Genomic DNA, 138,242 nt, shown 5'->3' on the forward strand with positions numbered 1-138,242 from the left:
AAAGTAAAGCCCAATTTTTCGAAATGATACGCGAGGTGCGTCGCTATCAGCAGGAAGAGAAAGAAACGGAAGTCGCCGACGATGAAGAGGATGAAGAAGAATACGACCACCATCACAGAGTGGTGGACGAAGAGACGGGCGAAGGTCTGGCCGACGATGACGAAGAAGAGAAGAGGCCGCAATTTGCACCTCCGCCTCCAGCTGATTATGGAGACGATTGCGGAGACGATTCGACGAGCGTCGTCGTCGTTGTTGCCGGACAAAACAAAACGCCTTCCAGCGATGATATCGCCGTCTACAACACTCAGATGCCTATCGTAACCGATTCGCGGTTCACCGTTGATCCTCCATTACCATCCAGATCGTCGGATAGCGAAAGGAAATGGAAAATGCAAATGGCTCAGAGGCGTCGATCGTTTAGCGCTGACGCTCTGTGTGAACCTGCCCACATCCATCAACAAAGACGTCGTCAAGGTGGTTTTATCAATTTCGTTCGTGCACACTAAACCAGTTTACCCCTTTATAATTTTGTCTTTGTTTTTTTTTTGAATGGCGCAAAAGGTGTGAGATTTGCCGAGAGTAGTCCGAGTAGCAGTAGCAACAACAGTAGCGAGCAGAGTCTAAGCCAATTGGAAGATGGCGTTGCCGGCGCTTCTGCTGGATGGGACAATAGCGAAGACAATTCGTCTTTGCTCTGCTCCATGGTGGACAAGGCGACGTTGAACAAGCTGACCAAAGAAGACTTGCTCCTCTTGTGGCAAGCTGCCGAATCTGATTGGTTGGCCAAAGTGCGAGCGTTACGCAAACAGAGGGACATTCTTCAGCTGCGCTATCAGCACGCCAAAGCCGTCAGTCAAGTAGCCAATCCTTATCAGGCTCCACCAACACCTCCACTCCCCACCATGAAGTTTTAAAAGGTGGGGAAATATAAAGAAATCCACTAACCATATGCAAACAACGAATAACCACACAACATTTGTAGCACCCCTTTTACTCCTTCCCGAATTGGTTTTGTCCCTTTCAAACGGCCTGCATTGATGAAGCAGTTAGTTAATACTGTAACAAAAAAAAAAAAACAAAAAAAAAAAAAAAGACAAAAAACAAAACAACAAAAAAATTATTACCCTTACATAATAACATTAGTTCACTTTAAATATAGGAATAGAGAAGATTAAATAACAACAATTCTGTAGGCTAAAATAATTGAAAGGAAAAGAATATTGGTTTTCTTTTTCTTTGCCAGTTCATCCTTCTAGTTCATAATTCCAGTAGCTTAATGACACATTATGGCAGTTGTATAAAATTAATTTTGAACGCATGTTTATATCTATTTATTGGACGTCGATTCAGCGGCAAAGTTTTTATTATTGTTGGTTATTGTAATCTAATAGAAGAAACGGAACGTGTGCGTGGGTGATTGAGTGCCTGTCTGTGTGTTACATGCAGTTAAGATTGTTGGACATGGAGAGACAGTGAGTGCCTCTTGTTTCTCTAGATATGTTGGAACGCGCTCCTCCTTTTCCTTATAATGTCCCTATAATTTTATTTGACGAAAAAATCGATAACTTGGTCTAGCTTCTCTTGCCGAGGGCACTTAAATACAACCCTCCCCCCCCCCAAAAAAAAAATAACAAAAAAATTTAAAAAGGAAAAAAAAAAAAATTAAATTTGCAATATTTTGGACGAGCTTCAGACGCTCCTTTGATCTCCAGTCTATTTAAAGGACTTATTTATAATTACGTTTAAACCTATTAATAATAATAATGACGATATGCGCTGAATAACAGACGACAAGTAAATTCGATCCGACGTATTGAACTTGTACATTTGCAAACATTAACAGAAAATAAGGCAATTTGAATATACTAACAATAAAAAAAAAAAAGAAAAAAAGGAAAAAGAAAGCGTTCGTGTGAATTACTGATCTGGGATGATGTCTAATGGGGTAGTGCTCGTATGAAATGAAATAGTAATAGGATCAATCAGACATCTTATTGAGTATTCAACACATGCCGGGCGTAAAACCCCGGACTGGGAATTTCTGCCAGCCGTTGCCTTGCACGCAGCTTTCGCTTGATTTTTGCGTACTTTTTTTTGTTTTTAAATGAGCGTACGTGATGTAATCAACTATTGAATTAGTTAAACAGAGGGGGGAAATGATACGAATTCCTCTGTATCCTTTAACGACAGTTCGCTGTGCAAAAACTACACTTTTGCTCGAGGGCTTTCGGCTGAATGAGGTAAATCTTCTTGTCAATTTTGGCAAAACAAAAGCTGAAAAATAACGAGGGGTTACAATCTCTTCGCACTAACTGAGCTGAAAAGGCATTGATTTTTCCTATTCGGTGCCAAGGATGACTGCATTGCCAGCGGAATTCTAAACCGCATCGCAAGATGCACATCAATTAAGCCAATGTTTATGCGCAGCACATCGCCACGCCTTTCTTACTTTGAACATTCCGCGATATATGAAACTCGATCTATTATGTACATACAAAAAGATAGCGTAGGCGACTTTGATGGCCATCTAGGCGATGCTTTCAGGTTCCTGAGTGCGAGTTCGAAATTCTCACGATCGATATTTGCGTACGTGGAACCAGCCTTGCAGCACCTACCCCGCAATCTCATCAGATCTGGTGGGTAAATATGGCTGCACAAAAACGAAATAAAAATAATACAAAAGTTTGCTATCCCTGAGCTTTTTGAAATTGTTTGCCTGCACAGTAGTGGCATTCGGGACTCTTTTTCTTTTCACGCTTGACGTCTACACAAGAATTTGTTCACGCCAAGTACCAGTCAAAGCGGGGCGTAAGGTGTAAAAGCATCTTCGAAAAAAAAAAAATCTTTTATGTATTACAAGAGTGACGTCCAGTGTTATTACATTTTTCTTTTTTTTCTTTTGTTTTTGCTTTCTTAGGTTTTTTTTTTATATAAAGTTAATCCAAAATGGATGTTGACGGCTGATTTTTCATGAACCTCCCAAAGCCCCCTTCTGCTTACCCGTGCCGGATTATGGAAGGTGGCGCGTGATAGCTGCAAGCTAAATACAAAATTTTTCTTTTTTTCTGTAGGCTAAACGTGAGGTTTGAGCCAAAGGCAGAATAACGTGAAACCCAAAAACATAAACAAAAATCCGGTTACAATTTTCGTTTGAAATGAAAATACTTGTTTTAATCCGAATTTCTTGTATTCAATTGTCACATTGGCCGATAGTAAAATTTAAAGTTCCGTACTTTTTGTCTGGTATAACATAAAACAAAACCAACTATACAACATAACGAGACCACTAATTATAAATCCTTTCTAGAAAGCGATAACCACAACTCACTGATTCATTCATGATCGTTCCTTCTCCCTGCCAGCGAGTTGTAGCCAAAGGCGACTTAACGAAAAGTGATTTTAAAAAGGTCCCCCTTCCCTCCATTTTTGTTTAATTTTATTTTTTGTTACTTTATTTTATACTTTTTTTTTATTTTTGGTGTTATTTGCCACGTCTATCCTCGTCTTATATAAGCTCACTCTCCAACACGATGTCAAATAATTCACGAACGAAAACGACAAGTCGTTTCTGAGCGCGTTCATATAACGAACACCAGCAAGTTAGAAACCGTGTCCCGTTACGTCCCAGAAACGCCGTAAAAGAAGATAAAAACAAACACATATTTATATTTAAAATCCCTTTTTTTTTTATTCTCTTTCTTTTTCTTTTTTCTTTTTTCTTTTCTTTCTTTTTTTTTTTTTTTGTTTTTTTTTCAAAAGAGACTTTTAGAGAAAGGAAGAGATATAATACACCGCCGCCATGCCCCGCCACTGTATAATAATTGCGCTGTTGTCGCCGAGCAGGTTTTCTTCGCAGTCTCGGTAGAACCACGGCGGACGCATGGTGTCTGTTGCCCGCCTCTCGCAAACATTCCCTGTCCCCATTTTTTTTGTTTTGTTTTGTTTGGAAATCGTCGCAATAAGTGAAAAGAGTGCATCTTGTGACGCAGTTTGATGGAAGAGGATCTTTAAACGTAATTTCACCATAAATGTTGAAGCAGCATCACAGCAGAAAGAACACCTTCTGCTGTTGTCCGTTACCATCGCGAACGCTTGTACGTTGGCTGGCCACAAGCTTCATCGGTGGAGCGGTCATCGTCCTCTACCTCTTACCTGCCTACCGCGACCAACATCGACTACAGCACCACCGTCGACAAGTATACATTTCTATTTTGTCCTTGTTCCCCATTTTTAGTGTTCGTTTATTCCAACTTTCGCCGTTGAAATGTGACGTCACGTATTGACTGTTTAGAAACGCTGTCCCTTTGATCCGTAACATATCGCACACGCGACCCGTAAAGATCTTTTTTTGTTGTCTGCGGGACGGCACACACATCCGTGACTATTGAATTGCGTGCAATATCGTTGCCATGGGAAACGACCAACAAGAACCTGCCGCATCAGCCACCGTGTATTTCATAGCGGAAGTGGTTTAGTAAAAGGACGGGAATAATAACTTCTAAAAAATGGGACCCTTTTATTCGAGCTTTTTTAAAAATGAAGAATAGATCCTCGAACATCTATCTCTCTGATGAAAAATCAACAATGCCAACAAGTTGGAGGGTAAGGGAGAAAAGACTGTGTTTATGTGTAGCATCTAGTTACTGTTCAAGCTCAGCAGACCGTGTTTCTTGTGTGCCGTCACGTGTTATATTATCCAGAGAGAGGAAACATCAGTCAAGAGACGAATGAAAACCTTCTTGGCCCATTATGAAAATTTCTTTTTGCGGAAGAGAAAAATGCTGCTGTCTCGCTTCATACTGCACATAATCGCCCTGCTATGAAAAGGCGACGGCTTGTTTCCTTGTCCCTATATTTCATGCAGCAAAACTCTTTCTCTCTCCCATCCGAGCTCCCATCATCGGGCTGTCAACACCATGCGCTTGCATCGTTATATGAAAATCACTCTGTTGACTTTTGCCTGACTTTCCCCGTCGACATGACCTAATATCAAGCCCGTAATGCCCGAGATTCAACATGCCGGGCACGTTTTCTCCCCTTTTTTTGTTTTTGTTTTTATTTTTCTTTCCCTCTTGTTTGCGAGGAAAGTCACGCTGATGGGCTAATTTTATGTTTCCGCTCCCGCGTTTGGTGTACACAGCGCGAGGATCGATCCTAGTCCTTATTTTCAGGATTACTCAGTTCATCCGCGGAAGGCTTGTTCACCCCTTAACATCTTTTGCCCTCCATGATTGCTGTTCTAGCCGTTCTAGCCGTTCTAGCTGGATTTCAAATCTTTTTCTTGTTTTTTACTCACACAATCCATCAGGCAGCGGTAGAGCTGCTTTATCCGATATGCGCTGCAGGGCATTTCGCGCAAATGTACATAATAGAATGGTGTTTCAGTTTTCTTTTTTAGTCTCGCTCAATAGATCCGCCTCAAAGCTTAATACGGAGAAAGATAGATGTATGGGCTGCCTGCTAGTCTAAGATGGCTCTGATGTTGGAATGTTGGAAGAAGAGATCTATAATGCCTGTCGGATGTGTTCCATGATTCTTTTTTGGGTGGATGGCAGAGAGTGCATCCATTAGCTAGACACAGTGTTTTGTAATGGATGAAACTAAAGTTTCCTCTCGTTTATTTCACACAATGCACAGTCAACTCGCTATGTGCGTTCGACTGAAATGAAAAATAATCCAACAACGATTGGTCGATATCGCTTTCAGGTTCCATCCATCGACGGAATTTCATCGTTGACTCAAGTGCTGCTACTGCCAGATCCGTACGGCGGCCAACAACAACAAATCATTATTCTCTACTGGACCAAATATTTTGACTTGAACGATTTCGATGTCGGGACGGGCAGGACGCCTTTTCTGAGAGCCCGGTGCTCTTCCGCCGCTTTTGATGGCCAGCAGATGAGAGCCGGCTGCTGTTGTCTGACTACGACGGACCGTGGCTTGTTGAACCGCAGCCATGCCGTCATTTTCCACGCCCGTGACCTCGATCCTGACGACTTACCTCCACCCGGATGGAGGCATCCACGCCAGAACTTTATCTTCTTCAATTACGAATCACCAGTGCATACTGATCTGGCCAAGCTGAGACTGTATTTTAATAATTACTTTAACAGAACAATGACTTATCGGCGTGACTCGGATATTGTCAGCCTTCATCCTTACGGTCGCATCCAGTGCCGGAGCGCGACATCCAGCAGCCATTGTTTAGATTTCCCACTTTCTTCTTCTTCCGTTGCCGCCAGAAACGGAAGCTACGTTCAGGACGCTTCCCATTCCGCAGTTCCGGTTCGAATGGATCTGACGCGAAAGAAACGAACAGCAGCCTGGTTCGTTTCAAATTGCCTGACAGACAGCCGCCGTGAATCGCTGGTCCACAACCTGTCGCTTTTCATTCCAGTCGACATTTACGGAGACTGTCAGGGAGGACGTCCGTGCCGCAATCGACCCGAATGTGACCGCATGCTCAGTCGCTATTATCGATTCTATCTCAGTTTTGAGAACTCTTTGTGTCCGGATTACGTTACGGAGAAACTGTATCGAGCCCTAGAACATGACACGGTGCCAGTAGTTTTTGGCGGAGCTGACTATTCCCTTTACCTTCCAGCTGGATCGTATGTGGACGCCAGGGATTTCGATAGCCCACAGAGTCTGGCCGAGCATCTCAAGAAACTGATGGTCGACGACCAACTTTATTTGAGTCACTTTACTTGGAGGAGGCATTACGTAGTGGATCCAGCGCCTTTGGATGGATGGTGTCAGTTGTGCAGATTGCTGAGCGATCCCAACACAAGGCCGAAGACTTATCCTGACATTGCCGCCTGGTGGGCTGGACGGAGTAGCAATCAATCCTGTTTTCCACCTCCAGTATCGCTCGTTTCCCTGGAGCCGACGGATGAACCCACGAGAGACTCTTATTCAGCAGACTACGTCCGTAAACTAGTCAACAAACTACGCGAGATTGTCGTCTAGGGGATGGAGAGAGGAGATACTATCATTGATCATTACTGAAATACACATACTTTTGTGAAAGTTTCAATACAAATTGTGCATAACGTAATTTATGGATAACATTTTTCGGTTTCCTATGTTGTATACTTTGAACAATTACATCAAATACAAACATTTATGTCGCGGTTGCCAACTTTTTATCAACGACCTACTTTTATCTACCAAATATTCGTATGCTCTTAAAAATGATGGAAATGACGATGATCTTATGAACGTTGTTATTGGCCTTTTTTCCCCTATTTGGTTACTTACGCTGGAATTTTTTCAAGCATTCCTAAAACTTCTGTCTCTTACATCGTATTCCATCTTGCCCGCTAGATGGCAGTTCTGGTAGTCAATAATACAGTGTAAATTTGCATACCAGTCCCTCAGTCGACGTGGCTCGTTGTTTCCAATACCATCCGATGTTCATATGACGATATGACAGAAGAGGAAACAACTTAATATCCCATCCTTGAAATGAGATCGTATCACGCTCCATAGCTCTTCCTCGTCTTTTATAGCTCAACATGTATTGAGTCGAATGCAGTCCTTTTGTGATTATGTGCAGAGATATGATTTCAATATTTTTGAAGTTCCCTGTTAACGATAGAATATAACGTCGAAACGGAAACCACAGCTTTATGGGAATAGGTAAAGTGAAGCGGTTCTTATCTTCGAAGTAAATATCGCTATGTTATTGCATTTGTAATACTTGTTTTAGTTGGAAGCATGATATTGTGTCTGATATTTCAACAATAATCTCGCAAGAACCAAGAGTTTGCACTACAATTGTGTTCTGGAGACTCCTTGACAGTTTGGAATAATAAGTAATTCTTTTGTTCAGACACTTTATCTTGCAGCTGGTGGCAATTTTTTGTCTTGTTCTAGGTGGCAATCCAGTAAAATGGTCCTGAGAAATGATGATGTCTGTCCCCAGTTGGAAACCGACGCAAATGGCATTGACATGGAAAGTGAATCAGCTCATGGAAGCAGCTCACAAGTCAGGCAATGGATAAGAGATTCATGTACAACTGGATTATTAAAAAGGCGGCTGCCATTTCTGCAATGGGCACCAACATACACATTTCGTTCCATCTTCCATGATTGCATAGCTGGTTTCACTGTTGCACTTACAGCTATTCCTCAAGGAATTGCATATGGGGCAGTAGCAGGACTTCCTGTTGAAGTACTTAACCTGAGATATACATGTTTTTTACAATAAACTCATTATCTGTTTTTGGCACAGTATGGATTGTATACCGCATTTGCTGGCCCTTTTGTCTACGCATTACTTGGTTCAGTGAGGCAAATCACTGTTGGTCCGACAGCAGTTATGGCTATTATGACACATGAATACGCAGTAAAAGGAGGCGCACCCTACGCAATCGTATTGTCTTTTCTAGCTGGTTGCATTGAGCTGATGGCCGGTCTTCTGAACTTGGGTAAAAAAGAAAAATACTAGTTTGGATTCATTCTTTAATCACCTTTTTAAAATGAAATTGCATCTTAGGTTGGATTATGGAATTCATATCTGGGCCTGTTATATCAGGTTTTTGCTCCGCTGCAGCTGTCACTGTCATAACCGCACAATTCAAAACTCTTTTGGGTCTTAAATTTCCCGGTTCATCTTTCGCCAAAGTTTTCTCAGGCATTTTCACTAACTGGAAGGATATCAGTTTGTGGGATACAGTCCTCGGTTTTTCTTTTATATTTTTTCTCCTGCTTCTCAAGGTACTATTCACAATGTGCGTTCTCTAGTTTTACTGGACTGACAGTCTTTTGTAGAGTTTGACTGACATGAGAAAAACTTGTACCACCTGGAGCTGCCTTCGTAACCGTCATGTCAGCAAAGTGATGTGGTTTGTTTCAACATGTCGCAATGCTCTAGCTGTTGTCCTTGGTTGCGTTATTGCATATTCTTTCGAGCTCTATGGATATCACCCTTTCAATCTCACCGGTTGTGACCGATTTGACTTTGAGTGTGTGTAACGGGCTAACAATCTTAGTTGTTAAATTTTTTTTTCTAGGTGAAATCAAATCAGGAGTACCGTCATTTCATTTGCCACCATTTAGCTTCGAACGTCCCATATCAAATTCCTCTCTTTCCAACTCAACGGATCCTGGTTTCGAATTGGTGACATTTGAAACTATCGTGTCCGACTTGGGCATGGGTCTAGTCATGGTTCCAATGATAGCCATTCTGGAACAAGTGGCGATCGCCAAAGCTTTCTGTAATTATTTTCTCCTCCTCCTAAAGTGCTTCCATTTGACTGGTTCATGTTTCTTGTTGATTCACTTGGCCCATAGCTAATGGCGGAAAAACAGACTCAACTCAAGAGATGATTGCGGTCGGTGCTGGATCGATTTTTTGCTCCTTTTTTGGATGTTTGCCATTGACAGCTTCCTTCTCTCGCAGTTCTGTCATGTCTGCTAGTGGAGGGAAAACTCAATTTGCCAATTTCTTCAACGGTGAGACTGAAATACCGCATTCAGTTTCGTTATTTCAAATTTCGAGCTTTTCTTTTGCACTGTGCAGGCTTTGTGATATTGATCGCCCTGAGCCTTTTGATGCCAACTTTTTATTACATTCCAAAATCCATTCTGGGTGCTGTCATTATAGTCGCTGTCTACTCCATGGTAGAGTTGGATGAAATTCTTCCCATGTGGAGAGGAAGAAGTATGTCTTTTATTTTATTTGCATGCTATTTCTAAGACCTCCCACAACGTTTCATATGCTATTTTTTGTCTTAGGAATTGAGTTGATACCTTTCGGAACGACCTTCTTCTTCTGTTTGCTTATCAACATCGAATACGGCATTCTGATTGGGGCGTTAGTCCATTTGTTGTTGCTGGCACATGAAGCTACTCGGACGAAATCCAGTTATGTTAGATATAAGGTTAGAAATTTTAAATATGTTGCATTTCTTTATTGAACTCCTGACATTCCGTTGTATTTCTTGAAACAGAAACAAGGTGTAGGGGAGCGTATCATTCTCAGGGCGGACCGCAATCTCTATTTTCCTTCTGTGGAGCGATTTCGCCAAGCACTGGGTAAGATATCCAGTGAAAGAATTGACGATGCTACACCAAAGACTATAATTATCGACATGAGCCGCGTCAGCGAAATCGACCACACGTCACTTAAGGTAAATTAAATTTCCACAAAAGATAAAATTTCCGTTCTCATGAGTGTTAAACAAATCTTTGTCTTTGTCAGATGCTGAAGGCAATGCTGTCCTCCTGGGAAAAAGGAGGCGAGAAATATTCTTTCGTCAATGTTAGTGTGAACCTCGAGAAAAATATGCTTTCCGTCTTACCAGCTGGAATCAACATTTTACATGCCCCGACGGATACCGACACTGGTGACAGCGAAGACATGGAAGAGGCTGGAGCGTTACTCGCAGTTTCGATCACCGGCAAAGACACGCAGCACGTCTAGAATTGTACTGACAGGTCTATCTTTATAGCAACATACTCTTGTCGATTCCAAAAAGATATTCTTGAGGGAGATATTTAGACACGGAATTTGACTGCGTGTTAAACTGTAATCCAGCAAAAACAACCGATAGGAAGCTTCCTGTTAAATGCAATGACAGTAGGGATCAAGTTGATAACGAGTCGAATACTCGCTAGCCAAACCACATGGAGCTAATGATGCACACAAAAAAAGTCGATGGTTATAAAGTTGGCTAATTTAATATTTATCAGCTTGTTGTGTTTTCCACCGTTCCCTAAAGTTATGAATCTTCCCTAACCGTTCGACCCATCTTTTCTGATTCCCTGCACACTCTTGATAGTCCTTTTTAGCACAAATTTAAATCATCACTTTTTTACGGTATAGGATTTATCTTTCTTATTTTAAGGGACGTGAAGTCTTTTCTCCTGTGCTCTGCATTGTTTGTAGTTTCACTCAAGTTATCGATCTATTTGTTTTATTTGTTTTCCAAATATTTGAGGGGGTTTGCGGGGTACTGAGTAAAATCGCTGTACTCCGGATTTATCTCGAACTCGACCCCTCTTTTGTTATGGGCAGAAATCGTTTGATTCCCATCGGTGAAATACCTTCTCTTCTATCTAAGTCTAGGGCCTTATTGTATTGAATAGGAGACTCCCTTTGTTGCCTTGATTGGGTCCATTTCCTTCCATTCTTTTATTGTGTTTGAACCTAATTTTCCATGTATAGAGGCTCCCTTTCTCTTTCAAAAGAATTGTTTAACTATAGAAAGTCTAGAAGCACACCCACAAATAACTAACTGCACGGATGCCTCAATCACTCGACGAATCTTTTATAATGATTAGTTTTATTCGATGACGTCATACGAGGTCGTTTGTGGATCAAGAAATAGAAACCGTCTCTGTTTACAAGCCAATTATCAAAGGCACCATGGAAAAGGCATATGGTTGCAAGAACAAAATCTATTTCGTAGCCTGTGCGCAGGAAATCTGCCACGTGGTACTTTATCGATGTAAAATAGATATTCCACAAATTCGATTAAAATGTCTGTGCTACGTGCGTGTTCTTTTTTCTTTCGTTGTTTACCGGCAACTTTCCTCACAAGCAGCACTCACGTTTGTTTAACATGTTTTTAGTTCAGTTTGATTAGTTTATAACTTGGAACGGTAATGGCAGAATTGAATATTACTAACCCAGCTTGCCATATTGACTGGTAGGTCTGTCTTTTCCATAGTGAACAATCAAGGCTGACTGTCTCCTAAGTGTTCCTGGTCGGTGAATCGTAGCGTATCCGCGGTCGTCACCAGCGGGAGTCTCGTCCAATGAATAGAAACTTTGCCGTCCGATTTGACGAAGTAGTTCAGCCCGCATTCCTTGTGCATCGTTGCTGTTTTCATTATTATTGTTGTGGTTGCTAACATCGGGAGAAGTCCGATTAGAATATCCGTACCTTCAAAATGAAATGGAAATCAAAGGAGAATGAGTTTAATGAAAAGTTTTTGTTTTACAAATAAGTATGTAAATAAAAATAAAGTAAGTTGACTTATGGCACTTTTTTTTTGTGTACTTAATTTCTTTAAAAATACTTATTTAAAAACTGTACTATTTTTTTAAGTATGTTCAATTTGATAAGTATAATTATTTTAGTTTAAGTATGGTAAGAACGAATAAAAGTATGTTATTTTCTTATTTCAGTACGCTAAAATCCCGTTATACCGTCGATATTAGACAATAGTTTGAAAATCGAAGGTTTTAAACATTCAAATAACGAAAAGGTTTTTTACGTTCAAATTTCGCAGTGTATTTTTTACGTTTTTAAATTTTCGAAACCTCATACAAATTTTCGAAGGTTGAAAACCTTCGAAATTAAATATAAAATTAAACTCGCGACGGACAAAGCCAGGATGACATAAAGCAAAATGAACTTCAAGCGATCTGCTACCGTTGTTGGTGGACCTGTAAGTAACACCAAAGAAAAAAAACTATTACGGCGGCTCACCTTGTGGCTATGAGGTAATTTACAGTAAGTCTTCTAGCGAGTTCGCAACGTGCAATTTTATTAGTAACTTACCACAAATAGGAATAGAACCTCCCCCCCACGTCCCGTTAGATTGGCAAACCGCCATTATGCCAATATTCGAAGTGGCCGTTGGGTGAAAAACATTTTCTGTTGAATTCAATTCAACAAAAATTGTTGAAATGGTTGTTGACCAATAATTTGGTCCAAACACTGTTAAATTGCAATAAACTAATGCGTTGGTCCCAACTTTGTAGCGTTCACCGACTAAAACTGTTCCGTTGAACGTGACGTTACGTAATTCTTGTTCATCATCAGCATTCAGCTTAAGCTGGAAGAGCTGGTGGACCAAGGATCCACAAGTTGCCTCTGCACAAAACCCAAAATTCATTAGGCCGCATTCGATGCTAGTATATGCTATATATTTATGTGTAATCTAAACGTGAACTAATGTCAAGAACTGACCGCATTTTAACAGACTTCCTTTCCAGCTTCGTGTTGCCGTATCGCAGACACGACGTGAATGCTCCACTTCTAAATCTGAGTTATCGATTAGTCGTTTATTAGGATCAGTACATTTATAAAAGATTTCAGTTCCAACGACGTAGGTTTGGTTATTGGTCACGTTCCTTCCATCAATTTGAACGAACATTCCGTTCGGTATTTCCGGCATGTCACAATTTCCTTTAGGGGCTGTAATCATGTGGTCTAACATGCGATTTTATAGAATAGAATTCGTAAATTTTCATCGACGAATCTTATCGTTTAAGATCCTGACCTTCATTATCCTACTAAAGTTAATTAATTTGGAGAAACTGTCAGCCTCCGTATTATTACCTGGTTCGCATCGAGGAATGACATTCCACGTTCCGTTATTGCAAATGGAGGTGAACAATCCATGAGCCGGCTGGTATGAATTAATGCAATCGAAGGTTAACTTCTCTCCGTGAGATAAAGTTGATCCAGAAGACTCGTTTCGCACGACGCCATATTCTACCACGGGTACGATGCAAGGCGCTTTAATTTTTATGAAAGAAAACATTTGATTTGCTATTAATTTGTTTTCGACGAGTGTGAACCAGTGGAACTAACATAAACATTCTGGTGGACTTTTACTCCAATTTCCGCCTTTTTCGCAAGTGGCAGAGGAAGCACCAATCAGCTTCGTGTTTTTGTTACAACGATAAAGGATTGATCTGCCTATCGATTGCCCATACAATTTGCAAACTGACTGGTTTTATGCAATTAAAAGTTCAACAAATGTTTCTTCTTACAGATTATAATGCAAATATTGACTTCAAAATCCACTGACCCACAAAAATTCAAATGCATTAGAATTTTTCTAATTTTTATTGTACCTGAAAAGCCTCCCATGGCGGCAGCCTGGGCAATCAGCAAAGACAAGGCCAGCATCCCGACCATTTCAAGATCTAAAAAAGAAAACATGTAAAGGTAAAATTAAACACTTGAGATATAATCGTGCATACATAATAACCTAGCGTGTTTGATCACACGTATCAATTTAACCTATTTTAATTCATAGGTAAAAAATGCTTTAAAGAGACAGCGAACCAATTGGAAAACCAGTTCAGGGCTATGCCTTTCATGGGTTATCAAATGTTTTTTTCCTAGAGTTCTTTTTTTTTGTGCGTGTGTCTGTCTGTCGAGGTAGTGTGATGTGGAAGGGGGATGTTAACTGTCTTGCCAATTCATGCAATTCCATAATGGGCTTGCAAGAGTTCTTTATTTTTGTTTGCCGGCTTGCCAACTCAACCTTGACGACCGGCTTCCTACCACCATCCCCCGGATTTTCTGACGTTCGGATCGCAGAATGGTGCGAGGATCGCCTCTTAACGGTGTCGGCTGTATACCTTCCGGGTGCTCTTAATATTCTTGCAGACCGGTTGTCACGGATGCGCCCCGATGTGAGCGATTGGATGCTGGATCAGTCCGTCTTCCGTCAACTACAGACCATTTGGGACCCACAAGTGGACCTGTTTGCTGCGAATTGGAATTGACAGCTGGAGCTCTTCGCCAGCTGGCAGCACCAACCGGAGGCGATGGCCGTGGATGCATTCAGCCTGAATTGGAGCCTCTTCCTGGGATATTCCTTCCAGCCATTTTCCTTGATTCAGCGTTGCCTGAACAAGATAAGGAAGGATCGGGCAGAGATGGTTCTGATAGCCCCGATTTGGCCAGCGCAACCCTGGTACCCAGTTCTGATGAGTCTGGTGTGCGAGCCCCCTCGGATTTTACCAACATTCGACGGGATCCTGTCGGATCCGTTGGGATGTCCGCATCCGCTAGTATCCAGTCGGACGTTGTCACTAGCCGCCTGGAGATTATCCGGGAACGATATGAGGCCCAGGGCCTTTCGAAAGGAGTGGTCGAGCTTCTGTTGGGAGCAGAGAGTGATACCACAGCAGCTGCATACCTGAGCGCCTGGAACGGTTGGCGTACTTGGTGTCTTCGCCAGAGTCAAGATCCCCTGTCTCCTGGTTTGAATAAGGTATTAGATTTCCTAGCGGGGTTATGTAACGAAGGAAAGGCCTACAGGTCGATAAACGTTTATCGCTCGATGTTGAGCTCGACTTTGAAGGCCATTGATGGCTTTGATGTAGGGAAGCACCCGATGGTGATGAAAGTCATGCAGGGTATTTATAATGTTAGACCCCCAGCTCCTAAGTACAGTAATTTTTGGGACGTAAACGAAATTTTAAAATTTTTGGATTGGCAGGCAAATTCAGAAACACTCTTTGCCAAGTTATCAAGTAAGACGGTAATGTTATTGGCCCTGACTTTCCTGTGCAGAGTGTCGGAACTGGCGTCAATATCACGTGACTCGATTGCATTCAGTTCCCAGGGAGTAAAATTGAGCCTAACGCGTCCCAGAAAGGCCCAACGCCAGGCGGCCCTAAAGGTGTTCAGCTTGAGAAGGCTGGACCCACCCATTTTTACTTGCCCGGTGGTCTGTCTGGAGGCTTACGTCAAAGCGTCGGATGTATTTAGGAAGAACGACCAGAGTCTTTTATTCCTAGCCACCAGGTCCCCCTTCAGATCAGTGGGAGCGTCAACTATTGGTCGATGGATTAAGACCTTGTTGGCGGAAGCCGGAGTGGATACTTCTGTATATTCAGCGCATTCGACGAGAGGAGCTTCAGCATCCAGAGCTGCCAGTGCTGGAGTATCAGTCGAAAATATCCTTCGGAGCGGAGGTTGGGCATCGGAATCAGTTTTTGTTAGACACTACAGACGCGAGGTTGATTCAGGGAGAGAGTTTGCGACCGCAGTGTTGCAAACAGCTTGAGTTGTTGAGTATGCTTTAAAGTCACAAGGTTTTAGGTGAGCGAATTTTCATACAATTTTAAAATTGCTCGAAGTCGCGTAGCGACTGAAGAGCAGTTGAGATTGTATGGAAAGTTAAAGCGAAACCTTAAACCTTGGTGAAAAATATCCCACCCTCCAGTCCCAAAATTAATTCTCTGGTGTATTTTTATTTTCAGAGGACGAGGCGGATCCTTCGCGAACGGCGGTCGCCGCGGTTCATAGGATTCCTCGCGTTTTTCGTCTGGGATTTAATGTGGCTCAATTTTTTGTTGTTGTTATGTTATGCTTCTAAAGGTCTGAGGGGTAAGACCGTTAGGGGGCCAGAAGAAAACTCACTTTGAAAGACAGCTAATAAACGGGTCAACACAAGGTTTAAGGTTTCGCTTTAACTTTCCATACCAATCTCTCCTTCTTCAGTCGCTACGCGACTTCGAGCAATTTTCCAATTGTAGTGCAATACAGCGCCGGTCCAGTTATAGAACCGCCTAGCTATGGAACCGGCTCGGTTATCGAACCGATTTTTCTTTGCCGTGTTTCAGCGCCACCGTTTGCCGTATTATGAACTATATCGATTTTCTATGGCGGGAATGAATGGGTTTTGCCTTTTAAAACATGCAAAAAAATATTACTGTAATGGGTTTTATCTTTTTAGGCAATGTTGTACATCGGTTCAATGACCCAACTAATAATAATAGGCGTTAAAGTTATTCATACCAAATACAATAATAATAGTGCGGTAAAGTTATTCATACCAAATACAATAGAATACAATAGCTTCCACTATTCATTCTTATCTTCTAGGACCTTGTTCCATTCAAGTCCTTCTAATTTAGTAACTCTAATTTCTTTTTCCTTCTGGTATGACAACAGTTCTTCTAGTTCACCAAACCACTTCCTCTGTGGATGGTCCCCCACCAATAAAGATACACTAGTATCTCACCATTCATAGCCATAGACTATATTACACATATATTAAAAATCTTTTTAAGTTAGCCATAGCAGCGGTTCGAACACGGGACTCTAGATCCATAGCGAACAGCATTACCACTCTGCTATGTGCCCTTACATTCTAAGACCGTCAAAGTTTGAGGGATGAAAGAACCGACGATAGGTGGCACTAAGATCGGGTGCTTGGTTATAGAACCATTCAGTTATAGAACCGCGCACAGGCCGGTTCTATAACTGGACCGGCACTGTACATCCCGAGAGGGGGGGAGGACTCTTGAGTGATTCAGTTCTGTCATGTTATCGTTTGATTATGGGCGGGTCCCAACACTGAGTGACCTTCTTCTTTCTTTTGCTCTTTAGGCGGGTAGCGGTGGTGATTTCAGAAACTTACCATCTAAGCAGATTTCGGCGCTCAGAGCGACGAGCGAAGTCGCTCAAACTGGAAAAACGTGAGCGGGAGCGCGAGCGAAGACCTCCTGAGCGGAAGCTCAATGACTGCAACGCCATCTAGCGGTCAATATTTAAAACTAATTGGATGACGGAATATTTCCAAATGCATACTCTCACTCAGACGACGCTTCAATACTGGGCTCAGCAATTCAGCATCAGCAGTCACTAATCATATTTATCATCTCGTTCTGTGCTTGTGCCAATCAAGTAATTCAGAAGCAGCCCAAACAGGCATTTTATTTATCCGTGGCCTCCAATCAGAGAAGTAACAAGACAGGTGAAAGAGATTTTAATGAAATTGAAACAAACTGTAATTCTCAATCATCTGATCACTCTGATGTCTCTCACACGTTGTAAGTAACAAAATAACGTTGGTTTTAATATTTATGTACTGTCAGTTAAAGGACAGCACTTTTGACAAATTAGTTTTTTTGAAAAAAAAACCGGGAATTCCAGTAAGAACCCCTAGGATTCATCTTCTAAGTAAGTTGTAATGCAGTTGTAATGCCAAAATGAAGACGGAAATATACAGATTTCATATTGCATTTTTTGTACGTGAGCGAAGAGCGCGAGCGCGAGCGAGAGCGCACTCACTTTTTTTTTTTTTGCGAGCGAGAGCTGAGCTACGCTCACTTTTCAGCACTGAGCGGAAAGCTCTGAGCGCGCTCTCAAATCAGTGAGCTACTCCCAACTCTGCATCTAAGGAAGAAGCTGAAAAAAGCGAAAGAAAGAGTGGAGATGGTTGCTGCGTGCTGCTGACCCACACCCTTCTAGCCTCGACAGCATAAGCTAACAACACGTACAGTATGATGCACAAAAAGGTGAACACCGATTTTTTTTTTAAAGCCATCTATGGGTAGGTAATATTAACTGTATACTTTTTTTCAATAGAGGAAGGGTGGATTTGGCGGAAAACCACCATAAGCGGAGGCTGGGTAGTTTAAGTGTAGACACCTCTCTGTAATGCTTCTGGCGATAGGAATAACTGTCTGGAAAAAAGTGTGTGTTGTATTTTTCTTAGACACCCGAACCCTTCCCCCAGGCGAAGAAGAAAATTTATAGAATTATCTAACAATCACGATGTCAAACTCTTTCACCCGTCATTGTAATGATTACACCAAACAAGCACGTATGAAAACATTCAAATAAAAATGCATAATCATATGTTATTATAAAAATATTATTAGTGATCGATACTAATATATTTTATGTCATAAAACACAGGAAAAAAGGTTGTCTTGTACGGGGCTTGAACCGCCGCAATCCGTGCATGAAGCCAATGCTATACCATCAAGCCATAATAACTTAAAGACTCTTTCGGATATCTATATATCGTGTTATTTCAAATTTTATAACTGATATCTGGTATGAATATATAGAATTGCGCGGCATGCTTGGGAAATGGAAAAATAAATTTTTTTTTTTTTTTTTTTAAGTTTGCCTTCATGAAATAACACAATATATAGATATCCGAAAAAGTAATCGTAAGTTATAATGGATTGATGGTATAGCATTGGCTTCATGCACGGATTGCGGCGGTTCAAGCCCCGTATAAGAAAGCCTTTTTTCCTGTGTTTTATGACATAAAATAGATTAGTATCGATTACTAATAATATTTTTATAACAACATATGATTATGCGTTTTTATTTGAATGTTTTCATACGTGCTTGTTTGGTGTAATCATTACAATGACGGGTGAAAGAGTTTGACATCGTGATTGTTAGATAATTCTATAAATTTTCTTCTTCGCCTGGGGGGAAGGGTTCGGGTGTCTAAGAAAAATACAACACACACTTTTTTCCAGACATTTATTCCTATCGCCAGAAGCATTACAGAGAGGTGTCTACACTTAAACTACCCAGCCTCCGCTTATGGTGGTTTTCCGCCAAATCCACCCTTCCTCTATTGAAAAAAAGTATACAGTTAATATTACCTACCCATAGATGGCTTTAAAAAAAAAATCGGTGTTCACCTTTTTGTGCATCATACTGTACACGATTGAGAGAGGAAGAAAAAAAAATAACAAGAGACCCCACGATAAACAAGCCCATCCTATTTGATCCAACCAGAGTTTCACGAACGACCCCTGTGATTTTTTCCCCCACAATTTTTCCTTTGGATCTTTACCAACTTTCGAATTTTTGGCAAATACTTTTTTGTTTCTCTTTCTTTAGAAAAAAAACAAGATTAACAGGAAGTATTTTTTTAAAAAAGGATATAAAAAAAACTCTGGTTAAAATGTGTTCCCGAACGACATTTTCGTTCAGCCAAGGTCGATGCTAATCACGCTGCTTTTCTTTTTCAACGTTTCTTTTTATTGTTATTAGGGATCAAGAAACTCTTCTGCGGTGTAATTCAACAGAGGAAGAAAACTGGATAGTAAAGAACTGATGAAAACAAAGATCTTTCTGAACAAAAGTGTCCGTCCATCAGCATTTAAACCGCCCCAGACAACCTTGAAAGGCTACCATCAGAGTGAAACCATCTGCCGGTGACTGTAACTTTTCCCCCTTTATTGGTAACTTTCCCATAAGTTAAGAAACACAATTTAATTGGAATTTTAGTTATGATAAACGGGATTTTTTTATGTGTCTGTTTAGCTCCGGGCAAAGGCATGTTGCTGTTCCCTTCAGACGAAGGGAAAAAAAATTGGATACGCGATGAAAGTGATATTTGAATTATGGATGAGCTAACATATCGTTGGCCCGCAGGTTACGTCACATATTTCTTATTCATCTAAACTTTCTTAAATCCTTTCTAAACTAATTGGTTTCTTTTAACGCTGTACGACGACCACAGAAATGACATTAGAAATAATTGCAAAATGAGAGTGTTTATCCAGTTGGAAACACTTAAGCTTGTACCTGTTGTGTTGTTAATGCGGTGGAGAGATAGGAAGTGCCTTTTCGTTGCCGAGTTGCGTCGAGAGGAGAGGAGGAATGGTACACCTGAGCGTGTGGACGTTCAGTCAGAAACAAACTGAAGCTAGATGGCGTTCAGCGTCTCTTTTTATCTCCTTCAAGGATCACGTGTTGCAGCGGGTTAGGAGCTTGCTGGCTTGCTCGACAATCTCTGTCACTTTTTTTTTTTTCCGGGAAAAACCAGTGATGGAAAAAATTAAGTTTGTGACGTCAGCTATTGTCCTCCTCCTGGCCACACGAAAGAGGCATTTACTCGATCCCTCCCTTGCTCTTATGTTTTAGTTGTTGCTGTTGGATATTACACGTGTGCGTTGGCCGTTTCTCTGGTTTGCTGGTTTCGGTGAGGAAGCGACCTTGGTAGTCATTTACGTACACATTTATGTTCCATGTATTCGTTAGCTTCAACCGTTTTTTAATTTGTTTTTCTTTTAACGGAAATGAAACGATTTCGTCAGATATGGATTTTACACTGGGCGTTTTCTCGAACGAAATGATTTATTATTCACGCTGACGTGATGCTGCAAGTATGACAGGAAGTCAATGAAGAACAAAGTGACCAGCAGCTGGAGACATCTGGGACCATCACTGTATGATATCTCGGATGAAGTTGAGTACATTGGTGTCTTAATATGGTTGATAATGTCGATTTAACGACTGTTTGATGTATAAAAGGAAAACCTTGCTTTGCCAAAACGGGATAAGATTTTTGTTGCCTTTTTTTTATTTTTTGAAAAGTGAAATTACGAACACGTCATGGAATATCAAGCGACGCCCATAAACGCAGTGGCACTTCATGTCCACCTCACTATGCAAGGTGAAAGGAAAACTTGGGCTTAGATAAAACGCATTTATTGGTATTTTTTCCTGTTTTTTTTGTGTGAAAAAAAATTAAGGTAACGACAAAACTAACAGCGCAGACACATTTGCGTTACGTGCGTCATCGTTTTTGTTTGGAGTTTATGGGAATGGTCAGTAGCAAATAAGGTGCTGTGTGGGTTTTCGTCGAAAAACACGAACGCAATACGTCATATGGTTGCAAGGGTTCACACCCTTTACGCAATCAAAAGCTTACTAATGCGGAAGGTCTATAAAACAAGTCGGGAATAGACGGGGTTTTCTTCGTGACCTGAAAAGCATGTGACGGGCTGAAATTTGTTGGCAAACGCTTTGCTTAGCCAACAAGTGTTCATTGCCCAATTTACCCCTGCCACTATTCATCAACGATGTTCGATGGCTGTTTGCCAAGTCAAATTCAATGAACTACAAAGCATTGAATGCTTTCGTCATTTTTCAATGGCGTCAGGCTTGTGTGTGTGCTGGGGTGAAACAAATTTGCGTGAACATTTAAGAACAGTTCCTCGCAATATGAAAACAATAACCAAAAAGGCGTGTCGCCGGAATTTACGTGCAAAAATAACTCGATAGACGCCCATGCCTTCAATCGAAGTTTCCCTCAAAATGTCTGCGTTTGATTAAGGCCGGGCAGCTGATAAAAATGGTCGCAGCCCTCAAAGCGGCCATTTCGAAATGAACCAAAATTCTTGTTTCGTCAGTCTCGTTCGGCCTTGGGCTACTAAGATAACAGACAAGGATGACACTCATTAAGCGATCAAGCTAATTCTTTATTCATTTTTTTGTTTTTTGTTGCATGACCAGTGAAAATATTGAATCGGCTTGCTGCTAATTTTTGCCTTTTTTGCAGGATTGCCTACACTCACTTCACGGAATATATTTTTTTTTCTAAACTTTATTCGCCATCTCTGATCGTAAATGTGCACTATTTCTTACTGAGCTTGTACTTTTTACCAACAGATAACGTTTTTCTTACTTGCTCATAAACATGATTGTTGACTTTCTATTACTTCCCAGGTAAAAAAGTACTAAATTGCACTACAATAAAATTATAATGTAGCCAAGTAAACTATCATTTTACTATAGTGAACGCTGTAAAATAAAAGTAACACTAAGTGGGCGTATTTTTTTCTTTGTTTCAATATCAGTATTACTAACACACACTACTGTTTCACTATCCCAGGTAAAAAAATACTATACAGTGCCGGTCCAGTTATAGAACCGGCCTGTGCGCGGTTCTATAACTGAATGGTTCTATAACCAAGCACCCGATCTTAGTGCCACCTATCGTCGGTTCTTTCATCCCTCAAACTTTGACGGTCTTAGAATGTAAGGGCACATAGCAGAGTGGTAATGCTGTTCGCTATGGATCTAGAGTCCCGTGTTCGAACCGCTGCTATGGCTAACTTAAAAAGATTTTTAATATATGTGTAATATAGTCTATGGCTATGAATGGTGAGATACTAGTGTATCTTTATTGGTGGGGGACCATCCACAGAGGAAGTGGTTTGGTGAACTAGAAGAACTGTTGTCATACCAGAAGGAAAAAGAAATTAGAGTTACTAAATTAGAAGGACTTGAATGGAACAAGGTCCTAGAAGATAAGAATGAATAGTGGAAGCTATTGTATTCTATTGTATTTGGTATGAATAACTTTACCGCACTATTATTATTGTATTTGGTATGAATAACTTTAACGCCTATTATTATTAGTTGGGTCATTGAACCGATGTACAACATTGCCTAAAAAGATAAAACCCATTACAGTAATATTTTTTTGCATGTTTTAAAAGGCAAAACCCATTCATTCCCGCCATAGAAAATCGATATAGTTCATAATACGGCCAACGGTGGCGCTGAAACACGGCAAAGAAAAATCGGTTCGATAACCGAGCCGGTTCCATAGCTAGGCGGTTCTATAACTGGACCGGCGCTGTATTGCACTACAATTGGAAAATTGCTCGAAGTCGCGTAGCGACTGAAGAGCAGTTGAGATTGTATGGAAAGTTAAAGCGAAACCTTAAACCTTGTGTTGACCCGTTTATTAGCTGTCTTTCAAAGTGAGTTTTCTTCTGGCCCCCTAACGGTCTTACCCCTCAGACCTTTAGAAGCATAACATAACAACAACAAAAAATTGAGCCACATTAAATCCCAGACGAAAAACGCGAGGAATCCTATGAACCGCGGCGACCGCCGTTCGCGAAGGATCCGCCTCGTCCTCTGAAAATAAAAATACACCAGAGAATTAATTTTGGGACTGGAGGGTGGGATATTTTTCACCAAGGTTTAAGGTTTCGCTTTAACTTTCCATACAATCTCAACTGCTCTTCAGTCGCTACGCGACTTCGAGCAATTTTAAAATTGTATGAAAATTCGCTCACCTAAAACCTTGTGACTTTAAAGCATACTCAACAACTCAAGCTGTTTGCAACACTGCGGTCGCAAACTCTCTCCCTGAATCAACCTCGCGTCTGTAGTGTCTAACAAAAACTGATTCCGATGCCCAACCTCCGCTCCGAAGGATATTTTCGACTGATACTCCAGCACTGGCAGCTCTGGATGCTGAAGCTCCTCTCGTCGAATGCGCTGAATATACAGAAGTATCCACTCCGGCTTCCGCCAACAAGGTCTTAATCCATCGACCAATAGTTGACGCTCCCACTGATCTGAAGGGGGACCTGGTGGCTAGGAATAAAAGACTCTGGTCGTTCTTCCTAAATACATCCGACGCTTTGACGTAAGCCTCCAGACAGACCACCGGGCAAGTAAAAATGGGTGGGTCCAGCCTTCTCAAGCTGAACACCTTTAGGGCCGCCTGGCGTTGGGCCTTTCTGGGACGCGTTAGGCTCAATTTTACTCCCTGGGAACTGAATGCAATCGAGTCACGTGATATTGACGCCAGTTCCGACACTCTGCACAGGAAAGTCAGGGCCAATAACATTACCGTCTTACTTGATAACTTGGCAAAGAGTGTTTCTGAATTTGCCTGCCAATCCAAAAATTTTAAAATTTCGTTTACGTCCCAAAAATTACTGTACTTAGGAGCTGGGGGTCTAACATTATAAATACCCTGCATGACTTTCATCACCATCGGGTGCTTCCCTACATCAAAGCCATCAATGGCCTTCAAAGTCGAGCTCAACATCGAGCGATAAACGTTTATCGACCTGTAGGCCTTTCCTTCGTTACATAACCCCGCTAGGAAATCTAATACCTTATTCAAACCAGGAGACAGGGGATCTTGACTCTGGCGAAGACACCAAGTACGCCAACCGTTCCAGGCGCTCAGGTATGCAGCTGCTGTGGTATCACTCTCTGCTCCCAACAGAAGCTCGACCACTCCTTTCGAAAGGCCCTGGGCCTCATATCGTTCCCGGATAATCTCCAGGCGGCTAGTGACAACGTCCGACTGGATACTAGCGGATGCGGACATCCCAACGGATCCGACAGGATCCCGTCGAATGTTGGTAAAATCCGAGGGGGCTCGCACACCAGACTCATCAGAACTGGGTACCAGGGTTGCGCTGGCCAAATCGGGGCTATCAGAACCATCTCTGCCCGATCCTTCCTTATCTTGTTCAGGCAACGCTGAATCAAGGAAAATGGCTGGAAGGAATATCCCAGGAAGAGGCTCCAATTCAGGCTGAATGCATCCACGGCCATCGCCTCCGGTTGGTGCTGCCAGCTGGCGAAGAGCTCCAGCTGTCAATTCCAATTCGCAGCAAACAGGTCCACTTGTGGGTCCCAAATGGTCTGTAGTTGACGGAAGACGGACTGATCCAGCATCCAATCGCTCACATCGGGGCGCATCCGTGACAACCGGTCTGCAAGAATATTAAGAGCACCCGGAAGGTATACAGCCGACACCGTTAAGAGGCGATCCTCGCACCATTCTGCGATCCGCGCCGCAATCGAACATAAATTTTTTGAGCGCGTCCCTCCTGACTTGTTCACATAAGCGACAGCCGTACGATTATCCAACATTAATTGAACCGCAATGTTGGAAACTCCTGCCGTAAAGGACTTCAGCGCCCACAGTGCCGCTAATAACTCTAGCTCGTTAATATGTTGACTCTTGTCTTCACTAGTCCACGGGCCACTCGTCGACGCCCCGTTCAGCGCTGCGCCCCAACCTAAGAGCGAGGCATTGGAGTAGATGATCAAATCGGGAATGCTCGCCGAAATAGCTTTCCCGTTTACCATGGCCAAATTGTCTTTCCACCAACTCAAATCTTGACGGGCTCCCACGCTCAAAATGACTTTGGACTGGAGGTTCTCACCCAACCGGTCTGCATGCTCGATGTACAGTCGCTGAATTACTCTAAAGTGAGCTTGAGCAAATGGAATAGTCTGCACAGCCCCCGCAAAATTACCCAAGATTTTTGCAATATCCCGCAACGATATTGTTTCTGTATTCAGGGCTTTTTCGCAAAGCAGAACAATCTCACTTACCTTCTTCGGAAGAAGTGACAAGGAAAGTTTCTCTGAATTGATTAGGAGGCCCAGATATTCGATACACTTCGCCCCTTCTCCTATCGATTTTTCCGTATTTATTAAAAACCCACAAGCTTTCAAAATCCGCACTGTCGTAGCAAAATCTTTTTCTACCCCTTCCTTGGACTGGTTCAGAATAAGGATATCGTCCAGGTAAATTATCAGCCTAATCCCCTGTCTACGCAAAAAGGCGACCACCGGCTTCAAAATTTTGGTGAACGCCCATGGAGCCGACGCAAGGCCAAAGCATAAAGATAAAAATTGATAACCCTTCCCCCTCCACCTGAACTGAAGAAATTCTTGGTCGTCTGGGTGGAGTGGGATAGTCAAATACGCGTCCTTCAAGTCGATCTTGCAAAAATGGTCGCCCTCCCTCACTAGCTCTTTCAAAACCCCAATACCTTCCATTTTGAAATGCTTCGGCTCCACCAACCGATTAAGCCGTTTTAAATTAATAATCGGCCGATAGCCGCCCGAACTCTTGGGTATCACAAATAACCCGCTCACAAATCTCTGCTCTGGCCAGCCACCTCTTTAATCGCTTCTTTCTCGATTAATGCTTTAATTTCCTCGTCACAAATGGCCATCACTTTCTCACTCATACGCATGTTGTCTAAATAAAAAGCGACCGTTGGCCTCTCTAAAAACGGGATGCGCACTCATAATGAGACTGCCTCCAAGACCCACCGATCTTGAGTCAAAGTCGGCCAAAACTCGGAAAAACGCTTAACTCTACCACCCAGATGATGAACGTCACCGGTGAAATCCATAACTAAAGGGATAGAAAAATGTTCATACCTTCCTCCCCTTGACTGTTGGTTGAAACTACCGCTCTTGTTGAACTCGTTCGAACCTCTGTAGGGCTGGAAACGCCCGTTGTAACGTCCATGCTACCTGCCACTCCGGAAGTTGCTGCTATCACGCGTGTAGGGTCTTTGATGAGGGCCGCCGGCTCTTTCAATATTTCTCAGCTTCCGGTCGTCGTCTGCATCACGCACCATCCTTCTCAAAAAGCTCCTACCAAAGAGAGACCCGGTCTCTTTCTTGCAGAAACGATGAGGCTCGTTCAGCAAAGACACGAATTTGGGGTCTGTAGTCTTCAAAATGTTCTCCCGTCTCCTCGCCGTCAGGTTGAAGAATAAATTGCCCCAGAGCTGCAAGGCCGTCCCAGTGGCTTCGGATAAAGGAGAGTCTTTTAAGGCTGGATCTTTCGATAAATTCTCCCATACGAATAACAGCGGCCGGGCGATGTCCAAAATCTTGTATTGCTCGGCCAATAAACTCTTCTCGATGGACTCTGCTTTTGTCGCCTCCACACTCTTCAAATCCTTCAGTCTTCTTGCCATAAAGCTGTCCAGCTGCGGGCATACCAGCTCAAAGGAAAACAAATTAAAGCTTGCAAAAAACCCCTTTTTAAACTCCCCCTTCTTCGCCGGCTTCAATTTTGAAGTCATCCAGGATCATCCAATAAACTCTTCTCGATGGACTCTGCTTTTGTCGCCTCCACACTCTTCAAATCCTTCAGTCTTCTTGCCATAAAGCTGTCCAGCTGCGGGCATACCAGCTCAAAGGAATCCGATCTGAAGCTTGGCACATACTTCTCTCTTAACTGCTTACCCTTCGCCGGCTTCAATTTTGAAGTCATCCAGGATCTTAAGTCTCTGCCCATCTCGTGGTCCAGGGTGAATTTTCCGCTGAACGGGGCTGGAGCAATTGGGGCCACACCTGGGGCTGCGTCCATGCCCGGAGGACCGTCCCGTGGTGGACGGTCTCTTGAACGGCTGCGTGATTCCCTATCACGTTCTTCTCTTTCCCGACGACGTTCACGCTCCTTCGCTTCCCATTCTCGATTAGCTCTCTCTTCCTCTTCTCTTAAGGCTCTCTCTCTCTCTTCTCTGTCCTCTCGATCCATTCTTTCTCTCTCCTCTCGATCTCTCCTATCTCTCTCTTCCTCTCCTCGACGGTCATGTCGGTTACGCCCACTTCTATTATCTGAACTTGCACTCGAACTTGAACCCGATCTGGCACTACTCGACGACATGACCGCTTCGAACGACAGCTGAAAAAGGTCTGAGGGGTAAGACCGTTAGGGGGCCAGAAGAAAACTCACTTTGAAAGACAGCTAATAAACGGGTCAACACAAGGTTTTAGGTGAGCGAATTTTCATACAATAAAATGATAATGTAGCCAAGTAAACTATAATTTTACTGTAGTTAACGCAGTAAAACATAAGAAACACTAAGGGGGCGTATTTCTTTCTTTGTTTCAAAATCAGTATTACTAACACACACTACTGTTTCACTAGTGACCACTACAAGTTTACTTGGACCCACTTTGTTTTCAGTAGTGTTCACTGTATATTTACTGACACAAACTGCTGTTTTACTATAGTAGGCCTAATTGCTGTTTCACTACATTGGGCATTAATGCCACTATATTCTTACTGAGGCTCACATTGGTTTTACTGATTGCCACTGTACTTCTACTTTATATATTTTTATGCATGTATTTTTCGTGATATGCTTCACTCTCAATTTTTGGTTTCTATTTTTTTCCTAACTTTCTTCTGATGACTTACAGGTAAATTTTACTTCCCCCTTTAAATTTGTCATATTTTATTTGCTTTTATACAACTATTTCCACTTTGGCTTTTTAAATTTGTTTTTGAACATTAACATTTTCTTTGTTATTTTGAAATATTTGAGTTAAATTAGCGATTAAAAATGAAAAAGATAGAAATTATAGTTTAAAATTAATATATAATTATTAAAAGTAGGATTTAATTATTAACATATACTCAAATGTCTTAAATGTAAACATAATTTAGTTTTCAGTCACAATTTTTTCTAAGTTCTTAACTGAATTGTATAAAAATAGCTGAGAGGTTAAGGCGCTCTGCTGCGAAAGTTAGTAATGTGCGATTCCGTGTTCAATCCCCACTGAAGACTTTTCTATTTTTCCGTTTTAGTCAATGGTAGACTAGTCTACTATTATATTATATTCTAAATTCACTGAATTTCATTGTACATTTACGAGGGTTTCACTAGAAAATGACTGCTTCGGTACTGCTTGCTTTATTTGCTAAAAGTGGTTTTGCTTCAAGTAATTCTATAGTAAATCTATGTTATTATTGTAAAAATACTTGTTCCAAAATCATTTACTATTACTCGAGTTTTTTTATTGTATTACTTGAGTAATTGCAAAGTAAATTTTTACCTGGGTTCCATCTTCCTCAATTACGTTAAATTTGAGCGGTGCGGTTTCAACCGCGCCAGTGATCGGATGTGTTCTAAAGTACTCTCAAGATTACATTACCACACCTCTACTAAAGTGAAGTTACCTTGCCCATAGCGCAAGCGGTACACCCCGGCCTTAGGCCCCCCCCCCTTCCACAATAGTGAAGTCGCACATGGATAAAAAACCGATACCTGTCTTCATAAAGCGTAATGGCCTCAGCACCTTCAAACAAATGAAATCTGAGGAAATCTCAGCAATCATACAAGAGCTTGAACGGAAATTAGGCCCATTCGAGAAAGGAGGTGTCTCAATAGCAGCAGGAGGCGACCTACTAATTCGACCAACCTCGTGTGAACAGCAAAATCAACTATTTGTTGTAATTATTAAAGAAAAAGTCCATGCAAATAACGGCTCTCCTTAGTTCAGTCTCGTAAGTCTTCAAATAGCTCTTGATGGTTAAAGAAATTGAGGGGGATGATGGTCGGCAGTAAGCGCTTATTAGGAGGAACTTGGATTTATCAGAGCCAATTTTAACAACCACTGCCTCGTTTGACGAGCACTTTTCCATATGCGCTTTGATTCCATTATTTACCAGGATCGCGGAGCCGTACGGATGTTGGTCACTAAGGTTGTGAAATGCAGTGAAACCTTCCGGTATGTATTTTAGGTCGTAGTGGTCATGCCTTTTCGTTGCGTACGGTTCTTGGATCATTACTATATCAACTTTATAGTCGTCAATCGTTTTTGCTAGTAAAGCGGAGGCCGCCTTGCAGTGTCGGAGGTTAATTTGGAGAAACTTTTTAGAGTGCATGGGGTGCTCTTTATTTAAGGTGTGATTATCTTCCATCTAAATGTTGAAAAGTTGACGATACCGTTTCACTGCATTAATTTGATCTGGACAGCTTGGGTCTCCTGCTGTGTGATTCTTTTTGCAATTTGGGCATTTAAAGGTGGATGCATTGCAGGACCTGGAATCGTGGTTACTTGAACATTTACCGCAGGTTGGCGCGGTGGCTTTACAGTGTGACGAGGTGTGCCCATAGTTGTTGCATTTGTAGCATCGCCTTACTTCCCTGTTTACATCAATCGGGACGATTTTGATTAGTTTGTAGCGCGTGTGAATTTTGTTTCTACTTAACGCCTCATCCCTTACCGCGGCGGAGCTAAAATACATTTTAACATGTCCTAGATCTTGGTCGTTGCATTTGTGGATCTGGACTATTTTTTGAAGTGTACCTTCAATAAAACTGTTTCTGAAGTTAATATCCTCTTTTAGTTCATCCATGTTCTCGATTGGGACAAAAAGACCGATTGCTGGGTATAATTTTTCTTGGGTTCTCGGGTCGTTTATGACTGCTTTGCACTCTTCACTGGTTCTGATTATATCGAGGGCTTTATCCGCATCTTCTTGATTCTGGAAAGTAATGAAACCTTTGTCGTCTTTCATGTTGACTCTGAGTGGTATTGGGTTTCCGATTTCTTTTGACTTAAGTATCTTATCCATGAGGCCTACGTTAAGTTCTCCTGTGCTAGTCCGGTTAATTTTGAAGGCTACCGTTGTTTGGTTGTGTTTGTGGTTCTCCGATGGTCCTCTCGCGGCGGCAGCGTATGACTTTGTTCCTTCGTTACGTTGACTCGATTCGGTGTGCGCGGCTATTACCTTGTCAGCAAAGGCAGCAAAGTTTAGCCTCTTGAAAAAGTTGTTTTTGTTTCTCCAATTCGCTTGTCTTTGCGATCAGGAACGATTGTGTTTGCTTCAGTTGGACTTGGTATTTCCTTGCTGCATATGCAATATTGAGGGTGCGCTGGATAAGTTCCTTATGCGTTAATTCGCTCAGTTCCCTTTCGTCAACTTTGAGTAGCGAGTCTTCTAGAGAGTCGGCATGAGTTCTGTAGTTATGATCTAAGCACGTAGACTCTTTCTTCGGTGCACCTTGGTCCTCCGAGCTAGGTGATATTATTTGTGTATAGTTCCGTTTCAGTTGTTTACTTGTGTCCATGCTGGAATTAGGTGTAGACTGCTCAGTTGTTGCCTTCTTTATCTCTGTTCTACAGTTAGGACATAGCCTGTAGTTCCCTCTGCCCACACCTTTAGTGACAAATCTGTAGTTACATCGCTCGCATGTTCTTTCCTTCCCTTTTTGCGACCCATCTGAAATAGTCGATTCGTCGAGATGATCGACGAGACTTTTATTCGGGTGCAAAGGTGTTCCCTCCGCTCTCAGAATCCATACCTGAAACCAGCAGGTAGGACGAGAGAAGAAAGACACTTAGAAGGAGAAGGGCGGTGGCCCGCGGCTTTGACTGGGAATCAGACGGGGGGATGGGAGACTTTTCTGCCAACGAACTGTCACAGTAGCAAATTCTGATGTTATTGCGGAAATTTCGATTGAGAAAAACGGTGTGAAAATCGGGTGCAGAGTGGTGAAACTTGTTTTGGTACACGCCCTGGTAGTTTTGCTATAGGAATACTTGAAAAAGAAACACTGATTTGCCGTAGAAATATTTTAAAATTGAAAAAAAGTGGGAGACGAGAGTAAGCACAGAATCGTTGATCAAGCAGACGACTGCTCGTAGCTGGAGGTATGACGACAGAGGTTTCTGAGTCCCATTCATCACCGAGGACGTCTGGTTCGTTGGTTGGGATAGGTACAGTTGCCATCATTTCCTGTTGTGGGATTAATTCGTCAGCGCATGGATTGCCATCTGTAATAAGAGAGTTTCCTGAATCGTTATTGATAACGTCTATTTCATTGGTTAGAGTAGGCGGATTCTTTGTCATATCCCGATACAGGATCGTTTCATCAATTTTCACATCTTTGCTGTTGAGAACTTTTCTTGTTTCAGGGATGTATACACGAGATGCATTTTGATTGATGCTGCGGCTAACGAAAACTCCTTCTAAGCTGCGTGCTTCTAGTTTTAGAACATGGTGTTGGGTTTCTTATGAAGGCTCTTGACCCGAAGATGCGAATGTTTGACACATCAGGTTGTCGTTTATTCCAGAGTTCATAAGGAGTGGTGTCACCGGTTCTAGAGAGGACCCTGTTTCGAATGTAAGCGGAGTAGGATACCGCTTCTGCCCACTTTGACGGTTGGAGGCCACTAGAGATGAGCATGGCTCGCACGCTGTTGAGCAGTGTCCGGTTGACTCGTTCGGCTGTCCCATTTTGAGCAGGGGTGTAGGGGGCACTGGTTTCGTGACGAATGCCAACTTTAGTGAGAAACTCGTCGGCTTCATGGTTGTCGTATTCTGCTCTCCCGTTGTCTGTTCTGAGAGTAAGCATGTAGTATCCCGTCTGATTGAGGAGCATTGCGTGGTAGAGTCGAATGAGTGCAGGTACTTCATTCTTTTTCCTCATGAAGTAAATTGTGAGAAAGCCACTGAAGTCATCTTTGAAGGACACAAAATAACGAGCTCCTCCTAGACTTGAAGTGGCGATGGGTCCCCAGACGTCAGAGTGCGTTAGCTCTCCTATCCTGGTGGCTCGGTGTCGACCAATTTTAAGTGGAATGCGGGTGAATTTGGCCAGTTCGCAGCCAGAACAAAGAGTATCTGGAATTTCACATTCACCTTCGATGTTAAGACCAATCACTAGGTCTTGTCGTATCATCTTGACGAGCGTGTGGTATCCAATGTGCCCAAGGCGTTTATGCCAGGTCATGAGTGAGGCTCGGAGGTCAGCACCGAATGCTGCGTCTTGGAAGAGATCAGAGCAAGCATGGGCATAAACAGTAGTGGTCGTTTGTATTTCAGGCTTGAAGTCCAGTTGATAAAGAGTATCATTCTTTCTTTCACCAGTGAGGACTACTTCTTTGCCTCTTATGAACAAGACCTTATTGTTTTCAAAGCATGCCTTTAGCCCGGAAGCCGTTGCGGCTCCTATCGAAAAAAGGTTTACGCCAAGTCCTGCTACGTAGAGTACATCGTGTAGCCTTTTAAGAATCGGGGTTTCATTCACCTTTACTGCGATGTTGATGTTGCCTATGCCCAAGACATCCAGCTTTGTACCTCCAATTCCGGAAACGGACCAAGTTCCAGGTTCAACTGGTTTTAATGTAGTGAAGAATTCTCTTTGATCGCACATATGTTTAGTGGCGCCTGAGTCGGCGAAGAAGGCAAAAATGCTTCTGGGATCGAACTTCGAAGATGAGAAGAGAGAGTCGTCTGTTCTGCCTTCTTCTTCTTTCTTGTAGCCAGGAATCTGGCAGTAATTGCAGCGTGGGCGGGAGTCGTGGTTGGCTCCGTATTGTCCTTTCGTGAGTTTGTCCACAAACCCTCCTCTTACGCCCCTTCCTCTTCCACGATAGCCGCTACGGCCAAATCCTCCCCTTGAACCACTGTTAGCAGGAAAAGCTCCTTCAGCACTCGCTTCTTTCTTCTGGTACGATTTTATGACGTTTTCTTCGGTTAGTAATCGTTGGAGAAGGTGGTCAAGAGTACGATCAGCCGCTGGAACACTTGCCCACACTGATCTCACAATGCGAAAAATTTTTGGGAAAGAGGTCAATGCTTTCGATACAATCTGAATCTCCGATAGAGGTTGTTCTCTTTCTCTAAGTTTGTCGGCAGTGACGGATAACTTTTGTATGTACGTTCTCATGTCATCACCTAATGTATGTAAACAGGATTGTTAATGATAATAGATAGATTCAAGCTAAATAACTTTGCTAGCTAGCGCAATGAGCATGTACCTTCGGTATAGACATAGTCGTAGTAATTCTGCCATAACACGTGTAAATGCTCTTCAGTTTGAAGATGGTACTGTTGATTAAGTCTGGTCCACATTTGTGCTGAGCTTGTGCACGTGTATAAATTCTCCTTCATTTCCTTTTATGTAGTGGCCATTATGCAGTTTCTTGCCAATACATCCTTGCGTTTCCATAGCTTTATTTCTTCCTCGTTTTCGAGTTGACCATTGTCATCAAATTCCTGTAAAAGGAAAGGTCCAGTTTGTTAGTTTGTAAAAGATTGTCATAGGACTGCGGACATGAGAATGTGGTTAAACTGCATATGCATCATGGTGATGCTCAAGCGTTAGGGCTTAGAGATATGCATTTCAGTATGTGATGCTATAGCGTTAGGGCTATTGTATGAGTTCAGTTAAGCAGGCATAGTTCTCGTTACCTCCTCAGGAAGCATCTCTGCCCCTGTGACTACTTCATCGATCTCCATTCCTTGGAAGCTGAGATGTAACTGGTAATTCCATTCTCTGTTATTTGTCCCATCGAACTTAGGGACATGTGCCACTGCTCTCATAGATCCAATGTCGTGGGTATTGTGTTCGGCCATAATGGTTTTTTTTCAAATTTTAACAGCAATGTGCGATTCTGGGCCCATAACATGTTGTAATTATTAAAGAAAAAGGACCAAACTAGATTGTTAACACACTCAATAATGTGTGAATGAGGACTTTATTAACCATAAAGATGTCACACACAAATAATACGAAACACGACATATTCCATTTAAGTGAAATCAAAATGAGTACCTTACTTCTGTGACGTGTGAAAAAGAACAGAGAGATCGCATGGTCGTTTAGCAGACGACGAAAGAAAAAATTGACAGGAGAAGTGGGAGCTGGTTTCGGCAACCGGGGAATCGGGTTCTGCAACGGGCGCTTAAGTTGGAAACATAAACACAACACTATTGGATACTCATAAAGTGCTCAATGGAGAAATTGAGGTAAACTGCTCTCTTCCAAATAGCCACACCTCCCAAAGGATCATCATCCGTCAAGCTGGAGACACGAACGAGGAGATCCCGATCCGAGAAGTCCTTGAACGATACGGATACAAAATCAATAACGTCCATCGTTTTACGATTCATAAAGGTACTTCAAAGATCCCCTCCACTTCGGTAGCTATAGAGTTTAATGGCCAGTACCCCAAAGAAATCCTCCTAAATGGCCTAGTCTTCATACCCGAAAAGCAGCTACCATCGACACTCCGTTGCAAAAAATGCCAGAGACTTGGCCAAACGGAGAGATTCTGCAACTCCCCCCATGCTTGTTCCATATGCGGAATAACCCACGAAGATACCGCTAACTGTAAATCATCACCCAATTGTATCAATTGCAAGGGTGATCACCCAGCCAGCTCCCCAACCTGCCCGAAGTATCTGCAAATGAGGGCTTCTGCCCGAGCGGAGGCCGAAAAGGGTACCCCCCAGCAAGAGACTCGATTACAGCCCTATAGTGAGATCGCTAAAAATAATTCAACGACAGCCCCTGAACCAGAAACTGAGATTCTAAAAAGTCAAGTGAAAGCCCTGCAAACAGAAATGACCAGAATGCTAACGGAAATCGGCAAGATCAAATCTCTAGAAAAGAGAGTAGAAAACTTAGATAAAACGGTGAGTCAAATTCATATCTCGCTGGACACCCTAGAAGCAGGTCAAGCATCGACCAATGCAAAGCTAGATATGCTGGTGAGTCTTTTCCAAAGAAACTTCCCGAACATAGATCAGGTCGAAATGGAAGTTGAGACTAATGAAGGAGGCCAATTAGCAGGACCCCCTGAAGTGGATCACGCAGCAGGCAGAGCACCCCTACCCCTCAAAGCCTTAGAAAGCAAAGGAGGCTCCGAAAATAAAATCAAAAGGCTAAGCAACGCGTCGAAGGGGAGAGAACTCAATTGGAAATGATGTCCATTATTCAGTTAAATTCAAGAAGCCTAACAAAAGCCAATTTAGTTCAATTTAAAGCACACTTGCACAAATACAAACCATTAATAGCAATCATTTCGGAAACTTTTTGGAAAGACTCATTCACTGTTAAGTTCAAAAGCTACAATGTGATCAACAAAAACCGCCAAAACCAAAATGGAGGAGGAGTGGCAATCCTTATCCATAAATCCCTCTGTTGCGTTTGCCAAACTCGGATATCGTGAACGAACGTCTTTTTACCAGAATAAATCAACACAATCGGACCGTTTTCGACTTTTAAACCACGTTTGTATTGGGAACAAATCTCCAACGCTCGTCACACGAGCTTCGCCTGAACCGAACAAATCTCCAACGCTCGTCACACGAGCTTCGCCTGAACCGAACAAATCTCCAACGCTCGTCACACGAGCTTCGCCTGAGCCTGACTGCCCTTTCTCGCTCGTCCGCTCGCTCTCCCCTTGGCAGGTAGGGGCAACGTTGTCAGACCGACCAGAAATAATACAACATTTGTAACATTCGGCCCTTCCTGACAGAAAGATCAAAGATCTTTTGTAAAGACGACACTACACATAAACCGGAAACAAATAAGACGGACAGACATATAATAATAATAATAAAAAAAAAAAAAAAAATACTTGAAGAATTTCCGCGCTGCCTCGACTAACCACAAATTCCAGAAAATTGGACACATGAAAGGAGAATAACAAAAATTTTACAGAAGATTAATCATTAAACGGTGCAGAACAATCAATAGTATATAAAATTCTCGTTGGTATTTTTTCGTCTTACGACTCTTCCTGACCGCGTAGGCGAGGATTGGGCTCTGGGCAATCACGTGAAATGTGACCGAAATTGCCGCAATTTTAACACTGGATCTCATTCCGAGTAGTCGGGTTACGCTGTTCGAACGTCACTTGCCTGGATGCGGGTTTGAGTGTACCTGGAGAAGATGGACGGTTAACTGTACGTGTCAGAACGGCAACCTGGCACGTCAATGCTTCAACGGCTTGGAATAACGAATCGTTTGCTCGGGTCTTTTCGGTCACTTTTGGCGCACTTGAGCTGACCGGTGAATCACTGATGCTCTCCAGACGGCGAATCTCAATAAGAAAAGCGTTTACTGAAATGGGTGGATTACACATCATAGCCGACTGTATTCCGGGATGAAGAAGCCCTCGAATAAGGAATGGGATCAGTTCTGCATCGGTAAGAGGTATAGAGCGTTTGCGACATAGTTTTACTTTGTCCAAAACGTAAGTCGACCCAGATTCATTCGGTAGTTGCTTCCTTCCTTCAACAAGAGATTGCCATTGACTTTCGGTTAACTGAACCTCGAAGGCTCCACGAAGTCCGTTAATCCAATCATTCCAAGGCAGCAGATGATTTCCAATTTCCTCTTGCCACGTGAGCGCCTTGCCAAACAAAGAATTTATGGCCGCTCGACGCTTATCGTCGTCTCCCAGTTTTCTGCTAAAGCCTTCCGATTAACTAATTGCAGCCAATCTTGTAAACACTCGTTCGAAAATCCGTTGAATTTTATATCCGCGTCCAGGACAGCTCGAACTGCTACGGCTGGTACAGGTTGGACGACGGGAAGAATGGGAGCGGGAACGGCTAAGAGCCGGTTAGTTAGAGCCGTCAGTAAATCCTGTTGTTGCTGCATTTGTTGTTGTTGATGCTGTTGGTTGGTAACCAGTGCTGCTAAAGCGGCGTTCACTATATCCGGATCCATTCTTTCTTGTTCTAATTCTACGTCTTCTTGGGCGTCCAGAAACTCTTCAAACCTTCTATTGGAGCAACGTTCTGGGAAGCATAAACAATTTCCGTCACACCGTTTGTTTTCTCTCACACACACACCTCACACACCGTCCTACCTCACAACGACAGTGACGCATCTAACATATCTCGACGATTGATTTAATTCCCTTCCGTACAACCAGTAGGGATGTCAGCTGTAGCGACGCAGAACGTCAGCCACTGCAACACCAGCCACTGTTGTATAACAAAATTACCCTTCCGCACAACTAACGGGAATGTCAGTGGTAGCGACGCATGAACGTCAGCCACTGCAACACTAGCCGTTGTTGGTTTACAAAAATGCCCTTCTGCACAACTAACAGGGATGTCAGCGGTAGCGACGCATAAACGTCAGCCACTGCAACACCAGCCGCTGTTGTTTCACACACAAAGAAAAAGCGCGCCAAAAAAAAACCCCACACAACACAAAGCCGGAAAATAAAAAAAATTAAAAAAAGAAAATTAAAAAAAAAATAAATAAATAATAAAAAAAAAAAGGGCTGAAATCTACTTGGAAACGTCCTCTCGACGAATTACCAGCAGCAATTGAAAAACACACACAAAAAAAAATGCAACGAGAAATGTCTATTCACCGATCCGCCATGTTGGTTTGGCGCCAAAGATGGGAAGAATCCGCCACAAAATCCAGCAAATCGGGATGAAATTCGGTCCCAAGCACCCAAATGCCACGTTCAGCGACAAGATTTTCCTCTGGAGAATGTCGATGGATGTTGAAATCCGCCTATGCAAGTTGGATGCTTCTGATAAAGTCGGATGATCAGTTTTCGCAGGGGGTCACCACGCCGTCGCCGGCACGGGAAGCTAGCACTCGATCACTTCTTTCACTAAAATGGCGTCCTCTCGCGAGTTCTCTACCGGTACCAGTAGTCACTTTTCAGAACTATCTGGGGACCGAAATCTCGCCGCTGCCACCAAATGTTCGGGGCAACGATGTCAGACCGACCAGAAATAATACAACATTTGTAACACCTCCAGTTCTTCCAACTCTCACTCCCAGCAACCCAGACAATCGAAGCAGTCGGCGCATCAATAGCTGTTAAAAACAATAATACAGACGAATTTATAGACATAATCTCAGCTTACATCCCTAACGGCAATCAATGCAACGAAGACGAACTCAAGCTACTAACCCAAGCGAGAAGAAGCAGCTTTATCCTCTGCGGGGACTTCAATGCCCACCATGGACGCTGGGAGACCTCATGCAACCACCACAACCAGAGCGGACGCGCTATAGCCAACCTGCTGGAAAACAACGAAGAGCTTGAAACAACGAAGAGCTTGAACTAGCAACACCACCAGACCTTGGTACAAGGCAAAATCCAACCACACTAACATACTCGACAATTGATCTCGCACTCATGTCCCCTCACCTGGCATTAACAGCTGAAGTCACGAAGGGGCCACACATAGGCAGCGATCATCTCCCAGTTCATATCAAGATAAATGCGAAGCCGATACTAACACTAGGCCGAGCTCCCAGCTGGGATTTTAAGAATGCCAACTGGACAACCTGGAACGTCAAAGTTAATGAAGCAGTCAATTCAAGTGAGTTCTATTCTACAGCCAACCCAGAAACAAAATACCTCACTTTTCACGAAGCCCTAATGTCAGCAACTAAGGCCAGTAATATCTTCCTTGCAAAACCATCGAAGAAAATCCGTGCTGAACCCGCACAACCATGGTGGAATGAAGACTGCAGAAAATCAGTGGCCATGGCAAGGATAGCCAGAAATGCTTGCAACCCAAGAAGAGGAGGAATCATTTGCGCTTCAAACATCATAGCCTGGAAAGAAAAGGAAAATTCAAAAAACAGAATCATCTTAAAAGCAAAGAAAATAGCCATTAAGGATTCATCAACAGTCTGAGCCCCAAAAGCTCCCCAGCAAAAACATGGGCGTTCGTAAAAGCATGGACAAAGGGAATTCGAGCACCCGACCTCTGTTCCTCACCAATTAAGGACCCGGAGACACAACACCTAGTCACGCTCCCTGAAGAAAAAGCCAGAATCTTCGCCCTACAGTATGACCATCAAAAAGTGGACATCCCCGACAGGCCAGAATTCGAACACGCCATCAGGTCGAAAATCAATGCCTCGGAACCCAACCCACTCAACTCAATAATAACTCAGCAAGAACTAAGATACGGCATGAGCAATCTTAAAAGTAAAGCAATGGGACGGGATCTCATACACAACCAGATGCTCAAAAACATGTCTCAAGACAATAAAAAGCATCTTCTCAATCTCTTCAACGCCATGCTGACTTCATCCTATATTCCGGATGAGTGGAAACTAGCCACAATTATCCCAATTCGAAAACCAGACAAACCGGCCGAAAACCCAGAATCATACCGCCCTATCTCGCTGACATCATCCCTTGGCAAAACAATGGAGAAAATCGTCAACCAAAGACTAACGTGGTTTTTTTAGAAGAACGGATTGCGAAAAAAAACACAGTCAGGATTTCGGAAAGGAAGGGGAACCATGGACAACATAGTTGGCCTGGAACACTACATCAGGGAGGGATTCAATAAAAGGAAGCCAATCAATACATACGCTGTGTTCCTAGATGTGGCTAAAGCATTTGATACCACGTGGATCCAAGGGCTTCCCTTCAAACTCAGTAAGAAGGGAGTAAATGGCCGCATCCTAGGGTGGCTCAACAACATGCTCCGAAACCGAACATACTGCGTCCGTATAGGCAACCGCCACTCCGAAGACTACCCCTTGAAAGTTGGAGTACCACAAGGCTCGCCCCTATGCCCCTTCCTATTCTCCGTCATGATGGACGACTTTCCAACCTTCCCCACACCAGGACAAACCCTCATGTTTGCGGATGATATAGAATTTCATATTCACGCAGAGAACGGACAAGAAGCGGAAGAATTAATCTCACCCTACCTAGAATCCATAAGCAAATGGAGCAAGAAATGGCGCATCAAGTTCTCGGCTGCAAAATCCAACCTGGTCAACTTCACCAGACAAAAACGTCTTCAGTCTCAACCACTGCTATTCCTATCAGGCACCAGGATACCTGAAACAGAAGAAATAAAACATTTAGGAATACACGTAGACAAGGGCCTACGCTGGGCTAAACAAACGGAAGTTGCAATAAGCAAGTCTCTCAAACTAAGAAATCTATTCAAAATTCTTTCCCAAGCCAAACAAGGACCGGACATGGATTCACTTTGCATCCTGTACAAGGCATTAGTCCGGAGCAGGATCGAATACGGGATCATAGCATATGGCTCAACGTGCAAAACAAGGCAAATGAAACTGGAGGTCATACAGAACAACATCCTACGAATTATTTCCGGTGCCCTAGCTACCACCCCGATCAAGGAAATGCAGTGTGAATTTGGCATCGAACCTCTCTCAATAAGACAGACTTGGCTGTCGGGGCGTTACTTATTTAGAATTGAAAAAGACCCGGACCACCCCCTGTACCAAAGCTGCTTCAACTTAAAAAGACAGCCCAAAACATGAAAGAACCAAAACATACCATCCCTCAAGCTTGCAACAGGACACACAATCCTGGCTGACATCGAATTATTCCGGGAACAGCCCAGGAGCAGACAACAACAACTAGGCCCAGCGCCATGGATAGGCCTCCCAATCACAGTAGGATATTTCCCAATCTCCAAAACTGCAGCACTAAACAACTCAGCTGAAGCTCGAGCCCTATTCAACTGCCTAAATCACAGCCAACTCTGCGCCTCCACAACAGCCTACACCGATGGCTCACTAAATGAGGCAACGGGGAAAACGACCTGCGCGCTCTACTTCCCTACCCTGGGAATAGAGGAAACATACACGCTAAGCAAAGGATCGTCAATCTTCACAGCAGAAGCCTACGGCATACACAAGGCAATGGAGGCAGCTTATCACCACGAAGGACAAATAAGCGAACTCACCATAATCACAGACTCCAGATCAGTCCTCAAAACCATTGAAAACCCTGGAAGAGAAAAACATGATATTATTAATACTATCCTTAGCGCAGCTGAAACACTAAAAAGTGCAGGTACCAAAGTCAATCTCTACTGGGTGCCAAGCCATATTGGAACAGCAGGAAACGAAAAGGCAGATAAGCTAGCATCAGAAGAAAGCTCAAGACAAGACATCGGCAGACTCATCACAACCAACTATCTGCCACAGAACAAAGCTCCATCTTCAGGGCATACCTAAACAAAATAAACATGACTGAACTGCAAAAAGACAACGAGAAAGATAACTTACAGAGGAGGAACAGAACTGGCCCAATAAAATGGCACGCACACAAATCCAGATACATCTCCAGGGTACTTTTCAGGCTAAGAACAGGCCACAACAGGCTCAAAGCAAACCTGGCCCGTTTCAATAACCATATCCACCCAACGTGCAGAAACTGTGGAGAGGAGAATGAAACCACAATGCATGTCCTGCTGAAATGCTCCACTCTTGAGCTAGAAAGAATGGAAATAAGTTGCTACCTTACAGCAAATAATCTTGAACACAACTAAACTAACCACGTAAAACGTCTCAAGCTCTCAACCTCGAAATCCACAGCAACCAACAGTACGAGATCCAAAGGCTACTTGTTCGTTACCTAAAAGAAACAAGATTAGTTGACATGATTTGAACAACTAGCAAGAATATTAAACACGTTTGTCTTCTCTCTAGTGCAGAATTCATTATCAATAGAATTCGTCAATATTTATTAAATATATCCATTTTTAACAAAGGTGTAAAAGTTGCTGCACTAGAGAGAAGACAAACGTGTTTAATATAATGAAATAGGCAATGTTGCGAAAGGCGCAAATTTCAAAAAATTGTGAATTTCAATCACAAATTTAACATATAAATAATAGCCTAATCTAGATGAATTAAGTATTTAAGGATAGGGAATTAAATTAAGCTTAAATGAAATCTATTTCTGGACACATTGATTGGTAATTTTACAGATAACGAACGAAAAACCCCAATTTTTACTATACCCCCGAGAGGCGAGGGGCCTCCTATACTACCGAACCTGGCGGGGAATCTTGGGACCCTTTACTGAACACCCGCCGTTTCTTCCAAGAGACTGGGATAGCGCGAGAGTGTACCTTTCCTATTACATCGTGCTTCCTCTATTGAAAAAAAATTACAGTTAATATTACCTACCCATAGATGGCTTTTTAAAAAAAAATCGGTGTTCACCTTTTTGTGCATCATACTGTACAATAGAACTCCAAAGACATTAGAACCCAACTTTTAAAAATATATTAAAAAATTGTAGATAAATCTGACAGTAGAACTCCATGTACAATAGAACTCCAAAGACATTAGAACCCCACAAAAAAAAAATTAAAAATAACAAATAGCATGAGACAATAGTACTCTTCTGTCCGACAATAGCACTCCAATGCCCGACAACAGAACACCAACGATTTTTATAAAATATCAAATGCCCGACAGTAGAACTCTAGCAACCGACATTAGAACTCTTTATAGTAATTTTTTTTCCGGACTATAGAACTCCAATAATTTAAATATTGCATTATTTACCCGACAGTAGTACCCCGCCACCCGACAGTAGAACCCCACCACCCGACACTAGAACTAATATGATTTTTAAAAATATATTTTTTTGTCCGACAATAGAACTCCAATACCTTAAATATGATATTTAATGCCCGACAGTAGAACCCCAACACCCGACACTAGAACCCAAACACCCGACAGTAAAACTCCACTTAATATTTAAATAATTATTACGGCCGACAGTAGAACTCCAAGACTTTATTTTTCATTTCAATAAAAATCATAAAAAAAGGGCTCGGCCCCGATCACATTCTGATCGGGTACACCGCTAACGTTCACCGATAAAAATTAATCGGGGAAGTTTGACGCGGGGATTTTTTTGTCGGTGTCAGAATTGGTGCTGCACCGATTGCACCGTCTTAGCCATAGCTGGCCATAAGCGAGTGGCCTTATCAGTGACCTTGTGTTTTGATAGGCCAACGAGAATCACGTGACTAGGGTCACATGGTCGCATGCTAGATGGCAGTGCCACCAAGTGCCTTAAAGGTGCAATAGGGGAAGGCACCGAACCCTGAAATCACCGCACCGATAAGAATTGTCACCGCACCGAATCGACTAAAAAGCTCCCCGATTAGCGCGGGGCCGAGCGCTAATTACCGATGCCAGAGTTTACTCCATACGTTGCACTAATTCAACTAGGATCGATAACATTTAAAAAATCTAGATCAACAAACACACGGCAGTAATTGTTGTGTCTTCTTCTACGTATTCAAATTTAGGTAACATTTTAATTTTCGATTTCAATAGTATTAATATTCTTTTCGTATTTTAAAAATTATTGGTTCAAAAATATTGAAGCTATGGCAACGTTGACGCTGTTGACTGTTGATTTTTAGTTTAGTTTGTTTAGTCGTCTGCCGAATAAGAAAGACACCGAATGAACTAAACGATTTCATAAGAGATGTAGGTTCTTTCCTGACTTTTGCATCGACTAGACGTGTACAAAGTGTCTCCAAAAATCTCAGAAAAACCGCGAAGCCTTTCAATTCCCCCCCCCTCCAAGTGAAATATGCTGCCCCCACAGGTGACGCCCCCCAAGCCCAAAATGGCGTCGCTAGTCACTGAATCAAAGCAAATACCGCTTTTCATTAAAAGAGAAGACGGATTATCGTTTAAGCAAATGAAAACTTGTGAAATCTCCCAAATATTACAAGAACTTGAATCGAAGCTAGGCCCCTTCGAAGCTGGAGGAGTGACAATCGCCGCCGGAGGAGACCTTTTTATAAGGCCGAAATCCAAAGAACAACAAGAATTACTACTCAAGGTGAAGTACGTTGTAAACGGCAGAATAATGGTCGCGTGCAACCCAAATCAGCAAGCAGAACCCGAGTCACCATCCATCAAGTCCCTACAGGCGACTCAGAGGAAGAAATCTATGATGCCCTAAGAAGCAAAGGGTATCCAATCCTTTCCGTGTATCGCTTTAAAACTGATAGAGGATCAGGAACAGTCCCAACCTCCACGGTAGCACTAGACTTTGACGGACTCGCACCAGAAAAAATCCTAATCAACGAGATAGCATTCACACCGAGACCATATTTCCCGGGCCCTCCAAGGTGCGCCAAAAAGTGCCAAAGATTAGGCCATACAAGCAACAACTGCAGAGACGCGACCAGATGTAACAACTGTGGAGGGATACATGAGGATATGGCAAACTGTGCAGCCCCTCCCCACTGCATTAACTGTAGTGGGAAACACCCAGCAAGTTCGCCAACTTGTCCCAAGTTTCAACGGATGAAATTATCACTCAGAGCAACACCATCTGAACATAGTAGACCAAGCGTCCTCGCTCAAACAAACCGTTCAACCTACAGTCAAATACTTCATTCCCCGGCTCTCACAAGCCAAATTGAACCGGAGACTGAAATCCTAAAGGGGCAAATAGCAGCAATGCAGACGGAACTTGCTCAAATTAGAAAGGACCTTTCGCAATACCGTGTCCTAGAAAAAAAGGTCAATAACCTAGACCTAACAGTCTCCAGAATACAGAACTCCCTAGCATCGATTGAGACTGGGCAGAAAAAGACATACTCCAAGATCGACAAACTATGTGACCTGATAGCGAACTTGCTACCAAGCCCAATATCCGAAGATATGGAGATAAGCCTGCCGGAGACTCTGTCAAATGAAGACCTAAACGCAATCAGCAACAATAGAGCAATCGCCAGTCCCAACCTGAGGATGGCCCCAGCCAAAAACTCAAGCAACAAAGGATTAGATCCAGCTAGCAAAAAATCTAGAAGCAGCCTAGATCTGCACCCCCTAAGCAACAATGATTAAAATAATACAATATAACGCCAGAAGTCTCACAAAATCAAATTTAGTTGAATTTAAAGCCTACCTTCAATCACAAAAACCACACATCGTATCCATATCTGAAACTCACTGGAGAGAGGCATTCACCGTAAAAATGAAACAATACTATGTAGTAAATAAAAACCACCAAAATCAGATGGGAGGAGGAGTGGCTATCTTGGTACACAAATCCCTCCAATTCCAAGTGCTCCAACTGCCAGACCTAAAGACAATCGAAGCAGTAAGCGTCTCAATCGCAGCAGAAATCAACAACAGAAATGAGACGCTTGAGATCATCTCAGTTTACATACCAAATGGGCAGATATGCGACGAAGAAGACCTTGCAAAGATACACGCAGTAGCAGGTAGCAACAACATCATCATCTGCGGTGATTTTAATGCAAGACACGGTTATTGGGAAAATAATTGCACTCATCCAAACCGCAGCGGAAGATTAGTAGCTGAACTCTTAGAAAAAGAAAACAATATTATGTTAGCCACACCCACCGACCTAGGCACAAGACAGTGTCCCAGCACCTTCAAATGCACCACAATCGATTTAGCAATCATGTCACCCCATCTAGTAGCCAAGTCAGAAATTAAACGTGGACCCCTCTTAGGAAGTGATCACTTCCCTATTCACATCACAATGGAAGCCAAACTACAACGAGACTCAAGCCGTCCCCTTAGCTGGAATTTTAAAGAAGCTGACTGGGAAATCTGGAATACTTGCATGAGCAGCGAAATAGATGCAACCAATTTTCACGAAACACATGACCCAGACCAGAAGTACCAAATTTTCCGCAAAGCACTGTTCACAACAAATAAAAACCGCAACATAAAAATTAAAAGAATACCAGAAAAAATGAAAGCTGAGCCCCCAAGGATCTGGTGGACCGAACACTGTAAGAAAGCAGTAGCAGAATCCAGAAAAGCAAGAAACGCATGTGATCCTAAAAGAGGAGGAGTGAACTGCGAATCAAACAGGAAGGTCTGGCGCGAAAAAGAAAACAGGAAAAAGAAAATCATCATTAAAGCAAAAGAAGATGCACTAAACAAACATATAAACGAATTAAACCCCAAAAGCTCTCCAACAAAAACGTGGGCATTTGCAAAAGCCTGGACAAGAGGTGTAGCCGCTCCTGATCTCTACTCCTCTTCCATAAGAGACCCATCAACCCAAAATTTCATCACCGACTTAAAGGAAAAAGCCAGAATCCTAGCTGATCAGTACGATCACGGGGGTGGAAACCCCCCCGACAACCCAAGACTCGAGGAGATAATCATGAAACAAGTATACCTGTCAGAGCCAAACGAACTGAACTCTCCAATCACGGAACGCGAACTTAAATATGGATTGGGAAACCTGAAAAGCAATGCAATGGGCCTGGATAAGGTGCATAACAAAATGCTCAAAAACCTGTCCGATGTCAACAAAAAGCACCTTCTCCATCTTCTAAACCATCTCTTGGAAACAGCCTATGTTCCCGAAGACTGGAAAAAGGCAACCATTATCCCCATCAGGAAACCAGAAAAACCCGCGTTTGAACCTGAATCCTACCGGCCAGTCTCGTTGACCTCCTGTTTGGGGAAAATTATGGAGAGAATCATAAACAGAAGAATTGCTTGGCTGCTTGAAACAAAAGGACTTAGATTGAAAACGCAATCTGGATTCCGAAAAGGAAGGGGCACCATGGACAATATAATCGGACTGGAACACTATATCAGAAGAGGATTCAATAAACTAAACCCGGTGAACACCTACGCAATATTCTTAGATATATCGAAGGCTTTCGACACCACGTGGATCCAAGGCCTTTTATACAAGTTAAGCACGAAAGGTATTACCGGCAAAATCCTCCTATGGCTGAAAAACCTCCTCTGCAACAGAACCTACAACGTTCAAATAGGACAAACTACATCAGAGGATCGTGAACTAAAAGTGGGAGTACCCCCAAGGATCTCCACTTAGCCCACTACTATTCTCAGTTATGCTAGACGATTTTCCTGTCCTTTCCGAACCAGGAGAAACACTACTGTTTGCTGATGACATAGAATGCCATACGCATGCCGAAAACGGAAGAGAGGCAGAAAGCAAACTAACTCCATACCTCGACAAAGTCTCAGCATGGAGCAAAAAATGGAGATTCAGATTCTCAGCCCCCAAGTCATGCCTCATCAATTTTACTAGAAAAAAAAGGAAACAAGAAAGCCCGCTCCTATTCATAGCCGGTTCAAGAATACCCGAAGCAAAAGATATAAAACATCTTGGAGTGTACTTCGATAGTGGACTTCGTTGGACTAGACAAACGGAAGCCGTGTTAAAAAAAACTTCAAAACTCAAAAACCTATTTAAAGTCCTGGCCCAAACGAAGCATGGACCAAGCATCGACTCCCTTGTATTTATGTACAAAGCTCTCGTGCGTAGTCGCATCGACTACGGCATCATGGTGACTGGAACATCTAGTCAAAATAGGCAAAGACAACTTGAAGCCATTCAGAACGGAATAATGAGGATAATACTAGGCGCACCACAATCTACACCCATCAAGGAAATGCTCCTAGAGCTAGACTTACAGCCAATATCAACAAGAAAAACCTGGCTCGGCGGGAGATATCTAATCAGAATCGAAAAGCAGCCTAACCATCCAATGTTTCAACCAAGCTACAACCTAAGGCGGAACCCGACCAACTGGAAACCTAACAACACGCCCGCCCTTAAACTGGCAACAGCCCACACAATAATGGCAGGTCTTGAACTATTTAGAGAAGACTTTAACGCCCAACGCAACGAGCCCCCGACATGGTCAGAAATACCAATAATCATCGACTATCTACAAATCAGCAAAAGAGATGCCCAATCAAACCAAACAAGAGCCAGGGCGCTATTCTATGAATACAAAGCTCAAAATAAAAATGGAATCGAGTTCTACACAGACGGATCACTTAACAAACAGACAAGAAATACTACCTATGCAGCAGTTATTTCAGCACTTAGCATTGAAGAATCTGGCAGGTTGGCTGAAGGGACGTCAATTTTCACAGGGGAAGCCTACGGAATCAATAGGGCCATGGAAATAATGTACAACTCATCTGTAGACATTCAAGAATTTACCGTCTTCACAGACTCCTTATCAGTGGTCAAAATGCTGGAATCACCTGAAAACGGTAGACACCAGATTATTAATGACATAGTACAAACGGCATTCAATCTAAAAAGCTCAGGTACCAGAACCAAGATCTGTTGGATCCCAAGCCATGTGGGTATCCCAGGTAACGAGAGAGCTGACATGTTGGCTTCACAAGAAAGTTCCTTGAACGAAACACCCAATTCATCCAACAATCAACTTTCTGGGTCTGAGCAAGTAGCCATATACAAGCAATATCTGAAAAAAGAAAATTTAAATGAATTAAAAGAAGGCGACGAGAAAGAAAATATCCACATAAGATTACAAACCGGACCCTTGAAGTGGCATCAACATAAATCAAGGAAAATCTCACGTAATTTCTTCAGATTAAGAACAGGACACAACAGACTAAAAGCTCAGATAGCCAGACTGAGCCCCCAACAGAATCCAACTTGCCAAGACTGCGAAGAGCCAGAAACAACTGAGCATGTCCTCCTACACTGCACCGCCCTAGAGATGGAAAGATTAGAGCTCACTCAGTATTTCATCACAAAAGAACTCAGCTTCAACCTATCAAACGTTTTGAGTCTCAATCTCGAATTAAGTCACAGCATCCAATTTGAGCTCCAACACCACCTGGTTAGATACCTAACGAACACAGGGCTCATTAACAGAATCTAATCTACAAAACAATCAAAATAAACAAACATAACAACAAACAAGCACTCTATTCCGCTACATACCTTAAGGCACCCACCAACACCAGAAACAATGCTAGAAGAAGTCTTTAAAAACGAAAACACTTCGGACGAAGCTCGAAGATGTGGAGTAAGTCTACAATTTGAACGATTGGATAATTTCTACTCAATGGCTTTCTTTGGTAGTGCTGCATTGGCTTTCCTGTGAGACGAGGGACATATCAACTCTACAGTGGATGAAGTTCACTTCGAATCTACAGACAGCTACATATCATGTTAAGTTACCTTATTACGTCTCACTTTTTTAAATTACGGCGAGGAACATTCTGTAGAAACTTACTTTAACCACCTCTTTCAGAAGTGTTGCAAAGTGCATTTGTCTAATGGCTATTTTTTCTATAGTTTTAGCTTCTAGGAGCGTTGATGTTTGTTTTACAAAAGGTCACGGCGGGCCGCCTCCTTGAAAACTTTTATGAAGACCTTCAAATTACCAATAGAGCGAATATATTATAGTGTCGCAAGAATAGTGTACCTGTTGTCAGTCACTCGAACGATATTGAGACAAAATGCCCAGCTCCAAAGAAGAGGTATTGGTCGCTGCTCCGAAGAATAACACAAGTAATGCAACATTTTAAACTGCTTTACGTGTCTCCACTCAAATAGCTATTTATCAGATGTCATGAGTTCAGTTGCAAATCGTGAAACCTGAGCTAAATGTTCGTAAATGAAGTTTCCTACACTGCGGAATCAAACTTCAGCCAACTAAGAAGAAACAAAAGCACTGCAAGACGTGATTGCAATCAGGAACAGCACGTTCGTCCGAAATGGCCACAGTTTGAAGAAGAGCTTTCTTAAAAAAAGGCAATAAGTTCTGGAAACCCAACGTAATCAAGATTCCACCTCGAACAGTTTGAGCGAGCCATATTCCTTCAATCCTAGAGATCGAGCTCTGAACTACTTGGTTGGGCCAAAGTTATTTGCTTTTGAAGTGCAAGCAAGTATTCAATCAAGTGTTTTAACTGCAACAAGGTATGTATGCTTATTTATGCTCTGTATTACTTTACCTCTTACTTAGTCTTAATTAAAATTGTAAACAGCTTTTCGGTAAACCCCCGCCCACAATTATTGGCAGAAAATGATGCAGAATTTCCAGATTTTGCTAGAGATTCTTCTTACGCTCTGGATAACAGCTGATTCACAACTGAAAAATCATACGAATGATATTATTCATATCCTTAATGAAGAAAGGAAAGTACTGTACAGTTACGCAGCTCCATATTTGCTTGATTATCCATATCCAGGAGTGGAAAAGTATACGCACTACGAAATGGCTCGCTTAGGGATGCTGCCATTAGTGATGTGCGTGCGTCACCTCTTTCAAATACCCCATCACCGTTTCTTCGTGTAGAGGGAATCCAACTAGTCGCAGTGTATTCATAGCTGTCATTTCGGCAACAGAAAATGTTCTGAATAGGGAAAAAATCCGTAAAACATGGAAAAACCACGTCACCATTGTCGTTGAAAAAAGTTTGCTGAGCATGGCTCGTTTTGTCTTTGTTTTAGGGATGACAAACGACAGTTTGTTGCAGAGCAAAATTCGAGGGGAAAGCATGCTTCATGGTATCATTTGTTGATTTGTGTGGTTTAATTGCAGAAATGTATGGAATGAATACACACCTACCAATATTGAATAATACTGCCATCAATTAGGATTACGTTTCATAAATGGGATTGTGATGGAATTTTTCCGCCATCTGTTCTTTGCTAGAGTCTTTCATACTTTGATCTAGCAGACCGGTTCTGAACCTTCCGGCTGCCGAGCCTTTTGCTACTGATATTTGGAAGAGAAGTCGGATTCCATCAAACCGACCCGGATTTTTCTCATTCTTCTGCTCTTAATGTCTTTGGTCACCCTCTAGGTCGGAAGGTATCTTAATCATAAACAATCGGCACCTCTTGATGATTGGGAAAAGGAGGTACTCGTCCGTGGGGACTTGTTTAGTGTTCCGACTGTGGACTCCCTTGTAACTAAGAAAACTGTTACTCCTCCATATAAAAGCCAGGAAAGAAGTATATTAAGTCATTCCTGGTCGACTGTCTGTCTCCCACTGTCACATTCAATTTGCTCTCGTAGATTTTAACTTCATTATAGATGGCGGAAAATGTTTCTGATGGCGAAGTTGAGGACAATATAGGTGATGCTGGACGAGTTCGAGAAATCGTCAATGTTACCGAGATTCAAGGAGAAAAGAAAAACGGAAAGCTCTACAATACCGAGCAGAATGTATACCATCGTGCAAAAACATCGTAAGTTTAAAACATTTTCAATATCATTTATTTGTTTTTACTTTATTGCTATCTAGTCTTCAAACTTTTATTTATTTTTTTATTTTAGGAGAAACTCTGTATCATTTAGATGTCGACGCTTCACATAAGATAATTGCCAGGCCCGTCTTATTTTAAAGGATGGTCTTTATCGCACCTGTGGTCTTGAACATTGTCATACAAGTGAAGAAGAAGAGATAGCGCGAATCGAGTTTGTAAATGAGTGTTGCAGACGTGTTATTCAGCAACGGGCACCTGGAGGCCTCAAGCGCATATTTGAGCAACTTCGGCACGAGTAGGAATTCATTTGATAATGATATATTTTTCTCTTATAATTTGATTTCTTCTTTGTTTGAATCAGGCGACCCGAAATTATTATCGGGTTTGACGCTGCGATTGAAAAAAGAATGCAGCGCGCTCAACAAGATAATAAGCCACCTGTACCGAGGACATTTGACGAGGCAGAGGCTTTGCTAGTAGAGCTACCGCAATACCGGTAATAAATGATTATAAAACAAATGAAAATATTAATAAAAATAGTAGATTTCTCGTTTACAGGAAAACACTAGACGGTTCAGCTGAATTTTTTAGGAGCCGTGTCTCCACGGCTACCGGAACGGCATTTATCTTCATTTCGATGGCTCTATTGGGATCCCTCAACCGGTCAAAACAACTGCAAGGTGACGGAACATTTAAAACGGTCCCTCATTTATTTTACCAATTGTTCACGCTCCACCTGAAGGCGTATAAAAAGGTCAGTTATTGAATTCATTAATTTGGTGTACCATTTTTTAATTTTATTTTTATTACGTCTTGTCTAACCATTTCCAGTGGCTTATGTTCTAATGACGAAAAGACGCTACCCCTGTATAATCTAGTGATGGGGGTAATAATTGGAGCCACGCTTGAAGTGAACATCGACCAAGGCTTTGCGTGTGAACGCATTATTTCTGATTTTGAAGAAGCAATTCTTGTTGCCCTTCAAACATCATTCCCTGCCGCAGAAACGCGTGGTTGCTGGTTCCACTACGGCTAAGTATGACAATTTAAATTTAATATAGTAAACTACACAATAACTATATAACGTTATGCTATTTTTTTTTTGTCATTTAGGCTATTTATAAGAGAGCATGCAGGGAGGGGTTTAGGTCAAGACCGGTTGTTCAACGAATCATCCAGATGACGATCGCCCTTGCGTTGCTTCCTGCCAATCAAATTTACATCGGATTCGTTGTATTAAAACACATTTCTTGGTTTTGCCGTATTGCAAAATGTTAATGTTTTTTATTTTCCTAGGCAATTCAACGTGAAAATAGTATTGCTTTGCAACTGAAGTTGCCGGAAACGCAGGAAGCAGTGCAGCGGTTTTATCAATATTGGGCGGGCTATTGGCTGGCAATACAAACCCCAGCTCGGTTTAGCGTTTGTTGCCAAAGAAATCGAACCAACAATGACGTGGAGTCATGGAACCGTTGGTTCAATGCCCACTGTCACGGACATCGACAAAATTTCTGGGATTTCATTTGTAAAACTACATCATATAAACTATATTTCTTTTGCAAATTTAATATAATATTTAATTGTTTTTTCAGTTCATCTTCAAGAGTGTGAAGAAACCGCACGCCTCGACTTTATAGCTTTAGGTCAAGCTGAAAACATTCGTCGGGAGGCATTGTCGCAACGGGCTGCGCGAAAGGAACGTCTTATCATGCAACGGGAGAGAGACTTGGAAGACGGTCTCATAGACGTCTATGAATTCCTCTACCAATCGATGTCCTCTTTTGAACCTGCTGAGGTATATTTAATTATTATACTGTTATGAAAGTGTAAATATATTAAATAATTTTTGTCGGAAAATTATGAAATCAGGATTTTCAAAGAGAATTGCCTGGTAATACAGTACGAAGGAACCAACGGCGAGTTCATTTGAACGGCCCCGTTTGTCATACCACGAGCTGGGCCTCACAACGCTTGGCAAAGAGCTGACCAACCACGGCGAAACCCTGCTCCACCCCTTGATGGACAAGCTTTGGTGGTCGCTCGACCTGTTGGCCGCCTTCGCCGGAATCCTGCTCCGTTAGTAGAAGGGGTTGCCGCTATTCCTCGACCTGTTGGCCGCCCTCGCCGGAATCCTGCTCCGATTGCAGAAGGTGTTGCTGCTATACCCCGACCTGTTGGCCGCCCTCGTCGGAATCCTGCTCCGGTAGCAGAAGGTATTGCCGCTATAGCCCGACCCGTTGCCAGGCCTCGCCAAAATCCTGCTCCTGAAGCGGTTGTCGACGTCGTACAACCACTCGACCAGCGTCATCAAAATCATGTGCCACTTAATGAAGGGCAAGTTGTAGCTGCCGAAGCTGTTGCTATACCTGGTGGAGACATAAATGATGGAGGTGAGGCTGCTCCGGCTAATGTGCGCTGTAGCGTATGTTTGTTTAATGTCGTGAATCGAATATTCTTTCCGTGTGCCCACACATTCTGTCACGAATGCACTGATCGATTTGAACGTAACTTTCCTTGTCCGCAATGCCGTACGCCTTTCCAAACTGCGATCGTTTTTTTTCTTCCATAACTGTTTAAAATTCATCCTTTACATTTGATACTGCATAAGTAATTCTGATATGATAAGACTGCCAAGTGAACACAGACAATTCTAACATATGTTTTTTGTACCCCTGCATTACAAAGAAGACTAAGCCTTTCGATGTTCTGTAATTATTCCATAAATTTCTGCAATTTAACCACACAAATCACCAAATAAGGTAACTTAACATAATTTGTAGCTGCCCGGCTGGTGTAGAGGCCTTGTATAAAAAACAAAAGGGAAGCTGCCAGGCTGCCCACCAGAAAACAGAAGACGTTCCAGCATGGCATGATGAGCGATAAGCAAAGGACATCTTCAAATTGGTGCTTCCATAACTTGAATATGAGCCATGGCATTCTGTATCAATTAGGAAACATAAACAATTTGTAGATAACGCAGCAAGAAGTTAATCTTACCCCTTCACCTTCAAGCACTTCAATTGAACCTGTGTCACCCCTTGCTGTGTATGACACATTAATCGAGCTGTGCTCAATCTGTTCGACACTGCCTACAAATGTAAGTAAACAGGAATTCAGGTTAAAAGAAAGGCTACATGCTCAGTCTTCAGAGATGCAGAGACATGTGATACCATGTGAGCTTCTGTGTCATCAATCTTTAGTGTTTCGTCAACTGCATCCAATATATCCTTAATAGGCCTATTAACTTTTCTGTTTGTGGTCCCTCCTAGAAACTAAGAGAAATAAATAATTTCAAATGTTCTGAAAACATTAAAAAAAAAACAAAAATTAAAATAGACTATGGAAATGCAACTAAAGATTAGCAATAGTTTTGTTGCATGCCTTCAGATGATATATACGATCTCGTACGAAATGTTTGTTTGTTTGTTTGTTTGACTATGTTTAGAGTGCCTCCACTGCGGGAATACTGTCACGGATACGGGTCTTCTGATGAAGGCCACAAAAAGCACTGGCGATGGAGAGGTCGAAATGAGAAAAGGGGGAAAGTAGAATAGAAAACTGATAGATGACTAAATGCGTTTAAGAAGGTCGGACTTCCAAAGAAATTCGAGGACGGCGTTTCGAGTGGCGTAGTTAGAGTTAGAGTCGTCGGCAGAGGGGCTGAGTAATGTCTGGAGGTCCATTGGCAGATTGTGCTCCGAGCAGAGTCGTCTAAGGGCCGAGCGGTGAACTTGGTATTGCGGGCAGGCGAAAAGCACATGCTCGATTGTTTCCTCTTCGACACAGCCATGAAGACACAGGGGAGAAACCGATGGGTCGAACTGGGCGAGACAAGCGTTCAGACGGGTGCGGTTTGCGCGTAGCCTGTGGAGAATGCTATTCTTACGACGGCAGGGGTGGGTTAGCCACGGGTCAGGTTTTGGGGCGGATCTCGGGTGGCTCTCGAAAAAATTGTGTTGGCTAGAAAGGTAAGCAGCTAGCATGGAATTTCAGTTTTGGCGATATTTTTTCTTAACGTCTATAAGTGAGGTGCGGAGGGTCATTTTTTCGCACTGCGATGACCTTGCTACATTGGCTAAATGGTCGACGGTGTCATTTTCTACGATCCCGATGTGGCTAGGGATCCAATGTAACTCAATTTTGACGTTGGAAAAGAGGGCGTCCGCAGCAATGTTACGTATGTTGATGATAAGCTCATTAGATGGTCGAGGGTTGTTTATGGCTTCTATGGCACTGCGTGAGTCGGTGAAAATTTGAGCAAGTGCTGGGGAAACGTGACGAGCACATTCAATTGCTTTTGTTTAACCTAACAGTTCAGCCGTGTAACTATCCGTGCCATCGGGGAGTCTCCATCCCTTAGACATTTGAAGCTTTGGGAAATAGATGGCGCATGCAGAAGAATTGTCACCCGGGTTGACAGAGCCATCAGAAAAGATGGAGATTGAGTTGTCGTCTGCATTGTTGGTGTTTGGGTACAATTGTCTGAAGAGGATTTTTGCATGAGTTTGGTTAGCCGAGGAGAATTTTTTTGAGAAAGGGAAGAGGAAAGTTGGAATTTTCGGCATAATCCACGGGGGCTCTCTTAGTTTTAAAAGATTCCAGTGCAATTGAAAAAGGGAGATACCATAGGCCGACAGTTGAGATTTACTGACCAGGATGTTGGGAGTGCTGCGCGGTTTCCAGAAGGTAAGGCTATTGTAAGTTTGTGAAGCGTTTTTGTAAAAAGGATTGTTGGTCTTGAAATTTAGATTCATGACGTATTGACACGCCAGCCATTCACATCTGCAGCGGATGGGACACAAGCCAGAGTCAAGCCAAACATGAGCACGAGGAGTGAATTTGGGGGCTAGTAGAATGGATCGAAGAATGGAATTTTGAATGATGTCTAGCTTGCTTACCAGAGACGAGCTTGATTGGAGGATGACTGGATAAGAGTAATCCATGATGCTTCGAACAAGGGCAAGGTATAGGTTAATAAGTAGTTTCGGCTTGAGGTTCATGCTTCTTCTTAACAGGATCTTGAAGAGATTGTGCCTTTGAGCAACTTTACCAAGTAACTCAAGTATGTGTGGCCTCCATGACAGTTTTCTGTCGAAGATAATGCCTAGGAATTTGCCTTCTTCTACATCAGGAATTCTTTCTCCCAAGGCTTCGAGTTCGAGAGGCGCATTGGATCCTCTGCGTCTACTGAAGGAGATAGTAAAATACTTGGAGACGGAGATGGTGAACGTCCATAATTTGCACCATTTACAAAAACGGAACAGAGCCTTCTGAAGTGCCAGACGGGCCTTACGTCTGTGACGGTGGGCAATAGAGGCTGAAATGTCGTCTGCATACATCCGAAGTGATACTCCTTGGGAGTTTTGGAGGCTGTTTGCCAGTGGAAAGTTTCGAGTCATCACTGTGAACAGAAGCGGACTGAGAACTGCGCCTTGAGGAACGCCAAAAGAGATGGTTTTCGTTAATGAGAACGTGCCGTTTAGACTAACGCGTACCCGCCGTAAGGTAAGGAAATCTTTAAGCCATCGAATGATGTAGCCTGAAACCTTCACCTGGCAGAGCTTAAAAAGCAGGCCGGTTATCCAAACGCTATCATACGCTTTTGAGATGTCCAGGAACACACAGTGAACTTCTTTTTTGAAATTAAAGCCAGTTTTAATGTTATTTTCTAGATCCCAGATGAGGTCGTGTGTGGAGCAACCTTGTCGAAAACCAGCTTGAGAGGTCGGAATAAAGTTGCGGTGATCTAAGTGCCACGTGAGTCTGGCTTTCATTATCCGCTCAAAGCATTTGCCCATGCAGGAGGTGATGGAGATTGGTCGGTAGGAGTCAACTTTTTTGTTGTCTTTTCCTTGTTTCAATAGCGGCATAATATTAGCTAACTTCCAGTCATCAGGGCAGAAACCGTTTCTGAAAAGTAAGTTGAAGAGACTGAGCAGAATCTTGCGATTGGATAGATTGAGATGGTGAAGCATTTGGTTGTGAATAAAATTGGCACCCATGGCATTGCTTTTCGGGACCTTCAGCGCAGCGCTTAGCTCGTCCAAAGAGATAGGTTCGTTGAGCGGGTTTCTTATATCGTTGATGGCATCTTCGATCCGAGATAGAAGGGCGGTTTCGACGGGGTCATGGTTTATTATGGAGAAGTGGGCATGGGCAGTGAAATGTTCGACGAATTTATTTGCTATTTTGACGTACTTCTCAGAGGGGCTGATGTTACCTGCCACTGGAATGTTCGTCCAAGCATTAAAATTTGAGTACCTGGCACCCAGCAGGCTATTGGTAAAGTTCCAGATTCTTTTCGTATTTTTTGACTTGTTTAGGTCATCGATTAGCTTGACCCATGATAGATTTCGGGCTTTTGCCGGAGTTCTTTTTTTACGAGCTTCAGTTCTGTTGAGTGCCTGTTTGTTAGCGGGCGAGGGGATAGCCTTCCACTTGTTGAATGCCCGACGTGACTCGGCGACCGCTTTGCTGCAAAGCGCATTCCACCAGGGACGATGTTTTTCTTTTTTAATGGGAATGTTTTTTTGGGGTAAGAAGTATTTTTCGCTTGCAAGAAAACAGGCGGATTTGACCAGACCGTAAGCTCTGGCGGGATCATTGATGCGATCGAAGTCCGACGCTAGTAGAATCTGGTGAAGTTCTTCGTTCCAGGCATTCCATTTGGAGTTTCTGAGGACCCAGAGTGGTTGAGAAGAAAGTTCGGTGTGTGAGTCTGCTAAGCTGATAAAGATGGGAAGGTGGTCACTGCTCCAAAAGGGTCCGGTTACAATCCGGTGAGGAAAGCCGAGGTCTGTTGTCATAAACGTGAGATCAATAGTGGAGCCGGTGCCTGAATGAAAACATCTTCTTGTGATTAAGTCCTTAGTAGTGGCCAGTATCCACTCAGGGGCGTCAGACAAGAACTCCGCGATCGCTCTCCCACCTCTGTTTTCTCTGTGTGTAGACGTCCAAAGGCTATGATGGGCATTAAAGTCTCCTGCGATAATGGTAGGGCCTGAATTCTGGTGGAACAGCCTAGCTATGAGATCCGAGTCATATGCGTTGCCTTGCGGGCAGTAAGTAGAGAAGATAACTATTTCTTTTTTAACGAGGTTTTGTATTTTAACGCCAATTGTTTCAATGCCGTCTAAGGGTTGATCGAGAGAAATGAGACTGAAACTTAAGTAATTCTTAAGGAGGATAGCGACGCCTCCGTAACCGTCTGGGCGATTTTGGTGCACTAATTTGTATGAGCTCAGTTTACGGTTCATAAAAGTTACGTCATTGTCGTTCCAGTGGGTTTCACTAAGGACAAGCACTAGAGGGTTCAGGGTTGCAATCATTTGTAGAAATACCTCCCTTTTGTGGCCCTTAAGACCGTTGGCATTCCACTGTATGAGATCTACGTTGTTATTCATGGCGAGGTTTTTGAGATCCCGGGTGCGTCGTTACATGTTGGTTTGTGTCTAAGGCTTCGGTCGAGAGTAAAGCGGGTGTGAAGCTTGTATTTTGATTTTGTTGGCGGACGATTCGGCAAATTTCTTCGATGTAAGGGATGTTTGGAGTCAATCTTACCATGACGGGAACGATAGAATCAAGAGTGGTTTTGAGATTTTCATATAGATTCTTAGTTGAAGTGATGTTTTCCTGCATCTTTGTAGTTATGTCAAGGGGGGTGTATTTAAATAGCTGAGACTTGAGGGATTTGACTTGTAGCTTAGTCATTTCTAGCTGAAGTGCTTCAATCTGGGCGTCATTTGGAGCTGGTAAGGGTGTGGTGCTTTTTTGCTGGGAGGGAAGTGAGACGGACAACGATTTAGCGGGTGAAGATTGTTGATGAGGTGCATTATTGGACAGAAACTCTTTGGCTTGGTGGAACGACAAATTCTCCGCTTGGGCGAAATTTAGAATTTTTTGTTTCATGCGGTAAGCAGGGCATGATTTGTCGTCAGAGGTGTGCCTATTGCTGTTGCAGTTGCGACAGAGAGTCGGTGCGGTGCAAACCGCCGAGGTATCATGAACTTTGGAGAAAACGCGGCAGCGCTCTTTCTGACGACATCTAGATGCTGTGTGCCCGAGGAGCCAGCAGTTGTTGCATAACAAGGGGCGTTGCCGGGGATCATGGGTGCGAAAGATTTCGTTTGCGATCAGAACTTCGGATGGCGGCGCGCAGCTGCACCACAAAATGACAGCCTCTGTGGTAACATGAACATCTCCAATGCGCTTTCTTAGTCTAAGGGCCTTGATAACTCCGTACCGAGAGAGCTCCGCTACTATTTCCTCTTCTGCATCTTCTTTTGGGACCCCGAAGATGATTTTTTTGCACTCGGTTTCTCGGTTTGTGCGGCTACACTTTACTTCGATATCCCCTAATTTTTCTTGTTGTAACAACAAGTCTCTGGTTGACTGATCATCGGCGTGGACAAAGAGATCCCCGCCAGCGCCAACACGGGTGGACGTGAGAGGGAAATTGATCGATAAGGCTGACAAGATAGATTTACGTTCACTTAAGGATAACTGCTTGAAGCACTTTTTGAGAGACGGGAAAGAAATAATCACGGGTAAAAGGATAGACTGGTTTGAAACTAGGAAAGAGTCTGAGCTGCTGGAGGAGGAGACAGATTGACGTCTGAGTCTTTTAAGAGAACTGGGATGGGAGATTACGGAGCTTTCCTTTGAGACGTCCATTGGCTTCATTGTAGCGGGAAAGAGGAGGTCTAGACGGGTCGAAAATTACAAAGGACAAAGGAAGGAAAGGAAAGTGGAAGAGGTAAGAGGGCTAGGGAAGAGAAAATAAGGAAAAAAAGAGAAAGAAAAATTTTGGCGAGAAAAATACGGCACAACTGATCACTAGCAAGATACGAGACGAACTGCTCTTACGAAATCGTTTAGTTCATTCGGTGTCTTTCTTATTCGGCAGACGACTAAACAAAGTAAACTAAAAATCAACAGTCAACAGCGTCAACGTTACCATAGCTTCAATATTTTTGAACCAATAATTTTTAAAATACGAAAAGAATATTAATACTATTGAAATCGAAAATTAAAATGTTACCTAAATTTGAATACGTAGAAGAAGACAAAACAATTACTGCCGTGTGTTTGTTGATCTAGATTTTTTAAATGTTATTGATCCTAGTTGAATTACCGCAACGTATGGAGTAAACTCTGGCATCGGTAGTTAGCGCTCGGCCCCGCGCTAATCGGGGAGCTTTTTAGTCGATTCGGTGCGGTGACAATTCTTATCGGTGCGGTGATTTCAGTGTTCGGTGCCTTCCCCTATTGCACCTTTAAGGCACTTGGTGGCACTGCCATCTAGCATGCGACCATGTGACCCTAGTCACGTGATTCTCGTTGGCCTATCAAAACACAAGGTCACTGATAAGGCCACTCGCTTATGGCCAGCTATGGCTAAGACGGTGCAATCGGTGCAGCACCAATTCTGACACCGACAAAAAAATCCCCGCGTCAAACTTCCCCGATTAATTTTTATCGGTGAACGTTAGCGGTGTACCCGATCAGAATGTGATCGGGGCCGAGCCCTTTTTTTATGATTTTTATTGAAATGAAAAATAAAGTCTTGGAGTTCTACTGTCGGCCGTAATAATTATTTAAATATTAAGTGGAGTTTTGCTGTCGGGTGTTTGGGTTCTAGTGTCGGGTGTTGGGGTTCTACTGTCGGGCATTAAATATCATATTTAAGGTATTGGAGTTCTATAGACCAAGATCGGATGCTGAGTTGCCAAGGCTGAATTCCGACCTGCGGTATTTGTCCTCTCGGGCCCTATAGGAGGGAAATGAAAAATAATATATTTAATTAAGTTGTAGTTAGTTTTATTACAAAATCTTTTGGAATCGTGTACTATACCTCTGTGCTGATATAATACAAAAAATTTTATCTCCAAAAAAGCTGTTATTTTTCCAGGAAACTTTTTGAAAGGTACTTGTTTACCTTTCCACAACACCCCCTCCCCGTATTACAACTGTAGAACAAGAAGCAGACGTTTTTCTAAGTAAATTTCTGTTTCCTTATGAATAAGTCCTTTAGCATAATCAGATAACTGAAAAAGACTAATTGTGTCAAATAACTCATTACCGACATCACAAACTACACTACTCATGACATAAAAAACGAAAACAGTTTGACACTACAGTCACTAGTCACAGTCAATCACTTTACGTCTGCTACGGTACATTGTAAACAAGTACCTTTCAAAAAGTTTCCTGGAAAAATAACAGCTTTTTTGGAGATAAAATTGTTTGTATTATATCAGCACAGAGGTATAGTACACGATTCCAAAAGATTTTGTAATAAAACTAACTACAACTTAATTAAATATATTATTTTTCATTTCCCTCCTATAGGGCCCGAGAGGAAAAATACCGCAGGTCGGAATTCAGCGGTGGCAACTCAGCATCCGATCTTGGTCTATTGTCGGACAAAAAAATATATTTTTAAAAATCATATTAGTTCTACTGTCGGGTGGTGGGGTTCTACTGTCGGGTGGCGGGGTACTACTGTCGGGTAAATAATGCAATATTTAAATTATTGGAGTTCTATAGTCCGGAAAAAAAATTACCATAAAGAGCTCTTATGTCGGTTGCTAGAGTTCTACTGTCGGGCATTTGATATTTTATAAAAATCGTTGGAGTTCTGTTGTCGGGCATTGGAGTGCTATTGTCGGACAGAAGAGTTCTATTGTCTCATGTTATTTGTTATTTTTAATTTTTTTTTGTGGGGTTCTAATGTCTTTGGAGTTCTATTACATGGTAATTAATAATTACGTGGTGGTACATGGAGTTCTACTGTCGGACTTATCAACAATTTTTAAATATATTTTTAAAAGTTGGGTTCTAATGTCTTTGGAGTTCTATTGTACATGGAGTTCTACTGTCGGATTTATCTAAAATTTTTAAATATATTTTTAAAAGTGGGGTTCTAATGTCTTTTGAGTTCTATTGTACATGGAGTTCTACTGTCGGATTTACCAACAATTTTTTTAAATATTTTTAAAAGTGGAGTTCTAATGTCTTGGAGTTCTACTGTCTTTGGAGTTCTACTGTCTTGGAGTTCTACTGTCGCCATACCTTTTTCATTATTTTTTTTTTGGGGGGTTCTAATGTCTTTGGAGTTCTATCGTAAATGGAGTTCTACTGTCGGATTTATCTACAATTTTTTTATATATTTTTAAAAGTTGGGTTCTAATGTCTTTGGAGTTCTATTGTACATGGAGTTCTACTGTCGGATTTACCAACAATTTTTTTTTATATTTTTAAAAGTGGGGTTCTATTGTCTTGGAGTTCTACTGTCTTTGGAGTTCTACTGTCTTGGAGTTCTACTGTCAGCAACCCTTCTAGACGAGTCGCTCTCATCCCCGAGAATCCCGAGGATATGTGGCATGGTTAGGGCTGTGGCCCGGACCAAATGGGACGGGTTTTTTCTTGAAGGGTTAAAATTAACGGGTTTTTTTCCTTAAAGGGTTTTGAACCGGTTCGACGATCCAAAAAAATGACCCGTCCTGCTTGACCCGTGGGTAAGAATTTTTGGAAAATGTTTTCCGATGCTCTTATGAGACTTGAAATTATTTGGTAGAAATAGGCCCATTTTATTGTAGAAATAGGACCGCTTTAAAATATTTTTTAAAGTGGTCCTATTTTGTAGGGTCCTATTTTGTAGGTCCTATTTGACGGGCCTATATTGTAGGGTCCTAGTTTGTCCGGGCCTATTTCACCGGCTACCCTATTTCTAAGACCTCCCACAACGTTTCATATGCTATTTTTTGTCTTAGGAATTGAGTTGATACCTTTCGGAACGACCTTCTTCTTCTGTTTGCTTATCAACATCGAATACGGCATTCTGATTGGGGCGTTAGTCCATTTGTTGTTGCTGGCACATGAAGCTACTCGGACGAAATCCAGTTATGTTAGATATAAGGTTAGAAATCTTAAATATGTTGCATTTCTTTATTGAACTCCTAACATTCCGTTGTATTTCTTGAAACAGAAACAAGGTGTAGGGGAGCGTATCATTCTCAGGGCGGACCGCAATCTCTATTTTCCTTCTGTGGAGCGATTTCGCCAAGCACTGGGTAAGATATCCAATGAAAGCATTGACGATGCTACACCAAAGACTATAATTATCGACATGAGCCGCGTCAGCGAAATCAACCACACGTCACTTAAGGTAAATTAAATTTCCACAAAAGATAAAATTTCCGTTCTCATGAGTGTTAAACAAATCTTTGTCTTTGTCAGATGCTGAAGGCAATGCTGTCCTCCTGGGAAAAAGGAGGCGAGAAATATTCTTTCGTCAATGTTAGTGTGAACCTCGAGAAAAATATGCTTTCCGTCTTACCAGCTGGAATCAACATTTTACATGCCCCGACGGATACCGACACTGGTGACAGCGAAGACATGGAAGAGGCTGGAGCGTTACTCGCAGTTTCGATCACCGGCAAAGACACGCAGCACGTCTAGAATTGTACTGACAGGTCTATCTTTATAGCAACATACTCTTGTCGATTCCAAAAAGATATTCTTGAGGGAGATATTTAGACACGGAATTTGACTGCGTGTTTACTGTAATCCAGCAATAACAACCGATAGGAAGCTTCCTGTTAAATGCAATGACAGTAGGGATCAATTTGATAACGAGTCGAATACTCGCTAGCCAAACCATATGGAGCTAATGATGCACACAAAAAAAGTCGATGGTTATAAAGTTGGCTAATTTAATATTTATCAGCTTGTTGTGTTTTCCACCGTTCCCTAAAGTTATGAATCTTCTCTAACCGTTCGACCCATCTTTTCTCATTCCCTGCACACTCTTGATAGTCCTGTTTAGCACAAACTTAAATCATCACTTTTTTACGGTATAGGATTTATCTTTCTTATTTTAAGGGACGTGAAGTCTTTTCTCCTGTGCTCTGCATTGTTTGTAGTTTCACTCAAGTTATCGATCTATTTGTTTTATTTGTTTTCCAAATATTTGAGGGGGTTTGCGGGGTACTGAGTAAAATCGCTGTACTCCGGATTTATCTCGAACTCGACCCCTCTTTTGTTATGGGCAGAAATCGTTTGATTCCCATCGGTGAAATACCTTCTCTTCTATCTAAGTCTAGGGCCTTATTGTATTGAATAGGAGACTCCCTTTGTTGCCTTGATTGGGTCCATTTCCTTCCATTCTTTTATTGTGTTTGAACCTAATTTTCCATGTATAGAGGCTCCCTTTCTCTTTCAAAAGAATTGTTTAACTATAGAAAGTCTAGAAGCACACCCACAAATAACTAACTGCACGGATGCCTCAATCACTCGACGAATCTTTTATAATGATTAGTTTTATTCGATGACGTCATACGAGGTCGTTTGTGGATCAAGAAATAGAAACCGCCTCTGTTTACAAGCCAATTATCAAAGGCACCATGGAAAAGGCATATGGTTGCAAGAACAAAATCTATTTCGTAGCCTGTGCGCAGGAAATCTGCCACGTGGTACTTTATCGATGTAAAATAGATATTCCACAAATTCGATTAAAATGTCTGTGCTACGTGCGTGTTCTTTTTTCTTTCGTTGTTTACCGGCAACTTTCCTCACAAGCAGCACTCACGTTTGTTTAACATGTTTTTAGTTCAGTTTGATTAGTTTATAACTTGGAACGGTAATGGCAGAATTGAATATTACTAACCCAGCTTGCCATATTGACTGGTAGGTCTGTCTTTTCCATAGTGAACAATCAAGGCCGACTGTCTCCTAAGTGTTCCTGGTCGGTGAATCGTAGCGTATCCGCGGTCGCCACCAGCGGGAGTCTCGTCCAACGAATAGAAACTTTGCCGTCCGATTTGACGAAGTAGTTCAGCCCGCATTCCTTGTGCATCGTTGCTGTTTTCATTATTGCTGTTGTGGTTGCTAACATCGGGAGAAGTCTGATTAGAATATCCGTACCTTCAAAATGAAATGGAAATCAAAAGAGAATGGAACGGTTATATTCGGAATATTCGTTGTTCCCATTAATTTAGGCGTTTTACTTGTTGCAAATCAAGATTAAAATCAAACAGAAAATTAAACCCGCGACGGACGAAGCCAGGATGATATAAAATGTCAATAACTTCAAGCGACCTGCTACCGGTGGACCTGTAAGTAACACCAAAGAAAAAAAGTGATTACGGCGGCTCACCTTGTGGCTATGCGGTAATTTACAGTAAGTCTTCTAGCGAGTTCGCAACATGCAATTTTATTAGGAACTTACCACAAATAGGAAAACCTCCCCCCCACGTCCCGTTAGATTGGCAAACCGCCATGATGCCAATATTCGAAGTGGCCGTTGGGTGAACAACATTTTCTGTTGGCTTGCAATATACTAATGCGTTGGTCCCAACTTTGTAGCGTTCACCGACTAAAACTGCTCCGTCGAACGTGACGTTACGTAATTCTGGTTCATCATCAGCTAACAGCTTAAGCCGGATGAGGTGGATCAAGGATCCACACGTTGCCTCTGCACAAAACCCAAAATTCATTAGGCCGCATTCGATGCTAATATATGCTTTATATTTATGTGTAATCTGAACGTGAACTAATGTCAAGAACTGACCGCATTTTAACAGACTTCCTTTCCAGCTTCGTGTTGTCGTATCGCAGACACGACGTGAATGCTCCACTTCTAAATCTGAGTTATCGATTAGTCGTTTATTAGGATCAGTACATTTATAAAAGATTTCAGTTCCAGCGACGTAGGTTTGGTTATTGGTCACGTTCCTTCCATCAATTTGAACGAACATTCCGTTCGGTATTTCCGGCATGTCACAACTTCCTTTAGGGGCTGTAATCATGTGGTCTAATATGCGATTTTATAGAATAGAATTCGTAAATTTTCATCGACGAATCTTATCGTTTAAGATCCTGACCTTCATTATCCTAATAAAGTTAATTAATTTGGAGAAACTGTCAGCCTCCGTATTATTACCTGGTTCGCATCGAGGAATGACATTCCACGTTCCGTTATTGCAAATGGAGGTGATCAATCCATGAGCCGGCTGGTATGAATTAATGCAATCGAAGGTTAACTTCTCTCCGTGAGATAAAGTTGATCCAGAAGACTCGTTTCGCACGACGCCATATTCTACCACGGGTACGATGCAAGGCGCTTTAATTTTTATGAAAGAAAACATTTGATTTGCTATTAATTTGTTTTCGACGAGTGTGAACCAGTGGAACTAACATAAACATTCTGGTGGACTTTTACTCCAATTTCCGCCTTTTTCGCAAGTGGCAGAGGAAGCACCAATAAGCTTCGTGTTTTTGTTGCAACGATAAAGGATTGATCTGCCTACCGGTGACATTTTTAAAGGAAGATTTTCCGTAGTATCGATCCAGCCGTTCGAGATTGGTCCGGGCGATTCGCAGTATATTTCTAATATAAAAGAAAAAGTAAGGCACAAACAATTTTAATGGTTGTAAAAGCAACAACCAAAAAGGTAATTTTCTGATTTCTTTTTAAAATGTCATAACTGTTGCTTCGTACTAGGTTTTTCCATTGGCGTATCCGATGGTCCAAATGGATCGCGTGTGTTAATTTCGGTCGTAGCAGGAATACTGGTCATTACATCCTTTGGGGTGGATGTTTGACAGTTCATTTCAACCACTATCGACACAATGAATACTAATTTTACTAAATACAACATCGTTACCGGTCGGCATCAAAACGTGCACTAGAGAACATATTACTCTGTACTGTCTGTAGAAAAGAAACAGCTTTTTCAGCCTTTCGCAACCGGAAGTGGTCGGTTAAGGTATCACACCATGGTTTCCGTGTTTATTAGATGTTATCCGGGAAATAGTTTATTCCACTGATACGCCTGTCAAATAAATTCAACGAAATAGTATGCATAGTATGTTGGCTTTGATTGTTGACTTTAGTTGTTATCAGTCATGCCAAGTTAACGTAAAAAAATGTTTACTTCAGAAATCGTGAAAATTCAAATTTTGCCTTTTTTAGGTTTTGTTTAATGTTGTTATGCTATGCAATTAATTATTATTATCTTGTTAACTACTTGTCAAGTTGTCAGTAGGCTAATCTTGTCAGTAGGCAATTTTTCAGCTTTTAGAAACGCGTATTGAAACCTGGCCGCTAGATGACGGAGAGCGGTCGTCTAATAGTTTGTCTGCTGCTGCTGCAGCATTCGGCTTATAATTGTTGATTTATTGTTGTTCTTCACTTGCTGCAGTATCTTTGCTGTTTACTTAGTGCGGCGACCGAAAAACACGCAGATATTTTCATGGCTAGCCATGAATTTTCGAAAGACTCGAAATCTATTTTTGTTTTTACGTTTTCTTTGGTTCTGCTCCATTGGCTAGGTAAGTTGAAAGACAGTGATGATTCTAGAGATGCTCTTAAGCATTCTTTTACTGTGCATATTTTTTCCCTCCCTAGTCTGTGCTGGAGGAATTATGAGTGAAACTGAGCCTTCTTCATCCTATGTTGAAGAAGAGCATCATTCAGAAGATCATGAACTTGAACATGTCAAACATCGCTTAGAAATATTGCCAGAAGCTCCTCTCACAGGGTTTGCACTTGTCAAGAGAGTGGATGAGACACTCAATCTCACCTGCCAAGTTGTGAGAGAATCTGGACCATTTGTTAAATTTCAACTAGAATGGCATCTCCCTCAACATAGTGCAAATCGGTACAAAGATTTGCACAACTTGGTACACTATTATATAAATATACAATTATATATTTTATTGTTTTTTAGAATGCACAATATCTTCAATAAGCCTGGAGCTATAAACACCCTTCATCTGACAATAACTAAATTACAGGAGTCTGATAGTGGAATGTATCGTTGTATTGCCCGTGGTGAAAAATTAACACAACTACAACATTCGGTTGATATTAGTATTTTACCAAGTAATATGCAGTCATTATGGTTGGCATACACATATACTTAATTTTATTGATCCAATCTTAGGAAAAGGAACTTGTGGTGATAACATGTTCATGTGTTCTTCCAAGTCTTGCATACCTCAACGTTATAAATGCGATGGCACTCCAGATTGCGGTGATGGAGCAGATGAATCCAAAGAAATTTGTGGTAACTTGAAAGAAGACATGAATGAATTAATGAACGGAATATATTCCAGTTGAACGTGTGATCTTCAGGTGAATCTCCTTGTGACGGTAAATTGCACTGTGACGATGGTAGATGTATATCGAAGAAAGTCTGCTGTGACAAGTACTATGATGCAAATTGTACAGCAACCTACGAAATCCCTTGTTGCGGCAAGCTGCTCAATTTCCTTGCGCCAGACTTTCCCCTTCAAACGCACCATCAGTTCCACGAAATCGGTTTTCTCCAGTCTACAATGTATACGATCATAGGTATGGCCTTGGTTCCTATCATCTTTTTAAACGCTCGGGAAGGGGATTGCTTATTCAAAGCTTTATTTTGATTGACAGGTTGTGCCGTTGCTTTCGTTTTGATCGTTACTTTCACAGTTATTACCGTGTGCCGCGTGCACATGCGTCGCTCGGCACTTCCCAACGCCTATGCCGCATACCGATCTGACACCAGAGTATGGAGTGATCTAGATTCGTATTTAGCAACTTCCAATAACAGATGGACACGTGGACTGCTCCGATCTGATTTGAGTCGATCTCCTGGCTTAGTCTTGAACTCCTATGGGGATGCAGGCGGCCCTGGACCCAATACCAGCCTATTAGTCACGTATAATATTAATAATGGCGTCCAGCTAATGGGTCGACCTGTCGAACCACCTCCCTACGAGGAAGTGGCCGCTGGTAGACACGCTACTGGTAACCGAGATGAGCCACCACCTCCTTATGTCTCACGAGAGAATCTTAGCACTGACGACTGGTCGGCGACTCGTAATGTCAACAGCAATAATACTAGTAACAACGTCAGCAATGGCCCGTTCCTCTCAGCTATTTTCTCACTTCTAGTAAATAACGCACAACCGTTGCCTGTCCAACCACAGCTGGCTGAAAGAATAGTTCCTCACGCACCTGCGCCTCTGGAGTTGGCCGCTGAGCGTGTTGAGGAAGACAACAACAACGGGGATATCAACGGAAATAACACGGGGCAGATCTGGGTCAGGCCCAACTTCAATAACCGCGCCCTTCAAAATCCAGAAGCCAACACGACAGAACAGCCACAGCGACCATCATGGATGAATCCGTCATCTGACCCTCGCGGTAGCCCCCCTTCCTAAATAGCTTCCAAAATCGCTATTGCAGTTTAAAAACGGAATGACTTTTAACATTTCTTGTTTCGTAATGTAACAGATTACTATCATATCTAATCCTTTGACGTGCGTATGGGTTCAAGTGCAGAAAATGATCTGTTTTACGGCACATGTGTGAACTTTTGACCTCGATCGCATATGTCTACGGCATTTCTTCATTTTTAATCACACAACTATTTCTCAGTATCGTCGACAATGCATGTGCCAATCTCTTGTACAGTTTCTGAAAATTTTCTTCTCGTCCCATTTAATTCGTGTTTTTCCTCCAAAGTGAAACACTTTGTCTTTAAAAATTCGGGTCAGTGTTTGTAAAAATTTTTAGAAAAAGAAAACGTTAACCGTATCCTAATAGACATAACGAAAAGATGCATTTTAAGCCAACTTAAGCGTCCCGCTTTCATCGTAACAGGGTAATCCTTGCCTTTGTTTATCTTCTGGGCTGCTGAAAATTAGGATGTTTGTGGTTTTCTAGGGTATGTCGACAATATCTTTCCATATCATATCTTATTATTCATTAGGTAGAACGGAGCCTCTCCTCATAAATGATTCGGGTATATTTGCATCCCAGAAATAGAAAAAAATTATATTTTTGGTTTCATAGGTCTAGAAACAAAAAGTAAAAAAAAACAAAACAAAACAAAAAAAAATCAGAAAATAAACCCCGCTAAGGGATGGCCGTCGCTGTCCAAAGAAACTGTATCATATGTTGATGACATTTGGTGTCCGGACGGAGTTCAAGATACAAGGAAGAAAAAGGAACCGTTCCGCTCAGACGAACAAGATGGATGCCTCAGGTGAACCCAACCAAAAAAAGAAAGAGATAAAATTCGCATAGTATGAAACGCGGCAACCATCTTGCTAGAAATGGTTATGATGATGCTCACGAAATCTCCATTGAACCGAAAGATAACGGAGGTTTTGCACCCCACAAGAGGAGTATATTTATATAGAAGTCAATTAAAGTTTTGTTGCACACGTTCGTGGCCGCAGTCGTGTACTTTTTTCCCCATCCTGTCCTTAATACTTGCTAGGGGTCGAACACCTAAGTGGAAGGAGCTGGAGCCTGGCCTCGAGCTCTCATCAGGCCTCAATTCGTTGCCACTTGTTTTAAGAAACCGCCTCTTTTTCCGTCCCTCTACCAGTACCTACCTTCTTTTTAAACCATCGATGATTTACCGAGCGGGACTTGTGTGTGAAATTGAGGCTAGCCCCGATGCTTTTGGTGTTCGAAGCCACGTATAAAAGCTGTCGACTTCCAACTTGAAGTCACACAAGAACTTGTTCATTCATTTGATCAACAGCTCCTCTCCGGATTTAACAAAACAACACGATGGCTTCCAAGCTGGTAAGATAACATTTTCTTTGTTTTGAATTCAGTTATAATTATCTACAAAAAAAAAAAAATAAATAAATAAATAAAAAAAAAAACAATAATAATAAACCCGAATTGTTCTTGTAGATTTTGGTAACCCTCTTCTTCGCTGCCGTCGTGGCTGCTGCCTCTGCTCGTCCACGATTCTTGGCCATTCCTATTGAGGACATCGAGTTCCTTAATGGACCCGCTCCTTATCCAGGATTCCAGCTTCCCGCACACCGCGTCCGCCGTGATGGTATTTAACTTCTAATTCATTTTTTCTGATATTTTTTTTATCCCATTGGTTATTGACTTGTTAAATTTTTTTAATTGGAAACGTGAAGCTCAAGAGCCGGAACCATCACCCTCTGCTCGTTCCAGCGGTAACGCTTATGGTGGTAGCGACTACGTCGATTACGGAGCCTATACCGGTGGAAATGGTGCCTTCGGCTGGTACTCTGACCACCCCGTTGGCAACCACTATTAAAATCTCACTACCAAGAAAAGGCCTGATCCTCATTTGAACATTTAATCGATAAAAGATCTTTTAGCAGCCTCAATTTCTCTATCAGAAAACAGCCTGTCTGTTTGTTTTTGTTTTATTTTATTTCTTTCGTATACGTTCTCAATTGTCCAACGTCTCACTGTTGAGCAGTTCGTTGTTCCTCACTACCATCATCTTCAATCGTGCTGGTCATGTGACGATGCACTGTACGTAATTTCTTTGCTGTTGCCTAGACTACCATCTCTGGCAACGAAAATAAAAGACGCACATCCACATGAAAAATCTTTGTAAAACAAAGTTGTCCTTTTATTTCCCATTTCCCTTTGGGGATGTGCACGATAGCAAACTGCAAGTCAATAAGCGATGTCTGACGTGACTCGATGCACACTGCAAACCTCACCTGGACAGTATGCAGTACTATATGCCGTCAAAGGGATAATTATCCCTAAGAGTTTAAAAAATAAGGCTCCCCGTTTGCCGTTGTCAAGGAGACAGGTCTACAGTACTTAATTCACGTCATCTATGCCACACAGTTAAAAATAGTCATTCGCAGTAGCTGCGTCCTACTCGGACGCCAGATTAAAAAGTTCTCAATTTCCCATCATACGATTTCATTTATTGCTTTTGCCCGTTTCCACCATCATCACCCACTACAAATTTAAGACAGAAGACACGCCTTCCATCGGTGCTGCTCCCAAACGGAAGGGTTCAGCAACCATTGAGTCGGGTAAAAATATATACGGTTAGTTATAGTTGGCCTTGATTATTTATGTTCGTGCTTTACGTTGCGTAAACTCGAGACAGTTCCTTCGAGTCTCTTCTGGTTTTGTCGAAAGCCAACCTAGTTACGTGGCAAGAATAACAAAACAGTTTCTGGTATTTCTTTCTTCCTGTTTGATTTTGTTTACGTTTTCGAACGATGATTTCAGCTGTAAATGGAGGCACAATGTAGCAATTCTAGTGTCAATACCCAATTGCGATCCACTATTGCAAATCTGCGTGACCAACTGGACCAATGCAAACGGCAAGTGCTTGAACTGAACTCCCTTCAAGGCGACTTTCGGGCAAAGCTCGTCTTACTTTTAAGGAAAATGGAAAAAGAAAACATTCTGCAGCAGAGAGTTACACCTTGTGGTGTTACTTTGACCGATACTGAAACACAGACATGTGAGCTTCTACCTCGAAGATGGAATTCAGATCTTAGCTTGGATCTTGATGGAAAGTCAAATGGAAAGCGCTATCAGAGAGTGGAAAGAAGTGATTTGGCTTCTCTATGCATCTCATCAGAGGCAATTGTAGCCCCTCCAATCATACGCCAGCCCCAACAAAAGAAAACATACAAGTCAAAATTTACTAATAGACTGGATGTAGGCAATCATAGTATTGGCAAACATCAAGTGGACAATCTCTTGCTCTCTGATCTTGGTCTCACAAGCCAAGCCCCTGATTTCTCGCAAAGTGAATTCAATCTGAGTAGTGATGATCACTGGTTAAAAGAAAATCAAAAGCATCTAGGTGGAAGGGTCCGATTCCTCAGCCATGAAGATAATCCCGGTGGTTTTAATCATAATGAGGAAGACCTGGAGGATATGAAAGACATGCCCCAGCAAAGCCAAATTTTCCATTCTCACAGCGGTAGTTGGGCAACATTAACTCACTCTGAACGTGATTTATCTGAATTGGACTCTTGTCTCTCACTCAACTACCAAGAACGCACAGAGCCAAAATTCTTCGCGAGCAGTACTCCGTACAAAAATTTACGGTCCAAATTCAAGCAGAGTGTCTCTTTTCACGGTTGTTAATCATTTCTGTAGTTCTGTGTCCTAAAGGCATCATAGGCATGCTAACATACATTTGAAATTCTTTTATAGATTTACTACCATCAAAAGCAACTCAAAGTATGCCGAATTTGCAGAAACAGAACCATTCCGCAGGGGAAGTCAGTAATTCAAACTCACGCCGAACTTTGCCACTATCTATAAACACTGATATTGGCAACTCGAACAAAAGACATTCCTTGACCAATATGGAGCAACGTCCTCACAATTTCACGGCTAGTCGTCGCTCTTCTCTTACAGGTTAGTTTTTATCCAGTTTTCTTTTTTTGTGCCATCTGATGGTTGAACGCTTTTTCTTTTCTCCTTTTTAAAAGGAGACATTGAGAATGGTCCGTATGTGCCATCGGCCATTTCCAGCCTGTTTCTTGGCGGTCGAGTGAAGGCCCTCCATGGCGGTCACTTGGTCGTCACTGGTATTGTATGGTATCGCGGGAAGCTGCCTGGTATCACGGAAGATATAGTGGGGATCGAGATTGACCAAGTAGGGCTTGGAGGCGATGGTACATTTCAGGGTCATCGTTATTTCCGTTGGTACGTTTATATATATATTTTTTTGCGACGTTTTCTGTTGTCATAACTGTAACACGCTTTTTCCGTTTCAGTGCTCCGGGTCGCGGACTGTTTGTGCCATTCCGCAAAATTATCATGGCTTGGCCTACTCATCCACAATAAAACCAAAAACACAAAAAACAAAACACAAACTAAACGTGACTCGTAGAACGCCATGCAGGTTCCGTCCTGGACAAAACATATTAGACTGTGTGCCATGGTGCTATTAATATTTTTATTGCCCCCAATATCCATCTAGTCGTTCCGAGTCGTCGTCTCGTTCTTAAAATATTTTCGTTACCTTTGAAAACCCCAATCTCTATAAGACGCGATCGCCATCCTACTTTTTTTTTCCTGAAGGTTATTTGAGTAACATGACAATGCCATGCGCGGAACAGCTAATGGTAATGACTTCTACTTGAAACGGTGGACTTTGAGTTACATTAAGACTTTGGTTTACCAAGAGAATTTCCCCTGACTCGTGAGAAATACTGGTGATGGAGTTCTCTACTCAGAATAAGCTCTGAAAAGTTTCATGTTGTGTCAAGGTGCCCTATCCACCGTTTCTTTCTCCCAAGTGAACGATGGCGTGCTCCACGGTCATCTTGACCTCTTTGTTATTGTACCGTCTCTGTGTTGGCCATTTCGTGAAATCCCCAACAGAAAATTTTGTTTTCCAATTCCAAACTAGTCGACGTAGATGTTTGTCGTCTCAAATCGAGCCATCCCTTTAAGTACATTCCGTTAGTGTTCTAGGTGAAGCTGGTCGCGGCATTTTCAATGTAGACCCACTTAGTTTGTTACCCATTTTCCAACCTTCCGAATTTGGCTAGGAAAGTTTTCGTATGATTATCCCACTTTTCAAAATAAGTGGTACCGTCTCTCCATCGTGATGTGTGCATAGATGAGCGATTAGCCATTTATTATTAAACGTTGTTCGTGCGTTAACTTCTAATTGTTTTGACCGAGAAATGTACGCACTTCGGGAAATGATGTAAACTCATTGCCCTAAAATTTATCCCATTTTAAAATGTGTGTTTTTTTTTTGTTTGTTTCTGTTTTTTTTTTCTTCTTTTAGTTTGAAAATACACTCACGGATTCGTTCAAGAAATACAAACCATGGGTAATTCTACGATTGTTTCGAAGAAAGTCTATTTTACGGGAGAACGAAATCGTACCGTATATACTAGTTACAACATTAAATTTACAATTGATATTTTTTATTTTATATTGTTTCTTAGAGAACCAGCTCCATTTATATCATCGAAAGATTAGAGTAGCAAATTTTCTTAATGGTTTTTCCTCCAGGCAAACAGTTAGAGGATCCCATTAAACAAAATTTATAGAAAAAAACAAAAATAAACGGGTCCATAATTTGGGTACGGCAGATAAGGCAAGTCCATTCTGGCCGGCTGTGGTCTCGTTTTCTTCTGTCTTTAACACAAATGTTTATTATTGGCGTTCACCACCGAAGGGCGCGTCAAAAGGGAAGTCCATTCTATTTCCAGAAATATCAATGGGTCATCGTGAAAACCATAAAACGGGTATTAAGAACATCTTAAACTATTTTACAGTTTTAACCTAATTAATACCATATTTATTTATTTTTTATTTTATTTTTTTACGAGGAGTGACTCACTTTGGGAAGTCCGGAAAGTTGAACCTCGACTCGATGCTCTGGTTGTCGTCTAGCACAATCTCTCTCGGAGCAAAGCTCTGGAAATAGCCTTGGTCACCGCTTGTAGCTTCAACTCCATGGAGATCAGCTTGTTTTCCAAATGCCTCTTTAGACGGAGCGAAATCGCGGCCTTCCAGCTGCTTTAACATAGTCTCAACAGGCTCTTCTCTAGCTTCCCCTCGGTCTTCGACACGAGTTTCCGGTAGATCCGCTCTGTCCTGGAAGTCGTCATCCAAAGCAGCGGGCCAACCTTTCAAGACACGACCTGAAATAGCCGGAACGAGGATCATAGCCAAGAGGGCAAGAACCTGCGAAAAACAAAATGTAGTAAGGCAACTTAAAATCTTAACTATATTGAGGGAAATTACTTTGATTAAAACGTTCATTCTCGTGCTCGTGTTGTTGAGTGGACTGGAGTTGTCGACTGATGTCTGATACAGTGGAAACAGCACCGAGGCTTTTTATACCAAACCGTTGGAGAGAGATTGTCCAGTAATCCGTGCAGAGTACACATTTTTGCCTTTGGGAGTGAAGTGAGATAAAAGAAAAGAGGAGGTGCTCAGGTGGAGAAAGAAGGTATCTAAAATGCTCTTTGAAGAATGTCTTGCTTTAGCCGTAGGGATGTATAGATCGAGCATTTTTCGGGCCAACCAACACACTTAATGCCTCATATATGGACATAATGTTGCGGTTGCAGAGACTTCGGGGCCAAGAAGCACCGCCGGTCGGACAGTTGGAGAAACAAACGCTTTCTCCACGGAACACTTTGCAAAGTATTTTCTCAAAAATTGGTTGAAGAGAAACCACGAAAATAGCTGACATATACAGGAAGATTACCCCAAAATGACAATTATCATTTGTCAAAAGAAAATTTGGCCATGTTGCAACACGCAATGACGCAATTAGCCTCTGCCGTTGATGATTTGGAAAAGGAAAGCCGCATAGGCAACTTCGGGGTGATTTCTGAGTCCACATCTCTCAGTGATCGTTCGTTTAATCTGCACCCCAGACACACAACGAGGTGAAATGTGAAAGCATCAACAGATGGAAAAGTTTGGTTTTACTTCTCTTAAAAATTATTCGTTTATGTACGTACGTGTCTGGTACTCAGTGAGGCAGCAGGACATGCGCTAATAACGGAGCCTCAAACTGCTGTTCCGACCCTTTTATTATACTTCTTTTTCATCTTTTCTTTTCTTTAGTCTTTTTTTTTTTTTTTCAGTTGTCGTATATTTCAAAGTGAAGTCATTAGCAGTTGCTCTCTTTACAGCAGGAGTTTTGCCATGAGAGCTTTCTCCTATAGTCAGTTTTTTTTACCAATTGCTGATTCTATTGTCTTATAATCAGGAAATTATTAATTTCGTTTGTTTCGATTTTCAGAAACGGCATCTGTTTCAGAAAACGTATCTTCTCGCCGTTTTTCCCACTGAAATGGTTTGTGCAGCAAACATTTTCAGGAACATTTGCTATTCCGGTTTACTCTCTGCGATAAAAGGAAAAATCTATTTTTATCTTCTCACAGTAAAGTTGTCTGGGAATCCAATGATTCCATTGCATAGCTTACAAGTTGAGGTTCAAATATTCTAGGAAAACAAAGAGTTAATCGTTCTCAGGCATGCTTATATTTTCCTGCAAACTTCAGCTGTGTTGCACGTCCGAGAGATACAGATACAGGGTTTATAGATCTTTAGAAAGTTGCCTGGTTTCCGCCAAGCGTAAAGAGGTGCGACTAGTGCGCCTCGTAGGGCTCGACCCCACGTTGACCGGGGAGCTTTTTCATCGATTCAGTGCGGAGATAATTTTTTTCTGTGCGGTGATTTCGGTGCTCGGTGCTGTAAGGACGGGGAATGAAAATAGTTTTCCTTACTTTTAATATTGAATATGGGGAATACTTGTGTGTGATGATGATGAGTTTATTGTTGCACACAGTTTTTGCCAAAGACCGAGATAACAAATAACAAGACGGGTCCGATTAAAAGAGACTTACTGACGAAGACTGCAAATAGACTCGGAGATGAACGAAAAGTGACTGAAACATGACTGACACAGGACTAACTCAAGACTGACTCAAGACTGACTCAAGACTGACTCAAGACTGACTCAAGACTGACTGACAATCGGGGAAAAGGGCAACATTTATACGAAGGAGCAAGGTCACTTAGGGTTAGGTGTCGCAAAGGGAATTAATATTTTGCGTGTAAATGTAACACCTATGTGGAGAATTCACACGTTTGAAGGCCAGGTACAAGGGAGATTGAAGGCCGGAGCCATCGGTAGATGACCTATCGGCGGAAGAGGGGAAAAGGGTTGTAAGCGTGGGAAAGGAGAAAAAGGATGTAAGGAACGCGGCTGACCGTTCCTTACAGTGCCATCCCCGATTAAAATCCCCGAATTGATTTATTTATTGTTATTTATTGTTTTGATAAAAATAGAAAATAATGAGTTAACTACCTTTCTCTTATGAGATGGAGAATGAGGTTTCATAGTTTTTCGGGAAACGTCACAATTCGAATTGTTCTTTTATTCAGAAAAGGAGATCGCAGAGGAAATCCATCGATTTTCACGGCAACTTCAGCCTCAGGTCTGTTGACTAAGCTTGAGCCATCATACTTCTCAAGACTGTCTTTAACATTCGAAATTCTACTTAATAAGATTCTTAGATCAATTTGAAAAAAATAAATGTTATATAGTAGTTGTACTCTACAACTATATATAGTAGTTGTACTCTACAACTATATATAGTAGTTGTACTCTACAACTATATATTGTCGCGGGTGAAAAGGGGTAAACATTATCTCCTAACACAGATGATTCACCCGCTCTTTGGACTATGTTGCGAGCGTGGGAATGATTCATCTTAAGTTTATCTGTACTAAAGAAGATACGGAGACATGCGCTCCGGAAAAGGGCGTATATTGTATTTCGGTATAAATACCAGCGTAAAATTCAGTTAAAGTGTAGTTCCCTGGAGTCTTCAGACGCTCTTCGAGTTTGGTATGGTCATCCCTTATTGTTATTAGTTAAAAGTGAATAATTGTCTAGAATTTAAGTCATCACTTGTTGTATTCGTGTATTCTCGTGTCCAATACAACTCGTGTGACAATTGGTGGAGATACAGTCCGTTACCCGTGAGTAACGAAATCGTGCTTTAAGTGGCAATTGTTAAGAACGCAGCTCGTTACCAGTAAGTGACGAAGTCGTGCTGCAGTTGTGGTTAGCTTATGCCGACGAAGAAAAACCCACGACTACCCAGTTGCCCAAGAGACCCCAGCCGACGATTACACCCACTTCAAGAACTGTCAAGCGCTCCCGAAGAGGCTTTACTCACCCCAGACTCATTATTGGAGAGTGGAACTTCCGTTGTTGGTGAAGCCCAAACTCTTGAAGGTACCATTTCAAGAGAGCCCCTAATTGAAGAAGCTGACAGCCAGGGCGAATCAACCGAGGCTGAAGATTTAAACTCGGATCCAGAAACCGAGGTCGTGTTGAGAGCTGCAAGTCCAGTTGTTCCAGTCGGCGGACAACAAGTTATAGTGCCAACAGGGCATATTATGCAGCAGCAAAGACAAGCTATGACAGCTGTCAGAAAATTCATCAGCCCGCCTATATTTCGAGGTGGTCCGGATGAAGATGCGCGCCAATGGATGGAGCGTTATGAGACGATTTATTCCCACAATGGATGGGGTGATGCTGATAAACGTAATAATTTCAGCATGTACTTGGATGACACTGCAAGAAACTGGTTCCTGTGCGCAAGAGTCCCGAACGACTGGAACGACGTTGCGGCTCAACCTGCGGCAGGAGGAAACCCTGCCACGCCTGCAGTTACCGGTCTTCGTTCGATGTTTTTAAAAGAGTTTCAACCTGATAACTACGGTCTTTTTCAAGAGACAAGGCTAAGGAGCAGAACACAAGGAATGGATGAACCAACCGTTAGGTACTATTACGAAATCCTCAACCTTTGCAGAATGGTCGATCCAAATATGACGGAAGCACACCGATTGGAACATCTTTTTCGAGGACTTCGACCGGCTCTTCTTAGAAAAATCTATCCGATGAAACCGAAAACATGTGAAGAATTTTTGACACTGGCAAAATCATATACAGAAGCATCGCTCATGTCCGAAGCAAGAGGATGGAAAGACGCAGCAATGGAATCACAGAAACCCCCTGAGCAGTCACCGAACCTTTCCGTCGTCTATCCAGACCAGCAGGCAGAATTTATGAAATCAATGCGTGAATTAATCCAAGAAACCTGTGAGAAATTAATGGCAAAGGAGAAAAACGAGCAAGGAAAAGCAGAAGTTACCTTTAACCCCAAGGGACGTACCATTGATGGTAAACCGAACTGCTTCCATTGCAAGAAGTCCGGACATATCGCCCGGCACTGTTTTAAAAATCCGGAATCTCCAAATTACAAGGCTCCGAAACTGGATGGAGCATCGGCAGCGACGCCAACGGCGAACACAGCAGTTAACCTGGCGACTCAAGCTCCTAACGAGCAGGAAGAAAAGCACCTATTAAATTTCGATGGAACAAACTTGATTAAAGAACCTGTGTTTTGTGGTGAGGTGAAGGCAACGGCAATAATTGACACTGGTGCCGCTGTGACAGTGATCTCTCCCGATTTATTGAAGAAAACACAATTCATTCAGCAGCCATGGGATGGTTCTGGAATTATCCTCGCTAATGGATCACGAGTAATGCCCCTAGGAGCAGCCGAAATTCTAGTGACGCACAAAAACAGATCTGTGAAAGGAAAAGCAATAGTTATGGCAATGTCAGGAATGGAACTGTTAATGGGAAATGATTTCCTCGCACAATTTGGATCGATACGGATTAATTACCAGACAGAAAAACCTTTTCTCACCATGGGTGATTTTCCGCTTGCGGCTATGTCTCTTCCAGCCGAGGAAGAATCTGAAGCCACCGTGTTAGTGTCTAATGAACGTCAGGAAATTCCTGCGTATTCAATTAAACCAGTTCCAGCAAAAGTGTCGAGCAAAATGGAAGGTGCTTGTGTCTTGAAACCTTCGAATTCGCTTATGGCCACAACAAGTCTGTCTACGGGACACGCCATCGTGCAGAACGACCTGGAAAATATTCCCGTAGCAAACCTGTCCCCCAAATCAGTATGGCTGGAAAAAGGTGTAACGCTGGGTACATTAGAAGAATTCCAAGAGGGGGAAAACGCCAAAGACTCTAATGAAGCTTCAGGAGAAGTTACGGTGGAGAAAGTGAGTCAAAAAGAAGAAAAATTATTGGATAATTTGAAAAGCAAAATCGGAAAAAACCTGGATGAAAATCAGAAAAGTGAGGTGTTGAAAATCCTTAGAAATTCCATCAGTTGTCTTGCCTTTGATGAAGATGATTTGGGACACTGTACGTTGGTGGAGCATGACATTAACACTGGAGTTAACCCTCCAATTCACCAGCTCCCTTATAAGAGTGCCTGGAAAGAACGAGCAGTGATCCAAACACAGGTAGAGGGAATGCTACGTCAGGGAATAATCGAACACTCGGACAGCCCTTGGTCTTCGCCTGTAGTCCTAGTAAAGAAGAAAGATGGAACTTGGCGTTTTTGTGTGGATTACCGCAAACTTAATGCGGTTACCGTAAAAGATTCCTATCCACTGCCTCGGATAGCTGATACATTGAGCCGCCTGGAGGGCGCTACAATTTTCTCCAGCATGGATCTTCAAGCCGGATATCATCAGGTTCCGGTTACCAGCAGGGATAGACCGAAGACAGCGTTCATAACGGCGGATGGATTGTATCAGTTCCGCGCTCTTCCATTTGGATTGACCAATGCCCCGGGCACCTTTCAGCGGGCAATGGATATTATTTTGGCTGGACTTCGATGGACGACGTGTTTGGTGTACCTAGATGACGTCATCGTCTATTCAGCAACGTTTGAACAACATTTGGAACGACTCCAATCAGTGATGGATTGCCTTGCGAAAGCCAATCTGAAACTGAAATGGTCAAAATGTTCATTTGCCGAGAATAACCTAAAAGTATTAGGACACGTCGTTACCCAGGAAGGTGTTGGCCCGGACCCTGAAAAATTAAAGGCAGTGGAAAAGTTCCCATGCCCGGCAGACGGTCACTCGATAGCAAACAAAATCAAACGAGTGCAAAGTTTTCTAGGATTGTGCTCCTATTATCGACGTCACATCCAAAATTTTGCAGCCATTGCACGCCCGCTCACATCGCTAACAAAGAAAGAAATTCCATTCATTTGGGGAGTAGATCAAGTTAAAAGTTTCAACGCTCTAAAAATAGCACTTACATCGGCTCCAGTGCTCGCTCATCCAAACTACGATTTGCCAATGGAAATTCTACCAGATGCCTGTGGTTTTGGAATAGGAGGTGTGTTAGCCCAACGCATCGATGGAGTCGAAAGACCAGTGGCATACTCAAGCCGATTGCTATCTAAATCCGAAACGAATTATTCAATCACGGAAAAAGAGTGTCTTGCATTAGTGTGGTGTCTTACCAAGTTCAGATGTTTTGTGTGGGACTGCCAAGTGAAAGTGATCACTGATCATCAAGCATTGTGTTGGCTAATGAGCAAACGGGACCTCGCTGGACGTCTGGCACGTTGGAGTCTTTCACTGCAGGAGTACGATATAACTATCGTATATCGTAGTGGAAAGGTTCACGACAACGCCGACTGCCTATCACGAAACCCACTTCAGCAGGTGGAAGAAATGGAAGATGTCCGTTGCTTTATCGTTGCAGCTGTCGGATCAGAGGCATCGGACATCCTTTCTCTCGAAGACGATGATTCAGTCGTCAGCAAACAGAGAGCTCATCGTGAGTGGAACGAAAAAATCTTGAATCTCCAGGAAGGCAAGAAAAGAGTGAAAAACTTTGTGCTGTGCAACAGAAAACTTTACAAAGAAACGTTTAAGGGTGGAAAAAATTACAGAAGATTATGTGTACCCGCGGATTTTCGCGAAAAAATTTTGCAAGCTTTTCACGATGACATTGTTTCCGGCCATTTAGGCATCAAACGTACTCTCCATAAAATTGGGAATAGATTCTTTTTGCCCAAAATGAATCTTGACATAACCCGCTACATTCAGAGTTGCGTGAGCTGTCAAGGAAGAAAAGGAGTTCCAGACCGACCTCCAGGATTCCTGCAATGCATAAAAGTAGAAAGACCTTTTGAGAAATTGGGTATGGATCTGCTAGGTCCATTCCCTTTGTCTCATAAGGGTAACAAAATGATAATTGTTGCAGTGGATTATCTTACTAAGTGGGTCGAATTAAAGGCTATGCCAACCGGCAAAGCAGATGACGTCGCTGAATTATTCGTTAACCAAATTTTCCTACGCCATGGAGCTCCAGAACAAATCATCACCGACCGAGGAAAATGCTTCGTGGCTGAATTAACCCAAGCGGTGGTCAAGAAGCTACACACCAACCACAAGACGACATCCAGTTATCATCCTCAAGCGAACGGGGCTGTGGAAAGAATGAACCATACGTTAGCAGCGATGATTTCTATGTATGTTAGTACAGACCAGCGTGATTGGGACGAGACCCTGCAGTACGTGTGCTTCGCGTACAACACAGCTAGGCAGGAATCCACCGGATACTCCCCATTCTTTCTCCTATATGGACGCGAGCCGAAATTACCAATCGACTTGGAGCTGGGTGCTGATGCAAATCCATTACCGACCGAAGATGACGCCACTTTAGACTACGCTGATCGCCTATTGCTTGAATTATCAACAGCAAGAGAAATAGTGAAAATTAGAATGGAAGAAGTAAAAAATAAACAGAAAGAAAGGTATGACTCACTTCACCGGGAGTTATCCTTCCGAGCAGGAGATTTAGTGCTAGTCTACAAGCCATTCAGAAAAGTGGGAAAATCCGAAAAACTTCTCCATCGATGGTTAGGACCTTTTAAAGTGTTAAGAAAAACCACACCGGTGAATTATGAAGTAATATCAGCAACAGGACGAGGAAAAACGGATATTGTGCACGTCATCCGTATGAAGCCATTTTTCGAAATTCCCATAGAGTGGCAACGACCACAAGAGATGCCTCCCAGCAATTCAGAGGAAAACGCTGGAAAAGAACAAAAAGATAAAGAAGCCGAATCAGAAGATGTAACTGTTGTGAGCAATCCCCAAACAGTAGCAGACGACGAGGGAACACTTCCCGCACATCCCACAGCAGATGGCGTTACGGTAGTACCTCCTGTCCCGGCCGGGGAAACACCGGCAACAAGACCCATCCGTAATAGAAGACCACTGGCTAGGTACCTAACTTACTTGGTCCCATTCCTGATGCTCCTGGTAACAATTACTAGCCCGCCAATGGCCATGGCCCTTATCCTGCGGGAAAATACAATATTCAAGGAACATGTAGATGTCGCATTCAGTGAATCAGCATGGGCAATTGTTACGGACCTCGATTTAGGACCGGCCGGAGCAGCAATAGCTTATTTGCAGCAGAAAATTCTCCAACAGCAAGCAGTGGCAGAAAAATGGAGGCTGACTGGATCTCGACCTCAGAAAATAGCAGCAAAAAGGATGTTCAGCAAGTTAAGAAGCTTCACAAAGGACCTGGAAAGCGTGACTGAACAATTAACGACCGTGAAAGAAGCCCTAAACACCAACCCGAGAAACCGACATAGTCTCATCGACGGAGGCGGGTCAGCTCTAAAGTGGCTTTTTGGTGTTTCAACGCAGCAAGACCTAGAAGAATTAAATGGTCAAGTGCAACGGGTTAAGCTAAACCAAAAGGAAATGATACACAAGGAAAAACAAGCTACCGTGCTGAACGAATCACTGTGGGAATCCAGAGCCAATGCTCAGTTGATCAAGGAACTCCGAGGACAGTTCGCAAACCTGCAAACGGTTACGGCGCAAATATGAGAATGGAATTCAAAATTGGAAGAACTTGACTTAGACCATTTTGAGTACTTCTTCCAGCTAGATGACACCTTTGAGGCAATGTACCAGATCCTACAATGGTTACACCAACTCGCTGACAGCCTCAATATTGGATTCAGCCTATTAGCAAATGGACATTTAGCACCAAAAATCATCGCTCCAGCAAGATTCAATGCAGTTATAAAAAATGTTAACAGACAGTTACCTAGAGGATGGTCCATTTCCAGCGATGAGTTTTGGGTCGCTTATCGGGAAGCCACAGTCACGGTAGCAGCACTGGAACATCAATTCAGAATATTTATCCAAGTTCCTATCTTCGATCACGCTCAACAATACAAACTATTTCAAGTTATAAGCCTGCCAGGAGCTGCAGATAATGGAACGCATAGCGTGAGCTTCAGCAACTTACCCGGCTTTCTTGCAGTGGCCGCCGACCTCGAGACATTTCTGGAGCTGTCCAAAGATGATGTCCGGGAGTGCAGCAAGATCGGCCGGCCGTTGTGTAAATTCCATACGGGCATCAGCAAAAGGAACGCCCGCAAGTCTTGCGCCATAGCGGTCTTCATGAACGACGTCCCACGAATCAAGACGCAGTGCCGGAAGAAATTTGCAGACTGGCGAGGACCCGAAGCGGTGTACATTGGAGCGAACCAATGGGCATTCTCGGCGACGAAATCACACGACATCGTCTTCTCATGCCCAGCCAATGTCGGACAACCGCCCCTACGAACAGTTAAATTACCAGCAGTTGGAATCTTTGAGGTACCTTTGGGATGTACAGCGAGAACGGAGGACTGGGTATTTCCAGCCAGCATGGAGGGAAATATCGAAGCGCCAAATTTACAAGCTGCGGTTCTACCATCGGTCAATGTCTTCTCCCAGGATCCGACCAGCAACAGCAGTAGGCGGCACATCGTCATCGAGATTCCGCGGGGGAATACAAGCTCCATCGACATAATAAGCGAATTACTCCAACGTAACGACCGCGCCAGGTTGGCAGCGGAAATGACGGGAGAACAGATCCATAACCTCATGGCTGAAGTGGACAAACACACTGATGCATCTTTTGCCCGATATCCCTATGAAATGATAATAGTAATGTTAGTACTAAGTATAGGAATAGTATTTTTGAGTTATAAATCTCACTTACTGAGTGAACGCTTAGCCGCTCACGAACAGCTCGATGTGGTCAGTCTACCACCCGGAGACCGCGGGAGGGAAGAACTAGAGATGCAAAACCTATAAAAAAACTCGTCCTTTCAACCTATTAATTGTCTAGGGTATAATTAGCTTATTGCCTAGTAGAAAAAACCAAAGTAGAAAAAGTTCTTTCAAAAAACAAAATGTATTAAAGAGTTCATGTAAAATACCAGGATACACAGAATTAGTTAGCGGCGTCTTCCGACCGCAAGGAATTCAGCGCCTCCAGCGCCTCCAAGCGAGCCTCCAGTTGGGATTCCATGCTAGAGTACAGGATCTCGGGGTAAAAATCCGAACGTCGCGAATGAGGATGGTAAACATCCTCACCCGACTCCATCCACCACAGAAGCCGCGCGTAGTTGTGGGAATAGAGATCACGATAACGGGCGTAGCCAGGATACGTGCTAGATGGGGAGAAAAAGACAATAAAAGAAAAAAAAAAAATATATATATATCCAAAGCAAAAAACAAACTTACCTGTAGTAAAAGTCACCTAGCTCCCAAACTTCTCCAGCAAAGGGAATGAAGTCCAAACAGGCATCCGTTTCCTTGGCATCGATTAGAAGCGCCTCGAAAAGCTTCTGGTCTAACACATCCAGTCGGCAGTGACGGCTCACAGGGTCGCAAAAAACAATTTCGGCGAACCGCACAACGGCAACGTCGAAATACCTCCGGTTCTCCAGAATTTCAGAAAAGGTGAACATCTTGAAGGACCTTTATTCAGCAAAGACCAAAAAACTACTATGCCGGCAGAAGGATGCACCCGAGTTTTATTCAGTTTCAATAACCTTCACGGATCAAATTATTACCTATCAGTTCCAAATTTTTTTTTTTCCCTTTCAATTTTTATCGGGTTTATAGTTAGCGTTAACAAGAGTGACCTTCCAGCCGTTATCACGGGTAGATTAGTACAGTCGGGTCGCCTGTCTTGAAGAAGGGGGACCTGTCGCGGGTGAAAAGGGGTAAACATTATCTCCTAACACAGATGATTCACCCGCTCGTTGGACTATGTTGCGAGCGTGGGAATGATTCATCTTAAGTTTATCTGTACTAAAGAAGATACGGAGACATGCGCTCCGGAAAAGGGCGTATATTGTATTTCGGTATAAATACCAGCGTAAAATTCAGTTAAAGTGTAGTTCCCTGGAGTCTTCAGACGCTCTTCGAGTTTGGTATGGTCATCCCTTATTGTTATTAGTTAAAAGTGAATAATTGTCTAGAATTTAAGTCATCACTTGTTGTATTCGTGTATTCTCGTGTCCAATACAACTCGTGTGACAATATAGTAGTTGTACTCTACATCTATATATAGTAGTTGTACTCTACAACTATATATAGTAGTTGTACTCTACAACTATATATAGTAGTTGCAACTGGTTTCCATAATAGTACTTAAGAGTCCACTGACAGATTTATAGTCGATGCGATGTTACTGGTGGGAATACGTTGTATCTCCAACAGCAGACGACCTGGACTGGGCGACGGACCAGTCTGCCCAGGCGTTTTTCCCTTGAGGTTTTGGTTGCTCTCGATAGGAAGCCACCACTTTAAATATAAGCCCCGACCCTAAACCTATCGGCCGTTGCTTTGTAAAAAGCAAGAGCGGTCAGTCACAAAATACACTCTCTACAGTGAACGTCGAGCCAGTGCTTCCCGTGTTAACTCAACCTACATTTTTCATCATCCAAAAACGTTGAAGTCAGAACACGGGCTGACTATTTCCTTCAGTTACATTTTCTTCGAAAAGGTCGTGCGCTTCTTTTCGTTGGATTTCAAAAATAAAAAAGAATTAAAAATTACTAAACAAAGATTGATTTAGCCGCGATCCTTTTGCTGTCTGCTCATGAAGATGACTTTGCTAAACATTGACTCCTCTGGATAATTACATCTAGATTAAAATCATTATTTAAAATACATATTATGATGTTAGAAAGACACACCTTAGCTGTTGAAATAGCTGGTGTTACTGGGATTTTTTCACAGACTTAGCCATGTACCATCTTTCACCGATGCCACACAAGATCCTGGCTAACAAATTAAACAGTACAAAGCTTGCAGTCGTTGGGCTTGTTCAATGATAAACCAAGGTTTTTTAGAACTTTTGATAAAATAATGGGGGAAATAACCAAACTATCAGGCCGCCATAGCCATTCCTCAGTACCCCTAGCGACCTGACGGTGCAATAGCCTAGTATGGCATAGGAGCACCGTCAACCCTGACGGTGTATAGACATGATCCACTGTCTAGTAGAAATTTGAAATGATGAGTGCACAAACGAGCTCATTTCTTTAAATTACAAATGCTATCTTTCCATTTTTCAAAAAATCTTTTGGTTCAGTGAAATAGGTAATTCCATTTTCCTTATTCCATGGAGCTTTGTGGATTCTACGAAATTGTACAATAGCGCAGATAAGTTGGAACAAGACATTTTTGCAAGTCGAATTCTTTTAGAAGCTTCTTTTCAACCGATACATCATTTTCAAAAGCCGAAAAGGTTACCCTAGAGTAGGGTTCAATAGTTAGACTATTGATTAGCAAATTCGGTACATGGCCAGATAGAGAAAACTGAGAGAAACTGTTTCTCTCAGAGTGGAGCAACCAGGGGTGGAATTCTGAATTTTTTCCAGTTTTAAGTAAAATACTATCATGAAAATGTCAAAAGTATATCGTATTAGTGGTTAAATTACCACTAGATTGCGCGGGCATGCGCTCAGCGCAAATATTATTCCCTATTTGACCTGTTTGGCCCCTCCAATGACCTCCCCTGCCCTTTCTGCATTCGTATAAAAAGCGCCCTCCTCCCTGCAGTGTTCGCGCCAGTTGCCGTTGGAGAGTTACCCGAGTTAGAGCTAGGGCCAGAGTAGCCTTTGTTTTTGTGCAATTAGTAGTGTGTTCGTGTTATGGCAATACAAATTCGTGATTTGTACGTTGTTTTCCGTTGTGCTTCATTACAGTACTTTCCTTGAAAAGCTAAAGTTCAATCCAAGTCAAGTAGGGGAGAACGGGGTCATCATGGACAATATTTTTATTTTTCGTTTATTTTTAATGTTGAGTATAATTCAATTCTAATTTTTGATGTGTGTGGTGTAGTAATTTCATTTCGACTTCCTTGATTTTTCTTTTTTTTTTCTTTCACAAATAAAAAAGTTGAAACCGTTCTTGTGAAGTCATTTTCTGAACAGAAGTTGAAAATGGTGGGGCAAAACTGGACAGGCACTGTATGAAATTGGACAATGCCAGTTTCAGTAATACAGTGCCATGAAAAAAAAATGTATAGGGGAGAACGGGGTCAACTTGGACACGGGTCATATTGGACAAAGACCCTAAGTGCTACATTATGGATTTTTTTTTTTAAATTTTTGTATAGACTGCAATGTTTAACGTTCTAGAAAAAATATTGATTAAAATCGAATCATTATTGTTCTTGTTATCGCAGAATAGAGGCAATTCACATCGCGGTTTCGCGTGTCAATTGTTTCGATGTCCGCCATTTTCTCTGGTTGTTTATGTCATGTTTTGCGTTGTTTGTATTGGCTGAAAGTGTTATTTCCCAATACAAAGTGGATTTTGTGAATCAGTGTTTAATTTAAAAAAAAAATTTTTTTTGTGTCAGTTAATTGCTACGTATCTTGGTTAGTATGTGTAGCAATTTCTGTTTCCAGATCACATTTCTTGTATTTTAAAAAAAATCTTTTCTGTAGGGCTGTCATGGGTTTTCAATATTGTTGTGCCCCGGGTTGCAAAAACAAACAACATTAAAGTTTGTAATGCACATTTTGTTCTAGGTAAGTCTCGACAAATTTATTAATAGTGAATGTGTCTATCTAATTCTTCTATTTGAAATCACACAGGAAAACCTTTTTAGTACACTGGAGAAACACACCCAGTCTGGGCCCCATCCCTGAATCTTGACAAAGTGTATGTTAACGCTAAGTCAGCCATGGATAGAGAGTCAAGAAGAGTAATTTTAAATGTTCAAGAGGTAATACAAATTATGAAGTATAATTTATTCATACGTTATGACAACAAAAAGTTATATGTTATAGTAATGTTACAAATAAACAAATGAAGAGTAATAACCTTCGCTTTCATCAAAAAATTTTTGTTTAAAAGACTGATTGCACAAAATGATCCAATTCCCCCATCGATAAATCTCTTGTAGGTCTCAAGGCCCTTGTAAGCCTTTAAATCTTCATGCGTGTATGGAGACTTGGAACATAGCAGGTAATTTACCAAATCAAGATTGGTTACCAGTGGCATTTTTCCTGCGATGCTAAGTCCATTGCACCAATACTCTTCGTGAATTGTATAGGGGCAATCACAACCTACTATTAATAGTTTTGCTGCATACTTACGTTTATCTTCTGACAGCCCTACAGAAAAGATTTTTTTAAAAATACAAGAAATGTGATCTGGAAACAGAAATTGCTACACATTCTAACTAAGATACGTAGCAATTAACTGACACAAAAAAAAATTGAAAAAAATTAAACACTGATTCACAAAATCCACTTTGTATTGGGAAATAACACTTTCAGCCAATACAGACAACGCAAAACATGACATAAATAACCAGAGAAAAGGCGGACATCGAAAAAATTGACACGCAAAACCGCGATGTGAATTGCCTCTATTAAAAAAATGGCCCTGTTTGATGTAATATTCTTCCCTATTACTGTAAGCATTTTAAAAGTGAAAAACACGACAAATGAATAAAATAATGATATGTGAAATAGCCAATTCATTTCTTTAATGATTGATAAAAAACTTAAGTTTTAATGCCTTTCCAGTGTTAAGTTATTAACGAAATACTAAATAGCACCGGGTTGGTTCATTTTGGACACACAGTTTTGGGGTCATATCGGACAACTTCGATATTGGAGTGGGAGGTGCTTGTGGAGAAGCCATATACGCCCGTTTGTTTACATTCTGCTAAAAATAAGATATCGATTACAAATCGATACTCGATACTCTGTTAAGCCCTCCCATTTTACTCTACCCGCCTACAAATTGTCCATTTCAGCCCCCTATTTCGTAAAAATAACATAACTCTCTATTTTTCATTTCTATTGCAAATATTTCACTATGAATGAATAAAATATTGAATAAGCAGTCTACCCATATTTTTTTAAAATTTATTTTATGTCTCCTTATGAGGAAAATGGCAGTGTCCAATCTCACACCGTCCCTGTCCAGTTTCGCCCCGCCGTTTAAATAAAAACTTAAAAAAACAGACTTCATTAAAATCCTTATAACTCGTTTATTTTAAGACTTAAAAATTACAAAAAAATTGTGGAGTTATCCAAGAAGGTGCTGCACCATTAACTAAAAATAAATATTAGAAAAAGAACATAGAAATCTAAATAAAGAGGAAAGAAATTTTTTGTCCAGTTTGACCCCGTTCTCCCCTACATATGTTTGATGGCTACATTCATGCTATGTTCATTTATTCACATCATTTTAAATTTTGCGTTAAAATAAGGTATTTATATCTGCTTTGATGAAATGGGGGGTTAAATTGGACATTTCGTTTGTTTTTTTGAAAAAAGGGGAGTTCCCAACAAGGGATCAATTATCGAAATACAATCGATTGATACAACAAACAGACGACAGTCATGCTTCTTTGAGAAGAAATGGCTAATGGTAGTGGAATAGTCTTTGATAGCTCATTATACATTGGGGAAATTCCATTCATCACTTTAGATAATATCTCAAGTAATTTATTTTCAAAATTCTTACATTTAAGATGTATGTGATGAAGGGCAAAAAGTTACATTGTTACTGAAATAAGAAAAAAGAATTCTATTTTTGTTTCTGGTAGGCATACCACATGTGAAATTAGTTCAATATTAAATCCTCATTCGTCTAATATTTTAAGGTCAATTGATATTTTGGCTCTTTGATGAAAACACTGGCCAATTTTTCAACTCCTTAACTGCTGAATTTTTTAAGTGTGAGTCTACTGCATCAAAAGACAAAGGCATCATTTTGGATCAGCATTGTTCAAACTAACAAGCCTGTGTGATCAGCTTATTAAAGGACAATCTTTCTCGAGGTAAAATATTTCATGTAATCTTTTATTTTTAAACATATTGTAAGAGATGTTGTTTGGTGAGCAGTCATGTCATCAGTCATAAGCATCGAAGCTGTGACTTCACACTCAACCATAGTCCACCACGTGTTTTTACTATAAATGAACCAAAATTTGTTTCTTTCCTTTTCTAGTAATCCTTCTCTTGGATATTGATTGGTCGGGCTGGTTTTCACCAACAAAATAAGGCAAGAAAAAATAGACGTTGTGTGTTTCATGTCTCCAACAATCATTTAATAGATTTCTTTGAATCAGATGACTAGATAATATGTAAAGAAACGTTTAGATCCCAAACCACAAGAAAAAGACATAAGAGCTGCTATTGCTAAAGTTCTTAAAGGGCTTGCAACTATACGCTCTGCTGCAACTGAATTTGGGTTGAAGAAATCAACTGTTGCCTACTATAAATCTAAACATACTCTGGAAAGTCTAGTTCGTTCGAAGTCCATCAAGCAAGCACAGCATCATAGCCAGATTTTCTCTGCAGCACAAGAAACAGAATTGAGTGATTATTTGAAGAGTTGCTGTTTGCTCAATCACGGGCTAACGACCATAGAGACTCGTAAATTGGCTCACACCTACACAATAAAAAATAGCATTAAAATTCCCGTAATTTGGAAACTCAACAATATCACATCAGCAGATTGGCTAATAGCATTTCTAAACGGAACGCGAGACTATCTATCAGAAAACCTGAAGCAACAAGTCAGGCTCGTGCAGCAGGTTTCAACCAGCCCGTAGTTTCTTTATTTTATGACCATCTAAGAAACGTTTATGCAAAGCACAATTTTCCACCTCATCCCCAGATAGCACAGTGCAGTCCCAAAGACGTCCCAAACACGTCACTTTGAGACGTCTGAGATGTACTTGGAACATAGCAGATTCCCAAGTTTACATGCCTTGGACGTCTTTTACGTATGGCCAATGTCCGCTTCGACGAGATCCGATAGCGGTTCCTATCCGGTGCCATTGGATGGACCTTGGACGGGATTTGGACGGGATTTAGATGTAAATGGAACCATTGAGATGCATTTTAAACGTCTTTTATACGAATAATATCCTCGTTCTTTTTAAATTTCATCGCGGATGCATACATGGCTGAATAGGAATGAACCACGCTCAATTTATTATAAAATCAAGAGACTCAGTAATATTTTGGAAACAAACTCAAATTTATTTTAATTCTTCATATACAACAGAAACATGAAATAGTCAAATTACTTCGCAGAGACAATGAAAAATTAGTCTTTAGTTTAGTAGGTTTCTTCTTGTTCCTCGTCTTCTCCACTCTGGCTTCCATCGTCAGTTTGTTTCGACGCATATCTTGGGCAATGACGTAGCCAGTTCTTTATCTTCGCTTCAACTGCATCTCTTGTCAAAGAATTGTGTGCTTCACGAACTCCATCTGAAATGGTAAAAGTATGAAGAACGTTAAAAAATTGACGGAAGAAATGTTAAAATAAAAATGTATTCTAAATACTAAGCACTCACCAATTACAATCTCACAAATAGTGGTTGACTTGAAAGCCACTTTATCTTCATTTAGGCCTAGATAACAGAAACAACTGCCACACCGGTAGGTCATGATTGAATTCATGACCCTTCCAACCATGGAATTCGTAGTCCCTCCTATCCCAATGACGAACGTCTTCTGCAATAACCAAGATGAATATAAAATTTAGATCATTATTTATTAGAGGAATGTTTGAAATTTACCATTTTAGATGCATTATGTTGAATTTTCAGTAGCTTTGTCAAGTTCCTCGCATCCTGTAAAGTCTTCATAGGCAGCTGAAACAATTCCGTAATGGAAGGTAAATCCGGTTGGGGTGGAGCACTGTTTTTCAACAGCAACGTCAGTAGGTCTAGCACCTCCCGCTGATTAGCCTTCACAACTTCAATGCCTCTAGCTAACGCCTCCACCCGTTGCAAGATAACACCTATTTTTCCTAAGATAAAGAAAACGCATATAAAAAAATAGATTCCCTGGAATCAACACTACATGAAAATCTTACTTGCATCCACTTCCGGGCTGGTGGGAGCTGATGGTGATGGATTTGATTTTCTAGCTAGGGCTAGCTGCTGTCGTGGTATAACAGGAGAGGACATAATCTCATCCGTAACACCATTCCTGTCACCAAAGGAATTGGATCTTTCTAAATGGATAGAAAAGATAAATGTTATACTCAAAATTTTCCACTAATTGTTGTACTCGTACTTACCGTTCTCAGTAGATTCGATTCTTGGCCTGGTGTGGCTAACTTCATTTGAAGATTGAGAAGAAAAAAACGTGTTGATGTTGAGACTGTTCGGAACAGGTGGCAATGTCATATGTGTGTCTGATAAATTTGCTGATACCGAAGCATCATTCTGGGAAGGTCTTGCTGGACCTAAAAACATCAATTCTGTAAAAAGTAACTTCGAGAAAAATAAATTAAAGTGCTTACTACGTTTCTTCTTCTTTCTTGACGAGTTCTCCTTGTTCTTTCTATTTCCGTCGTCGCTAGATTCACTCGTATCTTCACTTAGATACCTTCTTGTTTTCTGTTTTTCTCGCTTTCCTTTTCCTTTTTATGTCCATCAACGTCAGTCGAGCTGGGAGCTACTGATTCTCCAGCAATAGCAAGAGGCAACTTAGCCTTGGCTTCTGCATACGTTTCTGCAGAAAGAAATCGGTATTACTTTAAAAATTAACCTCGGTAGAATAGTACATGAAATACTTACTGAAAGTAGCAATGAGGCGAGCATCATAACAGTCCCATGTAGCTTTATCACAATCCACTGACTTCGATACTTTTTTTCCAATGTTGAACGAGCAAATGCACCTGGAGGCCACCAACACTGACCTGATGAGTACCATGAACTGGGGACAACTTCTACTTCGGTCTCATGTTCACCTATGATATACTCCACTATAAGAAACATTTCACCTGCGAAAGAATGCAATTAGAAGATTGAAAAGGCTGATTTGTAGCTACATCTTGAAAGGAAACCGCATACGTTTTAGTGTTTTACTATCTCACATGAACAAGAAGACCGTAAATTTTTAAAAGTTATATACGTTTTGTTGTAAGATTTACCCCGTTCTGGCATATGTTAATATCCCTTTATTGAAAGCAAATAAATTCCAGGACACACGAGACGAGACACACGAGACGAGACACACGAGACGAGACACATGAGACACACGAGACGAGACACACGAGACACGACGCTTGATGAGACAACAGAGCAGAAGACAGACGCTACAAAATGGAGTTATCAGATTTCTTAAAAGACCACCTGGAATTAACCAAAAAAATATAAATATTAGGATTACGTTATGTACTGACTTTTAAATACCCTTGAAGAAGAATCGAGAATGAAACATCGTATAGGAAATAAAAAAATAATCGCTGCATTTCTTTTAATGGAAAAAAATTTGGAAATCCTGAAAAAAAAAATTAGATACTCTTTTTGCAAGCCAATTAACTTTAAACAGCCGTAAATAACCTTTCAAAAGCCGAGAGATGTTAATAATGGAATCTTCAGTTACATCGACTTGCAAGATTGAAGCTATGCGTTGCTTTGCATATGCAATGGAAAAACAGCGAAGTCATAAAGACTATGAACTGCTGTTGGCAGCAGCATTGCTTTGCATTTCAAGGACTTTATAGGCCAACGTTGTAATTGAGAAAGTCGTCTTGCACAAACTATTCCGAGTCTGGAAGATGGTAAGGGGGAAGAATAGTGGCTAGTTTTGTGAAGAAAACTATGCCCGACCAAGAAAATTCCTTCTTCACTCTTCAATAAATTGGCAATTTTTACAATCGTTTGGTCCTGAAGAATTGCGCAACAATCTGCATCGTTATATGTACGAAAAGTCCATGAGTGACATTGGAGAAACTTGAACTGAACGCCACGACAGCCATTTATCATCGGCCCTTGAGTGTGTTTCTTTTTCAATACGAAAGGTGAGACAGCACAATTTATCCGTGGTACTAGATTTAACTGGATCTCATCAAGTCTTCGGATAACTTGGGCTAAGGGTTGATTATGTTTTCGCAAAAGATGTTTAATGTCCTGCAGATAATTTTCGAAAGCAAAAGCGCTGAAAGAATCAAGATTGCCAAAGTGACGTACATCGTCTGCCAAGTGAATTAAATTATGAACGTTGTAGCTGAGAAATTCTTTGCCGTAAATTTCTTTTGCCTCCGTCACGAACAACACAAGCAACTGTTTGGCGTAGTCGTTAAACTCTTTGCAGAAATGTTGTGCTACCAAAAGTTTGACCGCAACATGAAAAAGAAGGAAATGTTCGTAAAGGCGTTTTGGTAGCACATTTTTCAATACAATCGGACCAGTATACAATAAAAATTCTCTTAGTTCGGTGGCTTTCCACCTTGCTAATTCTGCTAACGACCGCGATTTACGACTGAATTCTGAAGGAATGTAACTTGCCAAAAAAATTAAAAAGCTCGAGATTGTGTTTTTCTGAGTTTGGCTTAATCTACACGAAAGAGGACCTTTTATCCATTGCCACAACAATTTACGCATGACCCCCCAACAGCAAAGGTGCATGTAATCTAGGGGAAAGGTGGCCACCATATCAATTGGCAACTGCTCTAAAATTGACCGACCTGTGTGATGCTCGTCTTGTCGTTGACTTCGAAAAGTTGCATCGGTACGCAATGGGGCTTTCTCGTTCAAAAATACGATTCTACCTTCAAAATCCCCTTCCTCTGTACACTTTGAGCAACTGAAATAACCGCTGTGTGTTTTTGTGTAAGCAATGAAAGCCCTTGCCGGCGCATCGCAAACAAATCCAAATATAACGAGTGTCAGTACCTCACCGTTATACAATATGCCTTTTTCAAGCAAATCTAATATTTCTGTTGTGAAATCAGCAAGGAAAACATTTGCATCAGATGGCTTGGAAGGCCCATGATAGATACCTATCAAGAAAGGTTTGGAATGTGGAAAGCCACTAAGTCTACCCAGAATCGGCCAAAATTGGCTACCGGAACTTTTAGCTATGGGCACACCGTCAACATTTATCAGCAATTTGATACGTTTAGAAGGAATGCGTTTCACTTGCATTCTTTGAAGAGTTGACAGGATTCCTTTTTCAACACCACAGTGATAGTAGTGTCCTGGGCCAACTACTTTTGTTGCAGTGCGACGAATAGTTTTCAGAAGTGTTCGACAACTTTTAGGAAGGTTGGATGTGTCAAAGTCTGAGAATGATTTCAGGAGCACAAGTAATTTGTCTACATGCGATTGCGGAATCTGGCACTGAACAGCCCAAGAGGCAAGACTTTCACGAAACTCACATGTGTTAATATTGTGTTCCTCACAGTCGAAAAATGTGTCATCTTCCTCCACTTCATAACACGTTTCAGTTTCTTCTTCACAGTCTACATAAATTTCATCATCGCTGTCACTGTCAGGTTCTGTATCACTATGATTCATGTCACTGTCGACAACTTCTGCAATGCAATAATCTTGTAATGAGTTGTTATGTAATATATCACTTTGATCACTGTTTGATTCACTGGCACCAGTCACACTTTGGTTAGCAGAGGAATATTGCTCGGCATCTTCCTGGTAAAACGCACTTCCGTTAACCAATATTTGCTGAATGCGTCTGCGTTTTTGTCTTGAAGAAACACTGGCAGCCATTATTGTCAACACTGAATCTTACAAGTCCCTACCGAAAACCGTTCATAAATAGAAATACAAATTAATTGGAACAAAATAAAACGTATGGCCGTATTACTTCGTAATATACCATATTATGGCGTAAATTGAAGTTGTAAAACGTCAAAACATCCATCCACAATTTAAAAACATCCGTCCGCCATCTAGCGCTGAAGATTGGAGTCTAAGTTATTGCTTTACTCGCACGCAACTCATGTATACAGACACAATTTGTTTCTAATATAATGTTGTAAGCTAAATCAACAAACACAGCTTTGGATATTTAGTAATAATAATACCTTGTTGAGGAAAAAAATCCATTAACTGAAGCAACACACAGAGATAGTCTTTTCCAGTTTTCTCACACGAGGCAGAACACAGACGACGTTCTTCAAGTCCGAGTGAGTGTGAACGTTGCCAAACTGACTGAACACTCCAGTAAAAAGAGTTTGTTCCATTATTTATGAATAAACAATAAGAAGTCTAAAGCTTGAAGGATCATTTTCATTAAATAAAGAAAATCAAAATATATTGTTTAAAAAAAATTGCATAGAAAATTTATTGAACTGGCCATCTAGTGAGTAGAACGTTAACACCGTCATAAAAGGGAATAAGAAAATTTTGCCGCGTTAAAACAAAGACATGTGATCAAAAAAATTTCTAAGTGTTGACCGAGAGCCAAAAGAAAATAAATGGGACGGGCCAGGGACATCAACGGGGCACCAATGATATACAGGAGTAAACGGGAAAGTATTATTTTTTCAAGGGCTCGGGTTTAGACATCTTTTGGATGAACCCGTCGCAGTCGTGCTATTGGTACGGCTTTGGAACTACCCCGGGACACCAATTCCTATCTGGGTCTTATCTGGAATTGCGACGAGACAAATGTGCCAACAGTTCTGCCGCCCCCTGAAGTTATTGCCGTAAAAGGGTTGAAACAGGTATCTTTTTCACAAATTGATATGATTTTGGTGTTACTAATTTTTTTTAAAAAAGGTACAGCAAACCGTCTCAGCAAAGCGTGGAGTAAATGTTATAATGTTAGCCTTTGTAAATGCAGTTGGTGCTACCATCCCACCAGTGTTTGTGTTTCCACGAGTGAGACCAAATCCTCAGTTATTTGCAGAAGGACCAATTGGTTGCTTGGGACTGGTTCATGAGTCAGGATGGATGACGGCAGAAAATTTTTTAACATCTATTGCTCACTTCCAATCTCACGTAAACGCAACAAAAGATCGACCAGCGCTTTTGCTAATGGATAATCATGCCAGCCATATTGATTTCCGTGTAATCGATTATGCCAAAAACAACGGAATTCACCTCCTGCCTTCCCCCCCATTGTTCTCACGCACTGCAACCGTGCGATGCCCAAGTAACACATGTTGTCGGTCCGATATCGGACCGTGTTGGCATTTGTACCTAGCCGATATCACGTGCCAACCTAAACCGATATCGGCTGGAGCTCAGTTTGGCGCACCGATCTGAGTAGGCCCGATATCCCGACCGAGGTCGCACCGATACGGAACCCATGCACTGTATCCTACCAATTTCTGTATTTACTTTTTTTATTTTATTTTTATTCTTAATAATTTTACAAAAGAATATATTACAGAAGAAGTCATCGGTCATTGTTGTATTTGTAACATTTACTTATTTTAACAAAAAATTAACAAACGGAAACTGAAAAAACAGATAAACTAATATAAATTTTCAGTCCTCATCCGAAGTCCCTTGGATATCATTTTCATCGTCTTCATTTTCTTCGTCTTCATTTTCTTCGTCTGTGATGTTATCGTTTTCTTTGTTTTCTTCATCTTCTTTAGCAATCTTACGCCTTTGGTTTCTTCCGCCTTTGCGATCCTTTGCACCACGCAGGAAATTTACAATGCAGTTATTTACCGTTGAATCATCGTAATTTTCTTGTGGCGCTTGCGAAGTGCAACTAAAAAAAAATAATAAAGAATAAACACCTTTTAAAAATATTTTAGTTGACTTTACCTTTATATGCTTTGTAAAATTCAGTTGCGTTCAAAGGTTTTTTTTTTTCAGTTTTCCTTTTCCTTGGTGGCTATATTCGATTGCAACATCCTTGTCTAAGCAATGCCTTAATAAAAGCTTGGAAGAATCAGCAAGAGTACCACCTCCCAAAGATATAAGGTAACGAACCTTAATAGAAAAAAATAACTTGCTTTAAATGAGAACATTGAAAAAATGGAAATAAGCTTACAAAATATATGTTGAAACGTTTTCGAAGCAGCTCCCTCTCCAATGAAAGAAAGTCTTCCATAGAAGAAATAGGGAAATCGGGAAGTTTTTCTACGAAATCGTCGTGTTCTTCCTCAGACGTAGTGATTGGTCTACTAGCAACCAGGGACTGAACTACTCGAAAAAGTTCGTCCTGTCGGACCATTGATTTTGTTAGGTAGTCCACGATCTCATTTGGTAGCTTAATATTCGAAGCGGATGGTTCAGCATCTGAAAACAAAAATCATTTTAAGGATACATTTCATAATTACATCTTAAAATAATTACCGTGTCCTTTATGATGGGATATGCAGGAAACACTCAAGGAATTACTATCCGATTGTGTCTCCTTAATTAAGTTTCGTTTATGGACCGGTGTGCTAGAAATGGGTGCAAAACTAGTTTGTTGTTGAGAATTTTGACTTGAACTGATTGGTGAGCTCCCTAGTGAGATATGATCTATATTAAAGAAAATAAAAAGTTAGCAAGGGCATGATTCAAGCAAATAAAATTAATACTTACAATTGTTAAGGTCTCTATTGTTGAAACGATTTTGCTGTTGAGAATGTTGACGTAAATTCTTAGGTGAGCTGTCTGGTGAGACATGATCTAAATTAAAGAAAATATACAGTTAGCAAGGGCATGATTCAAGCAAATAAAAATTAATACTCACAATTGTTGATGTCTCCATTGTTGGAACGATTTTGCTGTTGAGAATGTTGACGTAAACTCTTAGGTGAGTTGTCTGGTGAGACATTATCTATATTAAAGAGAATATAAAGCTAGCAAGGGCATGATATGATTCAAGCAAATAAAATTAATACTCACAATTGTTGATGTCTGAATTGTTGGAACGATTTTGCTGTTGAGAATGTTGACGTAAATTCTTAGGTGAGCTGTCTGGTGAGACATTATCTAACTCAAAGAAAATATACAGTTAGCAAGGGCATGATTCAAGCAAATAAAATTTATACTCACAATTGTTGATGTCTCTATTGTTGAAACTAGTTTGCTGTTGATGAGAATGTTGACGTAAACTCTTAGGTGAGCTGTCTGGTGAGACATGAACTAATATATACAAGAACATATAGTTATGAAGTGAATGATTATGCGAGTAAAATTTACACTCACAATTGTTGAGGTTTCTGTTGTTAGCACTTAACTGTTCCCGTAAACTGTTGGACGAAATGACAGGTGGGCTGTTAATTGAACTATTAAAGCATTCAATGGCTGGTTTTTTTGGTTTACCAACAGCTACTCTGGCCAACTTCTTTAGAGGACACATTCCTATTTCTATGATGGAACAATTAATTTATAAACTTCAAGACTGGGAATTTTTAATATAATACCTCTGACTTTTTTTACTTTCGACTTCACTGATCTCTGTCCCAGATAGGACTCGCTAAAAGTTAGGTTTTTTGCTGGCTTCCCAGCCGTAATTCTTTTACCACGTCTGGGAACCATCTTAATAAAAATAGTTTAAACACATAATTCAATTAACAAAATCGTGAAATTGACTTACGATTGATTGTCTGTCCATTATGAAATAAAGCATTTTGATTAAATCGAGACGCCAAGAAGAAGACGCCACCACTCCTCTTGACAGTTGATTTTCAATTGTTTTCAACGCTAACCACATCTATTTAGAATATTCAATATAAGAAATTAAAAAGCAAAAACTTAGTTAACAACTGCTATTTGAAATTTAATGGTTTTCTTTATCAACTAAATCAGAAGTGTTTTTTAAGTTTTTCCATTTTTAATGTTGTGTGCCAGAAAAGAAGGTAAAGAACAACGCCACCTACACTACAGCATTACAACTTCTGTGGCGTTGCAACCATGCAACGCTGTATATTGCAGACAAACAGTATCTTTCTTATTTTCCTCCAAAGTGGTAGCTTTCATACTCGCTGTGTCATTTCATTACTCTTGATTTACCGTTAACACTTCATTTTTTTTTCTCAGTTCTTCTCAGAACTACAAATATCGATTGCAGTGATTCAAGACATCTAAAACGGTTGTATGGATTTAATTTTGTTTACAATGCCACCCGTATTCTCTAAATCTCGTCAAGCCTTGCGCCGGCAAGTTAGTGTTTATAGGAAAATGTTCTCTACTCCACTTGTTTCTGTTGAGCCCAGGCATAGAGGTGATCATAGAGATATATTTTTAAATATTGATGTAAATGTCAATCAAGAAATTAGAGATCAAGGTGGTTTTGATTTTGAAGAATCAGACATGGAAATGATGGTTCAGCAGTGTCAGACAGCTGATTTTGAATTAGAACAGTCATGTATTTCTTTAACAGATGGTATGGAAAATTTAAACGATCACATTTTTCTATCATCAGGGAACGAGAGCCTACAAATCAATGGTGAGGTTGATGAGTCATTGAGTGCATTTGAGGTTAAAGAAGACGCTGTTTTAGAGTTCAGGGAAGATTTGGCAAAAACATTTCTGACGTGTAAGACTCCTCATAAACACATTGAAAAAATTCTTGGAGTGTTAAGAAAAAATGGCCATCCTAAGTTGCCATTAACAGCTAGGACTCTTTTGAAAACAGTTCGTAAAGCATCGCTTCAGACTTCAAATATGGCATACCTTGGATTAGAAAAGGGTATTTTGATCAAAATTAAGGGTGGATTAAAACCATCGGGGGATGGATATCAGGTTATCAAGCTACAGTTTAACATCGACGGAATTCCTTTGCATCGCAGTACTAACAAATCCTTTTGGGTGATTTCTTGTCGAGTCGTTAATTCAGTTAATGAATCATCATTTGCGGTTGCCATTTTTTGTGGTAGTTCCAAGCCAAAAAGTGCGAAAAAATTCCTTGATACTTTTATAAAAGAGTTAAGGAAACTTACAGATGAGGGAATTTTAGTAGATGGAAACGTAATGGGAATTAGAACAGAATCTTTTATTTGTGATGCTCCTGCTCGTAGTTTCGTTAAAGGAATCGTTGGCCACGGTGGCTACAGTGGTTGTGAACGTTGTTGTCAACGGGGCGTTCATTAAAAAAAAAGGAGAGTTTTCCCAGAGATTTTGATCCCATCCGAGTATCTGCGCACCAATGATTCTTTTCGTGCTATGGACGATGAATCTCACCACAAATATGTTTCGCCTTTCCTCGACTTGATTAATGTTGACATGGTTTTTGATTTCCCACTAGATCCTATGCATCTTGTATATCTTGGTGTTGTCAAACGTTACTTGACTATTTTATACACAGGTGATAGAACAAATAAAAATCGTTATCGTTGGAACAAAAATCAGAGGAAAAGGGTAAATATGCTTCTTCAAAAACTTAGAATTGCGCTTCCCTTTGAATTTCACAGGAAAAGAAGAAGCATGGAAGAACTGAGTAAGTGGAAGGCAGTGGAGTTTCGTTCCTTTCTTTTATATGTAGGCCCGATTGTTTTGAAGCAGGTATTAGGGAAGGAAAGGTATGAACATTTTTTGAATTTACACGTCGCAATTCGTTTGCTCACATCAGAGAATTCAACTGAAGAAAAGATTCGATATGCTGATGAACTCCTCAAATATTTTGTCGATCAGTTTGGGGTTTTGTATGACAATCACCATCTTGTTTACAATATTCATTCACTTTCTCATCTCGCCAATGACTGTAGAGTTCATAGATCATTAGAATCTTTCAGTGCATATCCGTTTGAGTCTTTTTTGGGTTCTATTAAAGGACTTATTAGATCAGGATATAGCGAACTAGCACAGATTGCTCGCAGACTTTCAGAATATGACGCTTTCGAAACGGAACCAATAAATGACAATCGAAAAGAAGGTTTCAGTTGGCGTACTATTATCCCTAGTTCAAAGGCAAATGCTTTTTGTATGCTGAGGAATGGTTTAATTGTAAAGGTTACATCTATTACCGACACTCACATATTTGGGCAAACATTTCTCGAACTTTCGAATTATTATACTGAACCGATTGAATCTAGCAAAGTTGGAGTTTACCAATCATCGACATTAAATAGCAACATAACGTCTTGGCCAAAAGCTTTGTTTGAAACATATGCTAAAAAATGTATGGTAGTTAAACTTTCTACCAAATATGTAAATTTTCTACCTTAATTCACCAGTTTTGATAAATTCGTCGCATCAATTTTCATCGACATCGTTTTGGGAGAAAACCCATACGTAAGTTACATACGTTTCAATCCTAAATAATGCTGAAATTTGCTAATATTTTTAATTTTCTAGAAGTCTTGTTCCAAGCAGATGAAACAAAAATAAAAAAGGGAAGTCATTACGTATTCACTTTATTTCATAAAATCACATTTAAAATTTCCTTTTATTTTGATCAACTTGGCGATATTGATCCAACCCATCACTCTTTCTAAATATTAATCGAAAAATTTTGATTCTATAATGATTATGATATGTATTTTTCGTCTGAATTAAAATACAATTTGGATCTTTATCAAAATGCTGACATTTTATTTTAATACAAAAATGTTAGGGGATAAAGACGTAAAAAAAAAATAATCAGGATTGTTTCTCATATGGATGTCGGCCCAATATCGGACGCCAACATAAAAACTTGGCAATTTTTAAATGGTCGGCTGAGAGTCGGAGGAGAGTCGGCTAAGTTGGCCGATATTGCCAATCAAAATATCGATTGGGCCGACATCGGCCCAATAAAGTGTGTTACTTGGGTGTGTCTGTCTTTGGTCCCTTTAAGAGAGCACTAAGAAACGCCCATAATGATTGGATTCAGATGAATCCTGGTAAAAGAATTAGTATAAAAGAAGTTGCAGGTCTCTGCAAGGGCCTAATGTTTCGAAAATAACATCAGAAAACATCATTCCTGGCTTTTGTTCGACTGGCATATGGCCTTTTAATAGGAACGCAATTCCAGTTTTGAAATATGCACCATCCACCGTAACCGACAGACCAGGTTGGATTTATTTGTAGTTCTCTAGCCTTATCTTTATAAGAATTGTTGATTTTTTTTCCTTTTTTTGTAACTCCAACCATCGATCTAGCAAGCAACTTGCTGGTGGATGATCAACATTCTCGATGGATTGCATTCTGAAATCATCAATATAGATTCGAATTCACAAGGTAATAGTTTTCTTCAGTTATTTTGTCTTATCTTAATGAGAATTACCGATTATATTTGATTTCGGGAAGCGACTAACGCTGGGCTACCGAGCAACTTAATGGACGATCAGCAGTCGGCCAATAGATATGATGCTGCTGATACTGAAAATGTCACTTCTATTATGGACAACCAACAACCTGTTCCTCTTTCAAAAGAGGCCAGTATCAATTCGGATTATCAGCAAAATTTTCCTGGTGTGGCACTTTCAAACAATCGGGTTCTGAATGCAAATAGCATCATTTACAATTTTCGGTATTTGTTTAATACGATTATCTTCAGGCGCACCAGCAGTTGTTCCGTTCGTTACCATTCGCCCATTTCCGAGAGTTGATAACAATCAAACATCGGTTCGTCGATCACAACGACAACAAAGTAGGATTGGTCGTACTAGGATTCTTACGGACACACCGGAAAAAAACGCGATTGAAGAAGAATTTAAAAGAAGACAAGAGAAGGGAACGAAAATGAAACCAACAAAAATTAGACGTTGTCTACTTCCAACAATCCAAAAGAAAAACAAAGAAAATGAAGTAGGTCTAAAGAGGACAAACAAAAAAAACGGATAAAGAGGATGAAGACGATGATGTATCTGATGAAATGAATGAAACCCGAAAATATCCGTCTATTACCAGAAGCGGACGCTCTGTCCATTGTCCCATAAGGCATGTTTAAAAATGTGATGATCATAGCTGATTGTAAAAAAATGTAACATGAAATAAGTAATATACAACCAAGATATCTGAATATAAAAAAAAAATTCTTTTTAATATATTCTGAAAAAAGTATAAATGAGTAGCAAGAGCAAAACGGAACGAAAGTTTAAAAAATTTACCATAAAATTTAGTTATAATGGTAACAAAATGGTTATAATCAACATGATCCTAATGACAACAGTTTGATACAGCCTGAATATTTGGCTCCTCCTTTGGCCCCTCCCACTTCGATAGTTAAGCTGTCCGATATCACCCCCAGATGCCATGTCCAAATTGGCCCAACCTGATGCACTTTAGTATTTTATTCATAATTATAAGATGCAATGATAATAATATTAAATTTTTACAGAGCAAACTAAAAGAATGAGAGATCTAGTTATTTCTCTAACTATTTTATAAATATTTTGTTTTTTAACTAACAAAATACAAAAGTAAATGTGGAGGATGATCATCATGACAAATAAAAGTGTGTAAAGATTATCATAAATAAAAAAGAAAAAAAACCTTCATTAACTTTAGTACTTCTGACATTTTTCCTAATTGAACCGTGTCCAAGAGGACCCCGTTCTCCCCTACAAGTATTTGTTCAAGTAAGTAAAACTCAAAGTATGATTCTGAACCAAGAATATCGTCGTACTCGACTTGGATGGACTTAAAAAATTTTGAAGTATTTTACTTTACTTAAAACTTGACTTAAGGCGGTAAATTGAGAGGCAGAGTTTCCTTCGACCAACGAGGAGAACTTTTACACATCTTCCAGCGCAGAGGAAATGGGACTCTCAGTTTGTTTTTACCTTTAAAACAATAAAATCCAACAAATATTTAAAAAAGTGAAAAGGATGCTGATCCACAGAAGTTGGAGATGTGGCAACTTGATGTCGGTCTCGGATAGGTTTTGAAGAGGGCTATCGATATCTGTAAAATTAATTTAATTTGGACTTATAGTTTTTCCGCAAAAAATTATTTAAGTTTTACATATATCAGGGAGATGGAGGTTACCCGATACCCGTCAAACCGCACCGACCTAAACAAAAAATTGTAAATCGGTTTACTGTAGTGTCTTGTGTTGTTCCTAACGTTAGGATGTCCGTGATAAATGAAGATTAAATATAAGCCGATTGGGCGTCAGTGTTGCTAGCTAAGAATCTGTATTTTTGATGTCCTCCACCCCTTGCCACCAGCGTTGCCCTCTTGTGGTCAAGCTAAAATAAAAGGCTCCGTGTTTGGGATAGTTAGCCCTACCCGGGCACTTGGGCTTTCGGGTCTGGTCTGCGTCGCTGGCTCTGGATCTAGAAACGGGTCGCCTCCTATAAACGGCCGAAAGAAAGACACATTTCGGGTTATCGTCTTGCCGTTGTGTTTGGCCGTCACCATTGAGCCCTTTTTTTCTGTTATCTTGTAGGGAGCCAGATCGTACAGTGGCTTCATTTTGTACGGCAACTGTGTTGGCTGATGCAGCAAAACTTGATCGCCTTCCATCATTAATGGCGGCTTCACCTTTTTCTTGTTGTCTGCATATTTTCTAAGGTCAGCTTTGCGTTTTTCGTCATGACTTCGGGCTGTATCATGGTGGTTGCCATCTGGCTGAGTTGGAGGGAGTTCTGGAAGTTTCGTTCTGATGTCCCTGTTGAAAAGCAGCTTTGCTGGTGCCACTCCTGTGGTGCTGTGGGGCGATGCACGATAGTTGAGTAGAAATTGATGTATTCCTGTCTTCCAGTTGGATCCTGCCACCATCGCTGTTTGGACTCTCTTTTTTAACGTTCTCATGAAGCGTTCTACCTGGCCGTTAGCGTTAGGCCATAGTGGCATCACTCGTCTGTGTGCGATACCCCTATTCTGGCAAGAGTCTTCAAAATTCTTTCCCTTGAAGGGTGGCCCGTTGTCGGATCTTATGATTTCCGGCAGTCCATGGTATGCAAAAATGGTGTCCAGAATGGGACATACTAATTGGGCTGCTGTTGACTTAATCTCTGCTAGCTCCGGATATCGAGAGTAGTCGTCGGTTACCACCATGTCTTCTTCTCCTGTGGGAAGTCCATAGAAGTCAATACTTATGCTAGTGCAGGGTGCTGTTGGCAGGGGGGTTATCATTACCGGCTCTCTTGTGTTAACTTTTGTTACTGCTTGACACGGGATGCAGCGCCTTATTGTAACGAAACGCCAAGCGAAGCCCCTTCTTGCCCTTTTTTTTGCTTAATTCGACTAAGACCTTATTTCTTAAACTCTCCTTAACTTGATACCCCACTAGTTGACCTAGTTCTTCGACTTTCTAGAAAATAAAACAAGCGGAGAGAACAAGACTCGGCACGCCCGTTATAAATAGAAACTTTTACGATTTGTCAAAAGCCGCCCAAAACGGCCTTAACCTGCCGTAGCTAAAAATTGATATATTTTTGTCTGTTGGGAATTGCCGGAAACGGCCCGAAACTGCCCGGCCAATTTTTAACAATCGTCAAAATTCAAGTCTCCTCCACTCGAAAGTAAATCCCTGGAAACCACATTTTACTTCTGAGAAGCGGTTTTGTCTTGGTGATTCCCAGATGTCCTTCGTGCGCTAGTGCGATTGCACGTCCATGGAGTGATCCTGGTAGGCAAATTTTGTGTTTCTTTTAGAAGGATGTTGCCTGTGGTTCCGACGGATAATTGGTCTTTGTTCTGCCAGTAGGGCGAATGCTTTAACATTTTCCAGTTTCCTGTTCTGACGGCAGTGATGACTAGTTGTAAGAGGTCATCTTATTGTGCCAGTGTTTCTCCCTCCGTCAGGGTTAGAGCTGCAGGGACTGCGGTTTTGGCAATGAAGTTTACATGTTGTTCTGCTGTCCTTGCGGCCAAACAGGTGACAGCTTGCTTCTCTGGATGACGTGAAAGATAATCCGCAGGATTGATAGCTCCGGGTATGTACCTGATAGCTGTTAGGTTCTGTTTCGGTGGGAGATGCCACCGTAATTGTATTGATGAGCCGAAAGGTAAGGAAACAACCTCGTTAAGAGGGACCGTAAAACAGACTGCCTTGCCGGCCAATCTCGTCGGTCAGGGTCCGAACCGACACGCCATCTATCGTTAAGGGCGGAGCACTCAAAAATGGCTGCGTACACAACAATAGCTGCATCATAAATTGTCAGCTTCATGGCCAGTCGTTCCAAGCGGATGTTTCGATGTCCTGCTGCTTTGTTAAAAATGTGTACCAATGTTAACACTGTCACTTGTTTTCCAAAGATGTAGAAATGGAAATGCTGGCATCCCCATACCACCGCTAGTGCCTCACGCTCAAGTTGGCAATAGCGTTGTTCTGTTGGTGATAGAGCTTTGCTCGTGAACGCGATTATGTTGATGCCATCCACTGTCCGTTGTGTTAGAATTGCTGCAAGGCCTACAGGGCTTGCGTCTACCAATATTTTGGTAGGGATGGTGGGGTTGAAGTAGGCAAGGGCTGGTGGCCTGATCAACGCCATCTTGTTTGTATCAACGGCTTGTTGACATTCTGGGGTCCACGCAAATTCCGTCGTTTTTTGGGTCAGATTTCTCAGTTGTTCTGAAACGTGGAAGTATCTTGGAATGAACCTGCTGACATAATTTGCCACGCCGAGAAAACTGCGGACCGCCACTTCCGTTTCCGGGTTGTGTAGCTTGACGATGGCTTCTCTCCTTTGAGGATCCACTTGCACCCCGTCTTTTGAAAAGATAAATCCGTAGTACCTAAGGGTACTCTTCTTGAACCGACATTTTTCTAAATTTAGTGTCATGTTCCGTTCCTCCAGTCTCGTAAGAACAGCCACCAGCCTAGCGTCGTGTTCCGCTTACGCTATGCCCCAGACCAGGATGGCGTTACTGGCGTTGAATACACCCTCAAGTCCTGTGGGAGTTTGTCGTATTTGATCCTGAAATACTTCGCTTTCCGAATTGACACCGAAAAACAGACGTTTGTACCGACGCAATCCAAGCTGTGTTGAGAATGTGGTTATGAATCTGCTGCTTTTATGCAACTTCAGCTGGTAGTAGCCGTGATTTAGATCAAGGACCGAGAACATTACCGCTCCATTCAGGTCGGCCAGAATATCTTCTAGGGTTGGTGTGATGTGTCTTTCTCGTTTGATGGCTTTGTTAGGTTCTTTCATGTCTACACAAATACGGATTTTCGATGGGTTACGCTGTTTTGTTGTAACCACGATGGGGTTGGACCATCAACCCATTCGATAATATCTAGGTATTCAAGCACTTGTAGCTCTTTTTCCATCGCTGACGCAGATGTAAGGGGACCCGTCTATTCTGGTTGACCACCGGTTTGATGTCTTGGTTGATATTGTCACACTGGTTGTATTTAAACAAGCACAAATGAATACAACAAGTGATGACTTAAATCTAAACAATGGTTTTACTCGAACAAAAAGGGGATAACCATTACCAAAAAATGGTAAAGCGTCTGAAGACCTCTAGGGAAACCAGGGAACTCCTCTAACGCAGCCCAGCTCCGGGAGCTCACTCGATGGAGACTCATCTACCGCAGATTCGGGGCAGCGTTTTATACCGTTGCGCGAATTACTCCCCTTCCGGACTGCATATCTGCGTATCTTTCTTCGAGCGGACTTCTCCCGATAATTTCTTCCCCAGGATCGCAGTGTTGTCTAAAGAGCGGATGACTCATCTTTGCGAAGAGATAACCAATCTCCCTTTTCACCCGCGACAATATGCAGACGAATCTTCACGTCTTTAACGCATCCAATCCCTTCAAACAGCTTTGAATGCTTTTTTCGATATTGTTGGGCTATGCGATCCACTTTTTCCTGACTTCCGGTTACAATACTGTTGGCAATTTGAACAAGCCCGAGGATCGAAGAGATTCTACTGCTTAAGATGTTGCCTCCACTTCCTTTTGGGACGAGCGCTGTCCCTGACACGCTGTGTCCATTCGCCTTGATTGTTACTACCATTTCTGCCTCCAACGCTAATGATGATGATGAACCATATGTGTATACTTTGGCAGATGTTAGGCTCAGTAAAGGTTTACCAAGCTTGTGGAATGTGGGACGGTTGATTAATGTGACTGATGCTCCCGTGTCTGCCACAATGTGGATCGCTATTCTATTTATGTCAACAGCGAAAGAAATGTCGTCTTGCTCCTCATATGTGAGTTGAAACACATTGCACGTCGTCATCTGATGAACTTGCAACGTCATTAGGTGGAGATTGGGGGAATAGCCCCTTTGCTTGGGGTGGGGTGTTGGGGTGTTGGGGGCTTTTGGAGTTGAAAACGGTTGAGTGGCGCTTGTTTCTGGTTGCTTAAAGGCAACTCTTTGCCCCTGATTCTGAAAATTCCATGGCAAGAAGCGACACATGGATTCTAAGTGATGGAGTTTTCGGCATTGTGGGCATTGGTGGTTGCGAGCCGGGCACTCAAACAGCCTAATATAATAATCGTCCACACAGGAGCTACAAAACTTTTTTCCATTGTCGTTTTAGTGTCCAGCTTGTCATTGTTGTGGGTAGTTCGTCATGGCAACCTGCTGGTTGCGTTGCTGATGTTGGGTACGCTGGTTATTATCTTGATTTTGTTGACCTGAGGGGAATGGCCCATGCTGTTGGTACTGCGATTGTTGCTGATGTAGCTGTACTTGCGGTTTGTGCTTGTTGGATATGGCCATAGCATGTTGAGATTGACGCTGTTCAATTAGATTGGCTTGTTGTGACGCAATTTCTAACGCGATGTAAATAATTCCCCCTAGTGTCGTCGGAGTGAACCCTACCACCTTTCTGTGTTTCCTGAAAGACGGTAGGGTTAACCCCGGCGACCGAGATCAAGTTGAGACGTGGGCAATAGAGTTCTTTGGGGTTTGTTTTGTTTTGCCCTTTTATCTGGCAACACAGAATGACGCAGCACTAGCGCAAGGATATAAAATATATTAAACAAAACAGTGCAAGGCAACAAAGCGTTCTGTGTTTTTCATCCTTAGCTAAAATTGAGAGCTTGTCGTGTTGATAGGTGTGTACTCACGTACAAGGATATGGTGTAAAATTGTTTGCTGCAAAAAAAATTACTTCCCAACTCAAAGCTGACGACGAATGCAGTTTTTTTTGCAAACAATTTCACACCATAACCATACCTAGCAACACCACAAGCTCTCAGATTTAGCTATCCCATATAGCACATTTCTGCCGTCGGATGTCCGAATCATGGCCGAACATCCGTTAGATATCCATGTACTCAATGGGTAGTTCCAGGGATGTCCGTCGGCTAGTAACTTAGGAAGCACAATGGATGTGCAAAAATTACATTCTGCAGACCTCCTTCAAACAGCCAAGAAGATTTGCAATTGTTTCATTAAAGGATCAGCCTCGAGCCAATCGGGGTGCTTTTTTCTGATCGGGTTTCTCATTTCGGGCCATTCAGGATGAAAAATTCTTCTCACCGAATTCAATTGGGATTTAATCAAGTTACTTAATCGGGGACGCTACCCCTATTTCAATTAATCGATTTATGCAAAAACACAATCGAATGACTGTTTTACTCGATCGATCCGATAACAACCCCGATAATAGCTCGTTTTACCCGCCTAACCCGATTTTTACCCTGAAACCATAAGAACGGCCATATTTTTAAATGGCGTCAGGGCAATCGGGTTAACCTCGATTTTTTCCCCGCGCCACCCCGGTTGAAAAAAAGGAACCTCAATTCAGCCCCAAATGCCCTTTTTCGGTGCGGGATGGTTTACCCGATTAGAGCTAATCGGTGCCGATCGCTCAGTTTCTTTATTGATTGTCGAAATTTATTTTTTTCTAAAAGGGGGGAATTTAACATTGTTCAAATTTTGTCCTAGAACGTTTTTTTATTTTAAGTCCAGCATTTACTACGAAAAATATGAAAAAATAAGGGGGTAGTTATCTATTTGCCGGGATGGTTTATTTTCTAATTTATTACAAAATAATGAATAAAATATATGTAAGTCGTGAGTTTGTTTCCGCAGGCTTATCTTTTAGCTTATGGGAACCAAGCCATTGGAAATTAACTTAGGCTATAAAATAATGGAGCAAAGGAAATTTATTATTATTCTGCATTTCATAATATTCGAAGTAAGAAAAGTAAGCATACTTATGATAGGATTTTAATCCCTGAGGGTATATATGTATATATACCGAAGGACTATAACAATTTTAGGGTGTGGGGTATAGGGGGTAGGGTAGTAGTAGAAGATCTCAGAAGGTTTAATGTCCATTATGTATTTCCATATACGTTTCTTCCCTGAATGACCAATCGTCCCCAGATTTTGTACAAAATTCTGTCAAAATTTGATACGTGGTATAGTGGTTTTTTCATTTGATTCTATTACAGTTTTAAAAAATTAATTTGCGTAATTGTTACCTAGCTGGTTGCCGAATCCTAGGCAGTGAATTCGCTTTTGTTTGCGTAACCTTACAACTGTCAATGCATTGCAGTCAGTGCAGAAGGCTGTATAACAGTCACTAAACAGTAAGTTTTTTCTTTAACAAAATGTTTTAAACAGTAGATTTTTATATTTTTTTTTATATTGCAAATTTAAATATATTTAAATATATTTATTTATTTATTATATTAAAAGTATTAAAATATAAAAATATGTAAATTAGTTTTTTATAGTTGAATGCCAATTACTCTTCTCGAATTCAAAACTAGTTTATTGGTCAGATAATTGACGCTTCTGCGAAAAAGCCTAAGTTGAAAGACTTGGCTTGTTATTAACGATTATTTTGGTAACAGTGACGTCATGACTCGTAAGTGTGAAAGAAGACAAGACGGAGAACGAAGCAAACACTATAAATTGATTGAAATTTAGAAATCTTGGATCCAAAATCTGTTTATCTTTCGCCCACGTTACATGTCTATAGACAATTTTTTTCAAAAAAATTGCCCGAAGGACATTACCGAAGGAATCTTGTTTCAAATAAAGAAAAACTACTTTAAACTTAATAAATCATGCATAAGTTTAAAATTTTAAAAATAATTTAGCATAATTTGTTTAATAGAGCAGTAAAACATCAAGGGTTGCGCGTTCTCCACAAATGCAAAAAATCTGATTTGTGTCCTGGCTGCTATGGCTGCACCCTCTTATGGAGAACCAGCTCCTTCACGTTTAAAAATAAGTTTTAGTAACTACAATTTAGATTTCCCCCCTTTTCTTTATTACAGTGGGTACGCTATTCATTTCTTCATTTTCTAATTTTTTTTTCTAGCCCCAAATCTATCTAGGTTATTTTTTTTAAATTATTGTTTGTGAGTGGCTGTATTTTGCTCGTGGCTCGTTCCTTTGTAGCAGATAAAATTCATGCAGGAATCAAAATTTTTCTGCTAGAAGAGACAAGCCTCTTAAAACTATCCATTTCTGTAAAATAATTAAGATAATTTTCAGAAACAAAAAAATTTTGGGCAAGAAGTTTTTTGTAGTTTTTGCGCTCTAGAGATATACTCGATTCTATAGACTTAATCAAAAATTTTCATTGTTTTTGATACTTTTTAGTGTATGAATATTTTTTCATAAATTATAAAGAAATGGATAGCCCTTATCAAGAGGGTTTTGGGTCGGGGTATGGTCATATGAGTGATTTTCCGACCAGTAGGACTGCCATCTGTCGACAAATGAGTTTCTGCGTGGAGTGAAACAACGCACCCGCAAGAGGCGCTCCCACCGGGCAGAATATCACTCTTTCTCCCCGACCACCCCGACCCAAAACCCCCGTTTTTTTGTATGGTAATTCCCGCAAGAGGGTACCCCATTTCTGAGAGGGAAAATAGCCACAGTGGAGGAAACAGGGGTCTATGACTCTGATGTAAACATCATCCTATAATCATTTGTTTCAGAAAAATTTGATAGAGTAGGTTGTTTAAAGTTCTTTTATAAAATCTTAATAAATTCGAACTACAGGATCCACCCTTAGTATCCGAACGCTAGGGCCATTTAATCCAGCGTCTTATGGCGAATGGTGTGTAGCGCGGATAGGGAAATGGGGTAGTAAAAATTAAAATAAAGAAACAAAAATATTTTCTAGTGTTAAATAAACAATAAACTATGTAGTAATTTTTTTTTTTTATTTTTTACCTACAAGATTTGTTGACTAGTGTGTTAGTCATCAAATATCAGAAAACCGCTTCGCCCTATGGGGTTAAATGGCCCTAGCGTTCGGGGACTAAGGGCGGGTACTGTACATATTAAAATTACACGTAAGCAAAAATTTGCACCAGTAATAATGCTAAGATTAAACAACACTTTTTATCAAGAGGGCCGTATGGGACTTTTTCTCGGCAGTTAACTGCAGTTAACGGAAATTGACTAGTTAAAGGAAATTAACTCAGTTAAAATATTTAACACGTTAAAACGCTATTTTTCTGTTGTTTTGACCCGTTTTTGACCGCTTTTTTTTCAAACTAAATTTTAAAAATACATAACGCTTCAACGACCATATGGCTTTTATTGAGATCTTGGTTCATCCTGACTAAAAAAATTGACGTAGAGGCAGAGGGAATGACAAATACTGCTTAAAACTTCTTAGTTTTAGAAACACAAGAGAACATCAAGAAATTTTTGTGACACTCAATACATGGAATAAGGGGCTGTATTCTAGCATTGGCTTATTTTCTTGTCTTGAACTTTCGAAAATATCTTAGAAAATTTTCTTACTCAAGTTAGAAAATATTCTAAGTTCAATATTTCCAAAAAACCGAATTCCAGCTTTTTTTTCTTGTTTTATTTTGGTTATTGACGTTAACGTTCAGGTAACGCAGGAACAGAAAATGAGGGATGAAAGGATGAATGACAATATGAGAATGACAGATGGGAAAATGAACAACTTTATTTCTTTGTTTTAACTATGGGAGGGGATACAATTTCCACCGACATGGTAGATCTGAATTACTTTCTTACTTGACTACTGTATAATAACTAACTAAGGGGGCAAGGGCTACTTAAAACCACAGACTACGAAGTAAAGACCGATATCCCCTATCTCATTGTGTAGGCGATGCTCGGTCTTAACCGCTAGGGGCATGGCGTACGTATTGGACAAATTTTTCAACTTTTTCACATTTTAGTACTGAATACGTGCTTCACACACACGTATTAGCGGGAATTGTGGTTAACTTTATTTCTCCAATTGTACACCTTAATTTTCTAGATCCCCTTCCGATATCCCGTGAATTATTTCAGAATTTAATTCAGATTTTCGGGTGCGTTTCTTAAAATTCTTATTTACCATATCTTTTTCACCATCTTTTGGTAGTATACAGCTCATCATGAAACGCTGCATTTCAGACAGCATTTTTTTATCGCTCTGAAATGAGCACGAAGTTTGTTGTTACCGTTGCTACTCTGTTATCTTTATGTTGATATTTATCAAGATCAAATTCTTATTAAGTCAATAGTGTTTGTATTTGATGTATTTTTGGGACCACCTGCACAAAGAAAAAGGTATTGTACCATCTTTGTTAGACATTAAGTAGTATTCGCTTCATTGGCAAGTCAGAAAAATACATTTAATAGTGTTTGGAAGGAATCATTATCAAGTAGCAGTCATTTAAAGTTATACGGTATCCAATGACAAATTACACAGTAGTAAAATAAGATTCAAGGACCGAGGATAATAGTCAAAAAGTAAGCTGTGAGCTAATTATTTCTAAGAATACTAATAAAAAAAAAATTATTTTCAAAGTTCAAGTCCCAAAAATGCCCAAAATGTCCGTGCCTGCCCGTGAGGGCAGCACCGTAGGTGAAAATCTTTTCAACTTAAGCCAAGTTAAAAATTAAACTAAAATATTGTCGCGGGTGAAAAGGGAGATTAGTTATCTCTTCGCAGAGATGAGTCATCCGCTCTTTGGACAACGCTGCGATCGTTGTGAAGAAATTATCGGGAGAAGTCCGCTCTAAGAAAGATACGCAGATACGCAGTCCGGAAGGGGAGTAATTCGCGCGACGGTATGAAACGCTGCCCCGAATCTGCGTTAGATGAGTCTCCATTGGGTGAGCTCCCGGAGCTGGGCTCCGTAAGAGGAGTTCCCTGGTTTCCCAAGAGGTCTTCAGACGCTTCTCCAACTTTTGGTAATGGTTATCCCTTTTTGTTCGAGTTAAACCATTGTTTAGAATTTAAGTCATCACTTGTTGTATTCGTTTGTTCTTGTCCAAATACAACTCGTGTGACAATATTTAAGCATAGATTTTTTTTTCTTGTAGGGTGGAGCTTATCGTAACCAATAAGAATATTCGTTTCATGACATTTTGTATAGCAATGATGTTTAGATTATTGCTAGAAAAGTATACAAGGAATCTCAGAGAATTTTTTGTTCAAATTACTGTGATGACTTTATGCGACAGTGCAACAACGCATTGCCCGTCGGCTACTTGACAGCCTCCCAACCTCCCCCTAGTATAGTCTTGATCTTACTATAAACTACGTTACATCACCTCCAAACATGCCGTGATCAATTGTTAATCGAGATCGATTTGATCAATCGATCGTTTTTTTGTGATCGTGAGCGAGCGATTGATCAATTACTCACATCAAGATCGAGATCGAAAGGTCGTTGATCAATTTTGATCACTAACAGAACGCCATCTATGATTCGCGAAAGCAATTTCAAATTGTCTTGGCAGACACACATGCCAAAATGAGATAAATCAGCGGTAGATTTTAGTTTGATAGAGGTCTCCTTAATTTCCATTCCTATCTCCTATTTCCCAACCTCCTTTTTAGTTTTTTATTGCAATTTGCGTCTAAAATACTTCACATAAATTTACGCCGTAACCTGGGCAGAGTTGCCGCGATCGATTTAATGATCGTGATCGATTGATCGATCGATCGAGATTTTTGGGATCGAGATCAATCGATTGATCAAACCGATTTATCAGGATCGAGATCGAGATCGAAAGGGGTTGAACGAAATCGATCTCGACAAAGGTGACACCTAGTGGCGTATGCAAAAAGTTTTTAAAACATTCATTAATCAGACAACATAAAACTTTTTTAAGAGTTCAGATAGTAGACGAACTTCACGTGTTATTTTTTTCTATTCCTAATTCTTGCTCATTTATACATTATTAAATTATATTTATATTTCCATTAGGAATAATAGTTCCATTAAGTATAATAGTGGTCTACCTTCTTCAGCAGCTTGTGAGAGATTATTCAGTACGGCAGGCTTAATTTTCACTTCTAAGAGATGCAAGCTATCTGATTTGAATTTCAATATGTTGCTGTTTTTGAAGTTAAATGGGTCTTGCTGTCGTGAGTGGGAAAAAAAACCCTCAAAAACGTCTGGTAACCCCACTAAATAATGTTGTTTATTGCTGTGTAATTGCTGGAAAGATTCAAACAGAAATACAATGATAAAAATTTAACGCGATCGATCGATGATCGAAATCGATGCCCCGTCCGGAGATTTATCATCGGAGGAGTTCCTCGCCGGATTGCTGGAATTCCGGAATACTCCGCACGAGACGGGACTGTTGCCGGCTCAAATCGTCTTTGGCCATCAGCTCCGCTCTATCGTGCCAGCTCACCGCTCATCCTACGCCAGCCAATGGAAAGAGGTTATGGCGGCGCGAGAACGACAGGCTGAAGCGAACGCGGCCACGAAATTCCGTTTTGACTCCCGAACCCGTCCACTCTGCCCCCTCCCTGTCGGGGCGCCGGTACGTGTTCAGGACAACAAGACAAAATTATGGAGCCACATTGGGGTGATCGTCGCGGTTGGCCGATATCGGTCATATCGTGTCGAATTCGCTAGTGGCAGCGTGCTTTGGCGCAACAGGCGATTCCTCCGTCTCATGGTACCTTCAACGGCCGAGGAAGAGGGCGGCGCAGAACCGGAGTCAACGGAGACGAGCGATCAAAGCGCAGCGGCGACCATGGACCGCCCGGAAGATGGGCGGCAGCCGGCAGCAGCCATCCCACCAGCTCCCCGCAGAAGCGCCCGTCAACGCAAGCCCCGGGTTATGTTTTCAGTCTAACGTTCCACGTTTAATCATTGAGATGTTTCATTCCACGTCCTTCATGTCTAAAGCAATCCATGTCAATGTCAATTCATGTGTAATCATCGATTTGTTTCATTCCATGTCTTTCATGTCTAATGCCATTCATGTCAGTGTCAATTCATGTTTAGTCATCGATTTGTTTCATTCCGTGTCCTCCATGTCCCTCATGTTCAACGCGCCAACCGTCGTGGATTATGATGTACCTAATGTGCCCCAAATCAGTTCCTTATTTGTGTACGCGCCCACCATACCACACCCTCATTATCTAGATATTGAAGCCGCCGCCCGTACGCCGACAGCCGTCGACAGCGTACGTCGGCTCGGGAGGAGTTGTTGTGTATCGATGACATTCACCATGGACGGGAGATGTCGCGATGGTCGTGGCAGCGACGGGTTAGAGAGAGGGATGATAGGTGGGCATTCGGGCTCGCGACTCCCCTCGTTAAGGTTTTCCCTTCGTGTCCGCATCTTACCTCGTGTGTAATCTTCGTTGTCTAATTGAGTTGTGCTGTCTTAATAAAGATCTTAACACAGGCACAACACTAAACGGTGTTGAGTATTGCCATTGATCCAAGTCAAAGTGATTTTTGTAGGGGTTCATTATTAATCGACTCCACGTGACTAGCAATCAGCCATCTTTGTCTCGATACTTTCGTTTTTCGTGCGTGTGCCACCATTGTTTTTTCGGTACTCTTGATCTCGACAATCAGTCGGAGGCGTGTATGTTTAGAGGCTTTTGAGAAATCAAGCTACAAAGCCACATCCACGGCCGTTCTGAAAGTCGTCAACGATCATCGAGTTTATTCATTGATTCATGGTAAAGCACACCGAGTCAAAAGTAATTCAAGAAACCATCCCGGCACCTCCATACTAGTAAACGTGGCTCAAGAAGAAGAAGAAGACAACCACGTTCCAACCATGCCTCCAAAAGCATTCAAGCCATACAGTTCTCCTCCACGATTCGATCTCGACGAATACAAGGATTCCTTTGAGCTTTGGCATCAGCAGTGGAACACTTTTCTCTCGTTTTCAACCATCGACACATGATCGATGAACGCCCAGCCTACAAAACTTATATTTTACTTTCTTGTCTTTCAAAAGAAACTCTACGGACCGTAATGTCGATGGGGCTGACAGATGCAGAAATGGGAAACTACGAGACCGTGATCCAGAAGTTGCGTGAGCGTTGCAATGCAGGGTGAAATCGACACGTTTGGCGCCAACATTTTGCGTTGAGCAAATAACGGGCAAACGAGGCGACCGACAATTGGCTGTGCGGATCTCCGAGATCTAGCTCGCAAATGTGAATTCGCTACCGACTGTTGTGCAAATTGCCAACCAACACGCATCTTAGGCCAAATTGTGTATGGAGTTTACGATGACGATATTCGACGAAAACTCCTGGAGCAAGGTGCAACGCTTACGCTCGACCAAGCCATAGAGATTTTACGTGTAGCAGAAGCAGCTACTCAACAAGCTACAAATTTGAAAACAGGTGATGCAGCAGCAATTCAGACGTTAGCCAAATCATCATACAAGAAAGGCAGAACACAAAGACAATCCATTGGTAATTTTAATCGTCAGCCGGCAAAACACAGACAGTCGAGCAAGCAGCCGAAAGAAGATGGCAAATCAGATGGATGCTGGAATTATGGCAATTAGACTCGCCATCCACGTCAGCAGTGCCCAGCAAACGGAAAGGAGTGCAGCAAATGTGGTCATTTTGGAAGAGTATGCAACGCGAAGAAGAATGGAATTCCTCCTCAAACAGGAGCATCACTCTCGCACGTGTCGCCAGCATGGAAGAAATAGATTTCGTAGAAGCAGGTATTCAGCCCAGTGGAAGCCAGAGAGAAATTTTAATTTCAATTTTGTCAGACACCGGTGCGCAAATCGCCGCCATTCCGGCCGATATGCATCGCAATGAAATTTCTGAAACAAAGCTTTTTCCCAGGGGCACCAACGCTATTACAGTCATCGGAAGCCCCATCATCAGCCGCGGAACGTCCAAAGCAACGATCCGGTGGCCAACGGATAACAGCAGCAACAGTAAATCGATCGACACAACTTTTCACTCTTGCAGGATCTATCTTTGCTCTTTTCGTCTTGCAGGATCTAAAGCAACCAGTACTTTCAAAGAAAACTCAAAAAGGACTTGGAATGTTACCAGCTGGTTATCCTCATGAGAGCATCAACGCAATCACGAAGGAGGAGCCAAGAAAATATCCTGCTCCATATTGTTTTCACATCTTATGGCATCTGTCGTAATCAATTTGACGAAAGAGAGAAAGAAAGAGGATCTGAAAAAATTAACAGATGAATTTCCTCGCATCTTTGACGGAGTCTGTCGACCCATGGCGGGACCGGCATGCAATTTCGAGTTAAAGGAGGGCACGATTCCAACCGCCATCCGAGGATCTCGTCCCGTCGCACAGCCTCTCGTGCCAAGATTGAAGAAGGAGCTGGACCATCTTGAAGAGCAGAACATCATCAGAAAGGTGACTGCAACGACAGCATGTGTCCATCCAATCGTGATAGCCGCAAAGAAGGATGGTGGTATTCGTGTGTGTGTAGATTTCACAACCCTCAACGATAACATCATCCGGCCGAGATTCGACAAAGCCACACCTTTTCAGCAGTGAGGACGATTCCACCCGGTATGAATTTCTTCACGGTGATCGACGCCTTAAAAGGTTATCATCAAGTACAGCTAGATGAAGAATTATCAGCCTTAACAACTTTTCCAACCCCGTTTGGCCGATATCAATATTCACGGCTACCATTAGGGATAACACATGCAGGAGACGAATACAGCCGTCACGTCTCCGAAGTCTTCGATGACATCGAGAATAGCCGAAGAATAGTCGAAGAGGTGATTATTTTTTCTGCAACGTATGAAGAACTAGGAAGCTGGTGCCTCGTCTTTTTCAACGAGCGGCCGACCACAACATAACAATCAACGTTGGCAAAATGGTATTTGCGCAACCAACAGCGAGATTCGGGGGCTACGTTGTGAGCTCCCATGGTTTTCAGCCCAATCCGGATTTAATTAAAGCAATCCGCGAGTTCCTGCAGTCAAAAAACCTCACAGACGTAAAAGCATTTCCTGGTTTATGTCAACAGGTCGGAAATTTTTCTACCAAGGTTGCTGAGTCGCTGAACCGCTTTCACCCCTTCTAAAAAAGGGCTGATGTGGGAGTGAATGACAATGCATGAAGACGCGTTCCTCAAAGCAAGAAAAGCTCTATCAGAAACACATGACCTAGCCCTTTATGACAATAAACGACCAACAGCATTACACGTCGATGCATCACGCCTACACGGTCTGGGATTTATTTTGAAGCAAAATGATGCCGATGGGAGCTGGCGAATGGTCCAAGCAGGCTCCAGGTATTTGTCTGAAGCAGAATCGCGTTTTGCAATGATAGAATTAGTGGAGGATGGAATTAGGAGTGTCTAGGAGCAGCGTGGGTGATGCAAAAATGACGCCAGTTTATCGAAGGTCTTCCAACGTTCGAACTCATTACGGATCACAAACCGCTTGTTCCGATCCTGAATGATCACTGCCTCGACAAACTTGACAATCCACGTAATCTACGCCTCCGACTCAAGAGGCAGCGCTACCAGTTTAAAGTCCGGTGGGTACCTGGAAAAGAAAACATCGACGCCGACGCCTTATCCAGAGCGCCGATTGACTTTGCATCCCGAAAAGATGAACTAGCTGAAGGGGCAAATTTTTTCTCTGCCAAGCTGGCTCTTATCAATGCCATCAGTGGATTCGATGTATCAGTACTGGACCCTGTGCTTGAACGCATTAAAATGGCTGCCAAAAAGGATAAAAACAGATGATCGAGCTGAGAGAAACCATCATCAACGGTTTCCCAAATGACAAATGCAATTTATCTGTCTCTTTAAATTCCATTTTGGAATATGAGGTCCCAGTTGGCGATAGATGAAACGGACGGGATGATCGTAGCAGGAGCCAGAGTCATGATTCCAGCCGGATGTCGTAAGCCGTTACTCCAAGATTTAATTAACATACATCAAGATGCCACAAAGCTGAGCCAGCGGGCAAGATTATCGATGTATTGGCCTGGAATGGACAATGAAATCATGAACGCTGCTAAAACATGCCAACCATGCACCGAAAAACTTCTATCGCTTTCCCGTGAGCCGCTTATTCAACATGAAGCCGCATCACGACCATTTGAACAGCTACATTCAGATATAGCTACAATCAACGGACGTGATTTTCTTATCATTGCCGACCAATACAGCGGTTGCCCAGACGTCATTTCCTTCCCGAATAAAATTACAACAGCCTGTCGCGTCGTCGACGCAGTTCGTGATTTTTTTATTCGAGGACCAGGAGCCCCTCTCAAATTCTGGAGTTATAACGGGCCCCAATTCAATGCCGTCGAATTTTAAGATTTTGCGAGAGACTGGGGCATTTCAATCGGAAATTCTTCACCTCATTATCCACAACCAAACGGATTCGCCGAAGCAGCAATCAGCAGCATGAAAAAGCTCATCGCAGGATCATGGAGAAAAGGTTCATTCAACGCTAACCAATTCACAAAATCTTTACTTCTTTTTAGGAAAGCTCCTCGCTCAGGTGCAGCTTCACCGGCACAAATGGTTTTTAACAGACCAGTACGTGACGCTTTACCAGCACACCACCGATCATTCGCACCTGAATGGCAGCTAAAGCTGACATTCTCGAAAAAGGACAAGAAGAGCAAAGGATATCCAGATTGAGCAATACAACTGTACAGCTCATCCATTTCAACCATTCAGCATAGGAGATCACGTAATTGTTCAACACCCGATCTCCAAATGTTGGGCAACTCCAGCAATTGTGACAGAAGTCGGTCCGAATCGTGATTATATTGTTAAGACACCAGCCGGTCGTCTCTTCCGCCGAAATCGACGAATGCTACGTAAACGAGTGCCCGTTATGCCAGGAAATTCGACTCCGAGGCAATCCATTCATCCGGCCCCTAATAATCCGCCTCCGCAGGAAGAACAGTCGAACGCAACGACCCTTCGGACGCGTGGAAAGGCAAAAGTTTACATCAACGATGCACCAAGACGATCGACACGCAAGAAAGAACGCCCAGCGCGTTATTCTGATTAATTAATTGTGTGCAACTGTTTCATTCAATGTAAACCCACCCTCATTCAATCAATCAATCGTGTAGTTTAAATCATGCAGTGAAAGTATCCACTTTAACTCAAAAGAGGGGGACGTGTGATGACTTTATGCGACAGTGCAACAACGCATCCCCGTCGGCTACTTGACAGCCTCCCAACCTCCCCCTAGTCTAGTCTTGATCTTACTGTCAACTACGTTACATCACCTCTCGTGACAGTCCATTACTTCACCGTCCCAATACATTTCATTCATCACCTCGACGTCTACTTATTTCAACACGAGTGAAGTCATCACAGTTGTGTGCCGCCTAGCTATGGAACCGGCTCGGTTATCGAACGGATTTTTCTTTGCCGTGTTTCAGCGCCACCGTTGGCCATATTATGAACTATATCGATTTTCTATGGCGGGAACGAATGGGTTTGGCCTTTTAAAACATGCAAAGAATATTACTGTAATGGGTTTTATCTTTTTAGGCAATGTTGTACATCGGTTCAATGACCCAACTAATAATAATAGGAGTTAAATTTATTCATACCAAATACAATAATAATAGGCGGTAAAGTTATTCATACCAAATACAATAGAATACAATAGCTTCCACTATTCATTCTTATCTCGTAGCACCTTGTTCCATTCCAGTCCTTCTACCAACTCTAATTTCTTTTTCCTTCTAATATGACAACAGTTCTTCTAGTTCATCAAACCACTTCCTCTGTGGATGGTCCTCCATCAATGAAGATACACTAGTATCTCACCATTCATAGCCATAGACTATATTACACATATATTAAAATCTTTTTACGTTAGTCATAGAAGCGGTTCGAACACGGGACTCTAGATCCACAGCGAACACCATTACCACTCTGCTATGTGCCCTTACATTCTAAGACCGTCAAAGTTTGAGGGATAAAAAAAACCGACGATAGGTGGTACTAAGATTGGGTGCTTGGTTATAGAACCATTCAGTTATACAACCGCGCACAGGCCGGTTCTATAACTGGACCGGCACTGTAATAGTTTTACGCGCGTGACTGCGTAGACTATTAACGAAGAATGTCAAGACTTAAATGTGAATTTTGTATTTACCGCATTGCAAGTCTACAGAAACACCGTGAGGAAGAAATCACAATGATGATGAAGCACAGGACAGGGGTTCTAGTACGTCGGAGAACAGAATAACACACAAGTTAAAGGAAGAATGGTCCGTGTAAGAATCTCTTTGTTTCTTCTTTTTTAGTCCTATTTGTTACATTTCGGGGTAGGCTTTTCTGGCTAAGCGTCACTTTCCTAGAGGCCAAGTGAAGCGTTTTTTCTAGCGGTCAACTCAAAAGAAAACGGTATATGGTCTACATATACGGCTATATAAAAACTTTTGCGTCTTCGTAGCCCTAGCTGTTTGTTAACGACAGAAGTCGTTAGGAATTAATGTTAATTTAATGTTCGTTTTGTATGTCTGTGTGTGTATGTGTGTGTGTGTGTGTAAGATCGTGCCATTGCCAAGGGGCAGACAAGTCCGAACTTGTCTGGCCTTGGATGAACTAGCATGCCTTGTTTTTTGGTAATAGGTTACCCTCCCTTACACTTCCGCCACCCCATTTACACCTAAAGCTAATTGTTCGCGTTAGCACCCCTCTTTTGTTTTCCCTTTTTTATGCATTTCCGCCGTAGTCGAAGACGGAGGGAGATGCGGCAACGAGGTGATTCTGAATCGTTTTCGTCGTGGCTGCAGTCGCAACCTGTCTCTCCAATTTTCGTCTTTTGTAAAACTCGTGTTCGTGTTTAATACAACGCAGCGTGGCCCTTTTGGCCACTGAGTTAACCACATTTTCGTTTCGCTTATTTCGGTGGTTAACATGTTTGTTTTTTAAAAAAGGCCAAAGTGACCTCATTTGCATAAGGTCCTCTCGGCTTTCTAAAGACTTTTTCGTCCAATTTTTCCCCACCCTTCCCTTAAAAATAAAATTTTTGAAAAAATTAGGGACGTTCTCACTATTTATTAGAACGTACACACAAAAAATAGTGTCATTTGGGTGAAAATTGTAGCACTGAGAGAACCGCTAAACCGGCGTTGTTGCATAAGGTTCTCTCAGGCTTCCAAAGATTTCTGGTAGGTACTGTATACGTATTCATATTGTCACACGGGTTGTATTTGAACAAGCACAAATGAATACAACAAGTGATGACTTAAATCTAAACAATAGTTTTACTTAAACAAAAAGGGGAATAACCATTACCAAAAGTTGGAGAAGCGTCTGAAGACCTCTAGGGAAACGAGGGAACTCCTCTAACGAAGCCCAGCTCCGGGAGCTCACCCGATGGAGACTCATCTAACACAGATTTGGGGCAGTGTTTTATACCGTCGCGCTAATTACTCCCCTTCCGGACTGCATATCTGCGTATCCTTCTTAGAGCGGACTTCTCCCGATAATTTCTTCACCACCATCGCAGCGTTGTCCAAGGAGCGGATGACTCATCTCTGCGAAGAGATAACCAATCTCCCTTTTCACCTGCGACAGGTCCCCCTTCTTCAAGACAGGCGACCCGACTGTACTAATCTTCTGCGATCCACGAAGGTTGATGAGACTAAAAAAAATCAGCTTGCGTTCTCTTGGCAAATAAGGGACTTTTACTCCTTCGTTTTTATTCCTTCCGGTTGCGCTTACTTGTTCAAGTGTTTCTTTTATTTCCCGGATAGTCTTAAGGATTTTCCTTTTTTTTCTTTTTTTTTTTTTTTTTACCACCTGCCTTCGGCCACGGAAGAGGCGCTGCAATCGCATATCTTCCGGCCGTTTGAGATTTACCATCCACTCGTTCGGGAGCCTTGCACAATTTAACCAGCTCCTGGCGGCGTCATCAAAATACTTTTCAAAATTATTTCTTTTTCCAATATAACCCCATCTGTTGTGGGTAGAATGTTCTTCAAAGCGCTCCATGAATTGGTGCGCATCTTCTTCCGAACTCTTTTGGAAGATTGGCGGGCTAATAAATTTTCTGACAGCTTCCATAGCTTGTCTTTGCGGCTGCTCAGTATGCCTTGATGGCACTACAAATTGTTGTCTCCCGACTGGAACAACTGGAATCGTCGCCGCTCTCAAATCGACCTCGGTTTCTGGATCCGAGTCTAAGCCTCTTGAAGTCTCGACTGATTCACCCTGACTGTCAGCTTCTTTGGTCAAATGGTCCTTTGGAATAGGACCTTCAAAATTTAGGGCTTCACCAACAAAGGAAGTTCCACTCTCCAACGATGAGGCTGGGGTAGGTGAAGTTTCTACCGGAACGCTTGGCGGTTCTCGAAGCGGATGTAATCTTCGGCTGGGGTCTCTTGGGCAACTAGGTAGCCGTGGGTTTGTTATCTTTGGCATCGGCTAACAATGACTGCAGCACGACTTCGTTTACTCTCAGGCAACGAGCTGCATCATCAACAATTGCCACACCGCAGCACAAATTCGTTACTTACTGACAACGAGCTGCGTCTCAAAAATTAAAACTCTGCAGCACTAATTCGTCACTTACGGGTAACGAGCTGCGTCTCCACCAATTGTCACACGAGTTGTATTTGGACAAGAACAAATGAATACAACAAGTGATGACTTAATTCTAAACAATGGTTTAACTCGAACAAAAAGGGATAACCATTACCAAAAGTTGGAGAAGGGTCTGAAGACCTCTAGGGAAACCAGGGAACTCCTCTTCCCACATAACACAAGGCAGTCCGTCGGATGTCCGACAGATGTCGGGGTCGGATGTTGAGTACATCTTTTTGATATCCTCCGGACAGCCCGATATCCGATTTGGATGTCCTATGGATGTAATTTTTTTTGGTTTTGACCACCCTCAACAGCGCCGTCGGACATTCTAAGAATATCCGAACGGGCTTTCATTTGGCTATAAATATGACATGTATTGGACCTCTAATCTAGAAAAAACATTAGGCTATCTCAGGATTAGAACTCGGGTCTCCCGCACCGCAGTCGAATATTATTCCACTGTGCCAATCTATAAATATATCATGTATGATTTTCAAACAATACAATCGAATTTTTGTAAAACTCTTGAGCTTTTTCGATAATAAATCACATACAGGATTTTTAAGAAGTCAAGATGATGTCGAACTTAGGTTAAACCAGAAGTGTATAAATTGAAATTAAACAATTAAGGCTAAATATTTTTTGAATTTTAAACTTCAGCAGGATTTATTAAGTTTAAAGTAGTTTTTTATTATTTGAAATTTAAATCCTATCATAAGTATACTTGCTTTGAATATTATTAGATGCCGAATAATATTTATTTTCTGTAAGTTAATTTCCAATGGCTTGGTTCCCGTAAGCTAAATGGAAAGCCTGTGCAAACAAACCCACGACTTACATATATTTTATTCATTTTTTGTAATAAATTTAAAAATAAACCATCCGGCAAATAGATAATTACTCCTTTATTTTTTCAAGTTTTCGTATTAAATGCTAGACTTAAAATAAAAATATGTTCAAGGGTAAAATTAGAACACGGTTAAGTTTTCCCCTTTTGGAAACAAAGAAATTTTGACAATTAATAATGAAACTTAGTGATCGGCCCCAATTAGTTCTAATCGAGTTAACCGCCCCGCACCGATAAAGTGCATTCGTGGTTGAATTGAGGTGCCACTTTTTTCAACCGGTGCGGTGCGGGGAAAAATTTGAGGTTAGCCCGTTGGCCCGAAACAATAAAAAAAAAATGCCGTTCTTTCGGTTTCAGAGTAAAAATCGGGGCAAGCGGGTAGAACGAGCTATTATCGGGGTTGTTATCGGATAGATCGGGTAAAACCGTCAATCGATAATTTTTTTGCATTGATGAATCGATTGATTGCAATACAATTGATTGCAAACCCCAATTGAATTCGGGGAGAAGAATTTTCCACACTGAACCACGCCTCGATGGCCCGAAATGAGAAACCCGATTTGCAAAAAGCGCCCCGATTAGCTCGAGGCCGATCCTTAAATGAAACAATTGAAAATCTTCTTGGCTGTTGGAAGGAGGTCCGTAGAATATAATTTTCGCACATCCATTGCACTTCCAAGGTGACTAGCCGACGGACATCCCTGGAACTACCCATTGAGTACATAGATATCTAACGGATGTTCGGCCATGATTCGGACATCCGACGGCAGAAATGTGCTATATGGGTTATGGAGCCCAGCTCCGGGAGCTCACCCGATGGAGACTCATCTAACGCAGATTTGGGGCAGCGTTTTATACCGTCGCGCGAATTACTCCCCTTCCGAACTGCATATCTGCGTATCTTTCTTAGAGCGGACTTCTCCCGATAATTTCTTCACCACCATCGCAGCGTCGTCCAAGGAGCGGATGACTCATCTCTGCGAAGAGATAACCAATCTCCCTTTTCACCCGCGACAATATATACTTTTGTATTAATCCCTATGAGTTTGTTTACCCTAAATTAACCTAACCTAATATCATATTGATTTCATCTGTTTGTTTTTTTGTAGTTTTATCCCCCACAGGAGAAACACCTGTTCTAGAAACAGTATTCAAGTTCACTTTTGCCTCCTGTCAGCCGAATTCATATGTTGTGCAAGAAACTACACCCCTCTTTCTGACAAGAAGTTAAAGGTTTTTACATTATTCGTCATTGGTTTTCCAACTTTGCAGAAGCAAAATAATGTCTTGAACTGGAATTGAGCGAATTAGGATAAAGATTACCTTCTTAATCAAAAAGTGTACTTCCCAACGTGGATGGAAAACGCAGCCAACACACTGAATGCAAATTTAAAGCTTTGGCTGAGTAAAACTGTAAAAATTTTATACATTTCACTAATCCTAAATAAAATTCGTTAATTGGTAAGAAATTCATTAATATTACCTATCAAATAATAATATATTCTTTCTTCTGTTCTAATGTCATATTTGTTTCGTGGTTCTAAAAGAAATGAAATACAGCAAATTTTTTTTTCACAAAAAATGTTATTCTTTTTAAACATATATATAGATTTTAAAAATACAAACACAAATACAACTCACTTTAAAACCAAATCAAAAGAAAAAAACAAAAACAATAAACGTAAATAATGGCTGCGATAACTGGCAGCTAGTATTTCATCTACTGAATAAGTGTCAGCTAGCCGATAAGTATCACTCGCCTCTACAGAAAAAGTACCGGTACAGCTTTGCCATAGGCTTCGTCTAGTTGTGCGCGACCAACCTGTAAGAAATAGCTTAACGCGTCCCGAACTTAACGCGTTAACGATCCGTTAACTGCAGTTAAGATAACTCTCGCACACTTCTGGCATCAACTGTACGTCAAAAACAACGCAGCGCCAAAGTCGGCAAATATCTTTTTGGCTTGCTTTGATATATAATTGTTTTATTTTTATCAGCAGAAAACAGAAAATGTCTGTCATTTTAGAAACCACAAAAGGCGATTTGACAGTTGATCTGTTTATCAAAGAAAGGCCTAAAAGTAAGTTAATATCTTCAAGATTTATTAAAGATTTCTGGTCTAACTGTCTCAGCGTTTTATTTAAACAGCATGCATGAACTTCCTTAAACTTTGCAAGATGAAACAATACAACTTTAACAGGTTTCATCATGTTGAGCGTAACTTTCTATGTCAGACTGGAGATCCTACAGAGACAGGAAGAGGAGGTGAATCAATATTTGGGTATTGGTGCTTTCCTAGTGTGTAGTAAAATTCAAAGCTGTAAATTTTATGCCATTTCCAAGGCTTCTTTATGGACAACAAGCAAATTACTATGAGGCTGAGCAAGTTCCTGTTTTGAAGCATACCAAACCTGGTTTGCTTTCAATGGTGAATGTGGGTGATAACATGTACGAAGCATTCAAGTTTATTACTTATCATTCATTATATTGAACTTAAGTTAAAAATTGCTTACTAAATATTTTTAGGCTTGGTTCCCAATTCTTCATTACTCTTGGTGACAATCTGGACTTTCTTGACAAGGAACATTGTGTGTTTGGGGAAGTTGTTGAAGGCCATGATGCCTTGCTGAACATCAATGAAGCAATTTGTGATGAAAATCATGTTCCATATCAGGATATAAGGTATTATTTCAGAAATGGTATGTGTTGTCGAAAAATGATATTAGTAATATCTTTGAATAGGATAACACACACTGTTATTCTGGACGACCCGTTCCCGGATCCACCGGGTCTTGTGATTCCGATTCATTCTCCAGAACCTACCAAAGAAATGCTTGATGTACGCAAAATACAAGGTCATGTGATTTTTCCGTAAATGCTAATGAGCTACCGTTTAGAGTGGGCGCATTGCTGCTGACGAAGATATAAATGACATGGAAGGCAAAACCGCCGAAGAAATTGAAGAACTTATTGCTGAAAAAGAAGCTAAAGCTCGAGCAACTATCCTTGAAATGGTCGGTGACTTGCCTTCTGTTGACGCAGCTCCTCCAGAGAATGTGCTCTTCGTTTGTAAGCTAAACCCTGTGACGACGGATGATGACCTGATGATTATTTTCAGTCGGTTTGGCAAAATACTAAAGTAAATTGATATTTAAAACTCTATTGTTTACTCCAATAATAAAGAACTCATTTTCTTGCATTTTTGCAGTTGTGAAATTATCCGTGATCGACAAACGATGAATTCTTTGCAGTATGCTTTCATCGAATTTGATAATCCGAAATCCTGCGAAGATGCCTATTTTAAAATGGATAATGTGTTAATCGATGACCGACGTATTCACGTTGATTTCTCACAGTCCGTCTCTAGATTACAATGGAAAGGCAAAGGTACAGCTCTCTGTTTGTCTCCAGTGCTTGGGACAGTTATCGAACTTGAAATATTCTAGGCCGTGGAGTGGAGTTTGTCGGCGGCAAAGCCTTCGATCCCAACAAGGAAGACTATAAGATGAAAGATCAGCCTAAGGTGGAACAATCTAAACGAATGTCAAGTGACGACTATGCCAAAAGACATGCATTTCAACAAAGGCAAAGAGATTTTCAACCAAGAGACCAATATCGAGGCAGTCGAGAACATCGGGAAGATAGGGATCGTAGGGATCCTCGAGAACAGCAGACTGGTAGGAACGACTTTGACAATCGCGGACGGCGAGGTGAACGCGATCGTCGGGAAGAACGATATAATCGTAATTATCTGGAAGAACGACATAATCGTGATTATCTGGAAGAACGTCATAATCGTGATCATCGAGAAGAGCGATATAATCGTGATCATCGTCATCAACCAGATCGTCGAGATAAGCGTGATCATCGAGAACGACGCAGATCAACTGATAGGTCGCATAGACAAGAGGATGTCAGTGCCCAAAAAAGGATAAGACGCAGTAATTCTCCGAAAAAATCTCATCGAACAAGGTCAAAATAAATACGAATAAGTAAGATTATTTGTTTCGCTCAATTTCCCTTCCTGTCAATTGTCCTCTAGAACGTCGACCATGGAAAGCTGATTAAGTATGCATCTTTTAGTTGCTATTTGAACATTGTGTGTTAAGTCAATGAAATCGATGTTTGTGGGCGTGCTTTCAACTTACTTAAAGGATTAAATCAAGCACTTTGGCCATCCACATTGGATGGTTTTTAAAATTCTTAATTAATAAAGCGAATTTTTTTAATAACACCAAAAAGGAAGCACCGTAAGCGGTTTTTTATGTATGGTATGTTTGGGAGTATAGCAGTTGCCTAAGGTTGAACCTTCTTTGGGATTCCAATTGCCTCATGGAACCGGTTCCGCATAAAAGTTATTAACTAGCATCGCCCTCATCCTTTTCGTGGCGCCGTGACATGATTTGTCTTCAAGGATTTGTGATCTCGGTCATTTTCTGGCACGTATTGTTGAGCTTCTTCTCATCTAACCTGTTGGCATTGATGCCAACCACAGGCCACAAGCAATCCTCTCACCCATCCGGATGACTTGACCCGAATTTAGTAAGTTTTGTTCTATCACCTTGCAACCTTTCAGGCTTTCACTTTCACACGAAAGTAAATCAGGTAGGTCAAAGCAGAAATTCGGATTGATTTTTGTCTTAGAATATGTTTTTACCGTATGTGTTGTAGATATTTTAAAATTATAAACTTTTTTGCGACAATAAAAACAGTTTGATAAATATTAACTGTGATAAATCAATGGTTTCACCTGAAGTTGCAGCCGTAGGAGATGAACTACGCAGCGTGAGCATCTGTAATGAGTTCGTAAGACAAACAGCCAGACGCGACTTATCTTACGATATTCATGCTCTATGGGTTTTGTGGATGCATCCGTTGCATTTTCAATGTCATATATATTGTCTTAGTGAATGGAAAGTAACCGTCAGTACATGGTCGGATGCAAGTATTCCTTGCCAGAGGCAATCCCCTCCCCCCTTTTTTTAAACCCAACATTTGAGGGAGTCAAATATTTTGCAAATATCAGCAGAAGAAACTTTCAAGCGTCCCTTTTCGAGGTTTACACGTTGATCTGCATGAATTTGCCTTTCACTTTTTTCAGTTGTAGTCCATCATTCCGATTTTCTTTAGTCGCGTACGTTCCCCATCAGCGTCACTTGTTGGAGAGCTTGCCCGCATGCTGCGGATTTCATAGTTCGGCAGTCTATAAAAGCTCCAAGAACACAATCATTAATATCAGTGTTTTAACTTTCAGAGACCTGTGACAAACTCTTGATATGAAGGTAAAAAATTCCGACACAATTCATGCTTTAATGATGGATGTTCGTCCACAAATTAATGTCATCATTTTTGCAGAAACAATTGCAGTGTTGGATTTGCTTCCTATTGCTAATCACCACGTCAGCTGGAAGTGCCGATCAAATTTCAGTATATAAAAAAAGAGAAGATGTGAGTTACATGTTTATCCAACGATCTGGTTCTTAGCTAGTAAAAGATTTCATTTTGATTAATTAATTTCAAACGTTCTTAATTAGGCCAAGAAACCAGTCTACAGCTTCCGGTCTTCCAATAACAGCAACTCTCGATCTGAAAGCCGTCACGGCAAGGTGACCACCGGTTACTATCGTGTCCCTCTCCCAGATGGTCGTGTCCAGGTCGTCAATTACAGGGCAGATGAGAATGGGTATGTCGCTGATATTCAATACGAAGAAGTGGCCGAATCCAAAACCGCAGCGTCGTATTCAGCTTCAGCCTACAAGGCACCAGCATACATTGAGATCACACCACCACCGATTTACGAGGTTTTTACCACGACCGCTCGGACCAACGTGTATCCCACCACAAATCGAAACTACTACGAAGTTCCTGTCACCACTACTCCGGTCCCACCAACACAGTACGAGGTTCCAAATGCAGCAACTTCTGCGTATGAGGCTCCTTATAGGATTCCAGCGAAATCTGGTTACGCTGTCCTTGCCACTCCCATACCTCTTGCTTTCAGAACTTTTTATCCTTCCAAGTCTTCCAAGAAGATGAATTTTAGCCTCGACAAAGAGTACAAGATCTACGAAAACGAAACCCCTGCTTTAAGTCCCCGAGTGACAAACCTCTGACCATCACAGCCCCGGCTGTTTCCGCTTATGTTACGAAATCTCCGGTGAACAAAGTTATCACGACCGTTTCCTCGGCGTTCGCGGTACCAACATACCCCACACCCACCTACTCGAAACCTGCCAGTCCTGAACCAGCGTACTCCTTTCGCGACTACAAAGCCCCCACCGTGACTGCTTCGGAGTCCCAGTCCCCTGAAACAACTGAGCTGGCCAAATTCGATCTACTGTATTCCTCACCAGCCTATCCCGCTCCTGAGTATAGATCACCAACACCGATCTACAAGGCCTCTACCTACTTCAATTCAAATAAGGAACGTGTTTCAACTGGTTACAAAGAACTTTCAAGAATATTCCGTGAAACTTCTTTGACAGCTGGGAACAAGAATTGGGAAATTTTTTTTAATAAGGCTTGGGAATTTGCAAGAACTAAATATTGAAATAGTTTTATCATTAATTTGTCGAGTCAAGAAAAAAAGACCTGACTAATTCAAATATAAAAAGTCACTTTATTACGTTAATTTAATTGACTATATGCTCTCTTGAAGAGAATTTAAGGGGTTTTGCGTGTTTTTGGCACATTACCCGAGAACCAGCTTACTACTGGAATGTACTGGCGCGACACACATAAAATTTGCTTCTTTAAGTTTTTATTTTTGCTTACCGCCAGTACCTTTCACTAGTAAGCTGGTTCTCTGTAATAGTCTCAGAGGTTTATAAAGCAAACGCACCACGATGTTACTGGATGAACTTCTGTGTATTTCAACAGCTATGTAAGACAACCTCACTGTCCTTGGCCTCGTTCCTCACTGCGCCAGCCCGACACACACCACAGGTCTCTCCTCTCAGTCCTTGACTGCCACCTGGCGACAGCCCAGAACACTACATCCCTCCAAAACTACAACAAGACAGATTATGGACACTGAGTATGATAGTCTGAGTACAGCGACAGCAGTGAGACAGAAATAGAGGTCGAGACGTACATGTGGAGAGAAGGAAGGAGATACATCATGTTTACAAGGAGATTACACATATAACCTACAGTACCCACGCCAGGTATTGGATCACCTCGGTCCAAAAACGGCGTTTTAACCCGACGAGATAGGCCTAACGGTGTCTCGCGCGTGAATTTTTTTAAAATACTAAGATTGCTCGTACGAGGTTAATTTTTTTAAATCAGAAAGATAAAGAATTAGTCTTTATCTTTCTGATTTTTAATTTGTAAAAAGTATAGTTGTTATATGGGAAAAAGATCATTTTGAAATATTGGATCACCCCCGACATGTGCTGCATTCGTTGTCCCTACCCGCGGCTATGTCGTCGGGTATGGGAGAGGGTCGAATGGTGAGAAAGGGACCCAAATTACAATCAAGTTTCCCGACGGCATAGCCGCGGGTAGGGACAACGAATGCAGCACATGTCGGGGGTGATCCAATATTTCAAAATGATCCTTTTGTAAAAACTATACTTTTTACAAATTAAAAATCAGAAAGATAAAGACTGGTTCTTTATCTTTCTGATAAAAAAAAATCAACCTCGTACAAGCAATCTTAGTATGTAAAAAAAATTCACGCGCGAGACACCGTTAGTCCTATCTCGCGCGGGTTAAAACGCCTTTTTTGGACCGAGGTGATCCAATACCTGGCGTGGGTACTGTACATTTGCTGAGTTTTAATTTTCCTTCACACTGCTCTTACAAAAAGTCTTGAGTCAGATAACCTGGTCGCCTACTCGTACGGCCTGACCTCGTCACGACAGCATTCCTCTCTGCTCCCGCTGCTTGTGCGTGCTCTGATACCTCGAATCCATGAAAGCCAACTTCCCTGCTTGGGCTGTCCGGAGTAGCAGTTTCAGCTACCGTTCCTGGTTGGTGAGCAGCCTCGAGTGGGCTGCCTGGCTCTTCAAGTTCGCTAGAACCTTCCACTCTATTTGGGTCGTTAGATACGGTCGCTTCCATTGCCGTCTCTGACTGTAAGTGTGCGTTTTGCATACATCTCGGGGGCCTAGGTGACTTCTGTGGGGAGACGGGCCCCGCTCGACCCAGTATTAGAAGTGATTCAGCTGGAGCTGGTCTTTGAGGAAGCAAAGTTGGTCCTTGGGGTGGTGAGTGAGCGACGGAGCTGCTAGTGAGCGACCTAGATTGTTCGGTCTGCTGCCGCGTCGGTTTGGCAGTAAACAGCTGGCTGCCACGCGGGTGCGGGACGTTGGATGACGTCTTCTTGAAGTAGCTGCTGTTTCGGCATACTGTCGACTTTGAGTTAACTGCCGTGATGCATGATCCCTTGACGCGGACTACTCGGTACGGTTCCAGCTCATAACGGCTCTCTGCTTTGTTGAGTAGCTTGGTGTTCCTCTTCAGTAGGACTTAACCTCCCATTTCCAGTCCAGAGACGCGTACCCCTCTTCGTGTGTCGGCGTATGCCTTCAGTTTTAACTTGTAAAGCGTGTCCCTACGCTTGAGTTCTGGAAGCAGGTGCCGAGGCGAGCGGCGAAACATAAGGTCAGCGGGTGAGACACCGGTTGCTGGGTGTGGAGTCAGTTGATAGTTTGCTAAGAACGTCTCCACTTCTTCTTTCCAGTCCTTCTTTTCTATTGCTGCAGTCCGAATTACCTTGCTGAGCGTCCTCATAAAGCGCTCAACTATGCCGTTGGCTTCCGGCCATAGAGGGGTGATTTTCCGATGATGAATCCCCCAAACTTTGCAAAACTCCGCGAACTTTTGACTGTTGAAAGGGGGGCCGTTATCCGAGCGGATCATCTCAGGATTTCCAAACATGGCAAACGTAGCTTGAAGCGTGGGGAGTACTTGAGTTGCACTCGTACTTCGTACATGGCTGACTACTGGGAACCTGGAGAAATCGTCGATGAGAACCAGGATTTCCCCACCGCTGGATGTGGTATAGAAGTCTACAGATGCTGCTTGCCATGGATGATCTGGTAGTGTTGACATTTGCAGTGGTTCTCTTGATGTTTTCGCCGTCATCGCTTGGCACGGGAAGCATGCGTTTACTAGGTTTTCCACGGCAGCATCCATGCCGGGGAACCACACTTTAGACCTAAGTAGCCTCTTGCTGCGATCGATGCCTTGATGCCCGAGGTGTGCAAGTTGGACGACGCGCTCTTGAAGTGACTTTGGCACCACAATCCGTAGACCTCGAAGAAGTATGCCATCAGACATCGTTTTGAGTTCCTGCTTGACGAGGTTGTAGGAGACTTGCACATGTTTTGGCAAGGTGTGCCACAAGCCCTTAGTTAGAGCACCCACGACAAGCTGTAGCTCTTTGTCCCGACGAGTTTCCTCAGCAAATACAGCTTCTGGGATCGCTGTTAGTGAACTCGTGCTGCTAATCCTTCGGACATACGATTCCGCAGCTTTGGTGGCTCTTGCGTTTCCAGGGGGCGATTGGGGTGGGTGTCTTGACAGGTAGTCAGCTGCATTGTCTTTCCCGGCGATATGAGTCACTTGCATATCAAACTGTTGCCGTCGCATCATCCACCGTTCGAGTCTCGCGGACAGCTTGGCAGATGGGTTCGTGAACAGTGGTACCAGCGGTTTATGATCGGTAAGAACTGTGAAAGGTGCTCCTAAGAGGTATATTTTGAACTGCTCACAGCCCCATATGATGCCTAGGGCTTCTCGTTCAAGTTGAGAGTAACGTGACTCGGTTGGGGTTAGGGCTTTACTGGCAAAAGCGATCACATGTCGGCTGCCACAAGAGTCAAGTTGGGTAAGGATGGCACCTAGACCTATTGGGCTTGCATTCACGATGACTTCGGTTGGGCGATCCGATCTGAAGTAAGACAGTTTCCTTGGGTTTGCAATTGCAGATTTGAGGTCCTGAAAGGCTCTTTCGCATTCTTCAGACCAGACGAACTCTTTGCTGGACGTGAGTTGGCGAAGAGGTGCAGACAGATCTGCCCGCCGCGAGAAAAATCTGGCAAACTTAACTCGTGTTTGGCAGAACTTGCCCTTTTTTTCATTGATCGTGAGACCTTTGTCTTGTAAAACACGACGTACCGCAGCGTACCTATGGTCATGTTCTTCCTTTGTCCGGCCATGGATTAGAACATCGTCGCTGAGGTTAACAACACCTGGAATGTCTTTCAGTGTTTCTCGGATGAGGTTGTGGAAAACTTCCGCTGCAGCTGAGACACCAAAGAAAAGCCGTTTGTATCTGAACAGCCCTATGTGAGTTGAAAATATTGTAATGTGCCGGGACTCGGGAGCTAGCTTAACCTGGTTGTACGCTGACACTAGGTCGATGTTCGAGAAGAAACAGGAGCCTGCAACGTCTGAG

At 41.7% G+C, this 138,242-nt stretch overlaps 17 protein-coding genes, 4 long non-coding RNA genes and 2 pseudogenes across 25 annotated transcripts in view; 11 read left to right on the plus strand and 12 right to left on the minus strand.

Moving 5' to 3' along the window:
• LOC116932892 overlaps nt 1-3,232 on the plus strand; it is a 16,937-nt gene extending 13,705 nt beyond the window's left edge. Inside the window, exons 11-12 of the mRNA XM_032940795.2 lie at nt 1-474; nt 562-3,232. The exon at nt 1-474 is cut by the window's left edge and continues 28 nt beyond it. Coding sequence (XP_032796686.2) covers nt 1-474; nt 562-914 — 827 coding nt within the window. The 3' untranslated portion in view covers nt 915-3,232. The remainder of the gene's footprint in view (nt 475-561) is intronic.
• Nucleotides 3,233-3,835: 603 nt separating this feature from the next.
• LOC116932908 (alpha-(1,3)-fucosyltransferase C) lies at nt 3,836-7,133 on the plus strand. Its single transcript, XM_032940826.2, has 2 exons — nt 3,836-4,196; nt 5,707-7,133. The coding sequence occupies exons 1-2, from the start codon at nt 4,029-4,031 to the stop codon at nt 6,967-6,969; spliced, it is 1,431 nt and encodes a 476-aa protein (XP_032796717.2). The 5' UTR covers nt 3,836-4,028; the 3' UTR covers nt 6,970-7,133.
• A 234-nt stretch (nt 7,134-7,367) lies between these two features.
• LOC116932899 (sodium-independent sulfate anion transporter) lies at nt 7,368-11,499 on the plus strand. Its single transcript, XM_032940815.2, has 12 exons — nt 7,368-7,641; nt 7,712-7,817; nt 7,879-8,176; nt 8,237-8,432; nt 8,501-8,721; nt 8,776-8,947; nt 9,018-9,221; nt 9,298-9,459; nt 9,527-9,667; nt 9,742-9,887; nt 9,957-10,136; nt 10,208-11,499. Exons 3-12 carry the CDS (start codon nt 7,895-7,897, stop codon nt 10,427-10,429), a joined length of 1,926 nt encoding a protein of 641 aa, XP_032796706.2. The 5' UTR covers nt 7,368-7,641; nt 7,712-7,817; nt 7,879-7,894; the 3' UTR covers nt 10,430-11,499.
• Nucleotides 11,500-11,968: 469 nt separating this feature from the next.
• Nucleotides 11,969-20,144, minus strand: LOC123476993. The gene is made up of 6 exons (XM_045180080.1): nt 20,052-20,144; nt 13,820-13,891; nt 13,299-13,478; nt 12,927-13,169; nt 12,516-12,830; nt 11,969-12,400 (listed from the first exon to the last, which is right to left on the minus strand). The coding sequence occupies exons 2-6, from the start codon at nt 13,881-13,883 to the stop codon at nt 12,276-12,278; spliced, it is 927 nt and encodes a 308-aa protein (XP_045036015.1). The 5' UTR covers nt 13,884-13,891; nt 20,052-20,144; the 3' UTR covers nt 11,969-12,275.
• A 13,288-nt stretch (nt 20,145-33,432) lies between these two features.
• Nucleotides 33,433-33,984, minus strand: LOC123476994. The gene is made up of 2 exons (XM_045180081.1): nt 33,820-33,984; nt 33,433-33,624 (listed from the first exon to the last, which is right to left on the minus strand). The coding sequence occupies exons 1-2, from the start codon at nt 33,982-33,984 to the stop codon at nt 33,526-33,528; spliced, it is 264 nt and encodes an 87-aa protein (XP_045036016.1). The 3' UTR covers nt 33,433-33,525.
• Nucleotides 33,985-51,012: 17,028 nt separating this feature from the next.
• On the plus strand, nt 51,013-53,897 carry LOC123477122 (annotated as a pseudogene).
• Nucleotides 53,898-53,918: 21 nt separating this feature from the next.
• Nucleotides 53,919-54,817, minus strand: LOC123476995. Its single transcript, XR_006652070.1, has 3 exons — nt 54,356-54,817; nt 54,183-54,274; nt 53,919-54,123 (listed from the first exon to the last, which is right to left on the minus strand). It is a non-coding gene; the product is annotated as an uncharacterized LOC123476995 (long non-coding RNA).
• Nucleotides 54,818-58,580: 3,763 nt separating this feature from the next.
• Nucleotides 58,581-59,867, minus strand: LOC123477123. The gene has a single exon (XM_045180542.1). The coding sequence runs from the start codon at nt 59,865-59,867 to the stop codon at nt 58,581-58,583; it is 1,287 nt and encodes a 428-aa protein (XP_045036477.1).
• A 3,054-nt stretch (nt 59,868-62,921) lies between these two features.
• LOC123476996 (sodium-independent sulfate anion transporter-like) lies at nt 62,922-64,716 on the plus strand. Its single transcript, XM_045180084.1, has 3 exons — nt 62,922-63,105; nt 63,175-63,354; nt 63,426-64,716. The coding sequence occupies exons 1-3, from the start codon at nt 62,941-62,943 to the stop codon at nt 63,645-63,647; spliced, it is 567 nt and encodes a 188-aa protein (XP_045036019.1). The 5' UTR covers nt 62,922-62,940; the 3' UTR covers nt 63,648-64,716.
• LOC116933724 (CUB and sushi domain-containing protein 3) lies at nt 64,606-67,021 on the minus strand. 2 transcript variants are annotated; one of them, XM_045180083.1, is made up of 8 exons: nt 66,891-67,021; nt 66,688-66,807; nt 66,385-66,576; nt 66,130-66,309; nt 65,758-66,000; nt 65,416-65,661; nt 65,195-65,300; nt 64,606-65,111 (listed from the first exon to the last, which is right to left on the minus strand). In XM_045180083.1, coding segments are annotated over exons 1-8 (1,350 nt in total). In that variant the 5' UTR covers nt 66,892-67,021; the 3' UTR covers nt 64,606-64,849. The 2 variants fall into 2 exon arrangements, with proteins under 2 accessions (XP_045036018.1, XP_045036017.1); XM_045180082.1 differs by lacking the exon at nt 66,891-67,021 and having other exon boundaries at nt 66,688-66,883.
• A 55-nt stretch (nt 67,022-67,076) lies between these two features.
• LOC116932903 lies at nt 67,077-69,809 on the plus strand. Its single transcript, XM_032940819.2, has 6 exons — nt 67,077-67,520; nt 67,597-67,849; nt 67,919-68,073; nt 68,135-68,257; nt 68,326-68,544; nt 68,623-69,809. The coding sequence occupies exons 1-6, from the start codon at nt 67,442-67,444 to the stop codon at nt 69,393-69,395; spliced, it is 1,602 nt and encodes a 533-aa protein (XP_032796710.1). The 5' UTR covers nt 67,077-67,441; the 3' UTR covers nt 69,396-69,809.
• Nucleotides 69,810-70,616: 807 nt separating this feature from the next.
• On the plus strand, nt 70,617-71,569 carry LOC116932936. Its single transcript, XM_032940853.2, has 3 exons — nt 70,617-70,773; nt 70,888-71,038; nt 71,127-71,569. The coding sequence occupies exons 1-3, from the start codon at nt 70,759-70,761 to the stop codon at nt 71,267-71,269; spliced, it is 309 nt and encodes a 102-aa protein (XP_032796744.1). The 5' UTR covers nt 70,617-70,758; the 3' UTR covers nt 71,270-71,569.
• Nucleotides 71,570-72,065: 496 nt separating this feature from the next.
• LOC116932911 lies at nt 72,066-75,026 on the plus strand. The gene is made up of 4 exons (XM_032940827.2): nt 72,066-73,081; nt 73,159-73,365; nt 73,440-73,656; nt 73,728-75,026. Exons 1-4 carry the CDS (start codon nt 72,223-72,225, stop codon nt 73,795-73,797), a joined length of 1,353 nt encoding a protein of 450 aa, XP_032796718.1. The 5' UTR covers nt 72,066-72,222; the 3' UTR covers nt 73,798-75,026.
• On the minus strand, nt 74,889-75,869 carry LOC123476997. The gene is made up of 3 exons (XM_045180085.1): nt 75,721-75,869; nt 75,314-75,660; nt 74,889-75,172 (listed from the first exon to the last, which is right to left on the minus strand). The coding sequence occupies exons 1-3, from the start codon at nt 75,736-75,738 to the stop codon at nt 75,127-75,129; spliced, it is 411 nt and encodes a 136-aa protein (XP_045036020.1). The 5' UTR covers nt 75,739-75,869; the 3' UTR covers nt 74,889-75,126.
• Nucleotides 75,870-85,648: 9,779 nt separating this feature from the next.
• On the minus strand, nt 85,649-86,592 carry LOC123476871. The gene is made up of 2 exons (XM_045179808.1): nt 85,942-86,592; nt 85,649-85,868 (listed from the first exon to the last, which is right to left on the minus strand). The coding sequence occupies exons 1-2, from the start codon at nt 86,166-86,168 to the stop codon at nt 85,649-85,651; spliced, it is 447 nt and encodes a 148-aa protein (XP_045035743.1). The 5' UTR covers nt 86,169-86,592.
• A 2,789-nt stretch (nt 86,593-89,381) lies between these two features.
• On the plus strand, nt 89,382-89,883 carry LOC123476800. The gene is made up of 2 exons (XR_006651662.1): nt 89,382-89,446; nt 89,627-89,883. It is a non-coding gene; the product is annotated as an uncharacterized LOC123476800 (long non-coding RNA).
• Nucleotides 89,451-90,054, minus strand: LOC116934951. The gene is made up of 2 exons (XR_004401085.2): nt 89,907-90,054; nt 89,451-89,837 (listed from the first exon to the last, which is right to left on the minus strand). It is a non-coding gene; the product is annotated as an uncharacterized LOC116934951 (long non-coding RNA).
• A 2,654-nt stretch (nt 90,055-92,708) lies between these two features.
• Nucleotides 92,709-94,122, minus strand: LOC123476900. The gene is made up of 6 exons (XM_045179875.1): nt 94,003-94,122; nt 93,778-93,945; nt 93,571-93,711; nt 93,272-93,504; nt 93,047-93,206; nt 92,709-92,960 (listed from the first exon to the last, which is right to left on the minus strand). Exons 2-6 carry the CDS (start codon nt 93,884-93,886, stop codon nt 92,809-92,811), a joined length of 795 nt encoding a protein of 264 aa, XP_045035810.1. The 5' UTR covers nt 93,887-93,945; nt 94,003-94,122; the 3' UTR covers nt 92,709-92,808.
• A 1-nt stretch (nt 94,123) lies between these two features.
• On the minus strand, nt 94,124-97,331 carry LOC123476899. The gene is made up of 3 exons (XM_045179874.1): nt 94,636-97,331; nt 94,280-94,485; nt 94,124-94,214 (listed from the first exon to the last, which is right to left on the minus strand). Exon 1 carries the CDS (start codon nt 97,214-97,216, stop codon nt 95,111-95,113), a length of 2,106 nt encoding a protein of 701 aa, XP_045035809.1. The 5' UTR covers nt 97,217-97,331; the 3' UTR covers nt 94,124-94,214; nt 94,280-94,485; nt 94,636-95,110.
• A 1,906-nt stretch (nt 97,332-99,237) lies between these two features.
• Nucleotides 99,238-101,247, minus strand: LOC116920119 (GATA zinc finger domain-containing protein 14). Of its 4 annotated transcripts, XM_045179519.1 has the most exons (10): nt 101,001-101,247; nt 100,828-100,942; nt 100,610-100,771; nt 100,457-100,546; nt 100,307-100,393; nt 100,152-100,238; nt 100,001-100,087; nt 99,767-99,937; nt 99,462-99,709; nt 99,238-99,400 (listed from the first exon to the last, which is right to left on the minus strand). In XM_045179519.1, exons 1-10 carry the CDS (start codon nt 101,115-101,117, stop codon nt 99,263-99,265), a joined length of 1,302 nt encoding a protein of 433 aa, XP_045035454.1. In that variant the 5' UTR covers nt 101,118-101,247; the 3' UTR covers nt 99,238-99,262. The 4 variants fall into 4 exon arrangements, with proteins under 4 accessions (XP_045035454.1, XP_045035455.1, XP_045035457.1 ...); XM_045179520.1 differs by lacking the exon at nt 100,307-100,393; XM_045179522.1 differs by lacking the exons at nt 100,307-100,393; nt 100,457-100,546.
• Nucleotides 101,248-117,864: 16,617 nt separating this feature from the next.
• LOC116934953 lies at nt 117,865-118,851 on the plus strand (annotated as a pseudogene).
• A 10,817-nt stretch (nt 118,852-129,668) lies between these two features.
• Nucleotides 129,669-134,465, plus strand: LOC116935560 (peptidyl-prolyl cis-trans isomerase sig-7). Its single transcript, XM_032942853.2, is given in 11 exon segments — nt 129,669-129,914; nt 129,983-130,115; nt 130,178-130,282; nt 130,361-130,516; nt 130,577-130,673; nt 130,732-130,973; nt 131,043-131,221; nt 131,281-131,747; nt 133,190-133,282; nt 133,369-133,924; nt 133,927-134,465. Coding segments are annotated over 11 exon segments (2,556 nt in total). The 5' UTR covers nt 129,669-129,844; the 3' UTR covers nt 134,385-134,465.
• On the minus strand, nt 132,710-135,010 carry LOC123476805. The gene is made up of 2 exons (XR_006651670.1): nt 134,676-135,010; nt 132,710-133,586 (listed from the first exon to the last, which is right to left on the minus strand). It is a non-coding gene; the product is annotated as an uncharacterized LOC123476805 (long non-coding RNA).
• Between the last annotated feature and the right edge of the window lie 3,232 nt (nt 135,011-138,242).

Source organism: Daphnia magna, linkage group LG10 (assembly GCF_020631705.1).
Source record: "Daphnia magna isolate NIES linkage group LG10, ASM2063170v1.1, whole genome shotgun sequence".
NCBI classification, from domain to species: domain Eukaryota; kingdom Metazoa; phylum Arthropoda; class Branchiopoda; order Diplostraca; family Daphniidae; genus Daphnia; species Daphnia magna.

What these genes read in the sequence shown, in the direction of transcription:
- LOC123476994 (XM_045180081.1), bottom strand. Translation starts at nt 33,984, where the DNA reads ATGGCCGAACACAATACCCACGACATTGGATCTATGAGAGCAGTGGCA. An exon ending in CAGAGATGCTTCCTGAGGAG is followed by an intron (nt 33,625 to 33,819) that starts GTAACGAGAACT and finishes TTCCTTTTACAG; the next exon opens with GAATTTGATGACAATGGTCA.
- LOC116920119 (XM_045179519.1), bottom strand. Translation starts at nt 101,117, where the DNA reads ATGTGGTTAGCGTTGAAAACAATTGAAAATCAACTGTCAAGAGGAGTG. An exon ending in GAAAGTAAAAAAAGTCAGAG is followed by an intron (nt 100,772 to 100,827) that starts GTATTATATTAA and finishes GTTCCATCATAG; the next exon opens with AAATAGGAATGTGTCCTCTA. An exon ending in CAATAGAGACATCAACAATT is followed by an intron (nt 100,394 to 100,456) that starts GTGAGTATAAAT and finishes TCTTTGAGTTAG; the next exon opens with ATAATGTCTCACCAGACAGC.
- LOC116932908 (XM_032940826.2), top strand. Translation starts at nt 4,029, where the DNA reads ATGTTGAAGCAGCATCACAGCAGAAAGAACACCTTCTGCTGTTGTCCG. An exon ending in TACAGCACCACCGTCGACAA is followed by an intron (nt 4,197 to 5,706) that starts GTATACATTTCT and finishes TATCGCTTTCAG; the next exon opens with GTTCCATCCATCGACGGAAT.
- LOC116932903 (XM_032940819.2), top strand. Translation starts at nt 67,442, where the DNA reads ATGGCTAGCCATGAATTTTCGAAAGACTCGAAATCTATTTTTGTTTTT. An exon ending in GGTTCTGCTCCATTGGCTAG is followed by an intron (nt 67,521 to 67,596) that starts GTAAGTTGAAAG and finishes TTCCCTCCCTAG; the next exon opens with TCTGTGCTGGAGGAATTATG. An exon ending in CCTCAACATAGTGCAAATCG is followed by an intron (nt 67,850 to 67,918) that starts GTACAAAGATTT and finishes ATTGTTTTTTAG; the next exon opens with AATGCACAATATCTTCAATA.
- LOC123476993 (XM_045180080.1), bottom strand. Translation starts at nt 13,883, where the DNA reads ATGGTCGGGATGCTGGCCTTGTCTTTGCTGATTGCCCAGGCTGCCGCC. An exon ending in CATTCCTCGATGCGAACCAG is followed by an intron (nt 13,170 to 13,298) that starts GTAATAATACGG and finishes ATCGCATGTTAG; the next exon opens with ACCACATGATTACAGCCCCT. An exon ending in AGGAAGTCTGTTAAAATGCG is followed by an intron (nt 12,831 to 12,926) that starts GTCAGTTCTTGA and finishes GGTTTTGTGCAG; the next exon opens with AGGCAACTTGTGGATCCTTG.
- LOC116932911 (XM_032940827.2), top strand. Translation starts at nt 72,223, where the DNA reads ATGGAGGCACAATGTAGCAATTCTAGTGTCAATACCCAATTGCGATCC. An exon ending in TCGTCGCTCTTCTCTTACAG is followed by an intron (nt 73,366 to 73,439) that starts GTTAGTTTTTAT and finishes CCTTTTTAAAAG; the next exon opens with GAGACATTGAGAATGGTCCG. An exon ending in GGTCATCGTTATTTCCGTTG is followed by an intron (nt 73,657 to 73,727) that starts GTACGTTTATAT and finishes TTTCCGTTTCAG; the next exon opens with TGCTCCGGGTCGCGGACTGT.
- LOC123477123 (XM_045180542.1), bottom strand. Translation starts at nt 59,867, where the DNA reads ATGAAGCCAATGGACGTCTCAAAGGAAAGCTCCGTAATCTCCCATCCC.
- LOC123476899 (XM_045179874.1), bottom strand. Translation starts at nt 97,216, where the DNA reads ATGGCTGCCAGTGTTTCTTCAAGACAAAAACGCAGACGCATTCAGCAA.
- LOC116932899 (XM_032940815.2), top strand. Translation starts at nt 7,895, where the DNA reads ATGGTCCTGAGAAATGATGATGTCTGTCCCCAGTTGGAAACCGACGCA. An exon ending in GGCCGGTCTTCTGAACTTGG is followed by an intron (nt 8,433 to 8,500) that starts GTAAAAAAGAAA and finishes ATTGCATCTTAG; the next exon opens with GTTGGATTATGGAATTCATA. An exon ending in GGCGATCGCCAAAGCTTTCT is followed by an intron (nt 9,222 to 9,297) that starts GTAATTATTTTC and finishes CTTGGCCCATAG; the next exon opens with CTAATGGCGGAAAAACAGAC.
- LOC123476871 (XM_045179808.1), bottom strand. Translation starts at nt 86,168, where the DNA reads ATGTTCACCTTTTCTGAAATTCTGGAGAACCGGAGGTATTTCGACGTT. An exon ending in CTAGGTGACTTTTACTACAG is followed by an intron (nt 85,869 to 85,941) that starts GTAAGTTTGTTT and finishes CTCCCCATCTAG; the next exon opens with CACGTATCCTGGCTACGCCC.
- LOC123476900 (XM_045179875.1), bottom strand. Translation starts at nt 93,886, where the DNA reads ATGACATTGCCACCTGTTCCGAACAGTCTCAACATCAACACGTTTTTT. An exon ending in AATCGAATCTACTGAGAACG is followed by an intron (nt 93,712 to 93,777) that starts GTAAGTACGAGT and finishes CTATCCATTTAG; the next exon opens with AAAGATCCAATTCCTTTGGT. An exon ending in AACATAATGCATCTAAAATG is followed by an intron (nt 93,207 to 93,271) that starts GTAAATTTCAAA and finishes TGGTTATTGCAG; the next exon opens with AAGACGTTCGTCATTGGGAT.
- LOC116933724 (XM_045180082.1), bottom strand. Translation starts at nt 66,847, where the DNA reads ATGTTGTATTTAGTAAAATTAGTATTCATTGTGTCGATAGTGGTTGAA. An exon ending in AAGTCCACCAGAATGTTTAT is followed by an intron (nt 66,310 to 66,384) that starts GTTAGTTCCACT and finishes TAAAAATTAAAG; the next exon opens with CGCCTTGCATCGTACCCGTG. An exon ending in CATTCCTCGATGCGAACCAG is followed by an intron (nt 66,001 to 66,129) that starts GTAATAATACGG and finishes ATCGCATATTAG; the next exon opens with ACCACATGATTACAGCCCCT.
- LOC123476996 (XM_045180084.1), top strand. Translation starts at nt 62,941, where the DNA reads ATGCTATTTTTTGTCTTAGGAATTGAGTTGATACCTTTCGGAACGACC. An exon ending in CCAGTTATGTTAGATATAAG is followed by an intron (nt 63,106 to 63,174) that starts GTTAGAAATCTT and finishes TTCTTGAAACAG; the next exon opens with AAACAAGGTGTAGGGGAGCG. An exon ending in TCAACCACACGTCACTTAAG is followed by an intron (nt 63,355 to 63,425) that starts GTAAATTAAATT and finishes TGTCTTTGTCAG; the next exon opens with ATGCTGAAGGCAATGCTGTC.
- LOC116932936 (XM_032940853.2), top strand. An exon ending in ACACCGCGTCCGCCGTGATG is followed by an intron (nt 71,039 to 71,126) that starts GTATTTAACTTC and finishes GGAAACGTGAAG; the next exon opens with CTCAAGAGCCGGAACCATCA.
- LOC123476997 (XM_045180085.1), bottom strand. An exon ending in AACTTTCCGGACTTCCCAAA is followed by an intron (nt 75,173 to 75,313) that starts GTGAGTCACTCC and finishes TTCTGGAAATAG; the next exon opens with AATGGACTTCCCTTTTGACG.